The 122415-nt window shown below is 33.0% G+C and overlaps 20 protein-coding genes, 2 long non-coding RNA genes, 2 other non-coding genes and 2 pseudogenes across 35 annotated transcripts in view; 13 read left to right on the top strand and 13 right to left on the bottom strand.

Annotated features, from left to right (window-relative positions):
- LOC111298772 (squalene monooxygenase SE1-like) overlaps positions 1–492 on the top strand; it is a 3179-nt gene extending 2687 nt beyond the window's left edge. The window contains exons 7-8 of the mRNA XM_022893498.2: positions 1–96; positions 179–492. The exon at positions 1–96 is cut by the window's left edge and continues 183 nt beyond it. Coding sequence (XP_022749233.2) covers positions 1–96; positions 179–346 — 264 coding nt within the window. The 3' untranslated portion in view covers positions 347–492. The remainder of the gene's footprint in view (positions 97–178) is intronic.
- Positions 493–4378: 3886 nt separating this feature from the next.
- Positions 4379–7363, top strand: LOC111298163 (squalene monooxygenase SE1-like). The gene is made up of 8 exons (XM_022892887.2): positions 4379–4758; positions 4862–4973; positions 5102–5276; positions 5599–5767; positions 5880–6098; positions 6293–6568; positions 6672–6950; positions 7057–7363. Exons 1-8 carry the CDS (start codon positions 4522–4524, stop codon positions 7159–7161), a joined length of 1572 nt encoding a protein of 523 aa, XP_022748622.2. The 5' UTR covers positions 4379–4521; the 3' UTR covers positions 7162–7363.
- A 597-nt stretch (positions 7364–7960) lies between these two features.
- LOC111298164 (uncharacterized) lies at positions 7961–11196 on the top strand. Of its 3 annotated transcripts, XM_022892889.2 has the most exons (3): positions 7961–8088; positions 9065–9145; positions 9241–11196. In XM_022892889.2, exon 3 carries the CDS (start codon positions 9270–9272, stop codon positions 11025–11027), a length of 1758 nt encoding a protein of 585 aa, XP_022748624.2. In that variant the 5' UTR covers positions 7961–8088; positions 9065–9145; positions 9241–9269; the 3' UTR covers positions 11028–11196. The 3 variants fall into 3 exon arrangements, with proteins under 3 accessions (XP_022748624.2, XP_022748623.2, XP_089601768.1); XM_022892888.2 differs by having other exon boundaries at positions 7971–8088; positions 9065–11196; XM_089745642.1 differs by having other exon boundaries at positions 8061–8100; positions 9065–11196.
- A 401-nt stretch (positions 11197–11597) lies between these two features.
- LOC111298165 (LL-diaminopimelate aminotransferase, chloroplastic-like) lies at positions 11598–13626 on the bottom strand (annotated as a pseudogene). The gene is made up of 4 exons (XR_016328824.1): positions 13488–13626; positions 12566–13008; positions 12259–12461; positions 11598–12097 (listed from the first exon to the last, which is right to left on the bottom strand). The product of XR_016328824.1 is annotated as an LL-diaminopimelate aminotransferase, chloroplastic-like (transcript).
- Positions 13627–13816: 190 nt separating this feature from the next.
- On the top strand, positions 13817–16007 carry LOC111298167 (uncharacterized). The gene is made up of 4 exons (XM_022892891.2): positions 13817–13952; positions 14433–14606; positions 15097–15364; positions 15534–16007. The coding sequence occupies exons 2-4, from the start codon at positions 14438–14440 to the stop codon at positions 15859–15861; spliced, it is 765 nt and encodes a 254-aa protein (XP_022748626.1). The 5' UTR covers positions 13817–13952; positions 14433–14437; the 3' UTR covers positions 15862–16007.
- LOC111298166 (DUF21 domain-containing protein At2g14520-like) lies at positions 15968–21660 on the bottom strand. Its single transcript, XM_022892890.2, has 11 exons — positions 21104–21660; positions 18926–19002; positions 18747–18830; positions 18329–18442; positions 18122–18208; positions 17666–17805; positions 17493–17580; positions 17019–17092; positions 16777–16901; positions 16346–16611; positions 15968–16257 (listed from the first exon to the last, which is right to left on the bottom strand). Exons 1-11 carry the CDS (start codon positions 21279–21281, stop codon positions 16213–16215), a joined length of 1278 nt encoding a protein of 425 aa, XP_022748625.1. The 5' UTR covers positions 21282–21660; the 3' UTR covers positions 15968–16212.
- Positions 21661–33411: 11751 nt separating this feature from the next.
- Positions 33412–37518, top strand: LOC111298168 (putative pectin methylesterase CGR2). The gene is made up of 7 exons (XM_022892892.2): positions 33412–33652; positions 34864–35007; positions 35223–35262; positions 35463–35504; positions 36001–36375; positions 36705–36760; positions 37033–37518. The coding sequence occupies exons 2-7, from the start codon at positions 34885–34887 to the stop codon at positions 37183–37185; spliced, it is 789 nt and encodes a 262-aa protein (XP_022748627.2). The 5' UTR covers positions 33412–33652; positions 34864–34884; the 3' UTR covers positions 37186–37518.
- Positions 37519–37786: 268 nt separating this feature from the next.
- LOC111298170 (protein trichome birefringence-like 13) lies at positions 37787–40486 on the top strand. Its single transcript, XM_022892893.2, has 6 exons — positions 37787–38241; positions 38422–38599; positions 38702–38842; positions 39227–39347; positions 39705–39839; positions 40070–40486. Exons 1-6 carry the CDS (start codon positions 37812–37814, stop codon positions 40331–40333), a joined length of 1269 nt encoding a protein of 422 aa, XP_022748628.2. The 5' UTR covers positions 37787–37811; the 3' UTR covers positions 40334–40486.
- Positions 40487–40907: 421 nt separating this feature from the next.
- Positions 40908–43271, bottom strand: LOC111298171 (branched-chain amino acid aminotransferase 2, chloroplastic-like). 3 transcript variants are annotated; one of them, XM_022892894.2, is made up of 9 exons: positions 43117–43270; positions 42813–42993; positions 42452–42628; positions 42219–42350; positions 41987–42076; positions 41702–41818; positions 41477–41572; positions 41267–41379; positions 40908–41090 (listed from the first exon to the last, which is right to left on the bottom strand). In XM_022892894.2, exons 1-9 carry the CDS (start codon positions 43143–43145, stop codon positions 40976–40978), a joined length of 1050 nt encoding a protein of 349 aa, XP_022748629.1. In that variant the 5' UTR covers positions 43146–43270; the 3' UTR covers positions 40908–40975. The 3 variants fall into 3 exon arrangements, with proteins under 3 accessions (XP_022748629.1, XP_022748630.1, XP_022748631.1); XM_022892895.2 differs by having other exon boundaries at positions 42813–42990; positions 43117–43241; XM_022892896.2 differs by lacking the exon at positions 40908–41090 and having other exon boundaries at positions 41267–41395; positions 43117–43271.
- A 5119-nt stretch (positions 43272–48390) lies between these two features.
- LOC111298773 (basic form of pathogenesis-related protein 1-like) lies at positions 48391–49242 on the top strand. The gene has a single exon (XM_022893499.2). It carries the CDS (start codon positions 48494–48496, stop codon positions 48977–48979), a length of 486 nt encoding a protein of 161 aa, XP_022749234.2. The 5' UTR covers positions 48391–48493; the 3' UTR covers positions 48980–49242.
- A 2245-nt stretch (positions 49243–51487) lies between these two features.
- LOC111298172 (uncharacterized) lies at positions 51488–54480 on the top strand. 2 transcript variants are annotated; one of them, XM_022892898.2, is made up of 2 exons: positions 51488–51957; positions 52610–54480. In XM_022892898.2, exon 2 carries the CDS (start codon positions 52664–52666, stop codon positions 54293–54295), a length of 1632 nt encoding a protein of 543 aa, XP_022748633.2. In that variant the 5' UTR covers positions 51488–51957; positions 52610–52663; the 3' UTR covers positions 54296–54480. The 2 variants fall into 2 exon arrangements, with proteins under 2 accessions (XP_022748633.2, XP_089601769.1); XM_089745643.1 differs by having other exon boundaries at positions 52614–54480.
- On the bottom strand, positions 54469–56001 carry LOC111298173 (uncharacterized). 2 transcript variants are annotated; one of them, XR_016328826.1, is made up of 3 exons: positions 55258–55628; positions 54693–55118; positions 54469–54661 (listed from the first exon to the last, which is right to left on the bottom strand). It is a non-coding gene; the product is annotated as an uncharacterized LOC111298173 (long non-coding RNA). The 2 variants fall into 2 exon arrangements; XR_016328825.1 differs by having other exon boundaries at positions 54469–55118; positions 55258–56001.
- Positions 56002–62343: 6342 nt separating this feature from the next.
- Positions 62344–63438, bottom strand: LOC149514475 (uncharacterized). The gene is made up of 2 exons (XR_016328827.1): positions 63102–63438; positions 62344–62963 (listed from the first exon to the last, which is right to left on the bottom strand). It is a non-coding gene; the product is annotated as an uncharacterized LOC149514475 (long non-coding RNA).
- A 616-nt stretch (positions 63439–64054) lies between these two features.
- Positions 64055–64138, bottom strand: TRNAL-CAA (transfer RNA leucine (anticodon CAA)). Its single transcript has one exon. It is a non-coding gene; the product is annotated as a tRNA-Leu (tRNA).
- Positions 64139–65825: 1687 nt separating this feature from the next.
- Positions 65826–67754, bottom strand: LOC111298174 (uncharacterized). Its single transcript, XM_022892900.2, has 2 exons — positions 66830–67754; positions 65826–66727 (listed from the first exon to the last, which is right to left on the bottom strand). Exons 1-2 carry the CDS (start codon positions 67453–67455, stop codon positions 65971–65973), a joined length of 1383 nt encoding a protein of 460 aa, XP_022748635.2. The 5' UTR covers positions 67456–67754; the 3' UTR covers positions 65826–65970.
- Positions 67755–69475: 1721 nt separating this feature from the next.
- LOC111298777 (uncharacterized) lies at positions 69476–73962 on the bottom strand. Its single transcript, XM_022893501.2, has 6 exons — positions 72715–73962; positions 72212–72608; positions 71909–71989; positions 71790–71799; positions 71628–71678; positions 69476–70226 (listed from the first exon to the last, which is right to left on the bottom strand). The coding sequence occupies exons 1-6, from the start codon at positions 73030–73032 to the stop codon at positions 69476–69478; spliced, it is 1608 nt and encodes a 535-aa protein (XP_022749236.2). The 5' UTR covers positions 73033–73962.
- A 351-nt stretch (positions 73963–74313) lies between these two features.
- LOC111298176 (aspartate--tRNA ligase, chloroplastic/mitochondrial) lies at positions 74314–79482 on the bottom strand. The gene is made up of 15 exons (XM_022892909.2): positions 79026–79482; positions 78802–78945; positions 78614–78723; positions 78225–78336; positions 78018–78089; positions 77745–77836; positions 77341–77461; positions 76712–76834; positions 76404–76599; positions 76108–76295; positions 75941–76012; positions 75402–75500; positions 75217–75297; positions 74827–74884; positions 74314–74733 (listed from the first exon to the last, which is right to left on the bottom strand). The coding sequence occupies exons 1-15, from the start codon at positions 79374–79376 to the stop codon at positions 74564–74566; spliced, it is 1989 nt and encodes a 662-aa protein (XP_022748644.1). The 5' UTR covers positions 79377–79482; the 3' UTR covers positions 74314–74563.
- Positions 79483–81549: 2067 nt separating this feature from the next.
- Positions 81550–85548, top strand: LOC111298175 (putative E3 ubiquitin-protein ligase ARI2). 3 transcript variants are annotated; one of them, XM_022892903.2, is made up of 7 exons: positions 81550–82023; positions 82595–82627; positions 82723–83005; positions 83226–83706; positions 84113–84661; positions 84741–84910; positions 85036–85548. In XM_022892903.2, the coding sequence occupies exons 1-7, from the start codon at positions 81901–81903 to the stop codon at positions 85173–85175; spliced, it is 1779 nt and encodes a 592-aa protein (XP_022748638.2). In that variant the 5' UTR covers positions 81550–81900; the 3' UTR covers positions 85176–85548. The 3 variants fall into 3 exon arrangements, with proteins under 3 accessions (XP_022748638.2, XP_089601770.1, XP_022748639.2); XM_089745644.1 differs by having other exon boundaries at positions 81557–82023; positions 82232–82627; XM_022892904.2 differs by having other exon boundaries at positions 81557–82023; positions 85031–85170.
- A 441-nt stretch (positions 85549–85989) lies between these two features.
- LOC149514476 (anaerobic nitrite reductase MHB1-like) lies at positions 85990–87627 on the top strand. Of its 2 annotated transcripts, XM_022892907.2 has the most exons (7): positions 85990–86100; positions 86252–86338; positions 86412–86570; positions 86674–86797; positions 86910–87024; positions 87104–87220; positions 87356–87627. In XM_022892907.2, the coding sequence occupies exons 2-7, from the start codon at positions 86278–86280 to the stop codon at positions 87488–87490; spliced, it is 711 nt and encodes a 236-aa protein (XP_022748642.2). In that variant the 5' UTR covers positions 85990–86100; positions 86252–86277; the 3' UTR covers positions 87491–87627. The 2 variants fall into 2 exon arrangements, with proteins under 2 accessions (XP_022748642.2, XP_089601771.1); XM_089745645.1 differs by lacking the exon at positions 85990–86100 and having other exon boundaries at positions 86204–86338; positions 86398–86570.
- Positions 87628–88916: 1289 nt separating this feature from the next.
- HB1 (hemoglobin 1) lies at positions 88917–89911 on the top strand. Its single transcript, XM_022892913.2, has 4 exons — positions 88917–89112; positions 89203–89317; positions 89434–89550; positions 89646–89911. Exons 1-4 carry the CDS (start codon positions 89000–89002, stop codon positions 89790–89792), a joined length of 492 nt encoding a protein of 163 aa, XP_022748648.2. The 5' UTR covers positions 88917–88999; the 3' UTR covers positions 89793–89911.
- Positions 89912–93972: 4061 nt separating this feature from the next.
- On the bottom strand, positions 93973–94834 carry LOC111298778 (uncharacterized). The gene has a single exon (XM_022893502.2). It carries the CDS (start codon positions 94692–94694, stop codon positions 94143–94145), a length of 552 nt encoding a protein of 183 aa, XP_022749237.1. The 5' UTR covers positions 94695–94834; the 3' UTR covers positions 93973–94142.
- A 1321-nt stretch (positions 94835–96155) lies between these two features.
- Positions 96156–97107, bottom strand: LOC111298779 (uncharacterized). Its single transcript, XM_022893504.2, has one exon. The coding sequence runs from the start codon at positions 97047–97049 to the stop codon at positions 96330–96332; it is 720 nt and encodes a 239-aa protein (XP_022749239.1). The 5' UTR covers positions 97050–97107; the 3' UTR covers positions 96156–96329.
- Positions 97108–101947: 4840 nt separating this feature from the next.
- Positions 101948–104267, top strand: LOC111298183 (pentatricopeptide repeat-containing protein At2g15980-like; annotated as a pseudogene). Its single transcript, XR_016328828.1, has 3 exons — positions 101948–103491; positions 103586–103657; positions 103984–104267. The product of XR_016328828.1 is annotated as a pentatricopeptide repeat-containing protein At2g15980-like (transcript).
- A 1310-nt stretch (positions 104268–105577) lies between these two features.
- Positions 105578–107097, bottom strand: LOC111298185 (RING-H2 finger protein ATL65-like). The gene has a single exon (XM_022892922.2). It carries the CDS (start codon positions 106951–106953, stop codon positions 105748–105750), a length of 1206 nt encoding a protein of 401 aa, XP_022748657.2. The 5' UTR covers positions 106954–107097; the 3' UTR covers positions 105578–105747.
- Positions 107098–109585: 2488 nt separating this feature from the next.
- Positions 109586–115440, top strand: LOC111298430 (putative CoA ligase CCL6). Its single transcript, XM_089745650.1, has 19 exons — positions 109586–109966; positions 110394–110457; positions 111450–111542; positions 111643–111699; positions 111852–111900; positions 112033–112109; positions 112223–112262; positions 112357–112451; positions 112546–112710; positions 113063–113173; positions 113271–113358; positions 113450–113516; positions 113597–113672; positions 113748–113865; positions 113996–114241; positions 114422–114561; positions 114715–114897; positions 114986–115105; positions 115251–115440. Exons 1-19 carry the CDS (start codon positions 109818–109820, stop codon positions 115296–115298), a joined length of 1986 nt encoding a protein of 661 aa, XP_089601776.1. The 5' UTR covers positions 109586–109817; the 3' UTR covers positions 115299–115440.
- TRNAI-AAU (transfer RNA isoleucine (anticodon AAU)) lies at positions 110256–110329 on the bottom strand. The gene has a single exon. It is a non-coding gene; the product is annotated as a tRNA-Ile (tRNA).
- Positions 115441–122415: the final 6975 nt, after the last annotated feature.

Genomic DNA, 122415 nt, shown 5'->3' on the forward strand with positions numbered 1-122415 from the left:
CTTCATTTTTTTGCCGTGGCAATATATGGCGTTGGCCGCTTGTTACTTCCATTTCCTTTACCCAAACGCATTTGGACAGGGGCTCGATTGATTTCGGTCTGTATCTCTCCATCAAACATTGTTACATCTTTTCTGCTTTACCAATTCTGTTTCCTTCATAATCCGTTACTATTTCCAGGGTGCATCAGGCATCATTTTCCCAATTATCAAGGCTGAAGGAGTTAGACAAATGTTTTTCCCTGGAACTGTGCCAGCATATTACAGAGCTCCTCCGATTGAGGAAACAACGAAAATTCAGAACACGCCAAGTTTTTTTACTACTAAGCAAACTAAGTTGTATCAGTAATTTTCCTCCCTACCACATTTTTTTATTACTTTCTGCCTGGGAAACAAAGCAAGTGTACAAGAGGAATTATGTTGGTTGTTATTATTAGAAAGAATTGAAATCTCATTTCACTCTTTGTTTTGAATCAAGTACAATCTTAACATAGCAATGTTTTTCACATCACCAAAATTCTTGCAAATCAGATTTCAACTATAGCCTCTGGTTTTGCTTTGAACAAAAACTAAATGTGCTTGGTTGCAACAAGGGGCATTCATGATTTAGTTTTATTCAAGTTAATCAATCGAATCGATTTAATTTGATTAATCGACTGATAATCAAATTAAATTCGATCGATTATTAAAAATAATTTTTAAAAAATTTTAGTTTTTGACATCAATTTAAAAATTAAATTGACTGAAATTTTAATTGAAATATAATAAAATTATCTATATGACTAAAAATATATGAAATTACATTTTGTTTCAAGTTATTAAAGGTTTGAACTTAATAATTTGGTATTTAAATATTTTTATTGAATGATTTTATTTAATTTGTTTTAAATATAAAAAATTTAAAATTTAAAATATAATTTAATTTAATATATTTTATTATTCGATTAACTTAAAAAATTAATCAAATCGATAGAATTAATTTTGATGAGTTAATTTTTAAAATAAAAAATTTAATTTAATTAACAAAAATAAAATAATTCAATTTTATTTATTTAATTTTAAATAACTCAATTTAAAATTAATTGAACCGACTTAATAAATATCCCAAACAAAGTGTTGAGGTTCTAACGTGACAATGATGACGTTAAATGCTGAAAATCAGTTCAACCGTTCCAATAAATGAGGGTTTTTTTTTTTTTTTTGTTAGCATATAAAATATCGACTATATTGGTCGAGGCTTAATTCAAGTCAGTGCTTAAAGATTTTATTTTTTTTTAAACTAATGTTTGGTGCAATGATAAAGAGTGTTACTTTTGGGGATAATTGAGCAGCAACAAAGGTAGTTGTGGGTGGCTTTCAAAACAATTGAGCTTTTGTCTTGTATCAACTTCCTTAATTGCAAAGATACGTGGGGTTCACAATTGACAATTGTATTTTGTTATTTGATTTGACCCTTATCAATTTCCCATATGCCATTCATTTATACCTTAAATTGTAAATAACAAACGAGAGTTGGTAAAAGTGATAAGAGATTAACACCGAAAGTATTAATATTTAAGTTTAAATTCCATTACGATTTTTTTTTATAGACGATTTATAAGTTTAATTTTTTTTTGCTCTTAAATTTTTTTACACCAAAAAAAATAGTAAAAAACAGATACATTACCGTCAAGAAAGAAGTAATTTAAAAAAAAAAAATTGGTTTCTCGGTGATTACACACCAATTAAAAATTTATTTTCTTGCTTTCGTAAGTAATAATTAATCAAAACTGAAAATTATCTGCACTTGGATTTTTTTTAGTTAAAATAGTGAGAAATAGTCAAAAGACAAATTATTAAAATGAGTTCAATGAACAAAATGTCAACCTCCTTTGTCCAAAATTGGAGTCAAATGTCTTGTCCTAAGATTATCATGTGACAATTAGTATTATTATATTCAATAATTGTAGGATTAAACAAGCAGTTTTCGTGTCCCTCTTCCCTTTATTGATTGTCTAAATTTTCCAAGATCTTGTTTGTTCCTGTATGTCTTTCAAGTTCTTGAAAGACAGAAATTATTGACATTACTTTGACAATCTATTTACCCCTGCTTTTCATGACCATTTTTCTATTTTTATAAAAAAAATAATTTAAAATTTTATTATTTTAGTTTTTAAATTTTTTTAGATTAGAAAATATAAAAATTTTATATTGATTGGTTGTTGTTATTTTTTTTTGTAATTTATTAAAAATTTCAAATCTAATATTTCTATTTTTTAATTATGTATTTTTTGTTTTTAAAAGACATTTTTATAAATTATTTAAATTTTAGATCTGATAATTTTTAAAGAATTTTAATTATTTTTGTGAGATTTTTAGTTGATTTTCACATAGATTATTTTTTCAATTGATTATTTTTAGTTGCAATATTTTTTTTATCTTACAAGTGATTGAAATTTAATAAGTTGATTAGTTTTAAGATTTTGAAGGTTGATTTTTTCTTTAATAAATTAGATATATTTTTATAAATTTTTTTTTATTTAGGTATTTTATTTTTTTTCTTTTACAAAAGCATTTGAAGGTATTATAATTGCCAATAACACATCATCATCTTTAGGATCATCTTTAGGAGTGTAAATGATACATTAGTACTCACAAGCTACTTAGGTTTGATTCAAAGAAAATTCGAATTCGGTTCGATTATTATCGAGTCGAGTTCGAGCTCGAGTAGCTCGACTTATCGATCAGTCGAATTCGAGTATTCTTATATCCCATTCGAGTAGCTCACGAGCTTAATCGAGTTTTTATATTTAAATATATTTTTATTATTTTAATTAATAAAATATTTTAAGTTCGAGTTCGAGCATGAATAATCAAACTCTTGTCGAGTATACGAATCGAGCTTATTTTTATATATTAATCGAGCGAGCTCGAGTAGCTCGAATTCGATCACGAATCGAGCTCGAGCTTGAAAAATAAAACTCGATCGAGCTCGAGTCCCGAATTGTGAGTCGAGCTCGAGCTTCTCACTATTCGACTCGACTCGATTACACCCCTAATCATCTCTATACTCAACTCCGATTATGTTTTTTTTATTATTATAATTATAATTAAACAAATAATTATTTTGAATTTTTTTATTTTAAAAATTTTTACACGGTAAATAAAGGGTTTTTAACATAATAACTTTTAAAAAGATTTTTAAAAAAATTAAAAACAATAAAAAAAAAATAACAAATAACAAGCAATGACGTGCCACATGTCAACAGACTATCCTTTAGGGATAGTTTTTATACATAGAATATAGATTTCAGCATTAAGTGAAAAAACCTTTCCTTTATTAAATAAAGTCATTGCTTTGATTGAAGCTTTCTCCAAAGATTCCATCCAGATTAACCATGTTACAAACCAACAAATTAATGTTTTTAAACCAACAAGTATGATCTTGATTGTGAATATCTTTGGTACTTTCTTCCTTGGGAAAAATGTTAATAAAGCTTGGTACTCATAATTGAAGATTAAACATAAGAATGATTTTTTTTTTATAAAAGATATCGTGGTCTAAAAATTTATAAATGTTAAAATTTAAAATTTAAATTCATTAAATATAATTTTTAAGAATAATTTTAGATATATTAAATATTATTTTTAAAAATAATTATATGAACTAATTAAATTAAACTTGGGTACTTATTATCTTTCATAATAAATAAACCTAAAAATAAAAATTAATAAGTCAAGTAAAGCAACTGTAAAATGAAAAGATTGGACCATTGGCATTGGCTTGCATTGGTGGACTCTGACTTACCACAGCCATCATTCTGCCTAAATTTCACACTTCATTTCAATGCTAGTTATGCTATGATTTGTTTGCTAATTGTTGCAGTACTGGAGGATTTTTATTTTTTAAAAACTCTAATTTCATCCCTTGTTTGGATAGCTCCCATTGTTTTGAAAACTTGAAAAATTGACCATACTTGATCAGATTTAAGTCCTCATTTAATATACTATCAATAGTGTATAATTTTTCTTTTAATATACCATCAGTAATCTGTCACCCCCTGTTTGGCTCCCATGGTTTTGTCCAAAACCTGGAAAACCATTATTGCTGAACATTTTACCATTTCAATCACACAATTCACATATCACCAAACTCTCAGGACCTATAATTAGTCTTTCTTGGATAGCTGTATTCTATTACTATCCCTTTGACTAACAAGTTTAAGTTAGGCAGACAATCATGTTTTGCATACGAGACAAATATAAATCCTTTGTCATAGGCACTTTGAATTATTGTTTTGAGTTTGTTTTAGTAAAACCCAGGGAAATTAAACCATACTTTCTGGTTTTTAATTTGTCAACATTGAAATTTGATCACTAGCACAAACCCTGTTGGACAAAGGGTTGAAATAAGTTTAAAAATCCCAAAACCAAGCTGTTTCTGAGCTCAATACAAGCCTATAAAAGGCAACATAACTAACACGTAAATCACAGCACAACAACAATAGGCCTTTTGCTTGATATAACTTTTATTGAACTTTGAAGATGGTTGATCAGTTTATAGTGGGAGGAGTTATAGCCTCTCTTCTGGGCTTTTTCCTGATGTACCAAATAAGAAGAAAAAAGATGAATGGAGCTTCTTCAATGGGGGTTGAAGAGAATGAATGTTTGAAGAGCACTCAGAATGAAATGTCATGTGGATCAGAGATAGCTACAAGTACAGATATAATCATTGTTGGAGCAGGCGTTGCTGGTTCAGCCCTTGCATACACTCTTGGCAAGGTGACAGTTTCTAGCTTCTCCTAACTTTCTCTTTCTTTTCTCTCTTTTTGATGACAATTTAATCAGACACCTTATATTCTTCTTCCCTCTTCAATTGTTGCAGGAAGGACGTAGAGTGCGTGTTATTGAAAGAGATTTGTCTGAGCCTGACAGAATCGTTGGTGAACTGCTGCAACCTGGAGGCTACCTCAAGTTGATTGAGTTGGGTCTTGATGGTAAGCAAGAAAACTTCGGGGACCAACGTGAACTTATTCTTGTGAAATATCAATAGTCATCTAGCTGACTAGCTCGAATCTCAAAGCATTTTTTTGTCTCATAATTGTGGTTAATCGTTTGCCTGTAGATTGCGTGACAGAGATTGATTCTCAGCAAGTGTTTGGATATGCTCTTTACAAGGATGGAAAGAATACGAAATTGTCTTATCCATTGGAAGGTTTTCGTTCCGATGTGTCCGGTAGAGGCTTCCATTATGGACGATTCATTCAAAAGATGCGAGAGAAAGCTGCTTCCCTTCCCAAGTACTCTTTCCTTCACCTGTAACTCTGAAAATACATAATTAGAAATGCAGAAGAGATCTCTTGAACCAGAGCCTAGCTCAATTGGTTCATGTAGCCAGCAGGTCTGGGACTTGAATCCCAGCGCCTGTAACCTTCTCTCATTCCAAGTTGCTACCTTATTTGTAAAAAATAAAACTTCAGACTACAGTAATTATGACATAGCCATCTTTAAAGCCAATTCTCAGATTAATATAGTAGAAAATTTCGTACAGAGATTTCCATATAATTCCTTGAAGTGGTTTCTAACTCTTATTTGGATCGTATTGCTTAATTTGGTGTACAGTGTAAGTTTGGAACAAGGCACTGTAACATCTTTACTTGAAGAAAAAGGAACTATAAAGGGCGTGCATTATAAAACCAACGAAGGCCAAGAGCAGACAGCAAATGCTCCCCTCACGATTGTATGTGACGGTTGTTTTTCAAATTTGCGACGCTCCCTCTGTAACCCAAAGGTAAATAATTAGGCATGGCACATGATCAGTACCGCCATGTGAAATTAATTTTTTCATTTCTGCATATATAAATACTAGTGTAGTAGGATTAATCATCCCATAAACCTTTCAGGTTGATATTCCTTCTTGCTTTGTTGGCCTGATCCTGGAGAATTGTGATCTTCCATATCTCAATCATGGGCATGTTATATTGGCTGATCCTTCGCCTATCTTGTTTTATCCTATCAGTAGCAGTGAAATCCGCTGTTTAGTGGATGTGCCTGGCCAAAAGGTCCCTTCAATTCCCAATGGCGAAATGGCACACTATTTGAAGACTGTGGTGGCTCCTCAGGTACATATATTTACTACTACTATTTGCTTGACCAGGTTTTTTGTCCTTCAATCGTTGATGCCTGACCAAGTTGCTTATAAAACGTAGAAATTTTAACCCCACTTTTCTTCATCTGTAATGTGGGCCAAATTTGACACAACATTCAACCAGCTGAGAGTTGAAACTTTTAAAATGAATAATTTGAACCTTTTCAGATTCCCCCAGAGCTGTACAGTGCTTTCATATCTGCAATTGACAAAGGAAACATAAGAACAATGCATAACAGAAGCATGCCTGCCTCTCCATATCCAACTCCTGGAGCACTTTTGATGGGGGATGCATTCAACATGCGGCACCCTTTAACTGGTGGAGGAATGACTGTGGCTTTATCTGATGTTGCTGTTCTTAGAGATCTTCTTAGACCATTACATGATCTCCATGATGCTTCTGCTCTCTGCAGATACCTCGAATCCTTCTACACCCTGCGGAAGGTAAAAACCAAAAAACAAACATGCCCATATTTCCTATCAAATACATCCTCTACAAAAAGCACATTGATTAACAAAATGGTGCCTCATTCAATGTTCTCTGCAGCCTGTGGCATCAACAATAAATACATTAGCCGGTGCCTTGTACAAGGTGTTCTGTGCATCTCCTGACCCGGCTAGGAAAGAAATGCGCCAGGCATGCTTCGACTATTTGAGCCTCGGAGGTGTATTTTCAAATGGTCCCATAGCTCTCCTTTCTGGCTTGAACCCTCGCCCTTCGAGTTTGGTTTTTCATTTCTTTGCTGTAGCTGTCTTTGGCGTTGGACGCTTGTTACTTCCATTTCCTTCTCCAAAACGTTTTTGGATTGGTGCTAAATTGATTTCGGTATGCAAATCTCTAGTCTCTCTGCATCTTCCTTGTAAATTAGAACTGTGAAACTATTCAATCTTCTATCTGATCTGATCCAATTTTCCCGTGTTCCAATTGTCAGGGCGCATCAGGCATCATTTTTCCCATACTCAGAGCTGAAGGAGTCAGACAGGTTTTTTTCCCGGTGACCGTCCCAGCTTACCATAGGGCTCCTCCCATTAACTGAGGTAGACAAAGCTGGAAACAAGATAAATTTCCAAGAAAAAAAAATTGAAACAGGGTAATCTCTAGATAATGGAGTTCCTGTAAGGTTGGAATCCATCATCAATGTAATTGCTATAGGAGAGGAAAATTAGCATCTGTAATGTGCCCAATACTGTGCAACCAAAAGTTCCTTTGAATTTGAATTTTTTTTTAACATTATATGCTATTGGAAGAAGCATTACTATATTACTATTCAAATCTAAGATTTTTAACCAATTCTAATCCATCCCAATTACAAGTTTAAAAAAAATGTAGAATGTGAATTGATATTATAGGAATTTTTTATGAAAAGAAAATAAATGAAAATTATTGTTAATTCTTACATGTTACAAGCTCCATTTTTTTCCTAAAAAAGAATGAAATTTCTTTCACAAGTATGAGAATTGGGTTTTAAATACTAATAATTTAAATGAAATCAAAATCATTTGAAGTGAAATTTAAATTATTATTTTTTTATAAAATATAAAAATTATAAATTATAAATATTAAAATTTAAATATTAAGTCAATTGAATTAAATTTTCGAATTATTTTATAAAAAAAATTTCTAAAATTGTCTGTTGACCAAAATCGTTTGAGATAAACCCTTTTTCTTTCATTACAAAGCTTAAACGTGTGTTACCATTTTTTTTTTTTTTCTATTTTATGATAAATTTATTGAAAACCTTAAAAAATAAAAATAAAAAAAAGAGAAAAAAATAACGGTATGACCGGAATACCCTCACAGAAAACAAAAAGACAATAATACCCTAATTGTGACCTAATCAAACCTGAATCTTTCCCCAGATTTTCTATGCTATTATCCCCAATTCGTCCCCAAAATGAATTGAAGATCACGTTCTTCTCTCTGGATCCTCCCATTGCAACCTTCTTTTTCAAATCTACTTAAGGTCAGTACAAAGGTATTCTTATAAATTAATATATTGAAAAAAAGCTTTTTTTTTTTTTTTTTTTATCTTTAGCTTTACTTTTTTAGATCTTTGTTTCCGTTCTGGAATTTATTTTATTTTTGGTTTTAATGTTGAAAGTTCCCTTTTTTTAACGTAATTTGATTTGGGTTTTCTATAATTTTTGTTTTTATGTTGGTTTTGTTGTTATTGGCATGAGAGTGTTAATGGGAAAAGGTTCTAATTTTTTTCTTGTTTTCAAAGGTTTCCTTTTTTGGTCCTTGAAAGTTAGCTATTACAGTGTCCTGAGTAGTTTTTTCTCTGATTTTTCTTTCTGGGTTTTCTTGTATAAACTTTTGGAAAAAATTTTGTGTTTCTGAATTATGATGACAATTTCCATTGTAATTACTGTTGTAAATGCATTCCCTTAAAAAAATTTTGGGTTTTACATTATAAATATTTTATTATGGTATATGTGGTTCACAGCCTGGTTTTAATAGATTATTATTAGTATTTGTTCCTGCTTTAGAATAAAATTGCCGCTTGCCAATATGAAGACTGCGTATTTAGCAATTGGCTTTGTCTTTAGGTAGGATGGCATGATTTTGTTTATTCAGTTAAGATAGTCATTTGAAGTATATCTAGAATACTCCTTTCTCTGCCAGCCTAGGTTCTCCTAGCAATTATACAATGTATATTTCCAATGAATTAGGAATTGCCTATTTGGTTCTTTGGTAGTTCGTAAATATGGCTAGATGTGAATCATTTGAATCATACCTTCTCAATCGTTTTCATTATTTATTTATTTATTTTTGTAGTTGATGGTATTCTTGTAATGCTTTATGTAAAGAACCAGTAATGCACTTTTCTTTTGTTAATGTAAACTGATACTCAATTCAGAACCATAGGTTCTTCCTTGGATGAAACCAGTGCTTTCCTTTTTATGACATCAACTCTAATATGTTCCTTTCTCTTGCAGACTTTTTTATGGTTATTTACTTTATTCTTTAAAGTGTTCATGCGGAGCTTCCTGAATGGTTTGTGCATTGACTTCAAAAAGGTTGGCCTTATTAACTTCTTTCCCTGAGTGAAAAAGTTAACTTTCTTGCCATCTCGGGCAAGACAAAGCTAATTAGTTGATTCTTACATGGAAAGGTGGAGTCATAATTTGTGTTAGTTGTTCCATGGAAGACCACACTTTTGTTGTTGGTCAGGAGTTCCCTGATGTCAAGGCCTTCCGTAATGCTATTAAAGAAGCTGCCATTGCACAACACTTTGAGCTGCGTATTATAAAAAGTGACCTTATTCGTTATTTTGCTAAGTGTGCTGCAGAAGGATGTCCATGGCGCATTCGTGCAGTTAAGCTTCCTAATGCCCCAACTTTTACAATAAGAAGCCTTGAAGGAATACATACTTGTGGGAAAAATGCGCAAAATGGGCACCATCAAGCTTCTGTAGATTGGATTGTCAGTTTTATAGAGGAACGACTACGGGATAACATCAATTACAAACCAAAGGATATATTGCATGACATTTATAAACAATATGGGATCATTATACCATACAAGCAAGCTTGGCGTGCAAAGGAACGAGGACTTGCTGCTATTTATGGCTCTTTTGAAGAAGGTTACTGCTTGCTTCCTGCTTTTTGCGAGCAGATAAAGAAAACAAACCCTGGAAGTATCACAGAGGTGTTCGCCACTGGTGCAGATAATCGGTTCCAGCGGCTGTTTGTTTCATTTCATGCATCCATATATGGATTCTTGAATGGATGCTTGCCTATTGTTGGGCTTGGTGGAATCCAGCTTAAAAGCAAGTACCTTGGAACTTTGCTTTCAGCAACTTCTTTTGATGCGGATGGTGGTTTATTTCCACTTGCATTTGGTGTTGTTGATACAGAAAACGATGATAGCTGGATTTGGTTCTTGTCAGAGTTGCATAAGGCTTTAGAGATGAATTCTGAGAAAATGCCCCAGCTCACTTTTCTATCAGATGGACAAAAAGGTATCGTAGATGCTGTAAGGAGAAAGTTCCCAAATTCCTATCATGCCCTTTGCATGCACCATCTGAGTGAAAGCATTTGCAGAGAGTTCAAGAACTCACGGCTAGTTCATCTTCTCTGGAAAGCTGCATATGCTACAACTACTATTGCTTTTAAGGAGAAAATGGCTGAAATAGAGGAGGTTTCTCCTGAAGCTGCAAAGTGGATACAACAATTTCCTCCTTCCCACTGGGCATTGGTATATTTCGAAGGAAAACGTTATGGTCACCTCTCATCAAACATTGAAGAATTTAATCGGTGGATTCTTGAAGCTCGAGAGTTACCCATAATCCAGGTGATTGAGCAAATTCACAGCAAATTGATGTCTGAGTTTGAGGACCGGCGAACTAAAGGTTGTTCCTGGTTTTCTGCACTTGCCCCTTCTGCTGAGACACGTATGCTAGAAGCTATCAACCGTGCATCATCATATAAAGTTCTACGGTCAGATGAAGTAGAATTTGAGGTTATATCAGCTGAACGATCAGATATTTTGAATATTGGGAAACGTTCTTGTTCTTGTCGTGATTGGCAACTTTATGGAATACCTTGTTCACATGCAGTGGCAGCACTGATGTCATGCCAAAAAGATGTATATGCTTTCACAGAGAAATGTTTTACTGTTGCCAAGTATCGTGAGACATATTCTGAAGAGATATACCCTATACCTCGGAAGATTGACTGGAAGAAGATCGGTGTGGCTCCTTGTCTGATGGATGAGGATGCTCAAGTCATGCGACCACCCAAGTTTCGTCGGCCACCAGGACGCCCTGAAAAGAAACGGTTATGTGTAGAGGATCTTAATCGTGAGAAACACACAGTGCATTGTAGTCGGTGTAACCAGACTGGGCATTACAAAACAACTTGCAAAGCCGAGATTATGAAAGGTATCGAACAGTTCTAGCGTTCTAGGATCTAACTTTTACTTAGATTGTAGATTGTATTAAGAATAGTGTTGTTGTACTAGGGCATACTTAATACTGTACTCAATGTAAAATAGTAAATCTCCATCGTATCTCGTTCATGTATGTAAAATCGGAATGAAGTTGAAGGCCTTGGGCTTTATTTTGCTACTTTTGCTTGATGAGAGTAATTCGGTAAATGAATCGGAATGAAGTTGGAGGCCTCAGGCTTTATTTCCCTGCAGTAAATTCAGTAGAAAGTGACCTCAAATATACTAAGGATAAATGAATCGAGATGTTCCCTGGTGAGAGTCCTTTTTCAAGACATCCTCATGGCAGAAGCATCTTATAAACACTTTGGACAGCCAACCAGCTGAAAGGCCTTTATACCTAAACAAGAAACCATATCATGTGACATTAATGGCTTCCCTGAGGCTTGAAAAACAGCTACAAGCCTACAGTGACTTAGGCTATAGGCTTCCCAAGCCAGTCTAGACTTTTTCTGCTCGTTTGCTCAAAAATATGCAGATTTTGGGTCAGCTTTGTATGACTCAGAGAATACAGGTGCTTCATGCTTGAAACGTGTTCCATTAACTTATTATTAAATAAATAAAAGCCAGAGATCCGTAGATGAAACTAATTTTACATGACAAACTCCGCATTTCTAACATTTTCTAAACATTGAATCCAATGAGATATCACGATCAATGTTCCTTAAAGAAAAGAGAACAAAAATCATAAAAGCAGCTGGCTTTTCATCTCAGGTCCAAAACCAAGACTCCCTAAACCAGTCAAATGCTATTGGTTCAATTGTAAAGCTGCTTGAATCTTCTGCAGGCTTTCAAGACATTTCCCTGTGACCAAATGCACTGACCCAGAGGAAACCTCCACCACCAGGTCCGAAACCACTTCCAGGAGTAGCAACAATGTGGGTCTTCTCAAGTATCTCACTGAACACATCCCATGAGTTTCGACCATTCTTTCTTCTATACACTTTAAACCCAAGCGAGTTAAATGTCTCTACTATAATTTTCGTATTTTCTTTGTAGAAGCCAATCACCTTTTGCATAGCCTGCAAGGAAACAAAATCTAAAAATCAGGGTGCTGCAATTCAGAACATCTGCTGTAAATAATATTTTCAGAACATTACAAGCTTGGTGAACTGAACGAAAAACATTTGGAAATTTCTTCTCATTCCATATGTTGACGACAAAGCCAGGTAAGGACTCTAACCTCAAGCCCTTCAGGTGAAATGCAAGCCAAGGCACCAGCTTGGGCGTAGATGCACCATTAAAGCAAGTACAAACAATACGGTTGAAGTCCTCGGCAACCGGAAATCCATCTGAAAATAGAAGCTGTTTCGGAACAACAGTCCAACCAAGAGGAACTCAGGTAAAACGAACGTACTTGCTAAAGGAAGCTGTTTCAAGTGCGACCTACAATAACAATAAGGAAATTTGTACATCAAACGTACAATTATCCTTCACCACTCTATATAACAAGCACTAGCGAAGGAACAAATCATTAACTCCAGAATTACCTCTTTTTCTCCGGGAATTTCAAAGATAGAACGTGAGTTGTCATCTGACTTGTACATGGCATATGCAGAATCATGGACAATGATAGACCCATTTTCCTTAGCAAACTGAACCAATCGAGTCAATTGCTTCCCTTGTTGCAGCAGCGCCAGTAGGATTGTTTGGTGAACAGAAAATATGATATCTGTTCTAGCAACAGTGGACAAATCAGGAAAGAATCCATTCTCTGGTGTACACCTCATGTACTCAATATTTGCATACTTCTCAATGTCCTTTTGAAACTGTCCAGTCTGACCCATGATAACACTGGAATCTACACGAATAACTCCAATGGCAATAAATACAAGCATTACAATTTAAAGGGAAGAGCCACAGGCCTCAGGAAACAGGTAACCATCTTGAAGCTTGGCTATGTTCAGATTGCGAGAAACCTTAGTTTTGTAAGCTTCAAAACAAACAACAACCAACTCAGCGCCATTAGTCATAAAATTCTTGAAATGTAAAAGGATTTATAGAAAATACAAATACCATTACTAAGTAATTTGTGCTACTACTCATAAACCGTTGCTCTTAGTAACATTACCGGCTCAACTACTCAAGTTTTAAGTTTTCATATACCCAAAATGTATAGCAACAAGAATAAAAAAGACATTGATAAATAGGGGAAAAAAAGAAAAAGAATAAGCATCATTCTGCTGTTCTTGAGGAGTGGCAACACATTTAACTATATTAATGCCTTTCAATAGAATTGAAATACTGGGTTGTGCAGCATTATTCCAAGGAAAAAAAGCCCATTAGGAGAAAATTAGAAACTGTAAAAACTAAGAACCTTTTTCAATTGAAATGATAAAAAGAAAGAGAAGTTGCACTTTGTTTTCTCAACAACCAAACAGAGCCAAGAAATTGGAAAAAAAAAATTAGTACCTTGAATTGAAACTGGTTGGAGCTATGAAAGCAGAGGAAGATGAAGAAATCATTGAAGTTGATAGATTGCTCATCGCAGACGTTTTCAGATTTTCCAAAAAAAAAAAATTGAGATGGCCTTTGTTTTGTAAGAGAAGAAGCGTTTGAGACTTGAGCCAAAGCAAAGATCGAGCCTCAGCGTTTAGCTTAACGTCAACGCAGTCCGAATAAAGTACTATCAGTCAACTTGTGCCACGTCATGTGGGACCATTTCTTTTTCTTGCTATTATCACACGTGGCATGCACCCAATCCAAGAGAATATATATATATATATATATAAATATATAATGCCACGGGTGTCGGTTCTTCCCAATTGGAAAGATAACTAGGATTAGGGTTTTGGATTCCAGAGGAGAAGCGGTGTGGTTGCTTGAATTGAATCGGTTTCTACGTTGGAATCGCGTAGGTTCATCCATTTTGATTAGGTAATTTTTCTCTTTTTCATTTTTTTTATATATATATTTTGCGGAGAAATCTTATTATCTTTGCTAATGTCGGTTTCGAGGAAATTATAGAAATAGAATTGTCTGTAAGAAAACGGGTTTCTAATTTCTCTTTAGGGTTTTTCGAGAAATTTGATTCGAATTGTTGTTTTCTTCCTTTGGATTTTGATTTTTTTTTCTTTGACGCTGCATTTGGATATGGCAGAATGAATAGAACTGTGCCGAAATTTCATATTTTTCATCTAAGCAATTTAAAGGGTGAAGTTTTCATATTTGATCACTGTTTTTGAACCGATTCAGTTTGGTTTTTGCGCATAATTTTTCAATTTTGTGCTTATTAGTTTCCTTATGGATTTTATGAAAGTCGTCTTTTTTAAGATTTTCTTTTGGTGATCTTGAATTATCTATGTATTTTCAATGGGAAATCTATTAACTCATCTGGTGTTTACTATGCTTTTGCAGCTTAGATGGATCTGGAAACAGAAAACAGAATAGCTGCTATTCTTTTAAAAGAAGCAGCCGAACTGAAGCGACAAGCAGACAGGGAAGGTGTTCATGTTTATCTTCAGAAGCCAAAAGTAAGGGGTCGGCCAAATTCAAGGTTCCTCACTGCAACTGTGCTTGGGGTACAGCAAGGTTAGCTATTCTGTTGCGTATTAAGCTTGCATTTTCTTCTGTTTTATTCTAGATTTAAGTGCTTTGCAATTGATGGTTGGTCCTCACCTTCTTTGCTTGCTAGCAAGTTCTAGAGTAAGGTTAGATTGCTAAGAACACTTGCTAGTTTTGTAAATTCCAATCTGGAAATGTGGAAGAACAGAGATCTTTTACGTACCTAAAAGAAAAGAGAGTTTTTTTTTCAGGGAAATTGTTTCTAATTAGATGATGCTGGGAAGCATAAGTATGGACACATGCATTCAAGAAAAATAGAAAAATAAGAAGATAGGATGATAATCTTTCAATTTTCCCCCTATATTTTCTGGTACATTGAATTTGGATGGATCTTTTGGACCAGCTATAATATCTATAGATATATATAGATGTTAATCTTGCAAATGATTATTTCCTTTCAGATTTTCTTGCTAATGTGTCTATTGTCTGCATCTGTTTCTTTCCGCCTCTTTTTCAGCAAATAGAGCTGTTGAAGTGAATGAGATGTGGCGAGTTCGACAAAAGGAGCTGGAGCTAAATGATAGTCTGAAAAGAAGATCAAAAGATGATAGCAGGCACAGCAGGAGTCATGCGGACATTAGCAGCCCCCCAAGAAGCGCAAGTAGGCGGCATGAGATCAATTTTAGTGCTTCATGCTCATCAAGCAAGAGAGTGGCAGAGAGTTGTTATTCAAGGCAAGATGAAGGTCTAAGAGATCAAGAAGTTGAGGAATTTCTTCAGTCAAGGTTCGTACCTGCAACTAGCTGTAATTTTTCTTCCATATGAAAAACTATTGTGCTGGGGTAGAATGAGCGGTTATCAGCCTCGTGTTTAGATGTGCAGTCACGCATTTGGCTATATATGTTATTCAGATTGGTGCAAATTTGACTGACGTGAACTGTTTTATGATAACAGGGAGAAGCGCGGTCGAGGTTCTATAGGTTCAAGGATGGATGAAACAGGACCTTACCTACCCTCTATTTCTGATTCCCCAGGGAAGTTGTCAGCAAGCCTCATTGGAAGGGAACATCGTGTGATGTTAGGTCCTGAGAAGCCATCTTCACTGAAGTCTGATGAATCTTCTTCCGATGAGGAACTTCATGAACATAGACAGAAGAAAGAAAAGGACCATTCTGAGAGCTCAGACAAGAAGCATCATCCTAGGGAGCACAAATCTCAAGAAAAATCTAGACATAAGAAAAAGAAGAGGAAGGATAAGAAAAGAAGTAAACATCACAAGTGAGTAATTCTTTGAACTTGTCGGAAAATGAACGATTCGAAGGGTGCGAACATTGGTGCAGATTGGCATAAGAGCTGCAATTTGTCACTTCCATATGTAATTCAAAACATTTAAGATTGTCACATATATACAGATCTTGTTTTTGCTCATTGCTTAGAAATTTGTCGCTTCCATATGCAATTACACAAGTTTTTAACATCCTTAAAATACAGTTCCCCTTGTTCACTCAACTTCCCATTGCATTTGTATACAAGTAACAACAGTACAGTCTCGAATATGCCCATATAAGCCCTATCAAACCAAATATTTTCATCATTATCTGTATTACACAAAAACTTTGTGGCAAGACGAATGTCATGAGTCCTCGTAATGATGATCCGTCTCGTCAAAGATCTCTTCCTGGCCAAGGTCACATATAAGGCAAACGTTTGAGAAACTGTTGACAAAAATGAAATCAGAAGCTTGCTAAACTTTTAGTCAGTAGTACCTGTAAAAGCTCTTCAATGACATCTTCCATTGTTATTATGCCAACAGCCTCCTCTTCTTCAGGGAGCTCTGGGAGTGGATTGCCATTTAGATGTAGGATATCTGAATCAATACCCTTTGTCCACTTCTTGCCCCGAGAACCACCTTTAACAGAATTACTTGTTGCGGGAAAGCTCTTCCACTTCTTAAGCGATCTCTTGCGTCTTAAAGCATTCTCTTGGGGAGGTTTGTCACCGTCAATGTCAACTTTCACTTCCGGCAAGGGACCTAAGAGAGAGCGGAGACAAACAAAACAAACAAACAAACAAATCTCAAAATGGCAGCCAGGCATAAATAAAGAATTTGCGTCATAAATATGTTTCTATGGACAGCTAAGTCATAGTACGAGTGGAAATTCGGAGGGAGTATACCCATAAAGAGGCTGATACTTACTCCCAGCAGAGTTACATGAAGGCAGCTGCTCTGTATTGTTGCACTGTCTTACAACGACGGCCATGTGGCTATGACCTTTTTGAAATTCATTTAATATATCATACAATGGCAATGTTTCTTGAACCCTACAACATGCAAATATATATCGGATCAACCAATGAGTAAAGTGGTAGACAGTGCTTTGCAGAATAATACAAATACAAGTCGTCTATATTTTTACGAGTTCATTTACTATAAGATACCTTGGAATCCTTCGTATAGTAACACTCTTCACAGGTACTTCATCCTCAGGGTGAATTGTCAATAAATTCTTCACCTTTAAGATTAAAAGACAAACAGTTTAATAAATACACAATTAATACCCAGAAGTTTTTTAAACAATAGCCAAAGGAATAGGAAAAAGTCGAATTAGTAACAAAAATATTAATATTCAGAAGGGGACTCATATTAAATGCACTGCCAGATACTAAGCACTTGATGGTAAAAGGTATTCAGAAAGGGAGGGTATAAGGGTGGTGGGGTGCATCACATAATTCATGCAACCATTAGCATCATAAACTGGAAAGCTCATCATATCATGGAGCATCATCCAGTTCCAAAATTTCACGCTAAAGGAAGCACTTTGAAGGAGAGCAAAAGATAAGCTGAAAATAAGCATAGCATAACACTCAACAAACTGTTATTAACATTAGTTGCAGCCAAAGAAAAATAATTACCAGAATGAGTCCAATTATGTTTGTAGGCTGCTCATAATAAACTGGCACTCTGCTATGTCCTTTCTCCAAAATTAAACTCATCAAGTCCCTGTCCATAGCAAGCATGAAATGATTGCTAATCTAATGAAAGCTGAAAAAGAGATGCAAAAGCTATAATTTACAGAAAATCATACCTGTCAAGCTTGGCATTAATATCAATTGTAAACGTTTCAGATATAGGAGTCATGGCATCTTTAGCTGTTTTCTCAGTGAGCTCAAGTGCTCCAGCTATAATTGTTGTCTCATCATGCGTCAGTTCTCCACCTTTTCCAGCCTAATAAAGGGCCAATAAAAGGATCATAAATCTGAAATTTATGATGAAAGAAAGCAGATTCTATGAAAGAAGGCGTGCAATTCAGAAAGCGAAGACACGTTACAGAGGCAGTTAAGCAAAGTCAGAAACTAACCATAACAAATTAATGGCATGGCAGGTGAAATCAATGATCACTAACAAGTATTGATTCGAAAAATGGAAACAACTAAGTTAATAACAACTAAGTTACAGAACAAAGTGATATATGCAACTATAGGGAACAATAAAAGCTTTTACACAATATTTCCTGGAACAACTAAGAAGCTGTTAAGCACACCTCGTTGCCATGCAAATTTACGAGGGTTTTCAACTCAGCTCTTCGAAAAAGTGCTACATGTCCGTGGCCCAGCAGAAAGTCTAACAGCTGAAAATCACACAAGATATTTACAGTCAAGAGAGCTATTTGCAGGAATTTACAAGCTTGATTGTCTTTCTCATTATCTTAAAAGCATTAATGGTGAGTGCATAAAGCAACATTTATCACCTTGCTTATCGGGTAGGCAACAGGAAAACAGATCCAAACAAGAACTTGAACAAATGGAGCCACCGTTGCACCAATAGCCAAACCATATCGAGAACAAACAGATTGCGGTATTATCTGCACATACAATTAAATTGCAATCAGGAAATGCACAAAACTTGCTGCCTTTTTATTGCAGCTACATGTAATTTCACTTTCCAAGAGCAGGTCTTAAGCCAGATGGTTGGAAAACAATATCTAAAACCAACTGCTGGAACCTTCTGGAAAAAGTTGCCAGCAAAAAATTTTAGCTAATGATATCTGAGTAACACACATCAAAAGAGTCATATCACAAAATGTAATTTTCATGGTTCAACAAGGATGTCTACCTATGCTGAATTCAAAACCGCTCCAATTCAAATAATCTAAGGTTGATTCTCACCTCACCAAACAGAAGAATCAAGGTCACCGAAATCAGGATAGCACCCCAAGCTGTGACCAGACCATCAAGGAAAATGGGAAGTGCCTACAGAAAAAAGTAACAAAAAGTTCCAAAAATTAACTAATATTTTCCAAAACATCTATCAGATCACCTGTTGAAGATGCATCTATGATATATACCTCCATTGCAGCAGCATTGCATATAAGTAGTGTACAAAGCAACAAATGCTGTTTTTTGACAACCGGCAATATCTTTGCTGTTCCACAAGGGATAAAGTTAGCATGGCCAGCATTTAATCAGAATATTGGACATGCAGTATATAAAACAACATCAGACAAAAATTGACATTATCAATCATTAACCATTCAAACTTTGCTTCATTTTAGGAACAAAATTCCCAAGTCTTAAAAACCTTATTGATTAAAATTCTTAGATTTTTTTCTTTCATTCACTTGATTTCTTTAAAAATATAGTATGAACCATAAATCTCAATGAACAACCTAAATTATCAAGCAATATAGAAAATTTTACATCAAACTTTTTAGGGGCATTTTCGTGTCCAAAGGGCAAAGTGGATTTTTCCCTCATTAGTACAAGTCAGCTAACAAGCAGAGGTATTTTGTTCATTTAGGCCAAGCTGACATGTCAGGCCGACCTGAATTACAATAGTTAATTTAAAATGTAGTTAATTTTATATCATTTAGGCATTTTCGTAATTATTATAGGACATTTTAACAAATTCGGTCAATTATAGTAGTAGGAACATTTCTATAATTATAGTAAGAGGGACATTAAAGTAATTTTAGTCAATTATGGGGTGACGGGCATTTTCATAATTATGACATAAGAGTACCACAATAATTTATCATTTATAAGAGGGTATTTTTGTCATTTAAAACGTAAGGGGCATTATAATCATTTGACAATTATAAGATTTTTGTAATTTAAGATAGGAGGGCGGTTAACAACAAAGGTTAAAGATGGTCCTAGCATTTGTATTATAATGCTCAACTTAGAGATTCAAAGAGTGTTAAAAAGAAAAGAAAGAGATAGTGTTTAAAGGCTAATAATGCAAGATGGGTTGAGAGACACTTGGATGATGTTATTTATACCTATGAGATGAGGTTTTGGGTTTAGGTTGCTCAGGTAAGCTCTAGTTCATCAACCCTAAAGAACTAGAGCTGACCTCGTAAGGCCAAACTGAACTCACAGTTGATATGAAAATTCAGGGCGGCCTGACACGTCAGCAGCCTACATGCTAAAGCCCCAGGATGCAAGTTTGTCCCGCCCTGAATGGACGGTCAACTGCGAGTTCAGCTTAGGCCTACGAGGTCAGCTCTAGTTCTTTAGGGCTGATGAACTAGAGCTGACCTGAACAGCCTAAACCCAAAACCCCATCTCATAGGTATAAATAACACCATCCAAGTGTCTCTCAACCTACTCACGGTTGACCTGGAAATTCAGGGCGGCCTGACATGTCAGCAGCCTACATGCTAAAGCCCCAGGATGCTGGTTTGTCCTGCCCCGAATGGATGGTCAACTGCGAGTTTAGCTTGGGCCTACAAGGTCAGCTCTAGTTCTAGGGCTGATGAACTAGCACTGAACTAGTGCTGACCTGAGTAGCCTAAACCCAAAACCCCATCTCATAGGTATAAATAACACCATCCAAGTGTCTCTCAACCTACTCGCAGTTGACCTGGAAATTCAGGGCAATCTGACATGTCAGCAGCCTACATGCTAAAGCCCCAGGATGCTGGTTTGTCCCATCCTGAATGGACGGTCAACTGCGAGTTCAGCTTAAGCCTACTTCTTTACTTCTTTAGGGCTGATGAACTAGAGCTTACCTGAGCAGCCTAAACCCAAAACCCCATCTCATAGACATAAATAACACCATCCAAGTGTCTCAACCCATCTTGCATTATTAGCCTTTAAACACTATCCCTTTCTTTTCTTTTTAAGACTCTTTGAATCTCTAAGTTGAGTGTCAGAATACAAATGCTAGGACCATCTTTAACCTTTGTTGTTAACCGCTCTCTTTCTCTTTGCTGTGTTTTCAGGTTTTACTCCTCCAGGACAAATCGATACAAACAAAAACTCTCTCAAAAAGTAAAGATTCTACCATCCCATTCATGATTCTAATTCATTTGTTCTCCTCAATAAAAATAAAGCAAACATTTAGTAAAGCTAAGGCATGCAAATCATTCCCATCAGCAACACAATAAAATATATATTATCAACTTTTTTATTCTTTCATTTTCTTTCGTTAATTACACAAAAAATAAATCAATGAAAAAAGCATTAAATCCATTTCTAAAGAAACAAAAGAATAAAATGGAGGAAATTAAAAAATAAAATACCAGCATGTTTACGATCCTGGGGAGTACCAGACTTGGCAAGAACCTCAAGATCAACAAGACTCATCGACATAAGGCCCAAAGTAAGGCCCGACATCATCCCAGCGAACATCACCAGCAATACTATTACCAATATGTGAATAAAGAAATCCGTTTCGCAACATTTGTACTCCACCGCCATTCAATTTCTCTCCCTCTTGAACCAACGTTACAAATCCAAAAGAATTTGATAATGAAACCCTAGAGCTTTCGTTAGAGAAACGATAAACAGCGGTGAAAAATCTCCTCCATTAGGAAAAGTTATTGCTTTTTGTTAATAGAAAGGAAGGAGACATGATAAAGACAAATAAGCCGCCGATTTGGCGTGAAAACGGTAACGTTTGAGTTTCGGTCCGGCTAGAAAGCGACGTGTGGCGACTGGCTTATGCGTTTGTGACTGGAATTGGGAAATTTAATAATATGCAGTTCCAATCTATACAGTTGTTAGTCTCAGGTTTATACTAACTAGTTTGATTAAAATTTAATTATTGATAATTAAAAAAATCATTATTGAGAGAGACGAAGATGATCATATAGTCTAAATAGTATTATATTTTAAATAAAAAATTATTATGCTTAAGTTAATTGATCAATAATTAATTTAATTAAGATTTAATTAACACAATCATATCTTAAAATTATTTAAATAAAACATACTTATACAATTAGGTCATCTGTTCCAAAAAAATAGCTTAACTTTCTCATAAGGTACCACTAACTTATCAAAATTATCATTTTAAAAATGATGGTTTGACATTTAATGTTTGAAATCATTAAATATAATTCACATTAATTTAAAATTATTAAATATAATTTATATTTATTTACATAATTTTTTTAAAATTTATCATAAATATTACATCAATTATTAATTATTCGTCTCTCAGTCTTATATAAAAAGTAATTAAAAGATCAAATACATAATAAAAATACATAACTCTACTACATACTCTAAGCTTTCCTCCATTGAAGCTTCCTTCCATTAAAGCTTCCTCCACATCTCTCGTCACCTTCGATTTCTTACTTTTACCTTATCTTTGATACAATACTGACCTGAGAGTAAGAGCGCTTCTCAGGGCAACAAGTTCGACATTCCCTAATAATATTTTTTGGCTACATATTTAAGATATCCTTCACTTTTAACTTCATCCCTTTTCTTGCAGTTAAAACACTTAAAAACAATTATAATAAAAATAATATATTTTATTATTTTTAAATATGTTCTTATAAAATATGCGATAAATTTTTAATTTCGTTCATAATAAAATTTTAAATTTATTGTAAAAATTAATAATAAATATTATATATTAAAATAAAAGATAAGGATAAAAAAAAAGGTCAAGAAAGCTGATGCCAGAGGAGGATTTTCCACACCTACCCCTAAGTTTTAAATACAACTCCAACACGGGTCAAACTGTTGGACGCCGCTAAATTCGCGGTTAAAATTAAACAATTTCGTGGAAACAACTATCACCAACCGCCTTTTTTGTACCTTGCAACTTGAAAATCCAGATTTTATATAATCTTTTATTTTCATTAATTTTTAATTGTTTTTCTTCTTTATTGTAAAACTTTAGTATGTAAAAAGATGATAAAAAAATAAAAATAATAGTTTTTCATCCCATTTTTTATCTATTTTTTTAGATGTTTTAAAATTATATATTTTTTATATTTTAAAAATATTTTTTTATAATTTTTATAATTTTTTTTAATTTTTTATATTAAAAATTATAAAAAATTTTAATTTTAATATTAAATACATTAAAATTAAAATTTTTTTAACTTCGTACAAATCAATACCATTCAAATAATTTAAAATAAAAAATATAATTTAAAATTTTAATAAAAATTATATATAAATTTAATAAAATTAAAAATATATATTTCGTAATTTATATAAACATAAATTAAAAAACTCTAATGCCTCGCAAGTAACCAAAAAACGGATTTTGATTCAGATTTGGTGTCTTGTTATCTGTCAAACAATCAAAGGTTAGGTTGGTAACGTGTCATCGTCAATTTAGCTTTCAGTAGGGTCAACCTTTAATAATTTAGCCTTTGCGGCTTTGCCCAGGTGGTGATTACCTGAAAGTTATGATCACCAATGCTAACGACCCTGTTTGTTTCTTATGGCTATCTTTAGGGGCGTTAGGTTGGATTTTATTTTAATCATTTTCTTTTCCGAATTTTAATTTTTTATTATTTAATTTAAAAACTTTCTCTTACATCATAAATCTTAATATCCGGTCTATCCCAATACTGAACAAAAAAAAAATAAGAAATAAAAAAAAATCCCTTTCCTTGAATCTTTTAAATTAAAAAAATAAAATTTTTACCTTATGTACTTTCATTTAATTATATTTTTAAATTATATAAAAAATATTATTTATCTTAGTAACATAGTAGTTTTATATATTGTTTTTTAATTAATTTTCAAATTTTAAAAAATATAATTTTTTAAGATAAAAAATATTTTTTGTTAAAAATATAAAAATTTTATTAGTAAATATGACATTTTAAAAAATGATTTTTGTTAAAAATATAAAAAAAAATTTTAAATTCAACAAATATGATGTTTTTAAATAAAAATTTTAATGAATATGGCATTTTTAGATTAAAAACGAAACTTTTGTTAAAAATATGAACAATTTTATATTATAAAAAATTTTATTATTACATATATTATATATGCAATAAAATTTAAAATACTTTTATTTAAATAATTTTATTAGCTTTAAATTGATCCTTATTTTGAAATGATAAAACATTAAAATTAAATAAATTTAATCAATATTTTGAAAAAGATTTATTTAGTACATGTTCTTAAATTTTATATTTTGGTACTAAATAAATAATATGATTTTCAAAACTTAAACAAATATTTCTTTGTTTTCATATTTCTCAAATCAAATATATTTTTAAAAATTATTTATTTGAGTTTAAATAAATGTCCAATTTTTGTTTTTAAAGTGAATTTATTCATTTTGGACTTAATACAATTTTAATAATATTGATTTTGAGAAATAGATTAACTTAAGAAAGTTGTTTTATAATAACAAAGTTTTCTTACAATAACAAAGTTTTCTAATACTGAACTTTTTTTATTTGTCTGTATTAATTCACAAAGTTTTAATATTTGAATTTTATATGGTTGGAAAACTCTTTGAGTATACTTTCTAATAGATCAAACAAAATCAAAATTCAAATTTTTTAATAAAAGATTTTAAATTTTTACTAAACACTCTGTAGTTGTCTAAAAATTACACAATAAGTAACTTTGAAAATTTACTATAATTCGTATATAGTAAATTAGGTGATGAACTTTATATGGATAGAAAGGCATTTAAGTTTAGTTTATAAATCTCCAAACGGTTTGTAATTTGGATTTATATAACTCAAGTTATAATTAAATTAGTGAATAGAGTGCAAAACGATTGACTACCACTTAGCGTGGATAGGATTGATCCCCTCTAAAAGGGATCGATTGCTTTTTTACCCAGAAAGCAACTTTGTGTTGAAAAAGCTAGAAGAGGATTGATCACCCCCTTAACCAATCGATCCCCTACAAAAAGAGACAAATCGGTTAGGCTATTTTCAAAGGTAAGTTGGTTCAAAACATGAATCAATCAATCCCCTCATGGAAGGGATCAATTGGGTCTGGGCATAGACATTTCTAACGGTTATTTTATCAAGGATTAAATGGCTACTTTCACTTTTCAAGCTTCCCCAATGGCTACTTCTTCAATTTTTCTACAAATTGGGCACTCAAACATACCAAGTAGGTTGATGCATCAAGAGAGTAAGAGCCAATAAGTCATATTTTCATTCTCTCAAAGAATCAAGAGTTTTTAAAGCTTCAAAGTTCATATCTTTGTATTTATTATATCCAAATTATATTTGTTGTTCATTCATCATTTTCTTGTACTTAAACTTAGCAAACACTTAGCCTTAGAGAGGTTGTTCTATTGTTTGTAAAATTACCTTTGATATACAAGGGTGAAAGAGAGCAAGAGGTGAGGTATCCTCTTGATATTGTAAGGGTAGAGGTTGCTATCTAAGCCTTAAGAAAAAGATAGATATTTAGTATAAGATAGATTTGTATCTTGTAAGAATTTTTTTTCTATTAATAAATTGAAGCCTTGGTATGGACAACTAAGAGAAAGGACGTAGGTGCCTTGTGAAGAAGGATCGAACATCTATAAATCATTATGTTTGATTTCTCTATCCCTATCTTCTTACAATTTATTATTGTTTATATTTGATTTTAAGTTTATTAATTGTTATTATTTGCATTATATTTTCATCAAAAGTGCATATTGTTTTAATTTTCATTCAATTATATTGAAATTATTTGTTTATGAAAAATTTAGAGAAATTCAATTCACTCCTGCTCTTGGATCACCATCTCACCTATAAAGCTAACAATTGGTATTAGAGCTTTGATCTCTTTTTGTAAGTTTAACCACTTTGAGTAAAGATCTTATGGCTCAATTTTGGTTTCAAGATGGTGAGAAAGTCTTCAAAGCTCCTATGGTTAAATAATTTAAATTTTATGAATGAAAAATAAGGATAAAGGTATTCATTATGGCTCAAGATTTTGAAGTACGGAATGTGATGAAAAATGGGCTTAATACTCCTTCTAAATATGCAAAATATATGAAACAAATAATAGATGATGCAAAGGTCAAGTGCATTCTCTATGGAGCTTTAGATGATTACAACTTCAACTTAGTCTCAAAATACTCAATCTCAAATGAGATATGGAGAAAGTTGGATGAGCTACATGAAAAATAAATTTTCAACCAACATCCATCATATCTCATAGCTATTAAGAAATCAAAGGTAACCTCTAACTCATATGATTCAAACTCTTACACTTTTAATGAGTTACAAGATGCTTACAATGATTTAGTAGTTGAGTTTGAAAATATGCATTTGAAACATAAGAAAATGATTTCAAAATTGAATGTTGAAAATGATCTTTTGATGAATGCAAAAATTATTTCAAAAAAAAAAATAAAAAGTTGAAAATAGATTTAAAAATCTCTCAAAGTATAAATGAATTTTTAGAAAAAAAAAATTGATTTGAAAAAGAAATTTGATGAATTGATGAATGAAAAACAAAAGCTTTTAAAGAGTTTATTAAGTGCTAAAATGATTAAATGTAATTTTTATAATTTTCATGGTCATGCTATACATATTTGTCCTATTAGAAGAAAAGTTTCATTTAAAATTACGCAAGTATAGGTTTCAAAAGGAACAAGAGACTTGGTGACTAACTTTCAAGGACCCAAAGTAATTTGAGTACCAAAAATCAAATGAGATTGTCTCTTATAGGTGTGCTAGAGCAAGAAGCTACAATGTGAGATTGAAAATTGAATACTCCAAATACACAATGGAGATAGGTAACCTCTAAACTTTTGAAGATAATTTAAATTTGGTTACCTATTCTTGATCAAATTTGAATGCTTGACTAATTATGCAAAATTTGATTGCCTATTATTGTTGGACATAAAATGCTTAATGGATATTGGTATATGCTTTATTGATATATCTTGAATATACCGATTTTACTTGAGAAAATGTGAGCTTGAATTGAACATGTATTTATTTTGCATAAATATATTTGCTTAAATGATTTTGGCATAATGAAAATAATTTTGTGATTTTTATACATATTGATTTGTGATTATTGAATATGCCTATATGATCATGTTGATTAAAATTACTCAATTTGTTCTTAATGCTTTGATAGTGTGAAACATTTAAAAAAAAACTTGATGGTTATATTCTAAATTATTTTAACTCTTAATTTGTGATTTTCAAAATTGATAATCATCTTGTGCTTAAATCATAAATATTAATGTTTGATTGTTCATTTTTTTATTTCTTATGAAATAGTCTTGAAATATGCTTTAATTCTTTATCCTTATTAATTCAAGATTTTTTTTTCTTGTGATTGATAAATTGATGAACTTTATGTGCGTAAATGGAATATATTGATTCTTGGTTCATCTCTATGTTTTTGGTCAAGATATGTGCTCATATGATCATTAATTCAATTTTACCTTAATGCTTGTGGTTTAAAATGCTTCAATTGTTTATCTCTTTATTGTAAAAGATATTTTACGAAATATGCTTATTTTTGTACGTAAATATTTTATTAATTTTGCGAAATATTTTGGATCTTTGTGCTCAATTTATATATATATTGATTTTGTGATTTTGAATATAATGAACTACTTATTTGTAAATGAAATATGTTAGTTTATCTATTGTTCTTTTTAAGTGTACATTTATGTGGTAAATATTATTTATCTTTACTTAATGTGCTTGCAACATGACTTAAATAAATGAAATTCTTATAATGCTTATTTTTAGCTTAAGTCATTGTTAATTATAGCTTATAATTTGTGTAGACATATTTATGCTTTTTTGCTAAAATTTTTTTGATTTTTTTTTATGATAAATATGTCTTCCTTGAGTTTTTAATTTTTATATGGCCTAAAATTTATTTTAGCATATTCTTTGGTGATTTATTAAATATATATGAATATTGAATATGTCTTTTTTGTGTTCAATATTTCTAAATAATCTAGAAATGATTCATGTTTTGCACATTACATGAAAACTTTAGCTTTAGTGTCAATATTATGATATTTGATGCTTAACTTGATATATAGCCTCTAGCTTAAGTATATATCTTCCTTGCAATTGACAACTTATGCTTAGTGATAAAATTTTTTTTTCCTATAATGACTTAGAATTTGGAATTGTTTTCTAACAATTTGTATAATTTTTATCAATTGATTTTTTTGATGGCTCTAATGAAAATTATTTGTCAAGAATATTTTCTAAGTCTATGCTAGGAGAACTTGAAATAAGCATGAATGAGCCTACATTTATGAAATTTCAAGTGAAACAAGCAAAACAAGTCATCTTCATCGATCAAGCCCAAGTACATCAAAGACTTGGCTCAAATGACGTGGATTGAAAAACTCAAAGCCAAATGAGCACAACAACAAAGCTTGACATGGATAGAGGTAAATGTATCAACTTTATGATATGATGTATGAGTTTGGATACATATACATGCTTACTTTGATATGTACAAATGTATGATTTTGTGCTAGAACATATGAATACATTGCACAAATTAATCACCAAGTCACTTGGTAAATATTGTTATAATATTTTTGAAAGCTTGGATTGATTAACTCACCTTCATTGATATTCATGTCTAGTTCTTAATTGCCTTGATTAATGATTTTCATTGCATGAATATTTGTTTAAGATGAATTTTTAAACATTGTTATGAGTTGGATATGTTGATTTCTTGATCTTTAAATTGATTTGACTCATATATTATGAATTATAAATTTGAAATTTATATACATGTTCATTGATTAAGCCTATTTAGATAGCATGTACCAAAGTGTGCCTAAATGCTTGCATATTTTTTTAATTAGGTATATTGCTTATGCATTTTGCATATGCTTGTATGATTTTGATTGAAATATATGATTAAATACTTGCATATGTTTGAGTTTAGTACTTTGTTATGCATTGAAATAATTTGAAATATATTTGAATAATTATACTTTTATTATTTCTTTGCTATAGTTTATGTGTTCATTATGTTTGAAAAATGCTTGAATAATCTTTGTTATGACATGATGATAATTGAACCTTATTGCTCATTAGTATTCATGCTTTATTAAATTCATATGAGTTTTTGGGTTTTTGTTTGGATATGATAGCTTATGAAAGATTTCTATTATCATTTATGCATATATTGAATGAATCTTTCATATGTTTGAGTATGTGTGCTCTATGAAAGTTATTGAATAAAATGGCTAACAATTGGTAACAATTGATATCAAATTTGCTAAAGATTTTTTAACTTTCATAGATACTTATTTATGTGCCTATCATTGATATAGCTTATACCTTTCATGCAAAATTATGTGTGTCTTAAATTGATTAATCTTTATTTTGAAAATGAGGAAAAATTTTATAATACAATTTTGTTTGATTTATTTTGTGATAAAAATTGGTATGCTTATTGATGACATATCTTTAACAATTGCTATCCATAACAACTTGTATGAGCTTATATGCATGTGCTTGCATTTATGCTTAATTGCTATTGATCTTTTAGGTTATAAGCACATCTTATGATAACATGATTTATGAGTAAATTGCATATCATTCATTATCTTTTGCTCATAAATTTTATGTAGTAAATTTGATGACTTATGCTAAAATGCTAAAATTGGATACACTTATACTTTTTTGCTTGAATACATGTATGTGAACTTCATTATGCATATTACACTTGATTACATGCATTCAAAATACTCTTGATATTATTGGTATCAAACACTTTGTCCAATGCCTTGAATTGATCTCTTTTTCTTTTGAAATGACAAAAGAGAGGAGAAAGTTTAGAGATATTTTCTTCTTGTATGCTTATAACAATTGATATAAGAGCTTAAACATTTGGTATAAAAAGCATAAACAAAAAAGAGAATAAATGTTTCATGAATATATTTGTTAATGATGCTTCTTTGTGTTTATTTGCTCATTAATTTGCTCATGCCTTTTTGTTATGACAAAAAGTGGGAGAAATATCATATGAATAAATTTACTTGTGCTTGACATACATATGTTTGATTGTGTTTATTTGATATATATGCTCTAACATATGTTTGGTGAATTGTGTTGGATTATGATGCATAAATTAAGGGAAAGTTTTGCTATGCATTGTTTAAAGGGGAGTTTTTCAAAATGTCTTTCAAAATCTTAAATTTTTCAAATAAAACTTTTCATCAAGCAAATTTAACTTTAAGTTTTGTCATATCAAAAAAAGGGAAGATTTTTAGCCTTGAATTGATCCTTATTTTGAAACAACAAAACATTAAAGCTAAATAAACTTGATCAGAATTTTGAAAAAGATTTATTTAGTACATGTTCTTAAGTTTTATATTTTGGTATTAAATAAATAATATTATTTTCAAAGCTTAAACAAACCTTTCTTTGTTTTCATATTTCTCAAACCAAATATATCTTTAAAGATTATTTATTTAAGCTTAAATGAAAGTCCAATTGTTGTTTTAAAGTGAACTTATTCATTTTAGACTTAATACAATTTTAATAATATTGATTTTGAGAAATAGATTAACTTAAGAAAGTTATTTTACAATAACAAAGTTTTCCAACATTGAACTTGTTTTATTTTTCTGTATTAATTCACAAAGTTTTAATATTTAAATTTTATATGGTTGGAAAGTTCTTTGAGTTTCTAATGGATCAAACAAAATCAAAATCCAAATTTTCTAAGAAAAGATTTTGAATTTTTACTAGACACTCTACAGTTGTCTAAAAACTGCACATGGGTTAACTTTGAAAATTCACTATAATTCGTACATAGTGGATTAGGTGATGAACTTTATATGGATAGAAAGGTTTTTAAGTTTAGTTTTTAAATCTTCAAATGGTTTGTAATTTGGATTTGTATAACTCAAGTTATAATCAAATTAGTGAGTATAGTGCAAAATAGGAAACTATCACCTAGCGCAAACAAGATCGATCCCCTCTAAAAGGGATCGATTGCTTTCTTACCCATAAAGCAACTTTGTGTTGAAAAAGCCAGAAGGGATCGATCACCCCCTTAACCAATTGATCCTTTACAAAAATGGATCGATCGGTTAGGCTATTTTCAAGTGTAAATTGGTTCAAAACATGAACCAATCGATCCCTTCATGGAAGGGATCGATTGGGTTTGGGCATAGACATCTCCAATGGCTATTTTATCAAAAATTCAACGGCTACTTTCACTTTCCAAGCTTCTCCAATGGCTACTTCTTCAATTTCTCTATAAGTTGGGTACTCCAACACATCAAGTAGATTGATGCATCAAGAGAGTAAGAGCCAACAAACCATATTTTTATTCTCTCAAATAATCAAGAGTTTTTAGAGCTTCAAAGTCCATATCTTTGTATTTATTGTATCCAAATTATATTTATTGTTCATTTATTATTTTCTTGTACTTAAACTTAGCAAACACTTAGCCTTAGAGAGGTTGTTCTATTGTTTGTAAAATTACTTTTGATATATAAGGGTGAAAGAGAACAAGAGGTGAGGTATCCTCTTGATATTGTAAGGGTAGAGGTTGCTATCTAAGTCTTGAGAAAAAAGATAGAGATTTAGTACAAGATATGTTTGTATCTTGTAAGAATTTTTCTTCTATTAGTGGATTGAAGCTTTGGTGTGGACAACCAAGAGAGAGGACGTAGATGCCTTGTGAAGAAGGACCGAACCTCTAAAAATCATTGTGTTTGATTTATCTATTTCTATCTCCTTACAATTTATTTTTGTTTATATTTGATTTTAGGTTCATTAATTGTTATTGTTTATATTATATTTTCATCAAAAGTGCATATTGTTTTAATTTTCATTCAATTATATTGAAATTATTTGATTGGGAAGAATTTGAAGAAATCCAATTCACCCCTCTTTTGGATCACAATCTCACCTATAAAGCTAACAAATTTAACAAAAATATTAAATAAACAATTTACATATTAAATAAATAAAAATTAAATAAATTATTTATTTATTTACGTATTTCATATTATAAATGTAATATGTTATTCACATAATATTAAAAATAATATAATAAAAAACTTTACTAAATAATTTTATATTTCTTTGATCAAACATAAAAATTTTATGTTTTTTAAAGTCAATAAAATTAAAAAATACACATTTTGTTTTAATATTATTTTTTTTCAAAATTTTTTTTCTCTCGAAATTTAAAATTTCACAAATTAAACAGTCATTAATATTTTATAGATATTCTTGCTATGTTTTATTTGATTGATTGAATTTATATGCGTAATTATTTGATAGTTTTTAACTTTAATATATGAAAATGGTTTATCTTACATTCCTAATATCGATGCAATAAAAGTGGGATATAAGTGAAATTTTTGTTAAACATAAGTAGATTTAATAATTTAAAATATAATACAATAATACGATATAAATATGATATAAAAAGATATAAAAATGATACTATTTAAAATTTTAATAATTATTATACATTTAAAAAAATTAAAAAAATATATTTTTACGTTTTTGTATCGACATAAATTATGATATACAATTTTATTATAAAATATAATATAAATATATGAATTTTAATAATTTATATGATACAAATGTACAAATTTTTCAAATATAACATAAGCTATAATAGTTGATAAAATAAAAAGTTTATGAAATCACTTTTAAAAAATAACATATAACAAGTTTATAATTTAAATTTTAATACTTATAAATCATTTTCCTATCACTTTTTAATTATTTTTCAAAAAATTAACATATAACAAATTTAAATTTTAAATTTTAGTACTTATAGTTTTTTTATTACTAAATTACAATTTTTTTATAAAAAAACATTGATGACCGAATTACTATTAGGTACCATCAATTCAATGATAGGTATTTTGCACTAACTAAGCTAAAAGCATATATTATACTAATAAAAGATTTTTATGTAGTTTTTTAACAATTAAACTTTTTTAAATTTCATTTAATATATTTTTTTATTAATTAAAAAATTATTTATATCAAATTTAACGAATTTATAAAATATTTTAAAATAATTTTACATTAAATTCGAATCGAGGAACATACTATTTTGTCAATTGATCTCCAAAATCTGGATCTAAATAAGACCCGACCTGAGCCCAAGGTGAGTCCGGTTTGTAGGTACATTCAAATTAAGACGATAAAAAAAGGTGGAGATGCAATTAAGCTTAGTGGAATTAATATAGTGAGAAGCGCAACCTCCAATTCGGCATGGGATTACGTTGTTTGAAATTTTATTTGAATGTAGTAAAGTTTTAATTTTTAAATCTGAGTTCAATTAAAAATAAAAATTAAATTATTTAAATTTATTTAATTATATTAGTTTAATGAAAATAAATTTAATTTTTATATTTAATTTTAAACTTAGTTATGTGTTTGAATTTGAATTAATTTTTATATATAAATAATAATTTTTAATTAAAATTTAAAATTTTAATTAAATTCATAAATTATTTAAATTTAATATTAAAATATTTACATTTAACTCGTTTGTTTAGTCGAATTGCTAGAACTTCACTTAAAAATAATTAATTTTAAATTTTATTTAAATCAAATTTAATATTAATTTATTTTTTATATCCTATAAAACATGGAAATTTGATTTTTATCCTATTGTTTTTAATAATCACAATTTCGTGTTTTTTTCTATATTAAAAGGCATAAATGCGCTCCCCATAAGACCCGCTGGCCATGTCGGAGTCCCGGCGAAGGAATCTTCATTTTCCCTTCAAACGCCAAATGGATCGATAAATATAGACTGTAAGATCGAAGAACAGATACAGATCTGGATCATGCCCTAAGAAAAAAAGCCCATAAAAAAAGCACTCCGCTTCTTCAAATCTCTTTTTGCTTCAGGTAACCTTTTAAATTAATTCCTTCACTTTGCTTAAACCTTACTTTACGTGAATTTGAATACAACAGTATTATCATTTTTTGCTTTAATTCTTCGCATTATCTTTGTCCTTTCCCTTTCTTTTTGGTATAATAATATTTAAAGTAATTTATGATATTTTAATCCTACATCTATAGGCTAAAATTATTTTTTCACTGTATTTTAGTTATAACTCAGAATCAATATACTATAAAATTTATAGATCTATTAAAGAAAATCACAAATAACAGTTTTAGTGTCTCGTTATGACCGTAATTTTCCGTTATACTGCTATTTGCCGACGTTATACACCGCTATTTGTGTGAATAAGGACTCACACCTCCATGGCGGTGAGTAACAGTGGCGGAAGGTGCGCTACCTCTAAACAGCGGCTGCTATAAAATTTAGCTGTGCATGGCTTTTAATTGAGAAAGTAGAATTGGGTGTGGTGGATTATGAGAAAATATTGAATTTGATTGGGGTTGGTCGTCAATGGATTGCTAATTCGAAGTGGAAATTGTGGTTATGCTTAAGCAGCTTTAAGAACAGTGGAGTGTAGCCAATGCAGTTACATTGGGTTGAGGATTTTATTATTTCGTTGGTGAAGTGAATTTTACAGTGGAATGGTTGATGATGATAATTTGTTGTGCAGATTATAATAACCTGACCAAGTTCTTATGCTCTTTGCAATCTAAAGAATCCAAGTAAATGCCATGGGTTCTAGTCTGGTTTGGTTTGACAAACAAAGAATATGCTTGTAAATATTGATGTATATAGGACTGTCTGTTGTTCAAAAGATAATCAAATATATATGCTATCACCTCTGTTTTCTATAAATTTTAGGTGAAAGAAAGTATTAATTGTGATTTTTTTATATGAGGAGAAGGTCAGCATGAATGGTTTTGATATATAAATTGCTTCTTGAAAAGTTCTTACAAGTATGAAAAGAGTTTGTGAATCTTCATTGATAGGTAGTATGGAAGCAATGAAATAAGTGAAAAGATTTCAATCACATATTATGCTTTCAAAGACTATGACAGGTGCTACTATAGTGGTCTGTCATACTTAATAAGAAAATGATATCAACTTGAAAATTAAAAAATTTTAAAATGTTTCCTTTTCCTTTTATGAAGATTTATAAAGAATTTTTTTATTAGTTCTTTATGTCATTAACAAAAGTCACTACGCTTTGCAGTCTTATCTCTATTATATAACCATGTCAAGGAGGCCTGTAAATCCTGCTCGACGCTTTGATGATGGTAGAAGCATCCCATTTATGGGCTCAGTTCAGTCTAAGACACGCTCATCACCATTATTATCTATTGGACTTTTGGTTGTGGTAACTTCAAATTCCATCTTGTCATTTATGTCACTTTGTGTTAGAGTTATTCTGTTCAATATGGTATTCTTTGCATTAGAAAGCATGCAATTGCTGCCAAAATTTATGGATTATTCTCCATCTATGTTAGCTTTCTGCACAGAGCATTGTTATTTATTACTATAAAGTGTGCGTAATGCAAGAATAATGATTAAATTGCTTCTTGAAAATTTCAGGGTGCAATTCTTCTGATTGGCTATTTGCATATTGGTTCAGGTTTCTGTTTCTTCTGTCCTCTTTAAACTTTTCTTTCTCAGATGCAGTAGCTGAGTTAGCAAAGGTTCATGCAGTAATCTCAATGTCATGCTAACTGAACTAGCTGAGATTGAAAAACACTAGCTGTTGTCTTTTCCTACTTTACTCATAGTTACATGCTTTCTTTTGTTATTTTCAATTTATTAACTTTTTCGTTACAGGTGGATCCATCAGTGAAAAAGAGGCATTAAGTAAAATTGAAGGTAAATGCTTACGATCTCTTGTTATTTTAGTTTCCAAGCTTCTGAATAATTTGTGTATCGAATGTGATGGGTGGTTGGTCTATGATGCTGCAGTCTATGAGGAGGTTATGTAAGAGTAGCTTTTAAGATGAAGTTTCCAAATATTTCCCGTTTGATCTTCTGCTAGTTTTATATTACAAAATGATTTGAAAATGAGATTGTGAAACTCATAACGCCTGCCTAAATGCATTTCCTAAAATTTGGGAATTTATCAATGATCTGCAGCTCAATCACTCTTTAAAGTAATTTGCTGTTACATACCTGTCTGGCTGTTTCTTTCATTGGCACTTGTGTAAATGGTATGAGGAAATTGTAATTTACTCGAGTCAAGGTTGCAACTGTTCAATTGATTGTCTGCCTTTCCTAAGGGCTGGGGTGTCCACTCTTAGAAATGAAAGAAAGGCTGGGGAGTTCATATTGTGGATTTTGATGCAGTAGAATACTTTGATGTAAGCAGGTGGTTCTCCATGCACTTTAGAAGTTCAGAGGGCACTACTTGTTCTAAAGAAGGCTTATGGTAACAGCATGCATAAAGTGTTGCATGTAGGCCCCGATACTTGTTCAGTGGTGTCCAAATTACTAAAAGAAGAGGATACTCAGGCCTGGGGTGTGGAGCCATATGACTTAGATGATGCTGATGCGAGTTGCAAAAGTCTTGTGCGGAAAGGCATTGTGCGTGTGGCAGATATCAAGTTTCCTCTTCCATACCGTGCAAAATCATTTTCCCTTGTCATTGTGTCAGATGCCTTGGATTACTTGTCTCCTAGGTACCTTAACAAAACTCTTCCAGAACTGGCAAGGGTATCAGCTGATGGTGTTATTATATTTTCTGGTAAATTCCTCATTTTGTTTTATGTGTTTGAAATAAAATAGTATGTTCCTTTGTATATGTGCAGTACGTATTCAAAGAAAACTGAAACCTAAACCTGATTTGACTATGGGATGGACCCTTCTTTAGTTGCTTTGTTTGATGAAACACTAACTGGGTACATTTGAGTTCAGCATTCTTTTTGCTAACTTCTACATTAATCAATATCACAAAGTTAATGATGCCCGACTTATTGGAATTCTTTATATATGTAGTCTTGCCGGCAAATTTTCTGTTTCATTGGAACATAATTCAGGTTCAGTGGTTTCCTTCTGATATGATTTCATGAGCAGGTTATCCAGGTCAGCAGAGAGCTAAAGTTGCAGAGCTATCAAAATTTGGTCGGCCTGTAAGTGACTGATTTTTCATATATCACCTGAAGGCTATCTTTATCACATTTGGATTTTTTTGTTTTCTTCTGCATTTAGTAGTTACAAACTTAATCAGTTTGCTTTTGGTTCGTTAGGAAAGTAAGATTTGTTGTGGCTTCAGAAAAATTTCTCTGCTATCATGCATATGGCTTACAGCAGCATTTGTTTGACACCAAACATAATTTCACGTGAACTGATTCGAGGGTCTGATACTCTGAAATGCAATTTTTTTTTTTTTTGTTTTGTGAAGGCCAAATTTCGAAGTTCAACTTGGTGGATAAGATATTTTTTTCAGACTAAACTAGAAGAGAATGAAGCTGCTGGAAAGAAATTTGAACAAGCTTCAACCAAGAGGTCATATAAGCCAGCTTGTCAAGTTTTCCACTTAAAGTCGTACCATTGAGAATCTCAGCATCATATGTTCACTGATCAAGTCAAGCTTATCGACGATGATCATTCCAACAGCAGCATCCTCTTTTTACCACAAGGGTAAATAGTGTTGCGATTAACGGACCCTTGATTGTTAATTTTGTGTATCAATCATCAAGCCATAGATCTTTCACTTGAAGTACTTAATGGGGGAGTGAGTTCACCTGAATTGGCTTCCGCAATCATGTATCATTTTTAGTCCAGGCTTTTTTTTAATTTGTTTGTTTGCCCAATGTTGTACTGATGTTGTTCATTTTTTTTTTCCTAGATGTTTTTATATGTTTTAAAAATGTCCCTTTTTTTTTTCATTTGTGAATACTTAATTTTTTAAAGATTTTTTTTACATTAAAAATCATGTCGCATAAAAAATTAAATATTAATATAATATACTAAAATAAAAAATTTTTTGAAAAAATTCATGAACGAGTAAAATGAAATGAGAAGGTCGAAAAATGGAGGCCCAAGTTGTTTGGCCCAATGGGCTGTTTTTGCCCTTGGGCCTTGACCCAAAAAAGGCCGAATGAAGAGGATAATTTAAAAAAAAAAAAAGCTAAGACTTTGCTTAATTTAAGAAGTGAAAAATGGTTAACGAGAAAGGCGATGGGCCATGGCGGCAACAAGGAAACTCTCATCTCTTTTCCCTTTGTTCTCTCTCATCTGCTTCTTCTCAGTCTTTATCCTTCTCTCTCTTTCCAGAAAAGCCTCCATTTCCTCTTCTCCAACTTTTCCCCAATTCTCCAATATAAATCCGTCATCGCCACCAATAACATCGGCGCCAATGCCACCACAAGCTATGCTTCAGGCTGGTCTTCATGCGATTACTCCGACGGGTCGTGGATCTACGACCGGGATGCGAGATTCGATAGGTACGACAGTAGCTGCAAGGAAATATTCAAAGGATGGAATTGCATTTTGAACAACAAATCTAACGGTCGAGCTATCCTTCACTGGCTATGGAAGCCTCGTAACTGTCATCTCCCGCCGTTCGATCCGCTCAAGTTTCTTCACACTTTCAGAGATACTAACGTTGGTACTCTCTTCTCTCTCTCTCGCGAGATTTTGATATTAGGGAAATTACGACCGAAATTCAGTTGCTTTTTAGTACATTTTTGAAGTTAATTGAAGCAGTCAGGGTTCTGTTATATTAAAAAAAAAAGGGTTATTTTATGTTGAGATATTATTAGGCCTTAACCAATATTCAACGGTGCAGGGTTTGTTGGCGATTCCTTAAACAGAAACATGTTTGTTTCATTGTTTTGCACTCTGAGACGTGTGTCCGGTGATGTGAAGAAATGGCGTCCGGCTGAAGCTGATCGTGGCTTTACGTTTCTTCGCTATAATCTTACCATTGCATATCATCGAACTAATCTTCTGGCACGCTATGGTAGGTAAGCTGTTTTAAGTCTTTGGCTTGCATTTTTATTCCACGGTGTGGACTGTATTAATCCTGGTTGCGTTTAAAGTTGTTTTCTCTGGCTTGTTTAATGCAGGTGGTCGGCTAATGGTAATGGTGGTAAGTTGGAAGCTCTTGGATATAAAGAGGGTTATAGAGTTGATGTTGATATTCCAGAAGGCACATGGGAGAAGGCTCCGAGCTTCCATGACATACTGATCTTTAGCACAGGGCACTGGTAGTTTTCATTTTCCATTTTAATATGTTGTAGCCTTTCGATGACCTGTTGAGATTTTGATGCTGAATTTTTTCTTTGCTTGATGTGGTAGCATATGTGTCTGTGCTTGTTTGTCGGTCCTAAGTTATTTCAGCATTGGGATCCTATTTTTCATGTTAAATGAAAATGACCAAAAGCGGGTCCTAATAATTTGTTAAATGCCATAGTTATATTGGTTTTGTCGAGTTATATGCACTCATTAAAGCATTTTGGTATTAGCTGTGTAATTTATGAATGTGCTATTTTTTTCATGTTGGTTCACAATTTCTTGTTATTCTAAATTTATAATTCTTATGTTTCCATTTAGTTTTCAGACTTAGATTTACCATTTTGATTCTTTAATAGGTGGTGGGCTCCTTCAAAATTTGACCCAGTCAAGTCACCCATGCTTTTCTTTGAAAAGGGTCTGCCCATGATCCCTCCCATACCTCCTGATGTTGGTTTGGATAAGGTTTTAAAACACATGGTATGTTATTGCACATGGTGTTTAATGGAATTTTTAATAAGATACAAAATAGAGTGCTTTACACAAGAAACCTTCTTTGGTGGCTGCTGCCTGCACAGACTGAAATAGAGCTTCAACTGGCTAAATGCTCCTTTACCTTGTCGGGTTCTCTTAGAGGCAAGCAATTTTTGTGTAGAGAACATTCAGCTTTGGCAGGATTATAGCTACTATTTTTCTTTTTGTTCTAATCATCATTTCTTAGTACTTTGGAAATAACAACATACTACTTTATTGTGAACATCACCATTATTGGTTTTGTTTACTTTTGTTTGAACGTGTGTTTCCACTTCCTAATTTTTTTTTATTGTTAATCTGCAGATACGATTTGTGAAGAAAACCATGCAACCAGATGCTATTATATTATTTCGCACACAATCACCCAGGCATTTTGAAGGAGGCGACTGGGACCAAGGTGGTTCATGTCAGCGGTTGCAACCTTTGTTACCAGAACAAGTGAGTCTCTTTCAGTTATTAGTACTATTTACTAGTTATATTGAACGCTATAACTGGTTAATCTAAATGTGACTTACATCTTATTATTACCTTTCAAATAAACTTGCTAATTATTTTTTGCTGAACTACTTCCATCCTTTTTTGAGGAAAAAAAAAAACGCTCGTCTGTTGGTTTGTTTCCTCTCTGGAGCAAGGTTAAAAAGGTTTGATTGGTTATATCCTTCTTTTAGGTGGAAGAACTCTTCTCATTGAAGAATAATGGGACGAATGTGGAGGCACGCCTTGTGAATAAACACCTATACAAGGCCATCAAGGGGTCTAATTTCCACATCTTTGATATTACCCATATGAGTGAGTTCAGAGCAGATGCCCACCCTTCCACAGCTGGAGGAAAGAAACATGATGACTGCATGCATTGGTGCTTACCGGGAATTACGGATACATGGAATGACCTGTTTGTAACCCATCTAAACAGTCTAAAAATTAGAAACTGATGTGTTATTGCAAACATCTTTTTATTTAAATAGTGTTTTGATGTTCCTAATTGACTGGAAAATCGTATTCCTTATTTGTTTTCGAAACAATTTGTTAATTTTTATTCATTTATGGTGATGGGTCTAGAGTTAACCTGGGCTTTGTTGGAGTTAAATTTCAACTTGTGTTACACTCTCTTTCAACTATTGTTTTCATTTTCTTCGATTCTCTCTCTCCCTGGTATATTTTTGCTTGAGCATTGAAGCTTCAAGATTTTGCCTCTAATGGCTAATGGGATTGTATGAAGACCTCTGATGGGCTGAAGCTTTAAGATTTAGCTTTCCAATTGGATTGTATGAAAGAGTGAAAGAAAATGCAATATTATTATTGTTCTTTTTTTTACATATATAAAATGGGGATTTTATTGCAATTTTTAAGCAGGGAAAACGTGCAATTATTATTAAGTTTAAATATCCAAGTGATCTTATAGTTTTGTTTTTTTTACCATAATGCAAATTGTTAAATTTTATTAATTGATGAATTTTAGGCTAAAGCACATTTCCTTTCATTCAAATTAAAGAGAACCAAAAAAAATTGGAAAAGGTCTGCTAAATTTCATAGGTACTATCACGTCAAGCTGTTGCTATATAAAAAAAAAGAGGCTAATCAATCTCTATGGTCCATCCCATCTTGTCCTCGATAAGACCAGTTTGAATTCTTGTCAGTGTTGCATACAATTTCTGAGCCACCGTTTCTGTTCCCACCTTGTATTCAATCCTGCAATAATGAATACGATCAATAAGCAAATTTTAAATCCAAGTAGCAACATGAGCCTGATGATTGCAGTCACATGAAATTGAATCATAATTGCAGATGCTGCGAATGTTTAATTAAAACAGTTGCAACCAATCATGAATGACAGATTGAGCAATGGTTCTTAGATTTTTCCCAACCTTTTACCCTGGTAGGTAATACTTGCAACTGACTTGATAACCATAGCTGTTCCTGAGCAAAAGACTTCTTCAGCATCAAACACCTCCTCAATTGGAACAGTTCGTTCCTCAACCTGATCGCCAGAGTTTCTAGGCATGTCAATGTATATGAAACAGCATTTTATGAAGTCGAATTGGAGCAATTGTCAATACTAATTTCTGATCAGTTACCTGGTAACCTAATGTTAAAGCAATTTCAATGACGCTTTTTCTTGTGATTCCTGGGAGAATAGTCCCATAGGCTGTTGGGGTTGAGATAACATTTCCCTGGATAAGAAAATGTAATGAATATTTTGAATTATCATAAGACTAAGAATTTGCTTCTTTTTGAGGAAAAAAATCTCATCTGTTTATATATTCACTGAATAAATTACTCCAATACCCTCTCAGTCTCACCTTGAGAATGAAGATATTGAATGCAGAACCTTCCTCAATGTTTTTTCCAGTCAATGCATCAAGGAATAAGACGTCCGAGAATCCTTTGGCCTTTGCTTGAGTTAATGCCTTGTAAATCTGCATGTGCAATCAATTAGTGTAGTCATGAACTCAAGATATCCCCATGACAACTTTGAAAATCCCAATTTACATAAAAATTTACAGTAGCCATTCCCTGTTAAAGAAAGACTCTAATACAATTCAATTATGCAAAAAAAGAGATCATTCAGAAAAACGAGCTCTTACAGGTGAATAATTGGTGACAGATTTGACGCCTCCTGTTCCACCAGGAGCAGCTCGGTAGACCTTGTCTTCAACGAACAAGTTCATATCACCCTTAAAAAAAAAAATTTTATTTACTTAACATCAAATCTTTTCATTTTTTGCATACAAAAGAAAGAGAAGTAAAATGATAAAGCAAATTCCCAAGCTTGTTTTTGACTGTTGATGAATTATCTGACAGCATCATACTGCATACCTTATGATAATTGCCCACAGGGGACGCATATATTAAGAATGTGTACTCGGATGCTGGTTTCACCCCCAGATTTGGGCTAGTTCCCATGAGCAGAGGCCTGATATATAGTGCTCCTCTCCCATGCGGTGGTACCTGTACATATATATATATTCCCAAATTTTTACCACACAAAGTTTCTTTGGCATGAACAAGAAATGAATTTATGCTAGGGTGTCGAGTCTCAAGTTTAATACCCAGCGCTTGTTGGCCAGGACAGTCTTTTTGACGGCATCTATAAATTGCTCAATGGTTGGCGATGGCATGCACATTCTATCAGCGCCCATCCTCATCCTCAGGGCGTTCTCCACTGGCCGGAAGAGCAGAATTCCCTCATCTTCCTTCCTATACGCCTTTAGTCCCTCGAATAACCCCTGATGGCAACCATTTTTTTCACATAATTTTATTCCTGGAGGACGTAAAGGATACATGAAACTTGGGGAAATTGCTTGGCCTATCACCAAATTCGTGAGGAAGCATTGATAGTGGAAAAGCTGGGTTCCTAAACATTGGTTTCTATATGATTTTTTTTTCATTCTAAACTTGATCAGTTCTCACCTGGCCATAGTTCAATATTCCAGACGAAGGACACAGCTCAATGTTTCCAAAGCGAGTTAAGATTCCTTGGGAAAAGTCGTCTTCATCTCCAGAGAAATTCATCACATACATGTAATCAGTTTTAGTCAGAGCAAATCCAAGTTCATCCCAATTCACATTGGCATATTCTGCCTTCTCCCTGCTGTGACAATGAGAATCAACCACAGAAAATGACTTGGTCAGCTTTCAAATCTATCATACAAAAACAATATGTTAAACACATTTAATTAGACTTAAAGATTGGAAATGTTTACTAGGAACTTACCATTCCACCTGCTGTTCTATAGAACCCATTTGAGATCTTAAATTTTCATGAAGAAATGAAAAGAAAGGAAGGAGAAATCAAATTGGGTTTTGTATTGTTAATGTGCAAGAGAGCTTGAAGGCTTTACATAGAAGAAACGTGTAAAATGAAAAATATACATTTGTCAGTGAAAATTAGGATTCGGATGGATTCGTTTCCAAAAAAGAGAAAATAAAAAAGTCAAAAAGGGACGGTTGCGGTTTAATGCCTAATTAAGGGTGATTCCTTATTTCCTTTGACTCTCGTTATAGGCAATAATTAATTTTTTTTTATTTATTATGCTCAATATGAAAATTTAAAAAAATATCCAAAAGCAAATTTGCATTTATTTTCGTTAAAATTAAGATAAACAAGACTAGTTAATTGAAGCTTAATGCATGAGGTTATAGTTGTTATAATCGGATTGAATCATTGATTTGATCGATCGAATTAGTGAATCAATGTTAAAATCGATTTGATTTTGTAATTAAATTAGTTTTATAATTAAACCGTTTTAAATTATTATGAATCAGTAGTTTACATAATAAATTAGTAAATCGGATAATTTTTTTTTCAATCGAACTGATTTAATATTAACTAATAAATTTAGATAAAATATAAAAAAAAAACCCCTTCAAGTATTCAAAATAATCTAATTAAGTTCTTATATTACTATTTCATTTAAATAAGACTCTTAACTCTTATTTTCTATTATTAAAGCCCTTATATCCTTATATTAATGATATATTAATATATTTTAAGACTTGTAAATAATGACATTGTAAAAAAACTTATATATGTGTAAAAATAAGTAATTTTCAAAAAAAGATAATCTAACAAAAAAATTTATTAATTGATACTATAATTAAAAATAATTATATATAAAATTAATAAAAAATAAAATGTTAATAAAAATGATTAATTATTTGACCATGATAAAAAATAATTAATACAAGAAAATGTATATATGTAAAATTAATAAAAAAATCTACATTCATATAAAAAATATAAAATTGATTTTAATTTCTTTTTTACTAATTTTCATATAAATATATATATATATTTCCTTTTTATTAATTTTATTCATAGATATTTCTTTTTATTACATAAAGATTAATTATTATGTATTAATAAATAATATTTGTATTTTAATAAATATAAATAATAATTATTATTATTTATAATTATTTATTAGTTATTATTTTTTATATTTATTAAAATATAAATATTATTTCTAACTATTAAAATATAAAATATGATTTTAATAAAATATAAAGTAATTTCATTTCTAAGTATTAATTAATTTTTTATGAATTTTATATTTTAAAATTTATAGTTTATGATATACCTTAAAATTTATAGTTTTATAGTTAAATTGTTAAATTATAACTTGAGTTAAAATTTTGAATTTTGAAAATTTAAAATATTTATATTTTTTATAATATTTTTTATTAAATTGACAATTGATTTGATTGATCTAATGATTAAACTATTAATTTAATAATTTAAAATTTTGAACGATTTAATATTCGATCTGATTTTAATAACTATGTATGAAATCTTTTAAGCCTTCCTTTTTCGACAATCAAATGCTATTTTGGTTCCATTTTATTTGTTCCGATTTGATTTTCATGAAATTTAAAACCACTCAATGGAAAATGCAATTAAGATAAGTCTTAAAAGTGAAAAAAGAAATCCATGTTTCATGGCATTACCTGTAAATTCTGGACTCACAAGTTTCCAGGACACCTGTGACAGGTCTAGCGTAACATCTTAGCTGCAAATTAAATAGAAGAATATAAGCAAAATTAAGGCTTCAAAAATTCATAGGATCATGATTTAGATATACCTATATAAAAAAAACTGTAATGGGAAGGAACTTAACAAAACTCAGCTCTAATGGGGAAGACATTTACACACCTTTGGCTTTAAGAAGAGGGCTTCAAATCTTGAAAATTGATTCTAACTTTGTAGCAGACATGCTTAGATGGAACATGGCTTGGCCTGCCCAAAAAATATGTATATATATTGAGCTATGGAAATGAGGTAGGAAGTTTCCAACACAGGAGATGAGATTTATATGCAGGCAAAACTTGTGGTTTATAAAATTTGTAGGGTTCTTCAACCCCAAATTCGAGAAATAAAAGTTTCGGATTCTGCCATTTCTTTTAGCCCAATTTATAATTTTCTTCTTTGCCTTCACTTCTTATTGTCACGTGGCTGTACTGCTATATACATAAATTGTTAAAAAAAATAAATAAAAAAAATTTTAACTCGAAGATTTTTTTTAAAAAAATAATTATACTTTTAAAATATAATAAAGTTCAAAATTTTCAATTAAAAATAATAAAAATAATTATATTAAAAAATTTATTTATAATAAATGAACAGACATCAATTTTAATTCAAATGATTATGATTTTTTATATAATCATATCTTTATGAATAATAATAAATTTATATTCAAATAATTATAATTATTTATCATATGATAATTATTTTTGTTCAAACATAATTATTTAAAATATAAATAAAATTAATTTTATTTATTAATAATTAAAATTTTTTATCTAATATAAAATATATCACATTTTAGATTACCAACGTATAATAGAACACCCTAATCGAGGGGGTCATGGGGACAGTGGTGGTACCAATATATGCTGATCTTACTGCAAAAAGCTAAACAACTTGTTTGTTGTTAGTAGCATTAGTTCCATTTGCAGTCTCGGTTAACCCACATGCATGTCTGTCTGTCTTGATAGCCTAAATTAGTAAGCCCATCAGCTACCACATGCATGTCTGTCTGTCATGTCTGTCTGTATTGATAGCCTAAATTAGTAAGCCCATCACCTACCACATTAATGTCTGTCTGTCTTGGCAGCCAACTAAATTAGGTTGGTGCCTTGGTGGGAATTAATGCTTTATCAATCGGATTTAAGAAATCCAAGAGCTGCATGAAGCAGGAGAAGTTATCTGCAGTGCAACAGTCCATCTCTTCTTGTCCTCGATAACATCCATTTGAATCCCTCTAAGCATTGCTTAGACCACCCATGCTTATCCAGCCCTGCAGTCACACAATCAAATGTAGCCAAAAGACCCAGATAAAAAAAAAAAAAGAAAGATTTAGGGACAGGTTAAGAGGACGGTGAAAAGTTCGAAAAACACCATTGCCAAAACAGCATTGCCAGCTTAATATATAGCTGCTCGATATCTATTATATGTAGTATCTCGTATCTTGGTAGGTTATACTACCAACAGGAGTAACAATCACCGTTGTTCCATGGCAAAACACTTCATCAGCATTAATCAGATCCTCCACTGGGATATATATTGTGCTCCTCAACCTAATGCAAAAATCAACAAAGCAACTTCTCAAAATCGTATCAAGTGAAAGAAAAAATCCATGATAACTCTTCTAATTAAGAGACTGAATACTTCTTTATGATTTGTATATAAATGAAAATCAGTGCAAGAATTGGATTTAATGTTTTTCTAATTGGAAAAGGTAGTTGCACCGTGAACTCAAGAAATGGGCGTTAGAGCAGAGTAATTTGTAGGACAAAAATTTAAGAAAAAAAAAGGGAAGTTTAAAAACAAGAAACTGACCCAAACTTGGTTGTGTGGGCCGTGGTGTACCACCCGTAGCCTGTAACTATCACTCCAACCATTCAACGTCCATAATTTTGGAGCATTTCAATCTTTTAGAAGCCCAATCTTCTTTGACAAAGCCCGAGTTTAACGTGTTGAATGTCTCACGTCAACACATCGTCATTTAGGCTACGGCTTGCGATAAGTTGACACTCTAAAAAAACAAAGGGAAAATGAAAATATTTGCTTGCAAAAGGACGCATCCTGATTTCATGCATCTAACTGCGGCATCACATGAGAAGTTCTATATTTATCATCGAGTCAAGAAGTAAACATTACTGAATCATCCCAAGCTTTTGTTTTTTTGTTTAGTTTCCTTTTAAAGGGGAGGAATTGAAGTAAAAAGAAATCAGAAAGCCAGCCATCTCCATCTAATTATAGTCGCAAATTCCGCAATAACATGTCAATACTTGCTTATGTAATTCATTAAAGGCTCCTTTGACTCCCATCAGCCTGCCAAAGGAGCTTACTGCTATATCAATTGCCAACGGTCAGTAAGACTTGAAAAGGTTTCACATAAACAATCCCATAGTTGCAGATAAATCTTTTCGAATTGAAAAAACATGTTCATATCATATATGCATATGTAGAGAAAGTCATCATCTACCAAAAAATCTGCCATAAATCATCATGTTTTTGTGATCTGTCATGACTTGCTTGTTCAATATGCTACGAAACACTAGAGTTCCTGATAACGAACTTTATTAATTATTTGATAGCTTTCCTTCAATTTCTATACTTTTAATTAGGCTGACAAGCCAGGGAGTTTTAACCTGCATTCTCTTTTCTTCTTCTTGAGCTATTTCCCTTTAAAATGTTAATTTATGGTCACTTCAAGATTTTCGATAAAGGAATTTTGAAGGCCTGAGATTGGCCTAATTCTGAGTAAGGAATGAAAAGTATGGGTCAGAACTCTACTGAACTTTAGCAATGTATTCAAGCCGCATTGATAGGAAACTTAATTAATCCAAATCCTAGCTCCAGAGATTGGATTTCGGCCATTAAAGTTCTGCTAAGACAGATCTTGTTGCTATACCATAACAGGAACCTCAGCCACAACGCTGGCTGGCGTCCTAGTATGCTTAACATTTGGCTATTCAATCAGTCCCGTCATCATCTACAAAGTATAAAAGATAGAGTCAGACCAAACAGGTAACACATCCACCATCAAACCCTCTGTCTTTTTTGTTCTCTTGCTCTCCCTTATTTCCTTTTTTATATAATATTTTATTGATTTGAGTGTTAAAACGCGTTTTAAAATAAAATCTCTTGCACCTTCTTAACTTTTTTCTTTGTGATAAGCTCTTCTTTCACTTGACCAGAAGTTGCATCAACATTTGTCAATTAAATTTCTAAGACTACTAATTGATATATAAATTCAAAGGAAGCATAAAAATAGATTTTTTCAGTTAATTTGGAGTGAAGCAATACAACACAAAGTGGACAAAATGCTAATTGTTCTTATACAATGCATGTGAAATACTGATTCATATTTTAATCTTTCAAAACCCTGTTTGCTTCTTCTTCTCTCTTCCTAATTATATTTTATTGCTCTAATAGATTTATTGAGCACATTCAATGTTTGTCTCCACATATTCGTGTCTTCCCTAGCTGGGTATTGCCTATAAATACCCTAAACCACCATTCATTGTATCACAAAACATAAAAAGCTTTGTTCTTTTTCTTTGCCTTGCATACTAGTGACAAAATGTGGTTCACCAAGCTTGTCTTAGCCATATGCTTCATGACCCTAACGCTAGCTCACTTCTCCCTAGCCCAAAATTCCCCTAAAGACTATGTGAAAGCACACAATGCGGTTCGTGCCAAGGTCGGGGTCGGTCCGCTGGTTTGGAACCGCACCGTGGCTGCCTACGCCCAAAAATACGCCAACAAAAGGATTAGGGACTGCAAGTTGGAGCATTCCCATGGACCCTATGGTGAGAATCTTGCTGAAGGCTATGGCAACCTTAACGGCGTCGACGCTGTGAAAATGTGGGCCAGTGAGAAGCCTGACTATAACTACGTCTCCAACGCGTGCTTTAGTGGTGACGATGGGTGCCTCCACTATACTCAGGTTGTTTGGCGCAAGTCGGTTCACCTTGGGTGCGGCAGAGCCAAGTGTAAGAATGGGTGGGTTTTTGTTATTTGCAGCTATGATCCTGTTGGCAACATCAAGGGTCAACGCCCTTATTAATTAAGCACCATAGTTCTGCTTTTCTTCACCCTCTTATCCTGTTGGTAACATACTTGATACATGTTCAGCTTCCAAATCATTATTTGGACATAAGATGTTGGTTAAACTGTTTGATGTTGAGTTCAGTTGCTCAGGTGACAGCTTCGTGGAAGTGGTGGTTTGAGAAAAGGCAAATACTAAAAGCTATGGCTTCTATGAAAAAGCCATAACACACACATAATGTAAAAGTGTGATTAAAATAAAAATTCACAGTAAATTAATATAGATCATGCTAATGAATTACTGGTTTGGCTGTTTTACATTTAATTTTTAATTAAAAAATGAATAAAACTCTTTGTAAATTGTTCCTATACAGCTCCTTATGTGTATGATTTAACTTGTGTGTGGTAGGAGTAAAAAGCAGAAGAATTAAATTACCACAAACACTTTCACAAGAAGAAGATGGTTGGGCTTTTTTGTTTCCCGTGGCGGTTGAACATCGTGTATATGTCACGGATTTAAAAAAGAGTCATGAATTTCACATCGAACATAATAAAAAGGTCACTGAGGTATAAAAAAGTTCACACCACATCTTCCTTGTGAGATGTCGAATGAGTGTATGCCCAGGTCTCGGAGTCATGCGGGTTCAGAGCTTAAGTCTCAACTTATCGTTAAGCGCATCGAGGGAGGTATGCAGGGTAACCAGCCTCTGTGACGAGAGCGTCATGAGATTGGGTGAGAAAGAATGTTACGAACCTAAGAAAGAGTCATGAATCTCATATCGAACATAATAGGAGGGTCACTAGGGTATAAAAGATAAAAGAAAACGGATTCTTGAACCCCTTTCATGTTCATGTCATGTCGACGTATTCTGAAACACGAAAAAAAAATCATTGGCTTATCAAATTCTCTATCGAGCCTTGAAAAAGATTCAACAAAAGACAGAAATAAATCCACTATCTGTTTTACGTCAAGCAATACGTTGAATAACTCCCGATATAGCAATAAAAGCAAGACGTGTAAGCAGATCGACTCGTCAAGTTCCCATTGAAATAGGATCCACACAAGAAAAAACACTTGCCATTCGTTGGTTATTAGGGGCATCCCGAAAACGTTCAGGTCGAAATATGGCTTTCAAATTAAGTTTCAAATTAGTGGATGTTGCCAAAGGACGTGGCGATGCCATACGCAAAAAGGAAGAGACTCATAGAATGGCAGAGGCAAATAGAGCTTTTGCGCATTTTTGTTAATCCATGAACAGTAGAAGGGTCACTAGAGTATAAAAGGGTTCACACCATCTCTTTCTTGTGAGATACTTTTTGTAAGACAAAACCGTGAGATAGGGAGATCAGAGCAGATAATACCTCACAAGAGTGTAAACCGTGATATGAAAGTTGATCTGAGACGTCGAATAAATATATGCCCGGATCTCAAAACTGCACAAATTTAAAACTTAAATCTCGATCCTTGACAGACATATGATAGATCCATCTTTTTCAGCTTTCAAGTGTCGAAGTGCTAGAAGAATTCAAATTAAGGAACTGATTTTCTTGCACTGTTAATGACCTATGAAACTACATGAATATGAGATTTTTGGCCTCACATAAAGATTTTTTGTTTCTCTTGATTAAAAAGTAGCAGAAGGAAACTGATATAGCAGTTGGGAGAAGTTGAGCCCATTGTGTGGCCCATGAAATATATGGATTTAACATGAATCTTGCAGCTCATACTTTTCCACAATTGTTGCCTTTCTATCGCAATGAATTACTGATAGTTGGATGGCTATTGTCTGTCTAGGTGAGATAGATATAGCTGTCTGTGTTTTCTGGTGACATGACATCGGCAGAATCCGTCCAAAGCGTCGCAAAAATAGAGTGGCATTGAGTTCATCAGATCTGGGCTCTTCTCATCCACAACCTTTCCCTAAAAAATAATTGATCGATGTGATGGTAGGCCTTTGGCCCTTTGTTACTATGAGCACAAAACTTAAGAGTGGTAAATTTTGCAAAGGTGGATCCATGGTCCTGTCTAGGGATGGCATCGGGTCGGGTTTTACTCGTCCCGAATTCGACTCGATTTTTTGCTCATTAAATTCGATTTCGATTTCGATCCGAATTATTTTAATATTCGATCTCAATTCGATCCGACAATATATAAATCGTATCCGATTCGATTCGACTCGAAATTAATAAAATATTATTTTTTTAAATATAAAATATTATTTTTTAAATATAAATATTTAAAAATATTATTATATAAATATATATATAAATAAATAAATAATTAATTAATTAATTAAAAAATTATTTTTTAATAATGTCGGGTCGGGTAAGGCTGGATTTTAGGCATACCCGAACCCGACCCGACTATTACATAAATTTATCCGACTCGATCCCGATCCAAAATTCAAAATTAAAAAAAAAACTCGATTTTATAAGATCGGATCGAGTCAAAACCCATCGAAGACGAATTTGATTACCGTCCCTAGTCCTAACCTAACGGACCAAAAAACAAATCAATTTTGAGGTTTTATAAAAACTTACTCTTATTGTCACATTTTTTTTAGCATAGGGAAACATGTGCCATGTAACCATGGCGATGTGGGTCTCTTACAAGTGGAACCCTCGTCCTATCAATCGTTTTATAACGTTCCAAATCTTATCAATATTCAAAGCTGTTTCCCTGAGAAATAATTCCCAAGACAACCAAAAAAAAAGGACATCAGATATTTTCTTAAGACATAGGATGACATTTTTGTCTTAAAAAATATGTGCAATAAGCTAATGGCCAAATCGTTTTTGGGTGAGCGACCGAAAGGTAAAATCTGGGGGCTAGAAGAATAGAAATGGTGGAAGGCCATTCATCCCTTTTGTGTTGGATCCGGAAGAAGGCAGTGAGAACTGTGAAAGACTTTCTTTACCATTATCTCTGTCTTAAAACCATCTTGTCTTGACAACTTTAACTGCTGTATCTTTTGTCTGAGTCTCTTTTTTCTCCAGGTATCTCCTTGCTTTATCTACCTTCTTTTTTCAAGGCTTAAGTATGATAAGTTTTGTCTTTTGTTTCTTTGTTTCATGTTACCAGCTATTTTGGGAAATGGGTTTTGTTTGTAAATCTCAAATTTTGAGATTTTTCATTCAAGTTTGATGGGATTGCTTCAATGTGTTATCTTCCTCTTAGTTAGGGCTTCTTCCATGGGGTTTCCTCTTCTGGGTTTAGGGCCTTTTTTAATAAAAAAAAATAAGTACATTGTTTGCTCCATTTGGTCAGGAATTGTTATTGCCCCTGATTTGTTTTATGTAACCAAACTATTTATCCATTTCTGAGCTTCCTTCATATGCTAAAACATTCTCTGCATTATATGAGAAACTAAAAGAATTTTATATTCCCTCCCTTTTTATTTTATGGGAGTTGGTCTCTGTTCAGTCAATGTCATGCATGGTGCCAAGATTAAGAGAAGAGTGAAGAAAAAATAACCACCATTAGTTTGGTTGGTCGAAAAACTATGAAATAACTTGAAAACCTATTTGGTAATGATATTGAAAATATTTGGACAAGCAGAAGGAAATATGGTAAAGAACATGCAATTTGATCTTTTAAATGGTTTATTACTCTTTGTTAATCATTCAGTATTATATGTTTATATCTTAGAAAGGATTCAGGCAGTTCCTTCAGAGAAAGGAAATTGGTGTCGGTATTTTCATCATGTTTAAGAAGTCAGCTAGTAGAAACCAAAGATCCAAAGGTATCAAGATGAAGCATGTCCTTCAGATTTGTCTGTTACTCGGGGTTTGCTTCTGGTTGATATACCAAGTCAAGCGCTCCCATGATAAGAGAAAAGAATTTGAAGAGAGAGATGCTAAAGCCTCTGTGAAAGTGCAACGTGATGATGTGATTCTACAATTTGGGAGGAAAGAGCTCCCCCATGTGCAGGAAGTATCTAAGAACTACAAGCATGAGGAAGAAGAGGAAGAAGAAAATGGAGTTGAGGAGGAAAATAAGCATGATGAAGAACAAGAAGAACAAGCTAAGAGGCTTGAAGAAGAGGAGCAAGAAGGAACAAGAAAACGTGAAGAAGAGGAGCAAGGAGAAGCAAGTAAACATGAAGAAGAAGTGAAGGAAGATGAAGGCAGCATGCATGATGATGAAGAGCAAGAAGCTGATATTAAGGATGAAGAAGCAGAACGTGAGGGAAGAGGAGATGGAGATGATGAGGTCGACGAAAATGAGCAAGAAAGAGCAGATGGTGAAGCTGATCATGAAGAAGAATTTCTAGATGAGGAGAAAGAAAGAGAAGTAGAGGGTGATGATAAAGAAAATGAAGAGAACGAGGGTCAAGAAGAAATTGACAATTTAGCAAATGATCAGAATCACAATGAAGGTGGCAAGAATGCACATGAGGCAAGAGAGGAGCATTACAAGGCAGATGATGCTTCCAGTGCAGTGTCCCATGACACCCTAATTAGTAACTCTGAAGCTGATAAATTAAATATGGAAAATTCTAATGAAAATTCAACAATGAATGTTTCGGAGCAGGAGACCAAAGCCAATAGTACTGAGGAAATTAATGGTGATGAAAACAAGTCAGACTTGAAGGTCGATGAAGGTAAATACTCTGAAGGTGGTAGTTCCTTGAATGTGACATACACTAATGAAAATGCTTATGAGAATGGATCATCCAACTTGGAGTATATCTCTCTTCCAAGTACAACAAACACAACTGACTTAATTAACCAAGCAAGCAAAAACTCCACGGTAGTGAGAAAAGAAACAGGCAATAAGCCTGCAGAAGTGAATACAGGAATGCCTTGTTCTCTGCAGAATGGAACAGCTATCATTTTGAAATCGACTTCTTCTCAAAATGCAACAGGAGATGGTTTGGTAACTGAAGAAAAATATAAAGAGCAAGCCAATGAGATGAATTCTAATCGGAAGCCGACTGATTCCATAGCTGTTGATTCAAGTAAAACTGAAAATGTAGATTCAGCCACAACAGAATCCTCGAATTCTTCTACTAATGCTGAGTCTGGTATGTCAGAGGATATCCCCAAGATAAATGCAACAGCTGGAAGGGACAGTTCTGAGTCTTCCATGAATAAGGAGATTACTGATTCAACTCAGAATGACAAATCAAAAGGTGACAACAAATCAGGTGGAAGAGATGAAAGCTCAGAATCTACCTCGTTTATAGAGACAGTGGATAGAGTTCAGCAAGATCCCATTGATTCTTCTGACAATACCCTCCCCCAAGAAGAGACAGATGCACGTATAGATTTGAGTACATTGCCAGATATTACAATAGAAGGGAGCAACAATGAAGATGCTGCAGCTGAATGAGAAATCCGATTATATGGCTGTTCAGTTTCTGTGAGTGCTCTAAAATTGATATCTTTGCACTCTATTTTGATTCATAAACAGTTGGTGTTTTTAGAGTGCTGCTACTTGTAGACACCCTATGTGAAAGTAAATAAAAGGATAAAAAAACAGAAAAGATAAAACAGGTGACAAGATTTGGTTTAAAATTCAATTGCCTTTTTGAAATTAAAATCCCGATTGAATAGGATAGGATGCTCAGTTTTAAACTGAGATCCTATCCTCATCACCATTATTTAAGGAATAGCAATTACACTGCAAAAGGGGGGCCAATTACAAAAGGAAGAAAATCGAGCGATTCCTAGGAACATCAGTAAGTTCCTGGAAAACCTATTGCCAGCAGAATAAGTTCCTGGAAAACCTATTGCCAGCAGAATACTCCTTGCATAGTTATCCAACCCTAGTCTACCGTCAATCCACAATCGAACCACTGAACAACACCACCCACTGAAAAGCCCTTTTGTCTGATTCCATTCAATCCTAATTCTATCAGCAAAAGTCACACAGCCATCAAACACCTAGCAAAAAAAGAAAATCTAGAACACCCAGCAATTACTCAGAAGACTCGGGGAAACAAAAACAAAAAGCAGGGCAAAGTCATTTCACCATCTGCAAATTCACTATGCTGAAACCAAGGCGGTGTGCGGCACACCCAACCACAGCCCCAAATTCAATTCCAACAAATAATCAGAAGGGACCATCACTCTGACTGCCACCCAAGCCCAAAAGGAATCCAGCCTCATCACCCATCTCTTGCCAAAAGGTCATTCACCGTCGATAAAGAACGCTGACAAGGTAAAGAAAACAATAAAGCAAAGTCAGAAACAAGGAAGCAATTTTTTTCCGGGCTTCGTTTGCGCTTATTCAGAAGGTTTTGGGTCTCCAATCGGGTGAGGAAAAAGCCAGGAACAAGCGAAAGAACATACCTTGGGGCGGCGGTGATCGGCGCAGCAAGGAAGGAGGTTCTTGAGTTCATATCCGCTACCTTCCAAGGCAGATTCACGCGAAGCAGGCAAGTTTTTGAAGAATCTGTACCTAGATCCGAGACGGCGAGATTAAGAAGAGTCTCGCGACAAGTTTCAGAGCAAACAAGGGACCGGACATTGGCCGGTGAGTGGCCGCCGACGGAGGTCAGCAGTGGACGGTAGTAAGACTTTGCCGGAGTTTGAGGAAGACACACAAGCTCTGGGTTACTGTTTAAGAGATAGGACAGAACAAGTGACACGGACTTGAAAAAGAATTTTAAATTTCACATCCAATATAAAAAAAAAGTTATTGAGAGATATAAATTTATATCATTTTTTTTATTGTGATATCAAAAGATAAAAATGAATAATATTTCATAAATATATGAATCGTGATAGATAAAATAATTTAAAACGTTGAATGAGTGAATGTTTATATTTTAAAATAATGTGAATTCAAAATTTAAGTCTCGACTTAAAACATAAGTATTACATTAGAGAGAGAAAATAAGAGAGAAAAATGAGATAATGATCGGATTTTAACCCTTTATAATAATCTAAAACCATGTCGTTTTTTGGAATAGACTTTTTGACAACCTGCGTGCTGTTCCACTGGTTATCAGACCCAATCGCGATCTCTTTTTGACCCAATTTTTAGTAGCTAATTGTGAGCCACCCTTCGAGCCGTTTATTGAGGGAAAGTCGAGTCGTTGAGCCTTTAAGCCCATTCTGAACCTGCAGTCATATCTTCCGAGCCATTAAGTCGAACGATGAATTTTTTTTTGTATTTTTAATTATTTTGCTTATTAACTATTTATTCGTTTTTGAGTGAAAATTTTGTTTTAGGAAAAATAAATAAAAATATTTCCAAAGAATGGTGATAATCTTAGAATACCAAAATATTTCAAAAAATATTTTTTTAAAGAAAAGTTGAAAGTATCAATTTTATTTGAAAATAAAAATTTCAAAAAAATATTTTAAAGAAAAGTTAAAGTATCAATTTTTCTTGAAAATAAAAAATTTCAAAAAAATATTTTGAGAAAAAAATTAAAAGTCTCAATTTTTTTTTAAAATTTTTAGTGTAAAATAATTTGACGACGAAGTCTCTGTTGGAGAAACAGTAGTTTTCTTACATACTCTTCAGGTGAGAAAGTTTTATTAGTTTTTTACCAAAAGTATTGGAGTTAATTAAGAATAATTTTTAATAGTTAATTACTCGACAAGATTTTTAAGGCTTAATGGATAATACAAAATCAAGTTAGTATCATCCTTTGATGGGCGTCGTGGGGGTGCTATAACCTTTCTCACATGTAATTGTACTCCTGAACTTAGTTTGGGTTTCGTAGACATTAAATCTACATTTTAAAGATACTTAAGTCAAGCTTAAGATTTTTCTTTAAAAAGAGATAGATTCAATCAGATGATCAATTACATTTAAACAAAAAAGATTGGTGATGACTTATAAATCAATGTCTGATGATAGGTCCATGAATCTAGACGTTATGATAGTTTAGCGACTCCACTTGAGAAAAGTCGAGAGTCAACCAACAAATAAATTCGTGTTATCCAAAAAGCCAAATAAAATTGAATTCTTTGTAAGGATTTTTTTTTCCATTCATTTTATTTATTTATGTTGCTAACTATGTCATTCATATGCATATGTATAATATGGGCTCTATACCCGAGCTCTATCTTTCTAAGAGAGAGTAAAGTACCTATACTTTCGTGAGGTTCTAATGCTTTCGCAGTGGCTAGCGAAATACTCCCACTTAAATTGAATCATTTCTGCTTACAGCCTGTAATGAATGAGGATTAGTGTGCCTTACTAGTCTATGATGGATAATGATGTAAAGAGAAATTTGAGAACCTTTAAATTATCAACTTTAAACCACATATAGTGAGCACGAGGAACCTAACCCGTGGTTAAAGCCTTACCTTCTCTTTCTGTAAAAAAATCCAATAGCTAAGTTACATTTTTGCAATGATTGATTTTTTCTTGAGTGGAAATTAACTATTGTTGTCATGTTGTATGAATTGTTATGATAAGATGTATGTTAATTGATTTTTTCTTCTTTTATCCATTTTTCTTTCACTTAAAGCATGATAACATTAGGCTGCATATATTTTTGGCATTCATTTCGCATATGTTAGCTTGAAATCATATTAAGATTATTTTTATAGTATTTCTTTCATGACATGAACATGTAGTAATCTAAGCATCTTAATTTGTGGTAATCAAATGTTTAAGGATAGCTCGACCGTTGACAAATTCAAGTCAACCTGCACATCACCCGTATAATACTCGATCGTGAACAAGGCAAATGGAACATGAACAAAGTACCCATATGGACAAGATTGAAACGCTCAATAGGAGATAAAAATCGGAGTTAGCAAAGATGATGGAGATGTTACAAAAATTAGATAAAGGCAAAACAGTAAAAAAAAACCCCTAATTTAAATGAGAAACATGATATTGTGGATTCTCTACACCTTTTCGAGTTTGGCCTAAATCAAAGCCAATCTCTTTAAAACACACAAGCCCCACGGATGTCATTTTTTGGGGCATATCCTGAAGTGCCATTTCATAGCTACACTAACCCTACCTTTGGGCCAAATGCGTGTGATCCAATTGAGGTCTCTAATTTTAATGATCTTAAAGAGAACGAGAGATTGAAGATGAAGACTTCTAAGGTGATAAAAGACTTAAGCATGAAACAAATGAACCTTTTAGAAGAGAGAGTATGAGCCATCGAAGGAATGGATTTTTGACTCTGTAGATGCAGCTGAACTATACTTAGTTCTAGATGTGGTCATCCCACCAAAATTTAAAGTCTCCGAATTTAAAAAATACGATGGGATAAAATGCCTGGTAACTCATGTTACCATGTATTGTCGTAAAATGGCTGCTCATGCTTATGATGAGAAACTACCGATGCATGTGTTTCAAGATAATCTCATTGGCTCAGTCGCAAGGTGGTATGTTCAATTAGATCGAACTCGTATCTAGTTATGAAACAATTTGGCAAAGGCATTCATCGCCTAATATCGACACATTATAGACTTAGCTCCAGATTGTCTATCTCTATAAAGTATGAAAAAGAAACCTTCTGAAAGCTTTAAAGAATATACACAAAGGTGAAGAGATATAGCTACCCAAGTTCAACCACCTCTCATTGAAAAAGAAACAATCATCTTATTTATAAATATTCTGAAACCTCTATATTATAAGAAAATGATTGAAAATACCATCAAAAATTTTACCGATATGGTGATCTCCGAAAAAATGATAGAGAATGCCATTAAGAGTGGCAAGCTTGAAGAGGGAAAGACTTTCAATATAAAGAAGGGTGGGATGTCCAAAAAAAAAGTGAAGCTTATGCTCTGAGTTTTAAAGGACAACAATTCAAAAGTTATGCCCCATACCTACAGCCAGTATATCCTCCATATTATCCGACCATTAATCATGTTACACCAATCTCTTACCATCATGTTCCACACCCAGTCTTTCGACCAACTTTTCAAACACGCACGTATAGGCCCAGTCCTATTACTACATTAGATTCGATGCCTAATAACCAAGCGGGTGATTTAAGAAAATCTCAAAATAATTAAGAAATGGCACACATTGACCCTATCCTCATGACTTACACTAAGTTATTTTCAGAACTGGTTAAAAATAACTTAGTATCTCATGTTATTCTAGAACCATTAAAGTCACCCTATCTCCAATGGTATGATGCTAATGCCACATACGATAACCATAATGAAAATGTTGGCCATTCTATAAAAATTTGCCTTGCTTTTAAGCATAAGTTGCAAAGTTTGATCCAAAAAGGCTTGGTAAGCTTCGATGAATCAAAAAAATTAAATGGCAGTAAGAATCATTCAATCGATCATGCAAGAGCATAGTCTTGGGGAAAAACAAAGATGTTGATACTAGTTAAAAGTTGTTTGGATTTCTTTTAAAGAAATGCTAAGATTTCTTTTATGTAATAAGATTTCATTTTTTATCATTTTAACAAAATGCAAGGATAATGCATTTCATTACATTTTCTCTTTTATTCAACCATTGTTCTATGCTTTGTTACTTTTCATAACTTTTCATTCCCATTCTCAAATTTCAAAGGATGAATGCTTAGACAATGATAATAATAATTTTAAGATTTAATTTTGAGAACTCATTAACATTGATCTGAGAAAACTATTTGAACAAAAGAAGCTAGCTGCTAGTACATATGGAATAGATATATCTTAAAGATGTGTAAAGATTCATGAGCTTATTTTTGTTCAATAAATGATGTTCAAGGAAAGCATTCACCTTTAAGGTGAAAAATGGCCACATTTCTTTTACTGTTTGAAAAATCATTCATTGTTCTCCCTTTGAACCTATTATGATTTTTTTTTCTAAGGAACCTTGATCAAGGATCACCCCCATACTAGGGGCAATTTTGATAAAAAGAAGGCAAAAGATTGTAAAAGGGTTTCAAATAAAAAAAAAGAAAGAAAAGCAAAACAAAAAAAAGAGAAAAAAGAAAAATGAATATCACACATGATTTGGGTAAAATAATAAGAGGGATCAGATGAAAGAAGGAAAAAGTAGTGAAATGATGTGAAATGGGGCAAAATGTCAAATTGCATCACATGATGGAAAATGATCCATTGGTTTTAAACTCTTTAAACACATGTTTTGAACTTATTTTATCCATTTCTTTTATGACCCCTCACCATGACCTACATTACAACCTTTAAAAGTTCATTTGGATCAAATGTGAATGCTCAAATTGAATGATCATATGTTAGACTAAGGCATGCTCATGACAGAACAACAGAATCGTGTTTCATTACTCTAGAGATTGATGTGGAAGAGATATCAATAATAGAAAGAAAAAAAAAAGAGAAAAAATAAAAAAATAAAAAAATAAAAATGAAGAAAAAAGAATACTCAAATTGAAAATCAAAAGGGCAATTTGGGTAGAAAGACATCTGACCTGAAAACAATAATAACAGTTCAATATATGGAAGATCAATGTTATCTGAAAATCCTTTGAAATTGAGGCCAAATGTGAAAGCTTAAAATGATTTTAAAAGTCAATGGAATGAGTTTTTAAAAAGAATCTTAGATTAATGTTAGAAATTATTTGAATATTCATTATTCAGATATTATTATACCATTCAAACACTTACCCTAGTGACATGCTTTGAATTTGTTCCTTAATCTATATAATTTTGTACCAAATTTGTTCTTGTATTAATTCCCTTTTCTCTCAATTCACCTTACTCTCATTTATTTTTGCATCCTCAAAATAAATCAAGCAAATATATGATTGCATTGTGCTTGTCATGAATTGAAATGATAACCAATGGATGACAATATTCATAAAAAATTCATGCATTCCTTTGAAAAAAAATCCAAGATGATAGGGGCACAAAAAATGAAAAATATGAAAGAAAGTTGAGAAGTTGATTTGAAAAGGCAAATGTGGTACCCAAATGGTGAATATGGTGATGGATCAACCAATATAATATGTGGCTTATGATCAAATGCTGGAAATAGCATGGATCAGTTAGCGAAATTGGCTATTATTGGGAAGTTAAAAATGAAATGTGAGATGGTGGAGTCTTGAGAACCTTATTACCACAATCAATTAGAATGTCATGGTGCTGGTTTTAAGGACATTTGCATTACATTACATTGCATTTGCATCATGGTTTAATCACGCATTTGCATCATATAGTGAACATGCGAATCATGGTTTAGAGTACGGCATTTGCATTGTTGTGAGAAACTGGTTTGTTACATTTGCATCATTAAGAAAGCATTCGCATCATTATTATACAAATTTTGACTTTGGTAGGGAAATTTTAAACTTCGAAACTTTAAAAATTTGCATGATGAGATTTTTGACGAGGAAAACATCCTGACTTTTAAAGTTGTGAAACCTTTTGAAGAAACCCTTTCAATAATGAGGATGATTTGTAAAACCTCCAAGAATAATCTCTAATAATTCAAATAAAAATATTTGAGTTTTAAAATTTTTTTGATGTGAATACTCAGAGTTTTTTAATCGGAATCTTGAAAATTTTGGATGAAATTGTAAAATTTTTGAATGAGAACCTTTGAAACTCTAGTTGTGAATCTCTAGAAGTTTTTTCAAATGTGAATCCGAAAATTTTTTGAATCTCTAATCTGAAAGTCTTGTGAATATCCAATTCTTGCAAATCAGAAAGCTTTGCGAATCTTCGATTCTTGCGAATTCGAAAATTTTATGAATCTTCAATCTGAAAGTCTTGCGAATCTTCAATTCTTGTGAATCTGAAAACTTTATGAATCTTTAATTTTTGTAAATTTGAAAACTTTACGAATCTCTAATTCTTTACGAATTTTCAATTCTTGTGAATCTGAATCTCTTGCGAATCTCCAAAACTTACGAATATGAAATTCTTGCAAATTTTTCCCACGAATCTTTGAATTACAAACCTTTGAATTTCAAATTTATGATTTTTTTTAACTGAATTGTGAATCGTTGAGTTTCAACTTGTCTTGCGAATTTTCGATTATGAAATTTTTGAATGCTTCAAATCATGAACTTTTGAAGTTTTGAAATTTTGTAATTGTTGTAAAGTCAAATTTTGATTTCATCCAGGTCATTTTGTTTTGAATTTCGATCTATGCCAGATCCTTCTTCGATTCAATCCAAGTTAACTATTTCAGATTTCGAATTAATCCAGGTTATTTTGTTTTGGATTTTGACCTATGTCAGATCTTTCTTTGATTCAGTCCAAGCTATTTATCTTAGACTTTGGTTCCATTCAGGTCATTGTTTTAGATTTCAACCAATGTCAGATACATCTTCACGTCATTTCATTTTTAAACTCGATTCAATCAACAACAAAGTATTTTTTTCTTGAATAAGGCCATGATGGGTGTCTACGTCTTTGCATAATCTCTGTTTCATAAAAAATATGTAAAGAAAGATAACTGTAGATACTTTATCTGAAAGTAAATAAAAGGATAGAAAAATAAAAAAGATAAAACAGGTGATAAGATTTGGTTTAAAATTCAATTGCCTTTTTGAAATTAAAATCCCGATTGAATAGGATAGGATGCTCAGTTTTAAACTGAGATCCTACCCTCATCACTATTATTTAAGCAACAGCAATTACACTGCAAAAGGGGGGCAATTACAAAAGGAAGAAAATCGAGTGATTACTAGGAATATCAGTAAGTTCCTGGAAAACCTATTGCCAACAGAATACCCCTTGCATAGTTATCCAACCCTAGTCTACTGTCAATCCACAATCGAACCCCTAAACAACACCACCCACTTAAAAGCCCTTTTGTCTGATTCCATTCAATCCTAATTCTATCAGCAAAAGTCACATAGCCATCAAACACCTAGCAAAAAAAGAAAATCTAGAACACCCAGCAATTACTCAGAAGACTCCAGGAAACAAAAACAAAAAGTAGGGTAAAATCATTTCACCATCTGCAAATTCACTATGCTGAAACCAAGGCGGTACGTGGCACACCCAACCACAGCCCCAAATTCAATTCCAACAAATAATCAGAAGGGACCATCACTCTGACTGCCACCCAGAAGCCCAAAAGGAATCCAGCCTCATCACCCATCTCTTGCCAAAAGATTATTCACCGTCCATAAAAAACGCTGACAAGGTAAAGAAAACAATAAAGTAAAGTCAGAAACAAGGAAGCAATTTTTTTCGGGCTTTGTTTGCGCTTATTCAAAAGGTTTTGGGTCTCCAATCGGGTGAGGAAAAAGCCAAGAACAAGAGCAAGAACATACCTTGGGGTGGCGGTGATCGGCGTAGCAAGGAAAGAGGTTCTTGAATTCATATCCGTTACCTTCCAAGGCAGATTCACGCGAAGCAAGCAAGTTTTTGAAGAATCTGCACCTAAATCTGAGACGACGAGATTGAGAAAGAGTATTGCGACAAGTTTCGGAGCAAACAAGTGACCGGACATTGGCCGATGAGTGACCGCCGATGGAGGTCAGCGGTGGACGGTAATAGGACTATGCCGGAGTTTGAGGAAGACACACAAGTTCTTGGCTACTGTTTAAGAGATAGGACAGAGCAAGCATCACATTAGAGAGAGAAAATAAGGGAGAAAAATGAGAGAATGATCGGATTGTAACCCTTTATAATGATTTAAAATCGTGCCAATTTTTGGAATAGACTTTTTGACAACCCGCGTGCTGCTCCACCAGTAATCCGACCCAATAGCGGCCTCTTTTTGACTCGATTTCTAGTAGCCAATTGTGAGCCACCCTTCGAGCCGTTTCTTGAGGGAAAGCCGAGTCGTTGAGCTTCTAAGCCCATTCTGAACTTGCAGCTATATCTTCTGAGCCGCTAAGCCGAACGATGATTTTTCTTGGTATTTTTAATTATTCTGCTTACTAACTATTTATTCGTTTTTTAGTGAAATTTTGTATTTATTCTAAGATTTTCTTGGCCAATTGTGACTCCTCATTGGATGAATGCTCTGGATACTGACCATTGACAAACATTTTGTATTGTCTTTGAATGCAATGAAGCCAAAGCAATCTAATTTCTGAAATGCCAGTTTATTTTGTAGTTTGTGATGGATTCTGTGACTGATGTTGTAGAATGTATAACGGTACCTGGTCTGCTGAAATAACTTTGTTTATCTCCCGATTACAATAATAATAATAGGAAGCAAAATTATTTTTACTGCTGAGTTTGAACTGTGAAAAAATTCATGTTGAAGTAAATTGAATGTCAGAAGTGGGATTTGAACCCACGCCTTCTCACGAAGACCAGAACTTGAGTCTGGCGCCTTAGACCACTCGGCCATCCTGACTCGTTGGTTCTGGTTCGGCTTAACCTAGAATAAATTTAAGTTACGAAAAAGCAGAAATTATTCACCAGTCACCATACTTCATTATAGTTCCTGATGAAATGTAAAGCAAATGATCACTGTTAAATTGAATTGCATCCTTTTGTTTTATGTAAGTATAGAAAACCTCGAATTTTTTGTAGTAACATGAAAAAAGTGCTTAAAATTTTGAAAAAGAGATGCTGAAATGTCAATATCTGTCTCATTAACAAAGGCTCTTTCAATCCCGTTTTAAATGCTTGACAGGATGATGACATTACACAGACATGTCTGGACTATGAAAAACGAAGATTAGATGACTTTATATGTATGTTTATCCAGAGCAACTGCACTACCCCTAACTGCATGTCCTGATCTAACAGGTAGGATCAGGTTGAGGTAAAGCACATATGGATAGCTAGAAAATTAACTACTCCAGTTATTATAGTATTAGGTAACACCTGAGAGATTCCTGATCTAACAGGTAGGATCAGGGAGGTATAAATGTTATTACAGTATTAGGTGCAAAATTCAATTTCAAAGGTATATGTGGGCTAGATATTCAAACGAGAGCGGTGTGTGCTGCTAATTTTTATGCCATTTACTAATAAATGTAATGACAAAACTGATACCCGCGAAGAAGCTAACAGCTGTGAGATTCCTGATGGTCATTGTACCATATGTTAGGTACTGAGTCAAGAAACGACCAAGCGCATATACGAATAACAGAAAAATAACCAAGTAGAGGGCCTTGTTCTCAAGGTTAAATGCAGAAAATGTGCCAATGAGAAGAGTTCAGATGCAAAATGCCCTTCCAAGGACTTCAGTAACTGTTAAGACAAATGTTTGTTGCACTGTTTGTCTTATCCTATATTCTTATCTACATTTCATAAATCTGAAAACTTCTGTTACAATGATGTCTATGCTTGCAGTTGCAGGAAACAAAATTTTCAATTTCTTGCTCCAAGTTGCTAAACAAAATTAACATGAGGTCCCTAACTAATAAATGTTGCATTATTAATTAGAGAGAGAAAAAAAGTCATTGGAGGAACAAAGTACAAGAACAGAATTAAAAATTGAAGTTGATATATGGCTTGGCAAACTGCAATCTGCTTCAACATTATTATGAAAGGAAATTTCTCCATTGCAATAATAGAAAGGTTGTGCTTTCACACAATTTCAACTTTTAAAGCATATAAATAACAAAATCCAATAAAAAAAAGTACAGGTAATAGTAGTACATAACACTTCAAAACTAGAAATAGATATGCACAGATTGGAAAATTGTTTTTTCCAGCAGCATCCTATTAGAAATTTAGAACAATATGGAAATTGTAGTTTTGTAATGGGATTTTCAGAGTAACTCAAAACAATCGTCTCCTATCATACATTCAGTGAATATAATTTGTTTAATCTTGTTTTAAAAAGATGACAAAATCTAATTTAGTTTAATTAATATTTAAAAATTCTTATCCTTATCCATACGAATATCGCCATGAACATGAATCTCTGCATAAAAAAAAAAAAGGGATTTATATCAATACTTCCACCTTTCCAACATAGGATTCTCAGACGAAAGAAAGCATATGATAGCATATACTGTATAAACAACAAATATAAAGAACAAAAGATATGAATAAAACAATGAAAAAATTCACTGATCACAAGAAAATTTAGAAGAAAAAAAATCCTGCCTTGTCATTCCGCACTGTAAAAACTAATCGTTACATCCAGCTCAAAAAGTGCTGTTAGTTTTCTGACAAAGGAATCCCAATCCAAAAACACCTAACAACCTAAAACGACAAAACCCCACCACATTAAACGACAAAGTTCTGAGTTTGCCGCCTCAACTCTTTCCTTAGCTTTTGAGAGAAGGACCGACAAGCATCCATGCTTAGATCCATGGCCGCTGCCAATGCCACAAATACTGCTGCGTCCTCTGTGCATGTCACTTGCTGTACCCCTACTTCTACTTCCGGTTTACTGCATTTACCCACACCTTCCACCGTCGATGACATTACAAACCCACCCCTGTACAAACTCTGCGGGGAAAGGGAAACCCCAAACCCGAAATCTGACCCTGATCCGGATCCTGCTCTTGACCCGGAACGTGACTTTGACCCTAAGTCACAGCTGCCTTGTGGGCTTAGTGATAGTGTTGCTATATTAGTAGTCCTATCCATGGTGAATTTTCCGCCATGTTTGGTGCTGACGGTGGAACTGTCGACGATGGTGGTTGTGTCTGTGGCGGCGATATCATCGTGGAAGAGGTCAAATCGGTATCCAAGGGCGTCAGTGAAACCAGGTTCACGCCAGGCCTCAAGGCGGCCCCAGGGTTTCCAGGTTCCACATCCTGGACGGAGAATTAGCCATGCACCTGGGTTGGACCGGCTGACCCTGTCCGTTCCAGGAGAGGGGACAAATGGGGTCACCATTGATGCCATTGCTACCGGAGAGCCTGAGAGGTCGTGGATTGTAATTGACCATCCTTTTCGTTCTTTGGAGGACTGGTCTTTATCTGTTTTCAAAGACGGTAGCCAAGTTCTTGCAGTGCTTGATTCTGACAAAGATGATCTGCAGAATAATATAACAATAAAAAATTTTAGAAACACTTTGACAACAACAATAAATTAAACGCAAAGTCAAAACTTTTACTAGTACTAGTTAAAAATTGACCTTGATCCCAAGTTCCGATCGCACGAGTTCCTGAAACCAAACTTGCATGTAAAAACTGCCTGTTTAACACTCCCTTGAACCTGAAAAACCTGAGGACTACACTCAGGCTCCCCACCAAACTGGAACACAAATCTCGGGTCAGGTTCAGTCCTGACAGTTAAACACAACTGCGCAGATGATCCATTCTTGTTGCTTCTATTTTGGCCTATATCAACCCATCCATTTTGCACAACAGACGGCCTTGACTCCGCTCCACGTAGATCCAAAGGCACTGAAACCCTCCCCAACAACTTTCCAGATGCCAATCCACAAGTACTGCCATCAGGATCAGCGTAAACCTCGATAGAAACTTTATATGATGAACCTCCTCTCGAGATTATACTATCCATCTGCGACTTGCTTAGACTAAAACATGCAGCGAGCGATTTCTGAAAAGAGTTGTTGCTGTCTTCTTGTGATTGGATAAAAGGGATTGTAGCCACTTGGTGAGGGAAGTTCTTGAGTTTAATCTTGCAAAAACATGGAAAAGTAGAAGGGTGGATTCTTGAAAGTGAGGGCTTTGCTGGTACCGGAAATTTCAGGGCCAAATTACCCACCAGGATCCGTACAAAAGGGCACGGATCCATTAAGCTTTCTTTTTCCTGGTTTTAATGGGTTTTTTTTTTCTCTTCTTCTACTGTGTTGTTGCTGCTGCAGCTTACGAATTACTTAGTGTAGAGGTTTTGGGGCCCGAACGAAGAGTTTGCCAACTTAAGCATTCAAAAAGGATAAAGCAAACGTATAGAGAGATCTATATAAATACAAAAAAAAAAAAAAAAAAGGTTTAATGGGAGAAACAGAGAAGAAAAAACAGCCTGTAATATAGCTGGGTTGCTGCATATATATAAAAGAGAAAATGTGGTGAGCTCAAACTTAGGTCACACTTGATAATCAAATAGAAAGGATTGCTGGAAACAATTATACCATAGCATATTTTTTTATTTAAATTATGTCATATAATTATATATTTATTATACATATGATAATTAAATGATAAATATTTATTTTAATATATTAATTATTTATTTTATAATAAATTATTAATTTTTTTCAATAATATAATTATATATAAAATATATATATATATATATACTATGCCGCATAATTATTTCATACAATTTTTTTCATATAAAAAATGTGATTCAAAGTTTATAGTCACATTTAATTATTTCGACAGCTTGTTATTCTTGGCTTTTATTTTAGTAAATAAAAAATATGATACAGAAAATTCATAAATAACTTTGAATATTTTTTTAACCATCTTAATTTATAAATCATATTTCATAAATCATGCCAAAAAATAATCAATTTTCCCCCAAATAATTATAGTTTCTTCCATTCCAATGAGACATAGTAATTTTAATATCAATATCGTCTTAAAATATAAAATTATTATATTAATAAATCGAAGTCAAAATACATTTATTTTTATTAAATTTATATATAATTTATATTAAAATTTTAATTGTAATGAAAAATAAGCAAATCAAATAAGATTTTTTTGACAATAGAGTTAATTAATGTAATTAAAGCTAATATAAACATCATCAATAAATTTTGAGAGTGAAATTCCATCTAAAGAAATTGGACGGCTTTGAAGAACAAGTATGAGCTGGCACACAATGCGAACGTACAACTACAAGGTGCCAGCCAGCCAGCCAGTCAGAAAGGAGATCATTGTTCAAAAACTAGGCAAATCCCTTTGTCGTTTTTACTTTTCTAGTTTTGTCGTTTTTAAAACCCCTTCGTCTCTTCCCCTTTTCAGTTCTCCTCCCACGTACGGTTATAAAAATATAAAATTTTACAGTGCGGATATGCGCGTGGGCTGTCGGCGGTCCCATCTCAACTTGGTTCACAGCTGTGACCACTGAGAACATTGGTTGGACAAGTGGGTCATCACTCGTCAATCTAACACAATCCGAGCCAGCTTAAATTATTTAAATTTAATTTAAATAAAATTTAAATTCGAGTTATTATTAAATTAAATTGAGTTTAAATATATTAATATGTTTAATTTGAGTAACTCGTGAGAATTTTATTTTTAAATTTAATATTTTTTTATTATATTAATTAAATAGTTATTATTTTATTTTTATATATTTTTTAATTTAAATTCAAATTTAAATATATAATCAAATTTGAAATTAAATTTATTTTTATTAAATAAATTTAATCAAATAAATTTAACTAATTAAAATTTTATCTCAAATTAAATTTAAATTTAAAAATTAAAATTCATCAAATACAAATAAATCAAACTCAAATTCTAATTTCTCATTTTAATTCCACTCCCCTCGATTAAAGTCTAACTCATCTCCAATCGCCCACTAATCACTTTTAAATAATATATTTTTGATTGAGACTCCCTAATCTTCTTTACTTCCTTTCGGTTTGAGTGCCGAAAGGTAAATAGATAACATTTAAAAAATGAAATTGAACTATATAGTACTGGCAGTGCGATGGTAAGATAAACATGAAAAAGCTAAAAGCATGGTCTTCATTTTATTATATATGATCATTTATAGTCCTAATCTTACCTTCAATAATTAAAAGAAAAATTAATGTCCGAATGGAAAAAAGAAAAAAAAAAAACCATGGCCACCATTTTCAAATCCGTCCACTACCTCCAAAATCTAGACCAAAATAACCGTAAGCAGAACCAGAGCCTCCTGCGGAGCCAAACCCACCATTTTGATTAGTGAAACCATTCCCCAAACCACCAGCATTAGCCACGGTAGCCGCTTCAAAGCCATCCCCCGTCAATTCATTATTCCTCGACTCTTCCATGGCTTTAACGTACTCCTCAAGTTCCTGTACCCCCACATTATCGATAGGCTCATCCCACCAAAACTCTCCCTCGTTTTTCCTCTCTTCCTTCTCTTGTTCAATCTCTTTAATTCGATTCTTCTCTTCCTGTAGCTTCTCCCATGCCTCCTGGAACTCCTCATTGAACTCTACGAAACATAGGGTGATGCCACTTGCGGCTGAATCGCCGCCATCCTGAACATGCAAAGTAGGGTTTCCTCTAAGACAACGATCCAACATAATGTCGACGTTAGGATGGCCAAAGCAAAAAGGTTTTCCTTTGGGAGAGAAGGCGATGATGCCTATGTTTGCACGACATAAAACGCAAAACTCACTGGCTTTCTTGAACAAACCATTGCGGCGCTTGGAGAAAGTGACTTGGCGGCTGCTTTCGTCTTCAAGTTTCTTTATCTGAATCTTCTGGCGGCCTCTCATAACCTTGGTGGTGTTGCTGTTTTCTTTGTTGTTGCTTTGCTTTAGAGTAGCCATTATAATAAAGAGTTCAGAGAATTCGGAAGCTTTTTCTTTGGGTTCCAAGACATAGGTTTCCTTCCTTCGTTACATTTATTAACCAAAAATTAGTTTTTTTTTCCTTTTTCAGTATTAAATATTGATTATTTACGAGTATTTTATTATTGTTAACTTGTGATTTTTGAGAATGAATTTATAAAATTGATAAAAAATTTCGGATTAAAAAGTTTTTATATTCGGTAAGTCGGAAATATATTTTCAACTTCACTTTGAATAGTATCTCTAAGATTACTATATTAATGATTCTCCAATATTTTCATTATACATATATATATATATATGGTCATCTTTATTATTGTTCTATGACATTTCAATCTCATATTAATATATTTTAAAATTTTATTATAATATTTAAGTTACGACTCATATCTAAATTTGTGATATATTTTTTATAAAATGAAACTATAAAATTTTTAATCAAAATGAATAATATCTTACAGATTAAATATAAATCTCTTCATTTTTCTTTCAAATAAATAACATATCATTAAAAAGAAAGATGATGTTCTTTGCTATTTTCACCATTGTGATACTTTGGCTATCCATGTGGGAAGAATTCTTGGTCATGGTGACAGTAAACAAAAGAAGTACCAAATACTCTTTATTATTGGATGTAGAAATGGAGAAACATGGAGGGTATTTATAGGGTTGTTTCCCTTGTACAATTACTAATCAAAGTTAATTATTGTCCTAAGCTATCTTTAGTACTAAATTACTTTGTATGATTAATCCCTGATTTTGGAGGTAATTATCAAAATATTTAGTCTTTATGTAGATCATTACTATGAAACTAATTGCATGTGTTTGGTTGGCATTATGAAATATATATGCGTTTGATCTTGGAACCACATTCATGAGCTTTTAGTTCCATTTTTCAGTTTCAATTTTATTTGGCCACAATTAACTATTTATTCCTTCAAAAGACGCCAATGAACTTATTGATTGCATTTACATTTTACATTGATTTGCATCAAATTATTTTAGAGCATGGCAGCCTAACAACTAGCTACTTGTTATGTAATTCTGAGGAACTGATAATTCATAGATTTATGATTCTATCATTCGTTACATTGCTTTACATGATTAATTTATCCCAAGATTAGAAAAGTTGCAAAATCTTATTATGTACATATCTTAATTCGTGATTGTTGCAAGAAATTAATTATTTTTTGGTTGGCACTATAAAATCATACCTTTGAAAATGAACTTTTTTTTTATTTGAAGTTGTCACGATTTTATCATTGATCATTGAAATTCAAATTCAAATTTTTATCAATGAATTACGTGATTTTTAGACTACAAGTAGCATTAAGGAAAGTTTATAATTATGGACATGCACAAGATGCAGACAGTTTAGACTTTAATATGGTCTCAAATGATCTCAGGCACCCAAGATTCACTTTCTTGCATTATCATTTCATACCATTTCTGGATTAAATTGGTGGTAGAATTAAAATAAATTCTCCCATGACAACTAAGAAATATTGATACTGAAAAAAGCCATATATGGATATTTAAAATGTTTTTCTTTTTACCTTTACAGGAGCTATTTAAAAATAGTATCAATCCTGATCTTTTTACCTACCTATTCAAAGCTGCCAAACATGGAATAACCTTATTATAATCATGAGGTTAAAGTGAATCTCATAATTTCAAGACCAAGCAAGAACAATATACCTGCAATTTAAAATGGGAAATTAATACCTTTCAAGAAGTATTTTGTTTGTAATTCGTACATAAGAAAGTACAATAAACTTTGCATTCCATAATTGTAATCCAAGAAAACTAATAGGAAAATGTATGTAGTTTCAAATTTATACATAAAAATTTAACAGCCTCTTATTATTATCATCATCATATATTCATAATCGTCTCAGTCTAACAGAGATTACAGCCTTGAACCAATGATCAGAGGCCAACAACAACAACAACAACATACAGAAAACTTAAAATGTGGCTACATTAATTCTTTGTTTATTCAACCCAAAGCAACTAAAATTGATTAGAAAAATCCACGTCCGAATTCAGGATTGTACCCTTGAGGGTTCGGATTGTATCCTTCAGGATTGAAGTTGAATCCAGGAGGTATCATATTCGGGGCATTGTATCCCTGAGGCATCATGTTTACATCGAATGAAATGTTCTTTGTCTCATAATTAGGGAACACCCCAGCGCTGGAACTCCCCATGAAAAACTGCTGGGAATTTGTACTCTGAATAAGATGCTTCTCTGCTTGCTTTGCCAAGTTCTTTTTCAACTCTTCCATGGCAGATTTCAGTTGCTGGAGATGTGGCAGGCTAAGTTCCTCAATTGGGGCCTCCCACCAGTGTTGGCTTTGGCTTGTTCTCCTCATTTGGTCAAGCTCTTCTCCACGCCTTTTTTCAACCTCTAATTGCCTCACCATCTAATACAAAAAGACTTGATTATATTGCATTAGAAAACTAGAATTCAATCGTACTCAATAACTTAAAGCAAAAAAAAAAAAAAAAAGTCTCAACTTGTAATCAAACCTCAGTAAGATGCATGTTGAGCTCACGAACATTAGCATTACGATGAGCTTCAATGAACTGCGACGTTCCCGAAGTCTCCGGAGGGCTGTGATTGAGGTATCGATCAATAATATTTCCAATTTCAGGGTGGCCAAAAGAGAACACCTTCTTGCCTGGTGAGAAGACTATGATGCCAATTTCAGCACCACAAAGAGTGCAAAGTTCACTAGCCTTTTTGAACAGACCAGACCGACGTTTTGAGAAGGTTACTTGGAGATTGCTACTATTCTTCATTTTCACCATCTCAACCTTTTGGCGACCTAAACTTTTCTTCTCCATCTCGAAAATTAGCAAACAAACAGTGGGGCTTTTGGAGTAGGAATGGCAATTGATAGGAAAAAATAGTTAAGTATTTATATGCGCATCAAGGATTAGATATTTAACATTTCGAGCTGTCCAAATTACTATGAATTAGGTACAATCAGTACGTTGCTTTGCTTTATATATATGGAATCTCTTTTCTGTTTTTATATATATGGAATTAACATCTCAAATAATAAAATTATAATGCTACTCTTCACCGGTGCGTTACTTCCTTTTCCATTTCACCACCAGGAAATATACAACTTGGAAATATCTGGGAAAATTTCTTGGCCATAATTTCTTGTGAAGAAGGGTATGTTATTATAATGTCACGTTACAGTATGAGAAGGCAGTGTTGAGTTGGTAATCAAGAAAGAAGCCAATTTACAATTAATTTCTGTTAGGTGGAATCCTCAGGACTTTGGTTTAAGTTTGCTAAAAAAGTGACTGACGACTGAAAATTTTATGTGAACTGCACAAGTTTGAAATATGCGATTGACACAAGATTTTTTATGCTATAGGGAGTTTGTAAAATAATGTACAAAAATATGTGATTAATCATTAATTAATGATGAAATTTAAAAGTTGATTCTCTGCATTATGGATTTCATATTAATTTCAATAGTTGGATTTGTTTCTGAATCTTTTCCCATGATCAGGCATGGTAAAATGAACTTGTAGATTTGTTTCCCAAGCAGGGGATGTGGAGCATCCAGGAAACATGAACCGCTTAAGAAAATTCCATTTTTGAAAGAAGCGTTTTAACAATTATGTGGTCAAAAAAGTTGGATCAGATCCATACAAATCAGTCCAATATATCACATAAAATTGGGATCCTGTATTACTTTTCAATATAACTTTAATTATCATTTATCAGTATGATTTTCGCAATTCACGAGTGGATTTATACATATGAATATCGCTGATGAATGTATCTAAAAATAATAGAAAATAATTAACAGTAGTAAATCAAAATGTTATTAACAAAATAAACCAAGAATTTGTTTAAAGGTGGATTTTAGTTAACATAATTTCAATGAATTTATAATTAAAAAAAGTTAATGATTTTGTACTTTTATTATTAATCCATTATTTTTGCATTTATATAAGTTTGAATACACAAAGAAAAGTAACTTTCCACTATCTTGTGTTTGTAATCAAAATTTTATTATGCATGTTAAAAATTTCAAGAATTTGAGGGAAAATATACATGCATGGATTTTAATATATACACGTACAAAAATACTCACACTAATGTAAAAGATATAAAATAATGATCACTTTTATTATCATGTCTTTGACATTAATTTCCTTTTCTAATTAACAAAATTTGATTGCAATTCAATTTTGACATGAATTAATACATACGAAAAGATAAATATTTTTTTTTAATTTAAGAAAAAAAAACAGAACAGGAGAAACAAAAGCTTTATGATGAAACAATGGTGATTAATAGAATGGCTAACAGGCAAACTGGTTGGCTTTTGACAGGCAAATGAAGAAGAAACTATGGGGTCTGCAGTGAGAGATCTTTCAACTGTTTGATATCCACAGCTGATGGTGCTCTAGTGAGGGCACACTGAGCAGTACTTGTCTTTGGGAAAGCAATGACATCTCTGATAGAATTTGCATCTGCTAACAACATTAACAATCTATCCAAGCCATAGGCAATTCCCCCTGCAATGGGAAAATAGATAAAATATGAATTTTTTTAATTTATTATTCTAAATAGAAAAGTCATACTAGTTTTTTGGCCTAGGCATGTTATACCATGTGGCGGAGCACCCATGTCTAAAGCTTCCAGAAGATAGCCAAACTTTTCTTCAGCCTGTAAATAGGCAAACATCAAACCACATTATTTGGAAAGTAAAAGAATTGAGAACTCAAACAAATTAATCTCAGCTTTTCTAAGATTTATAAGTATTTTGGTTTATTATGTTACTTTGAGAGCTTTATGTTTCTTTAAGCCGGTTTTGAGAAGGATCAGACTGTCAAATTGACACTAGCTAGATAACAGAATTAACCGTTACCCTGGTTTTCTTGGCAGTTGGCAAGAACAACCTATTAGGAAGATGTGTAACAGACACAAGACTTCCCCAGTTACGCAGCACAAACTATAACCATTAGTATAATCTTAGAATAGCTTAATTTGCTTCTCACCTGCTCAAGAGAGATGCCAATAATTTCCAATACTTTCTGTTGGACCTCACGTTTATAAATTCTTAGACTTCCTCCACCAATCTGACAATGCAAGTGGTAATAATACATTCAGTTACCATCCATAAGAGGTGGTTGACCAAATCTTTATCCTTTAGTGCCTCTAGAAAGCTAATAAATATAGATACCTCAACTCCATTGTAAACCATATCATATGCGAGGGCACGTGCAGAAGAAAGATCTCCCATGTCTTCAGGGTTTGGTGCAGTAAATGGATGATGCAAGGCCTACAAGATAAGTAAATTTTCAACCACAGGCAGGTGCCAGAAGCAATGTAGAATTTAACAAACTAAAACTTCAACATATATTAGTTTAACAAACTAAAACTTCCATATACATTAATTTAACAAGCTAAAGCTTCCACCAATGGTGTGTTGTGCAAGCACGTCTATGAAAGCAAAAAGGAAGAAGAGCAAAATAAAATACATACATTTTGAAGTATGCCTTGTATTTTGATATAAAAGCAAGAATTTATAATACTAAGAAAACATAAATCTTGAACAGAAGCTACTCTGTTAATTCCTTAAGAACAACAGAAAGGATCGCACACTGATGCTAATAGCAAAATATCATAGGGACCTTTATAAGCCTACAATGCTATTTTCTTAAGTATAGAACTATTATTTCACTAGAATCACCGAAGACATAACAAAAACATGAGACAGACCTCAAGTCTCTGCTCTGAATCATTCCATTCAAACATTGGGAAATCAGTCACCCATAAAATTGAATGCCTGGACTGCATTTCAGAATTGAAGAAAAAGATTAAGTTAAAGAAAATAATAAGACAGCAACAACTACATATTCCAAGATAGAAGACTGATAGGAACTTACATGGTCAACCAAACCTAGTTCATGGGCTATGAATACCCTAAGGCGATCTAAGGTTCTATTAACTGATGTATGATGGCCCACTGCAAACAAGATCAGAGCACCTGGCCCAGCAGAGCATTTTCTCAAGAATTGTTCTCTGTTTGTTGGACCCAAACTAGATACTAATGCAGGAATTCCCTCAATCTCCCCTTAAAGAATAACAAAAACCATCAAGAAAAGCTTTAAAATTAGCAAATAAACTTTTTCAGGGGGCGAAAAAGGAAAATGGGAACTAGAAAAAGAATAACACTATTTACCATTATCCAAGACCTTTACGAAGGGTAAACCCTTTGCTCCAGACTGGACTGCTTCATTATAAACATCACCTTTCTTAAGAGCTGTGTTTGAAAATCTTTTAGCACCTGAAGGCACACATAATGTTTTGATAATTCCCCCATTTTTTAATGTATCTGCAAAGAGCCTGAAGGGAGAATCCAAGAAGACATCAGATACCTGCAGCTCCAATTGGAGGCAAAAGATCAGCAAATATTAACAATGAACACTAAGTAAATCAGCAAACATTAGACAATATGTCCTAAGTAAATAAGTGGATAATGACAATTACATTTTTCAACTCAAGATCAAATCTGACGTCCGGACGATCTGAACCGTATCGATCCATTGCCTCAGCATATGTAAGTCTTGGGAAAGGGTTAGGTAGCTGGATGCCTTTAATCTCCAGAAAAACCTGCAGTAAATAAGCTTTCTTAACATTCCTATAATGTGCAGATATTAAAAAGATCTGAACTTCCTGTGTAAAATGCATGACACTACTTCACATGTCTCAGATGGTGAGGGCAACCACCTTCACCAACATTCAATACAAAAATGCAGAGTGCCAAAAGGCCTTCTGATGAATGCCTTGAGTGTCTACCGAGGCCATCAAGTAACAACCTTATCTTGACTAATGGGCCATTGGGCCAGAGTAGAATGAAGCCAAACCATTTATAAGGCCCACAAGCTGAGCCCCCAGGAAGCTTATCTCAAGCCTGAGCTGAAGATGAGCAAGCTAGTACTTAGTTGAGCTTGAATATTTTATTTGTACCCCCCCTCCCCAATTTTACGTAAAGAGTAAAGAGAAAACTGTAACTAAGTATTTGAACCATCCAAAGCAAATATTTATGAATAATTCCTCTTGAAAGATATTTTGGAGCTAGGACTCAAATTGTCTGAGCATATTGGCCCCCAAGTTACCTTTCTAATTAAATCTTCATTAAGACTCAGCATGTCCTCCAATGGAGTGAAAGCCATTTCCATATCAAGCTGTGTGAACTCAGGCTGTCTATCTGCTCTCAGATCTTCATCTCTAAAACATCTGGAAAAAAAAAAAAAAAAGAATTTATATCAAGGTTATAGCCCAGTAGATTCTCACAGTAATTGGTGTCTGGATCACCCCAAATTCCTAGTAGAAACAGGACATTGTTAATGCCTCTAGCCTCTATGTTTTTTTATATTTTCTTAGCTGACACAAGCAATATTAATAGACTGAGTCCATGAACAGCCCAGGCTCATCAGGACTCTCGTCCAGAAAGTGAATCGAGATAGGAGACAATCATTGCAACATTATAAAATGCCCTGGCAACAACTAAAACACTTACCTTGCTACTTGATAATATTTATCAAAACCAGAAACCATTAACATTTGCTTGAAAAGCTGCGGACTTTGAGGCAAAGCATAGAATGTTCCTGGCTTCAAAATATACATTAGGGTGAATCAGACCTGTTCCATTGTCCCAATAATATAGATAACTAATGAACACTTGAAAAAGACATTGATGAACCAGAACTACAAGGATGTGAAACTCTGTGACATCATAAAAGTTGTTTCATGCTGTCTTAAGGGCATTCAATAGCTACCGAATCATTAATACCTGGATTCTTGAGGGTACCAAATAATCCCGAGCACCTTCTGGAGTAGATCTAGAGAGGACTGGAGTTTCAATCTACCTTATAACCATGAAAAGGTCAGAACCAAAACAAATACTGAACATGAATCACTAGAAAATAACTAAAGCAATAATAATAATGATGATGATAATAACCAATTAATATAGGAGAAAAAACTTCATAGGGTATACCTCCACAAAATTATGTACATCCTCTAGATATCGTCGAATGAGTTTCACCACTCTATGACGCAGCCTGATGTTGAATTGCATTTGTTGCCGGCGTAAATCAAGGTATCGATATCTATGGACAGGTATCCCAACAATAAATATCAATTCAAAGTCCCAAATATAGCATAAGGAAAACATCTGGGACAAAACTGGAATGGCTTGTGATAATTCAAAAATTAAAAGCAATACTCCAAAAACACACTGTAAAACTAATCTACACAAGTCATCCGAAACAATGTAGCTCATTTATCTCTCCCTTCATATGATAAAGACAACACCAGTTTTATCAGCTACTCAAGTGCATAGCCTTTTTGCACAAATTGCAGACAAGTAAATTCCAAGCTGGCTACCTTAAACGGATTTCCTCCTTGACAAAATCATTTGCATCATCAGCGCTAGTAATCAAGATTGGTAGCTTTGATCTAACAGCATTTAATATCTGAACATGCTCTGCAGCGACCTGGCAAACATAATTGGCATCAAATTAAACACTAGTAAAATCAAGATTAAAAGCACAAACTTAAATACAGTAATATACCTCTATTGAACCTGTTTTCATTTTCTTATTAACAGACTCATCGGGCCGATACCGGACAACACCATCAACAGCAATCACATACTCAAGCCTCAAATCCTTAATAGCTGCATGGGCATCAGGAAACTCACCTGGAAGCGATGTAATCTATAATTCAAAAACACCAAAAGCATTATTCTAGAAAACCCACTTCACAATTACAAAAACTTGCAAGTTTAAGTGAATACCTGGATGATGCCAGTGTGGTCTCTGAGATTAAGAAAAGTGAGGCCACCATGGACCCGGTGGAGAGCGACCCACCCGCAAAGCCGGACCCGGGAACCCACATCGTCAGCTGACAAATCACCACAGAAGGCGGTGCGAGAGACCCACTGGAGAGAGTCCCTGAGAGGGGCTAATGGGGTAATGGGGTTGGCAGTTTCAGAAGAAGAAGAAGTAGATTGAAAAGTGGAAGAGGAAACAGAGGAAAGGGTTCGACGGTTCCTGGGAAGTGATTTTTGAAGCAAAATAGAAGGGAAAACAGCGAGAGGCCTGGCTCTAAGGGAAAGGAAAAGAAAGGATTTGAGAAGCAGAGACATTTTTTCGAGGTTTTTGAGGGAACGGTTCGGCGATTTTTAGGAACAGAGAGACAAAACAGAGGGTTTCAAGGATTGGGTGATCACGTGCGACGCACGTGGCATCTTGGTCGGTTAGTTTAGATTCGTTTATTGCATGATTGCGTAAGATTGCTTTCCGTGCCGTTATATCTGTACTAAATCTCCAATTTTCTTTTTCGTTTTTTTATAAGTTTATAAGAAAATAATAAAAAAAATGTGAATATTCTCTTTATTTTCCAATTTTGAAATAATTTAAAATTTTATAGTGAAAAAAAAAAAAGAAAAGATAATTTCTACTATTTATTAATGTAGGCTAAATTTTTTGGTAAAAAAATGTGGGCTAACAATTTATTAATCTTACTTACATCTTACATTAGAAAACTTCTTTTTTTTAACATAATTTTTTAAAAAATATTTAATATTAAAATTATTTTCTTTCCTTTTCTTTTATTTTCTTATAAGAAAATTAATAGGTTTAGAATCACTTATTTTAACATTAATATGAATTTACAAAATCGATTTATTAATACTTAATTCATCAACCTTCAAAATTTTATTTTTTTATTTACTCTTTGAATAACTTCTTAATTTTTCTCTTGCAAAAATTTATTCACAAATTTCCACACTACAAGTCGAAAAACTCTTGGCAAATAATCAAAGATTAAATAAAAAAGTTTAAAAAATAGAACCTTTATTATTAACATTTCTTATTAATTTCTAGAAATATAAATGATTATTTTTATATACCACCTATTTCAATTTTATTAGGAATAAATCTCTAATAACACGTATTTGGATTTCTATTAAAAGTAAAATTCTAGTTTATCTCATATTATAAATTAGATAATATTTATATGAATGTAATAATAAATTTAGATCTGTTCCACTCCATCTATATCTCGATAAATTTAAAGATAAATTTGATTATTTCTCTTATATTATGAACAACTCACTTTTTTATTATTATAAACAATACCTTAATTTCTTAAATATATGATAATTAAATGAGTTTAAAAATAAAATCTTATTTTCTAATATGATAAATAAGTATATTAGAAGCATTTTATACATAACCATGTCACCAATCAATAGGTAACATATAAACTCATGTCATCACTTGCCAATCATAGGTGATGTGCATGTAATTAATTCAATAACAATATTTTTAAACATACAAGTAACACATAATAATATACAATTTTTTCTTTACTATAACTCATGTTTGTCATGTAATTAATAGGGCATATGAGTAACATAAAGGTTCTTAACCATAACTCATATTGTTAAAAGGATATACAATTAGGTATTATTATGGGTACACTTAACCAAAATACATATAGTTGGGAAAGTATCATTAGAAACAAATTTCTAATATGTAGTAAACCTAAAATAATAATAATAATTATTATAATAATAAAAAGTTGTACTATTTCTAATACTTAACCATTCTTAAAAGTTGTGAATAAAATTAATTATATTAGATTTGAGATATAATTAAATGGTTCACCGTTTAATTGAGTTGAATTGAATTATTATAATAAAAAATTTAAGTTTGAATTTGATTTAAAATTTAACTTAAATTTAATTAAATTGTATTTTTTAAATTTAAATTTGATTTAAAATAAAAATTAAACAATTCAAATTCATTTAATTAAATTCGTTTAATAAAAATAAATTCAATTTTTATATTTGATTTCAAATTCGATTATGTATTTAAATTGAACTTAAACTCTAATTGATATATTTAAAGATAAAATAATGATTTTTAAATTAAAATAATAAAATATATTAAAATTTTAAAATTTAATTAGACTCATAAATTATTCAAATCAAATATTAAAATATTAAAATTTATTTTATTTCATAAATCAAATTATTCGAATTCAAACATGACTTGAATTAAATCAAAATAATTTATAAATATCAATATATTATTTAAAAACCTAATTCACCTTATCATCTTAAAAGGTAAATTTTAGTAAGACTGGAATTCGATTTGATCCCATCAAATTCTGCTTTTCAATTTTCCTTAAACAATGGTGAAATTTGTTAAAAAAAAAATCAAAATTTTACTTTATAAGGAAACAAAAAAATGCAACGACAGCGTTTTGTCGTGCTTAAGCGAATATTTATTGCTGCACTAGCAAACAGCTTCATCCTTCACCTCTCTTTCTTTTTGCTCTCTCTCAAATTTTCAAATACAAAATAATAATAATAATAATAATAACTTTATTGATTGTCTCTTGCAAGCTTCGTTTTCCAATAAAAAGCCTCTTTTTTACATCGCCGGCGAAAAAATAAAATAAAATTTTAGCCGGAATTAAATCGTCTCTGTTTTTTTTCACCGATCGATGAAAAATTTTAACAAACTCATCCTTGTAGACAATTGTTTATGATCGTTACGTGAATTTGCTTTAGAAGTACTCTTCTTTTCGGGGTTGGAGATATTATTAGAGAAATTTCAATAATAAATCAATTGGAATTGTTTTGATTGATCGATCGGTCGATGGACGATTGCGCGAGCAGCGATGAGGATTATTACTCTCCGTCCGATCGAGACTCCCTCGAAGGTCTTGAAAATGAGGACTCCGATTTGCAGGTGGCTACTTCCAAGGGTTCCACTGCCAAGGTCAAATTCTTTCTCTCTCTCTCTCTTTGGCTTCTTCGGAATTTAAAATTTTGCTTTAATTGCCATTGATTTTCTGATTCTTGGTTTTTGGTTTGTTTTTCAGTGTAAAGCTGCGTTTTTTCTTGTATTTTCCTTTTTCAAAAGAGGGTTTTCGCTTGAATTAGTTTAACTGATTGAGAAATAAAGGTTTTTATTCTTTCTTTTCTAGGTTTAAGGATTTTGAGAGGATAGAGTAATTTGACGCCGCTTGGAGGTTCTATTGGGGGGGGGGGGGGGGGTGTGGTTTTTGCCTGTTCATGTCACATGCATTGGAGCTGCTGGTCATCCATTTTGATGAAAATTTTCCACTTGTGTTTTGTACTTTTGTTATACTAAATGGCATTGTGTGCATTGAAACTTTCCTCCTTAAAAAAAGGAAAAATTTAATTTTTAATCTTAATGGGAAAACCCTTTAAAGAAGAACAGGATATGTAGTTTCTATGATTGTTATCTTTCTCTTCTTTTTGGCCTCTATTTATACTTAATTTGAAGAATGGCATACTTTGTTGTGACCCTTTTTGGCATTACACAGGTTATTACAAGAGAATCACTTTTAGCTGCACAGGTAAAAGTTTGTTTCCTTTCCTTTTTTTGGGTTTCATATGCATGTTTGTTTTATTTTAATACGAATGAATTTATTTTTTTTGGTTCTTGGGGTAGAGGGAGGATTTACGGAGAGTAATGGACATGCTATCTCTAAGGGAGCACCATGCACGGACTTTACTAATCCATTATCGATGGGATGCCGAGAGGTTACTTGCCATCTTTGTGGAGAAGGGAAAAGCAGACTTGTTTGCCTCAGCAGGTGTTTCTGTTGTTAAGAGTGAGGATACAGGAACCTCGGTGTCTTCTTCATCCACATCAGTGTGTGACATATGCATAGAGGAGTTACCTGGTGATAAGATGACTAAAATGGACTGTGGCCATGCCTTTTGCAACGACTGTAAGCACCGTCCTTAATCTGCATTTTCTTATTTAAGCATGTATATGTAATATCAACCCATGGCATCAGCATGTCAACAAGGCTGAGAACTCTTAAAATTGACTCTTAACAATCAACTCAGAGATGCATATCAATTTTGATGTTGTGTGCACGGAGTTATTGAAGTTATATCAGCTTGCACACTGTCTTTTGAGTTCACTTTTCCCTCTTATTTTTCCAGGTTGGACAGAACATTTTGTCGTGAAAATAAATGAGGGTCAAAGTAGGCGAATTAGGTGCATGGCACACAAATGCAATGCTATTTGTGATGAAGCTGTTGTTAGAAATCTAGTCGGTAAAAGGCATCCTGATCTAGCAGAGAAATTTGATCGTTTTCTTCTTGAGTCATACATTGAAGATAATAGGATGGTTAAGTGGTGCCCTAGTATTCCTCATTGTGGAAATGCAATACGCATCGAAGATGATGAATTTTGTGAGGTAGAGTGTTCTTGCGGTCTACAGTTTTGTTTCAGTTGCTTATCAAAAGCACACTCGCCATGTTCATGTATGATGTGGGAACTTTGGACCAAGAAGTGTCGAGATGAATCAGAAACAGTCAATTGGATCACTGTTCATACAAAGCCTTGTCCAAAGTGTCACAAGCCTGTGGAGAAGAATGGTGGATGTAATCTTGTGAGCTGTATCTGTGGACAAGCATTTTGGTGAGGATTTTCTTTTATTTTAAGTGCAGTTTGCAAATTTTTTAAAGCTGTCTTAATCTCATTGTTGTGTCTATTACTTCTAAGGTATCAATTGTCTGGTTCTGGTATAAAATGTTTATTTAAGATAAAAGCTTGTGAACTTGCACATGCTGCTGTATCAACAAGAGCGCAAGTGATTTTTTTCCCTCTTTCATTTGTTAATTAATTTATTTTTAACATTTTTTGGACTAAGTACTGGCATTTTTTGGCTTATTCTAGATTATTTACACACTGCTGAGTCCAAGTTACTGGAGATTCTATTTTTTAAGGCTTTTCTTTTTTCAGTCTCAACTGGCCTAAATTGTTATCAATATCAATTGTTGACAGTGGTTGATGTCACGTTTTCTCTGTTTTCCAAATGATGCAGTTGGCTGTGTGGTGGTGCTACTGGCCGGGACCATACTTGGTCAAGAATTGCTGGTCACAGCTGTGGTCGCTACAAAGAAGACCGAGAGAAAAAGACTGAACGAGCCAAGCGAGATCTCTATCGATACATGCACTATCACAACCGTTATAAAGCTCATACAGATTCCTTTAAGCTTGAGAGTAAACTCAAGGAGACTGTACTAGAGAAGGTATCGATTTCAGAAGAGAGGGAATCAAGGCTTAGAGATTTCAGCTGGGTAACTAATGGACTCTGTAGACTTTTCAGATCAAGGCGGGTTCTTTCATATTCATACCCATTTGCATTTTATATGTTTGGAGAAGAATTATTCAAGGATGAGATGACAAATGAGGAAAGGGAGATGAAACAGCATCTATTTGAGGATCAGCAACAGCAACTTGAGGCAAATGTTGAGAAACTCTCTAAGTTTTTGGAAGAGCCGTTTGATCAATATCCTGATGATAAAGTTATGGAGATACGAATGCAAGTAATCAATCTTTCTGTGATCACCGATAACCTTTGCAATAAAATGTAAGCATAGCTATTATATATAAAGTAGTAATTGATGCTTATGATTGTTTTTAAATTCATATGAAACTATGGCTTCCAGGTATGAATGCATTGAGAATGATTTATTGGGTTCTCTCCAACGTAATACCCATAATATAGCCCCGTACAAATCTAAGGGCATTGAGAAGGCATCAGAGCTTGCTGTCTGTTGGAACAGTAAATCCAGTACAACTACCGATAAATGTCTTCTCTTTGATTGTGGCACTAGTGGTATGTGGACTTACTTTTTGAGGATCACCACTCGTACACTTACACACACACACAAACACATGTAATTTGAAGTTGATTAAAGCTCATATATGTCGTAAAGAATTTGCTGACACATTGTAGTTTAGGTAAACGTGATCGACCTTTCAGCTTTGGGAGTTCAGATGACAGTGGTTGCCCATCACCCCAGAAGCGACCTAAACAGGAGAGTTTTGGAGGTAGATTTTTTGATCTGAACTTGCCAGCAGAAGTTCTTGACAGGAACTAATCTCTAATAGGCTTTTTTCTATAGTAGTACCGATGTACAGTTCTAACTGGGGACCCTGATTTGTCTATTTGGATTTGATCGTTTATGGATTGACCACCACTCAAATGCTTTAATTTCCCGATCTTTTTTTGTTCCCCCATTTTGTGCTTCCCTTCTATTTTAGAGATATCCTGGAAGAGGAGTTCTGGAATTCCATGGTTCTTTTTTATTTTTCAAGGCTCCATGAATTGAAAATCCATATAGTGTACATAAGCCTCATGCTGGGCTCTTGAATATATGTAATTTCTCGTCCTAAGACTCGAGTGGTGCAAAAAGTTCGTCCTTTTAACATATTTAACTGCTTAGCTTTGGAAAGGTATGTTTTTAGTGACTATGGAGTTTGATTGGATTTTTATTCAAGGTTTCTTTCGGACAATACCATTAAAACAGCAAGTTGGAGGGATCAAAGCATATATGTTCATTGAATCGTTGTAAATTATGGCTACGGTTAATTTGATATTACGCTACTTTTACTGCTCACGAGGCGTAATGAAGCTTTACTTCAGAGGCTTCTGGTTTGTGGTTTTTCACAGTTCTAAAATGAGGTTGGTATATGCTTTTGTGCATAACAATGCGATATGAAAATGAGAGAAATCTTCAATTGAAAATTACATTGTGTTTCTGCTTTTATGATCAAGGCCCAACGTAGGCTAAAAATTTGCATAATTGCATGGCAAACGATCTGGAAAATTACGGTATGGACATTTGCTAAGATAAAGCATAAAGCAGATGGCAATTTGTAGTGATGAGATAGATTATCAATTTGCCATTGGTTTGACTCAACCACTCCACAAAAGGTGAAAAGTTCATTGTTTTAGGACATGCACCGGAATAAAATACTACTAAAAGAAAACTTAAACAACGTTGGCTTCTCAGTCATCGAAAGGTTAGTCTTTTTGTCCTGTTGTAAGCCAAGTTCATATTTTCCTCTTGCACCAAGGAAAAGAAACCACCAGATAATAGATACATTCATGCCTATATTTAATAACTTCAAACCTGCTTCCAAATTGAATTGACTAACCCTTCCTGCTTAATAGTGTCCAAACTCATTCAATTCTTAGATATGAATCCCACGACAATCACCAACTCAGCTTCAAGAGCTACTACCATGCTTTTCTCTAATGGTTAGTGTCTTTCCTCTTCTATTGTTCATTACATTCAGTTTGTTGACCTTAATTATCAGTTTGTACTCTGCAGCTGGCATCAACATGCTTGATGGAAACTTTGTCTCCAAAATTTGTTTGAATCAAAACTATGGGTCCAAACTCATGCATCATCAATCCCTGGAGTTGTCACGGTTCAAGAGGAATGGATCATGGATGGATCTTGTTTGGAAAACTCCAAAATCAATCAGAAGTAATTTTCTCTCTTCTATTTTTTTTATTCAACTTATTTGGCAAAGAATATCTGTTTTTCACAATGATTTATTCATATTTTTGATATCTTTGTATACAACAAGGCGTGAAGAGAGATGGGGAATTCAAAGGGAGGGCATTTACTGAAGAACAAGAAGCTTTGGTTGTCAAATCATGGAATTCAATGAAGAAAAATGCTGGTGAACTTGGTCTTAAATTCTTCTTGAGGTAAGTTATCCATGTTTTCTACCTTTCTGTATACATATATCCACCCACTTGTATTATCAAGAATCCTTATTTCATTAGAACACTAAGTGGTTATTGAATTAAAAATTTTCAGGATTTTTGAGATTGCCCCTTCTGCTAAGAAGCTGTTCACATTTTTGAGGGATTCAGATATCCCTCTAGAGCAAAACCCAAAACTGAAACCCCATGCCATGACTGTCTTTGTTATGGTGAGTCGATTTTTTTTTTAATCTCCTTTTTCTCATTTATCTAGTATCCACTTGAGGATTTATTTGAACTACTTTGTAGACCTGTGAATCAGCCATCCAACTTCGAAAGACAGGAAAAGTTATAGTGAGAGAATCAAGTCTGAAAGATTTAGGTGCCACCCATTTCAAGTATGGTGTTGTTGATGAACATTTTGAGGTAAGATTAGTGCAGTTGGAGTCATTGCAAGTGAAGACTGTAGGCTGCATATGGATTAATGATCCTGCCCACCATATAAGGCCAAAGTTTTACAAGTGAATTCTATTTAGCATTGACAATAAATTTTCTATGTAGGTCACAAAATTTGCATTGTTGGAGACAATAAAGGAAGCAGTACCAGAAATGTGGTCTCCAGAAGTGAAGAATGCTTGGGGAGAAGCCTATGATCAGCTGGCTGCTGCTATTAAAAGCGAAATGAATCCTCCTTAAGTTCCTCCTATAGGAGAGACACTTTGAGAGATATTTTTTTTTGAAAATGTCTTGTACTCTTGTTCTTGAATTCAAATAAAATTTTGTATGATATTGTTCTAGTTCTATGCATCTTTTCTCCAAATAGATTACTTTTACTACCTGGCTGTCTCTTTGAAATCAATTTCCTGTAGCTTTTTATGACTTGGTTTGTGGTTTGCTACTCTCTGAAATTCATAAGGCAAATTGTTCAGAGACATTAACAAAGCGGCTGCATTCTGTTCTCTGAAAGTCATAAGTCCTTTGGTACTTGATGTTCTTTGTATCTCAAACAAAGCGGCTGCATTCTGTTCCAATGACTGATCTACCAAACCAGATTATGGGAGTTCATCAAATCTGTTGGTCTCTAGCACACTCAAACAGAACAATTTCCAAAAACCTCTGCTCTCATCCAGTAGTTCGCGCACTGTCCTTATTTCTCTGCTGCAAGATGACCTATATTTAGGGGGTGTAAACAAATCGAACATGATCTAACGAACATATGTTCATGATTTGTTCGTTTAATTTTAGGATTATTTGGGATCGGTTTGTTTAAACGAATTCTTTCAGAAATATTAAATGAATATGTTTATAATCAATAAACAAACTATAACCAAACATTTGATAAAGTTAATCTGAAGGATAAACATGTAATATTGTTACTATTATTATTGAACAATAAACAAATATAAATGATTTATAAAAAAACAAGTTTTAAACAATTATTAAACGAATTCGTTCGTAACTATATATTAATTAAATAATTTTTTGTTTGTATTCGATTCGTATGATAAATAATGTAAATATATTATTCAAAATAGTTTATTAAACATAATAAACAAATATAAACATAAAAACCAAACATGATTTCCTTTACATCCCTACATATGTTGTTGCATTAGGAAACAAACTTTGCATAGGCAGTAACAAATTTGCAATTCTCAAGCCGCCTACACAATTATTTGACATTTGCCAGTCAAAATAGAATTTGATTCACACCACTAATAAAATATAAGGTCTTGGCCTCATGGGATTCTTATGTTTGGTCAAGCAAATTTTGAATAATTTTCAGTATAACAACTATAAATAATGATCCTTTTGAAACTTAAGTATGAAGATTGAAAACCAAATCTTTTCTGTAAGAGAGTCAATCAACCCCTACAAGACTATACACTGTTCAAAATTTTTATTTATTTGTAAAGAAGAAAGATTCAATTTTATGACACTTTTCTAATGGTCAATTCATCATACCCGAAATTCAAATAACCGAAACAATGTTCTCCAAGCCACGTCAAGCCCCTGGTTTTGAGACATGTCGTAGCAGGTGATATCTTATGGTGACCAGCAAAAATGGCTCACCAATGCCTTGAAGGGTCAAGCTTATCTGCACAGCATTTGGTATATAAACATTATGCAAGGTTAGCAATAGCACCATAGTATAACTCTAACAAATCAATATCTATTCTGATTAAATCCCAGAATTGAAGAGCAATGACTACATATGAAGGTAAAGTTTTCAGTGAAGAGCAAGAAGCTCTGGTAGTCAAGTCATGGAATGCAATGAAGAAGAATGCAGCAGAATTGGGTCTTAAATTCTTTTTGAAGTAAGCTTTGCTGTTTTTTGTTTGTGTTTTTATTTTTTATTTTTTGTAATTTCATTTTTAAGTAAAATTGATTTTGCATTGAATGAGCAGGATCTTTGAGATTGCACCATCAGCACAGAAGCTGTTCTCATTCTTAAGAAACTCAGATGTTCCCCTGGAGCAAAACCCAAAACTCAAGCCCCATGCCATGTCTGTCTTTGTTATGGTAACCCATTTGAAACTAAGAAACGACACTGTTGCCTCTTGTCTAAAGTCTTAACATAACTAGAATCTAAATCCTCTAGCTCTTATGGGTTCTTAACATATATCTTGGACTTGCAGACATGTGAATCTGCTGTTCAACTCCGTAAAGCTGGCAAAGTTACTGTGAGAGAGTCAAGTTTGAAGAAATTAGGGGCTGTCCACTTCAGATATGGCGTAGTTGATGAACATTTTGAGGTATGTTTTTAATGTCATCAGATCAAAATCAAAGTCATCAAGACTATATATTTGAATTATTTTCTTTTTGACATCTTTTGGGAAATGTCTTTCAGGTCACAAGATTTGCTCTTTTGGAGACCATAAAGGAAGCAGTTCCAGAAATGTGGTCAGCAGAGATGAAAAATGCATGGGGTGAAGCTTATGACTGTTTGGTTGCTGCCATTAAGACAGAAATGAAGGCCTGCTCTCAAGCTTCTTGATTTAGAAATTCCTACTATGGATTCAAAAAGACTGAAGCATCAATAACTTAAAATAACATACCATAGCTATGTGTTTTCATAAATAAATGCTACAACTTTAATTGATTTTGGTTTTGATATACCTGTCTTTGTTCTTTTTCTTTTTTTTTTTTTTAATTTTTTTATAAAGAAGCCACAACTTGAAAAAAAAAAATGTTGCAGGTGTTGGAATAACCAAACTGGTTCAAACTTCAAACAAAGCCCTCTATTAAATGACAAATCAAACCAAATTCAATGATTGTTGTAAGAAAATAGACCAAAAATCAGCCTACTAAAGTCCTGGGTGGTTCTTCCACTTCATTTTCTTACTCTCCTGGCTTCTTCTGCAGTATAATCGACTTTTCCATTATTAGGAAGGCTTTCCCAGTTGATTCCCATGTAGTCATCTTATCCATTTGGAATCATTCGTTCTTGAATTGGTATATCCATATGACCTAAAATGTCACATCTAACATATTGGAATTAAGCTGAGTCCAAATATTATATATATGCAGCTGTGTTTCTGAATCTAAAGAAAGATTGTATCAGATGTTTTGCTGCATATAATATTCATGTAAAGTGGTGTTCATGATAAGCAACTATCAATTGAAAAAGAAACAAGCTTATATTATAGAACTGGTGATTTTGTAATAACAATTGAATAAAAATTATTGGTGTAATTTGCCAGCGATTAAATCACATGCATTGAATAATATAGAATGATTAGAAAATAAAATACCAGAACATACAGGGGATATAGAGCACATTTGCATGTGCAAGATGAGGCTGCTGTACTAAATATATATTTTTATATAATTTTCACTTCCAATTCCAAAGCTTTAACAACCCTTTCAAGTGTTGCCACCAACATGGCAACTGTTCCAAGCATCAATACAATAATTTTCTAAATTTGGACTCTAGCAAGCATGAAACGATTCCTACTAAGCGCCAAGATGTTCTGTTGCAGACTAAGATGACTTTGTGAGAAAAATTCCAGGCTTTAGAAGACAATTTTTGGGTTGCCTGATCTCCCAATTGATTCTGATAATGTTGAATCCAATGGGAACTTTACAACATCCTGGAGTTCAGCAATATTGAATCCTGCACCATTGTGATCCGACATCTGCAAAATTTTTGTGAACAGTAAACCTTGTCTAAATGTGATAATGCTGTACTAGCCTTAATGGCAAGTGAACATAACTCTTGAAGAGAAAGTGGTGCTTGAGATTTAGACCGTGGCATGAGAAAATAAATTTGATCCAGTTGAAGTTCTTCATCTTCAGGTACGTGAAGCAGGCATGAGTTTACATACATCAACTCAGAGTTGCAAAGGAAACAGTCTGGACTCTGGGAGAGAACAAGGCTGGCTTTGATGCGTTGCCTGAATTCCTGAAGCCTTCCATCAGGGTATATTATTTTGGTTGTGGGTGTCGGCCAGCTCAGGTTGCCACCCTTTGTCGTGTATTGAGAAGATGCACAAATACCCATATTCTAATCCAGAGAGCCTGGAAGATAGAGAGAGGAAAAGAGAGTTGAACTAGGCTGGATTGAGGAAAGGATTATGGGGCATTGAGCTTTATATAGACAGAGAAAAGCAAAGGCAAATGATGCTGCAAGACCAAGATTGACTAGCCAACAGTATGTTGACTTTTTTTTCTTGTATAATAAACAGTGAATTTGTTTTCAACATAAACTTCTAAACCGGCAAATGATTATGAGATTTGTGGCTGCTAAACAAAGTAAGGATATAGATATGGTCAATCATAGAGTCACTAAAGAGCAAAGATTCTTAAATTCATTCTTGTGTGGAAATCCTGTAATGATTAGCTTATTAAACAGTTGGTGCCTACAAGTTTACAAGTATGGTTTGGGTTGCATCAGTGGGGAACTGAACTCAACTCTGCAATCTGCCTGTCTTGCATGTTTGCCTACGGGATCAACCGGAAAGAACTCAACTGTATGAATTGCTGGCTCCAAATGCTTTGATTTTTCTTAACATATAATATTCCTTTTTGAGTCCAATGAGTACACGATCTTATGGAAGAGAGAATGCGGCTTAGGGTAACGTTTTCCAAGCATCCAATTCCATTGACTCATTGCATACTTTGTTAGATTGGGAAATTGGAAAGAATCATTGGAAGAAAGCAGAAAGTAATGGGAGGAAAATTCAATAGAATTTCATGGAATGGTCTCGGAACAAGTTGCTGAGTCCTTTGCCATGTGACGACGGCTCAGATGGTTTCCCACTTGGAAGTATCGAGGTTAATGCTTTGGACTAGGTTTCATCTTTCAAACTTCTTTTTCTCTGGGGACCTCATATTGGTAAATCTGTCTCAATTATTGCACTCTTTTTTCTCTTTGTCATCTTCTGTTCTTTAACATAATTAAAGTGATGGGCCATTTAAACCAATTTCCTATCCTCTCTTTGCTATACCTTTTTCATGGCATGTTCTAGTTTGTTTGCTTCGCAATGGAAACCAAGGCACCATTTTTTTTTGTCTGAATCAACAACCAAAAAAGTTAAAGAGAGTTAAAAAGAAAAACTTAAAGGTCAATTTAACTTTAAAATTCCCAAATCTTGGAGTTTTAGGTGGTTTCTCTGTTTGTCTGGCACATGTTTGGTCATTGGTTGCAAGCACTTAGAAACAGGAAGGAGCATCATTAATTACATTTCTTAATACAGATTTCGACCAAATATGAAGTTGATTCATGGATCAATCGATGAATTGTTCAATCAATAATTAATTTAACTCACAATTTCAAGACCAATAAGTTATTAGTTCAATAACATTGGAATCAACTCCAAAATTAAAAGTTTCGAGCTATAGTTTTAAATATAATCCAAAAATTAAAATCTAAAATCGATTTTAATCCCAATTTCAAAAATCAAGTTGTAACAGAAACATGGCATGACACCATGGAAATGGGATCTTCATCTTTTTACATTCACCCACATTAGAATATGAACAAGGTCCTAATTAATCAACAAGCGGTGAGGGAGAATTCCAGCCGGCCGCTGTTTTAATTTGGTTGAAAAACTGACAATCGTATTAGCAAAAGACAATGGGAAATGTTAAATGTTCATTATAGTCTTCTTTGGTTAGGTCTAATCAGGGAAATTCACAAGTAATTTCCCATATCAAAACATATGGCGTGTGGCATAATAACCCACAAATCTTGTGGGGATTTGCTTCTTTAGTGTGCTGCATGCCTTGTTTCTTTATTCAAAACGCTTGTAAAAGTGTACCTACAGCCTCACTTTTTCTTGTTGCCAAACATAGAAGGCCGTGGAAACGATTTTACAAAGTCAAAAAGGCATCAACCATGTGGTAAAAATGATGTTAAATAATTGTTGTAATTACGTTTTCTATGACAGTGAAGTTTAACTTTTTTTTTTTCTGTGAAAAAGAAATCCACTATATGCCTTTCTTTGACCCTACGACTTCTTTTGGGTGTGTGCTTTTCCCTTTCTTGCATCAAAATTATCTACTCTACTCGCTGAAAACCAAAGGGGTTCATGGCTTGATCGGGTCGAATCCCGATTGGGTTTATTTTTTTATATTAATAATTTATATGTTTATTTAGATTTAAGTCGATTTGATATTTTAAATTTAAAATTTTTTTAAAATTTGATCTAAATTAAAAAATTAAATTTAAATACATCCATTAAACATAATTTATATAAATAAAAATTTTTAAAATTTTTTTTAATAAAATAAAATATAAAAATAAAAATTTACATATATAAACTTATATAATTATAATATTTTAATTATATATATTTTATTCAGATTGAACTTAGGTTTTAGTTCTTTCATTCAAAGTCTAGTTTGAAATTTAAATAAATCTAAAAATTATGTTCAAATTTATTTAATGAACTTTCATTTTTCAACCAAATCTTTTCAAAATTTAGATAAACTTTCAAATATGAATAAATAACTCGATTCTTGAATAAGTCTATTAAAAACTCTCTATTAATATTCTTTCTTTCAAAATTTTCTTCCTTATAAATTTGTTGGGTTTGATCAACGAAGAAGAAACCCCTTGGAGCTGTCCCCCATGAATATTTTTTTCACCCTAATGCAGTCTTGTTTTAATGTTGATAACAATGGTCCTAATTGATAAGGACATGCAATAAAAAGAATTCAAGATACAATATAAGTAACAAAAGTTTTTAAAATATAATTTACTTTTCTCAATATTCTTGGCTTTAAACAATCAGGCAGTTTTCTACACCAATTGAGGAGAAAAAAAAAATTAGAACATGTTAAAAACTTCATGATTTGGAGTACTTATAAATCAACCAACATTGGCACAATTTAAATCAGCTGATCAATTTACTTGATCTTCCAAAATGACAGTCAACTTTGCCGCAAAACTGCTTCCCGATCTCCTTTCGGCGCCTATTGTTTTTCTCCTCACTCCAAAACCTCCACCACCGCCAACAGCTACACCTCCGTTGCTGCCACCATTAGTCGCCATGAAACTAGACTTTGCAACCCTCTTGCTAGGAAGCAAGAGAGGATCAACCTTTTCATTAAACCCACACCCACAAAACTTCTTCTTTCCAGTCCCACCCAGATTAAGAGCTTGACTTGCCTTGATAGCCAAGGCACCTATCTCCTCGGTGCTGAGAGGGTTATTTAACCTACTCAAAGGCAAAGCAAAGTAAAGCTCACCTAGTTGAAGCTGATCCTCTTCATCAACGGCGCAAAGGGTGCTATCAAAGTCCATATCATCTGAACTACAGATGAAACAGTTAGGGTTTCTCTCTAGTATATGTGAAACCTTAACGGGGTTCGTGAATTCTTGGAGACTGCCGTCTTGGAGGATTAGCTTTGCTGTAACAACTGAAGTTGACTCGCATGAGTTGCAGATGCCCATTTTTTACAAGCTGTTTCATCTATGGAGATTGGAATTAATGATTTTATAGAGAAGACATGTCTTGGTTTACAAGGTTAATCAAACAAAAGACATTAATTTGTTAAATATAAAGTTTATTTTAATTAAAAAGGTAATTAATCAATTCATCCACACACACATATATATATATATATATATATTTTTTTTTCTGATCCTTTTTCTTTGTTGACTAGATGGGATTCCTTGTCATTTTTTTAACTTAACATCTTCAAATTATCCAAGGTAACCTTTTTATGCTTGATAATGATATAATAAAAAGCATTTTACAAAATAAATTGGTGGTGAAAACCTTATTCTTGAATATGAATTAGAGGCTATAATAAATAAATTGTGTGTTTAATATATAAAATTATGATATGATAGTTTTTGCTATAAGCTTTAACCTAAGGGTATTCTTAAAAAGATAAAAAAAGAAATAAAACGGTTAAAAGTAAAGGCAGAAAGTGTTATTTGTATTTGTATTTCTATGTGCAAGTCAAATGGAATGATAATAACTCGATATCCATATCGATAGGCAAGAGGCAAGGAACTCGTGGGAGGCAAAAATCATATGATTGAATTGATTATCTATTGGCAATCTTTAATAAAGAGAAAAGCTAATAATATCCTTTAGACTATTAACTGCCCCCGACAGATATGATAAAATGATATTATAATTAGTATTAAATTAAATAATGTCATATTATCTTTTATTTGATGTATGCAAGAATTAAGATAAAATAATTTATTTATTGGTTAAAATTATCATTTCTCAAAGTTTATATAATTTATATTATCGATGTAATTTTTAAGGATATAATATAACATGTAAATTTAATCTCATGAATTAAAAATAATTCTCTCCACTTTGAGAGAATTGAATCATCATATACTAAAAGGATAAGTAATCTTCCTTACAATCCTATCTCTTTTTTTAGATACAAATTAAACATAATATAAAATAATTATTATCCTATCATATTTATTATCTTATGTATCAAACATGATCAAAGATATAAAAGATAATTACTAAATACAATTTATACAATTGATGAATCAAATGATAAATAATTAAAAAAAAAAAACATATAAAAACAGATTGGACGTTTCTATAGGCAGGATGGAGCCCAATCGAGCAGGACAATTAGTAGAAGCTCTTTGTTTTAAAAAAAAATTATTACTACAAAGCTCAAGCTGAACTTAATTCAATTTGTCATACTATGATCCAATTCCAGCCCCATTGATAAATGGATATTACTAATTGAACTAACTGAAAAATATTGGTCTAAAAATAAATGGGCTAAGACCCAAGATTCATAATTATATCCATGAAGGCATGGCTTTTGTAATATGGGCTTTTCTTCCTTTTGGGTCTCTGAACTCAAACGAGTCCACTATCAAAATTTGTTCGGAGTGGCTTTGATGAAATCTAAAATAAGACAGTTTCATGACAATGGCTTAACCATATATAAAATTTATTCACAATAGATGTTGCATTCGGTACCCAAAAGCTAAACATCCTGGATGTTTTTTTTTTTTTTGGGTTTTCCTTATTACAGACAGCTGCGTGATTAAATTGCATCAATCAGACAACATCTGAAGACCTAGAAATTGAACTCAACCTCTGGACATCAAAGCTCCAATAACCCCAGCAATAAGAGTGGTGGGATCCCCAAGCATAGCTGATATGACAAATTGCAGAGCCAAAGCAGCCATCTCACAACATTTCTTCACCTTGCCTTTACTCCTTTTATGAGGGGTTTGAAGTGTATTTTTCAAGCTTGGAATTCCAGTGTCCAATTTCCTAGTGCCCTTACCACTTTTAAAGTATAGTTCATGCCAATTCTCCATTAACATTTCCCTAACACAGGCAACATGTAAATTATAGTTTTTGCAAGCAGACCGGTAACTCCAACTCCTCCCTTTACGCCCACATCTATGACATGGTGCACTTACCTTCCTATGCAGATAGAGTTTCACTTCACCATCATCTAAAACCATTGGTAGCTTTGCACAACATGGATGAAGGTCAAATCCACATGATTTGCAATGATAAACGAAGCCGGTTACATCCTTTTCGCAAGCGTTGCAGTAACGAGGGGAGACACCGGGTGGCCTTGAGAGGAACTGAAAGGAACATTTTGTGTAGAAGGGGTGAGAGATTGAAAGAGATGGCATCGCACAGTGCATGTGGAGATCAAAATCGCAGAAGGAGCATCGATAACGTGAGCCTATTCCAACTTCTTTGCAGCCATCACACTTGAACGGAACTTCAGTGTACTCAAGTTTGAGTATGTGTTGGGGGTGGCTGAAATGGGAAATCTCATTGTATTTCATGGTTTTTTTTCTTTTGTGGCCTCTAAAGAAACAACCCAAATGGTGATTTATAATGGTTAAAGGGCGACCTTTGTGTTCTGATAAAAAGAGATAAAAAAAGCTATTGAGATTCTGGAAACTATGGTTAGCTTTCAGATTAGAGTCATGTAGTTTTGGCTTGAAACTGAAGCAAAGTTGAGATTCTGGAAACTATGGTTAGCTTTCAGATTAGAGTCATGTAGTTTTGGCTTGAAACTGAAGCAAAGTAGGGAATTATGCTTGAAGATGGTGGTGATGGTGGTGATGGTGGTAATGGTGGTAATGGTGGTAAGTGATTGTACATAGGGATCCTGATATCAAGAAGGGAAAGAGCAGACATAAGGCATTTTTAGAAATGTCCCACAGAAGAATACGAATTTTCACTTTATGTGATCCACTTAAATAAAGTGAACTGAAATGGTTACAAAAATCATTCATGTGTCAAAGATCAAGATCACAACTACTATTAATTTATCATCTTTGAAACAAGCCAATTCTTCAGCTGAATGGAAACCTGGCTAGCTGTACTCTCTCTTCATTGGAACTTTCTTCTTTTTTTTTTTTTCCTTTAAGTCTAAAAGGTTTTTAGCTTAACCTGAAGATGCAATTAATAGGAGTATATTAGGTAAACAACTAATGAAGGGATTAAGGGGAAGATCTATCTAGAGGGATCAAATACTTGGTGAAAATCTAATGAGGGAATAAGAATTTTAGCATCTTAAAAAGATGATTTTAAGATATAAGCAACATTATCAAGGCAGTATTGTGGTATTTTAATCTCTTTCTCAGACATGGGTATAGCATCCAACAGCATTGCGTGAAAGAAACCTGGGAATGTTTCCCTCCCAAGTTGTAAACTACTATTAATACAAGTAAAGCAGTTATTGGTTTTTTTTTTTCATTTTTAAGGATACAGATCGAATAGGATACCATCGATTGGTCATAAAATCTAATGCTAGAATAGAAATAGAATCATAACTCTTGGTATTCAATTCTGTTTGAACTCAAGATGTGGAAGATGATTTAGAGAATAATCTTCCTTCTCCATTCCATTTTTATCTTACTAGTAAGGATGACATATGAGAACAAATCCCAGTCCATAGGTTGTTTTTCCTTATCATAATCTCCAAAATTCTTTCAGATGATATGATATTTTACTCCTTAGCTTATAATAAAAGGATTTATATATCAATTTATATGATTGCATCTTCAACCTGAGTGCCATAAGTTCTATGATTGGCATCTGTCTCCATACTGATGTGGCATGTGATTAAATGGAATTTATTCTTGGTTTAATTAATAAATCAAAGTACTATTATTGCTTAAAAGGCAATTCAAGAGATAAGAAAAAAGCAGCTTGGTTAAGATAATGATATTAAGTTGAGAATTAACTACAATTCTTAATTGCTTTCACTATCTTTTCTGCTATGGGAGTATTAAGTTCTCAGAAACTTTATTCTTTACTGCTGTTAGGCGCTTAGGCTATTGCCAAAAAAAACCCAACTCTTGGACGACACAGCAATTTATTGATAACTAATTAAAATGCTATCAGTTCATCTGGAAATGGCAATAGGACTATCGCTCTGCCACTTGCAGCACTTGGCTGCACCAGCTATGTCCTGGTCATAGTCCTGCTCGATCACCTTAGGTCATAGTCAGAGAGACAGAGACATATGAAGGTTACAGACGGCTTGAGTCACCAATTGGAATTCAAAGGCCTTTGAGTTAAATCTTTTAGAGCAATTCATTGTGTTTGAAAGTTCATATTTACCGTTAGAATGTGGAATTGGGTGATGAAGATTCTATGCCATCCTGGTCAACGACCAATGGCGCTGAGTATAGAAGAAAAAGATTATCAGATAATAATGTCATGGTAGTTTCTTCTTTCTCTCTATTGATTTGGTTTCTTTTGAAACAAAAATGAAAAACATCTGGAATATTCGAACAACTGCTAGGGTTAGTGAAATAATAGTCCACATTCAGCTACTGCAGTACTGTACTTGCTACAATGGAGAAAGGGGACCATGAATTTGATGCTTTCTTTTGCTTTATCCACAGGTAAAGGTGTAATCGAGCTGAGTCGAATCGAATAGTGAGAAGTTTGAGCTCGACTCACAACTCGGAGTTCGAGCTCGACTCACAACTCGAAGTTCGATACTAGGTTCGAGCTCGATCGAGTTTTATTTTTTAAGCTCGAGTTCGATTCGTGATCGAATTCGAGCTACTCAAGCTCGCTCGATTAAGCTCGATTAATATATAAAAATAAGCTCGATTTGTATACTCGACAAGAGTTTGATTATTTATGCTTGAACTCGGACTCGAAATATTTTATTAATTAAAATAATAAAAATATATTTAAATATAAAAATTCGATTAGGCTCGCGAGCTACTCGAGTCAGATATAAGAATACTCGAATTCGGCTCGATCGATAAGTCGAGTTACTCGAGCTCGAGCTCGACTCGATAATAATCGAACTGAATTCGAGTTTTCTTCGAATCGAACCCGAGTAGCTTGCGAATACTAATGTATCATTTACACCCCTATCCACAGACTTTCTAAAACAGATCCCTCCCTTTTTTTTCTTGCTGGAACTGGGTCATGGGTGCAGAATTTTCCTTGATGTAATCGAATCGAAATGAATTGATATAATTAAAAATTTAAATTTAAACTCGATTTAAAATTTATTATTTAAAATTTGATTGATCAAATTTTAATTTTTTAAATTTAAATTCGATTTGAAACAAAAATTAAGTTATTTAAATTCGTTTAATTAAATTCATTAATAAAAATGACTTTAATTTTTATATTCAAATTTTGGTTATATATTCGAATTTGAGTTCGAATTGATATATATATATATATATAAATAAAATAATAATTTTTTAATTGAAATAATAAAAATATATTAAAATTTTAAATTTTGATTAGATTCATAAATTATTTGAACTGAACATTAAAACATCTGTATTGGATTTATTAATAAATTGAACTATTCAAATTTAAGTTCAACTCGACAATAATTGAATCAAATTTAAATTTAATTTAAATCGTACTCGAATAACTTACAAGTATTAATATATCATTTACATTCTTACTTTTTCATACCCTTTTTTCTTCTGTTTTTTAAAGCATAATTCATCATATTATCATTTACTATTGAGAGATAAATCACATTTGGAGCTTATGGGAACACACCGAGAGTCAATACATATATGTTAGATATTACTTGAGTCCAAAAGTTTAAACTATTAGGTTCTTCGATCTTTTATGTATATATAAAACATCTTATTCAAAGCTCATACATACATGTTAGAAATCACTTGAGTCCAAAAGCTTAAGCTATTAGGTTATTAGGTTCTTTATGCATATATAAGACATTTCATTCAGATTTCCTTATAATGTGAGATGATGTGTGATTCTTTACTCACATGTGAACCATATCCCAATAATCTTTCCCGTTCATTTGTGAGTTTTAATCAAGTCTCACATCGGCTCCCCTATACGAACAAGTCCTATTAACACCTTCTTTAGGCCAAGCAACCCCACATCTCTAGTGCGTTTTTTGGGCTTCCCAACAATCTCCCCCGTTCGCATCTCAACAATCTTCTACGTTCACTTGTGAGTTTTGATCAAGTCTTACCTTGGCTCCTTCATGCGAATAATCCCTGTGCAAGTAAGTCTTATTAACACCTCCTTTGGGTCAGATAATCTCACATCTCTAGTGCACTTTTGAGGCTAGGCCAAAGCACTCAACCTTGACACCTAGGTTGTTCCAGTACTCCCTCTAGCTAACACTTCAGGTTGACTCAATATATCATCCACTTAAGTGTTTCACTTCTGCATATTATCATATGCTTGCTATATCCAAGTCGAACATTTTAAATATCGACATTCGAGTACATGAAGTTGATTAACGTGACCAACCTCTGATCTGTCAATAATCTCTTTTCAAGTCAAACCTTTTAAATACCGACGTTTGAACACATGGAGTTGATGGATGCGACTAACCTCTAATCTGTCAACAATCTCTCTCCAATTAGTGTATCTCCTCTTAAGTCAAACTTTTTAAATACCCCAGTAGTGTATCTCCCCCCACGTCAAACTTTTTAAATACCGAAGTTCGAACACATATAGTTGATGGACATGGTCAACCTCCGATATTCCAACAGTATTTCACTCAGCAACACTACTAAAACTCAAATCCGTAATATTGGCTTTAATATCACTTGTTAGAGAGATAAATCACAACATAAAAGCACACCAAAAAGCTCATATATACATATTAAATATCACTTGAGCCCAAAAAGTTTAAGCTATTAGGTTTATGGGTCTTTCATACATATATAAGATATCTCATTCAAATTTTCTAATGATATGAGATTTTTTACTCACATGTGAATCATATCCTGATAATCTTTCCCCTTCACTTATGAATTCTGATTAAGTCTCACATCGTCTATTTCATGCGAGTAAGTCCTATAAATATCTCCTTTAAGCCAGGCAACCTCACATTTTTAGTGCGCTTTTTAGGTTAAGCCACAGCACTTAACCTTACCATCTAGGTTATTTCAGTGCTCCCTTAAACTTACACTTCAAGTTGATTTAACACATCGTCTACTTAGATGTTTCGTTACTATATTTATCATATACTCGTTACATTTAAGTTGAACATTTTAAATTTCAAGATTCGAATACATAAAGTTAATAGACACGATGAACCTCCTATCTGGCAACACTTACTACTAATATATTTCTAGTTTTTTGTTTTTTTTTTTTTGCCAATTAGTATTTGGTAGTTTGAAAGCTTTTGAATGTGATTAAAACGTCACAGTATTGCTCTTTTTTGTTATTATTATTATTTTGAAATAGTGGTTTATTAAATACAATAAAAAATTAACGTTTCTCCGTTTTCCTCTGTTTTTAATGGCAAACCAAATCCTTAAACCCCATGTCCCTCCCAAAACCCCAAAACCACTACTTTCCGTATATTCCTTCTCCACCACCTCTTCTCCTCAGTCCGATCGACCCGATTCAATCTCCACCGTCACTTCCATCCTCACCTACCACCGCTCCAAATCCCGCTGGTCCACCTTCCTCGCTCTTTTCCCCTCCGGTTTCACCCCCTTCCAATTTTCCCAAATTGCCCTCCAACTCAAAGACAATCCCCACTTTGCCCTCCGATTCTTCCTCTTCACCGAACAAAAATCCCTCTGCAACCACAATCTCTCCTGCTATTCGACCATAATTCACATCCTCTCTCGTGGCCGCCTCAAAACCGTCGCAATTCGGACCCCAGGTATTGAAAACGAGCCCACCCATTTGAAACTGTTTGAATTGTTAGTCAAAACTTATAATGAGTGTGGTTCTGCCCCTTTTGTTATTGATTTGTTAGTGAAATCTTGTATGCAAATGAAAAAACTTGAGGGGTCTATTGAGATTGTTAGAATGTTGATGTCTAGAGGGATTAGCCCTCAGGTTAGTACGTGTACTGCTTTGATTTGGGAGGTTTCGAAATGCCGAGGAGCAACTAAGGGATATGAGGTTTATAAAGAGGTTTTTGGAGTAGGGAATGGTGAGAGAGAAAGTAATGTGAAAAGGGTTTTAAAAGTACGGAAAAATTTGCATACTTTTGATGCTTTGATGCTGTGTTTTTATCGTGAAGGCTTGTTGGAGAAAGTGGAAGAGGTTTGGAGTGAAATGGAGAGCTTGGGGTGTTTTCCGAATGGTTATAGTTATAGTGTTTTGATGGCAGCTTTCTGTGAGGAGGGGAAGGTTGGAGAAGCAGAAGAGTTATGGGAGGAAATGAGAGTTAAGGGATTGGAGCCTGATATTGTGGCTTATAATACTATGATTGATGGATTGTGTAAAAGTGGAGATATTGTAAGAGCTGAGCAGTTGTTTAGAGAAATGGGATTGAATGGAATAGAGGCTACTTGTGTTACTTATGAGAATCTTATTAATGGATATTGTAAAGTTGCGGATATTGATTCGGCAATGTTGATATATACAGATATGTGTAGGGAGCAGGGTTTAATTGTTGAAGTGTTGATTAGAGGACTTTGTGATAAAGGTATGGTACTTGAAGCTTCGGAGATAATGAAGGCAGTGAGGAAACTTGGTGTTTGTCCGATGGGGAAGAGTTATGAGCTTTTAATAAAAGGTTTGTGCATGGAGGGAAAGATGGAAGAAGCATTAAAGCTTCAAGCTGACATGGTGGGGAAAGGTTTAAGCCGAATCTGGAGATATATGATGCTTTTATTGAAGGTTATTTGAGTCTACGAAATGAGGCAATGGTAACAATGTTGAGAAAGGAGGTTTTAGAAACTCAAAAAAGGCAGGAGGACAATTAGATGTCTATTGTTTTACAAGTGGATGAGACCTGTTTACTAGTGGTAATTGCCATCACTAGCTTGAATGCTGATGGTAAGTTGTTCTTGAGATTAACATCTTATTTGTGCTTTTTGGAGCATGATAGTGATTGTCTAAGCTGTATTGAGTTTCATTTTGGATAATGCAGGTCAATTTTTGCGGTGGATGCATTAGAAATTTCGATCCCATGTAAAGGCTGATATCTTCTTTTTGCAAAAAGGTATAGTCAACTTTGATGATGGCCCTCTGTTGGTAATAAAACAATACAATTTGATACAAGTTGTTTGTTAAATTCTTAGCAATGTGATCGATAATATGGAGACAGATCTGAGCTGCTATTAAAACTTACAAACTGCATTTAAGTAATAAAACTGACAATTTAAGTGTGCTGTCTACATATAAATTCATGGTTGTGAGAGTGAGGTCGTGACGCTTGAGTTTGAATTTCTAGTAGTTTTATGACTTTATCATTGATGCTGAGCTTTGCTCATTATAGCTAGAAATATAGAAATCTAAGCTCTCGTTTTGATTCTAAAATTTTATCAGATTAATTTGTGACAATCGCGAATGAAAGTGCAAAAGAAAGAGCTCAAGTTGGAAGGTGGCACAGTCCTAGAGCGATGGAGCTCCAGGGAATCAAATTATTCATTTATTGGTGCTAGTTTCATCTCTCTTTTTCCTTTGATTACCATTATCTTTGAAATTTATTTATGTACAAATAGATCTTCTGTGTTTTTATAGCTCTATTACATTCATCATGTTTCTCCTGCATAATTGCTTGCACCGTTTATCTATCAAAATAAATACTGCACTACTCAAGGTTTTTCCCCCTTCATGTGTTTAGATTTATCCACTGTAGTTTTATTTCATCAAATCAGGAAAATCTCTACTTCTATTCAACAGAAAGAAATCTGTTTGAGATCTTTAATTTAAACCTAACGAAATGTCACTTGATAAGAAAAATGGTGTCTTTTCTTGGCATTCCATAGGCTCTGTTTCCAAGTATATTTCCGATGATGCTCAAAACCTCCTGACATGTTTCTGTCAAGTGGTTGCATGTCTCTTGGTGCCCGGGGAAGACAGGAGAAGGATGGAAACAAGGTGCTTCAGACAAGCAAAAAGCACCCCACATGGATTTTTTTTCATTTTATTATTTAATTTAATGTTTCACAAACCGTATGCCTTGCTCATGTATTTGAACTTTAGACCTGTTAAATGTCACATCTAAATACATAAACCAACTTAATTAAAACCAATAAACTGCAAGTTTCATCTTTTTGTTCGGATAACTTATCAAAACATCTTCTCCACTTTTGGAACATTTTCTTGTTGCATTCAAGAAGTTGAATTTAATTTATTTTTACAATTCAAAAAATAAATATAAAATAAACAAAACTTTTCAAAGATTGATGTAATTACCATTAAGGCATTAGCCTATTATATTTGGTGTTAGTTGAACTTTGAATGTTATCCTATATTTTGTGCTTATCTCAATCTATTACCATTGGTTACATGAAAAAAAGGTAGAAAGAAGGTACAAACAATGTCTTAAATCCCTCTTAATATTTAGGAATGAATAATAGAACAATGAAAGAATCAGTAGGAAATGCATTAGAGCAGGGGATTTGAAAGCCGAAATTAATGTCTTCAATTCCAAGTATAATCCCCATTGAATTCATAGAAGTAGAAGAGTGACAACCAAATTGAATAGACAAAATCAAGCATTCATGCTTCATCAGAGTACATAAATGAGCATAACAAAACAAATGACTCATTACTCTCTACCCGCTGCCATTTGTTCTCCCTCTCTTTCTATCTTATCCATAAAAAAACCAGATGCGGTGCTTGTCATCCCCACATGGCAAGCACATGAGAATTGAGATCGGCTTTGTATCAAATGCATGGTCGCAGCATTCCAACATGGACCTCGTCGGTGGAACAAAGAGAAAACACCAAACCTAACCCAAGTCAACTCAACCCCAAAGCCGCACCATAGCCAAACCAACATCGGTTAATTCGACATTGTTACAATGGAGCCGTACGATATAAAGAACCCTTCGTCCAAGAAGTCCAACGTCTCGGCATTTATGAGCCTTCTCTACCATTGCCGAAACCTCTCCCCTCTCTCTCTCTCTCTCTCTCTCTCTCCTTCTCTCTCTCTTTCGGACATTAACTCTCTCTTGTATGTTTCCCATTAATTTCACCGGACCTAAATCTACTACCGTCACTTCCCCGTTGATCTCTCTATCCAATCTTACACGTGTACCACTGTTTTTCCAGCAATGATTTCTCTTTCTTTTTTTTTCCCTTTTATCTTCTATTAAACCTCTCCGGTGACAGCAGTGCCTCGGGATCCCCGCACCTGAGGCGGCTTGAAGAGAAAGCCGCCACGCCCGAAGCCGCTGATCTTAAAAACATGGGACTTGCCATTGACTTACTCCTCCTCGACGAGCCGCCTCCGCTATTTCCGGAAAATCGAACACTTGATTCCGACAGTGGGAAAAACCCTCTTCGTCGAAAAAACGGTGAACCTTTCATCCCTCTGTAATTCCTAAAAGAGAAAACCCTCGGTTTCATCATTAACGATCCAAACGGTGACGCCCTTTTGCTCCAAAACCCATTCCCTCCTCTCCTATACCTCCAAGGCGACGCCGTGTTGGGCTCCGTTACCATCCTCTCCGCCGCTAAACTCCTCTCGAAACCAAACGAATACGACCTTTTCAACACAAAATTAAACCTTTCCTCACAATTATCATTCCCATTCGCTCTTCTCGGTGATGGCTCTTCGGTTATTTCCGTTATGGTGTTATTTGGAAGAGACTGCAGAGGAGTTTCCCTTAGGGAATCCATAGTGCTGTTGAACATAAGATTGTCATCAAGGCTAGGACGGATTCTGGCTGCCATTAACGGAGTAAAAAGAGAGTCTGTAGCGAAAACTCCAGCTCTACAAAGAGGGCAATTAGCGTGTGATTTCAACCAAACGTCGATGCAATCCACGTGAAAGGCATGGGAACAAACGGGGAGTGTTCGGACGTATTCATTGTCTTCGAACTCTAACAAACAAACGGCACAGTCTTTGGGGCTGTTGTTGGGTTTTGTTTTTGAAGTGTAGAGGGAAAGAGGCAGGGATTTGATGGCAGACTCATCGAGGCCATAAGGGGAAAGAGGAAGTTCGAAGGGATCAGAGGGTGGAAGAGAGTCGAGGTCGGTGGTGGTAGATGGGAGGTAACGACGGCGGCGGCTACGAAAGCGGAAGAAGTGGAGTAGACGGAGAATTGGAGGGACCAGCCTCTTGGAGATGAGACGTGAATATGTAACGATTAAAAATGCTGCACCAACTACCACAACCATGGCGATCAACGTTGGGCTGAAATCAACTGGAAGCTTTGAAGGAGGAGGTGATGAGGATGATGATGTTGATGTAGATGACGATGACGATGAAGACGGTGGCAGTGATGACGAGGGAGATGGGGAGGGTGTCGGGGATGGAGATGGGGCCCGGGTGGTGAACCCCATGATCTGCCGATGGAGTTGAGTCGCAGAGTGGTGCTAAGGTGATGTTTTTAGAAATGGAGTCAAGTTCTTAGGGAGATTTAATGTTGGAGGGTTGACTGTTTTGTCTGGTCTGACCCAACGACTTGTCGATGGGGGATGGCGCGTAGACGACACGTCGACATTGGTGAATTTTAGGCCGTCAGGAGGTTTTGTTCTCCGCGGGTGAGCACATCTTGCAATCGGATTTCCCTGTTTTCTCTTCTTGAAACGTAAGGAACTCTTTCGACGTGGGTCCGCGCGTGATTAAGTTAAATTGTCTTAACGTTACGTGGCTTGTGATCATTGGGGGATTTGAGATTAAGAGACTGTTTTGTACCGTAAGGAATTTACTCCATAAATCAGAAAAAATGATAGGAAGAAGATTCGATGTGGTGACCCACCTGGTGAGGATCTTCCAAGAAATGGAAGACAGACTAACACATGAGCACCCTTTCATACAAACTTAGCGGCCGGCAATTTTAGGAAGACATAGAAAGTTGAGAGTGGACCGTCCCTGTTGGATTTAATTATGGGTGTTATTTTATCGTATAAAATATTAAAATTTTATAAATTTATATTGATATAAAATATAAAATATATTTTTAATTTTATTAAATTTATATATAATTATCATTAAAATTTTAAATTATATTATTATTATTATTATTATTATATATTTTTATTATTTTAATATTATATTATTGTATTACTTTCTAAATTATCATACCTAAATGCTATCTGATGTCTATCCCTTTGAAAAATAACTTATGGTGGTAATTTTAATATATTTTAACTTTGCTTTCTCTGGCGACTATGATTAATAAATTGATTAATCACACAATTATTGTGGAAAATGATTTCATTGCAATTATTTACAAGGTTTTTCCAAGGCAAGTAAAAAAAAATTATTTTATTTTTAACCATTAAATTTTTTTAATTTTGTAAGTGAATATACATAATTATTATGTATTTATTTAATAACTAAATAATTATTTTTTAAAATAAAGTTTAAACAGATACGCATTAATTTTTTTTAAAATATTAATCAGTGCCATTCATTAAATGTAAAAATTTTTCCTTGGTCAAAAAAAAAAATGTAAGAAACCTTTCTAAAAACAACATTTTAATTAATTTTAATTAATGTTTATAGACACCTATAAATCTAATTTTAAACTTATTTAAAGTTTCAAAACTTTGTAAGTTATTGCGATTTTCCTAATGTTTCCAATGACGTACGCATTTGATTTCTTGGGTTTAAATATTGTTGAAAGTCATGGTTTAATGGTTCATGGTCAAACTAAAGTTTTTGACTTTAAAAACATAATAAAAATCATGAACCCAAAAGCAACACAGATTCTTAATTAATGGTATTTGGTAATTTGATTATCTTAATATTCTTTGGTATAGTGAAAAATCTGAGTGAATTTCAATGAGATTTTTTTCTCATTTCATCAAATGAAAAAAAAAAATATAAATAAATATTATCTTTTTAACAAGGATTTGAAAGTAGGATGATCACTTTAACAAACGGGCTTGGATTATTGGCTGAAAACAAAACAAAAAGGCTTGGAATCCGGTCGAGATAAAAGACTTGGGCTGGGCGGTCCGGAGATAAAGTGTAGGCTTGGTCCAGTCCCATGGTCTATGGAGTCCACCGGCAATACTGTATTATTATTATTATTATTATTTTGTGGATTGGTCTTGTTTCTTGCAAGAACACAGCATCAATTCAGAAAATTTAATGTCACTAAAGTAGTTTAATCATTAATGATTCAAGACCAGTGAATTAGTTGCCTATAAAAAAAATAAAAAAAATTATTTGATATATTGATGGTAAAATTTTTAATTTTATAAATGAGATTAAGATGATAACACGTAACATTTTTTTAAATTAATTTTTTTAAATATATAAAGAATATATATTATTATATTAATTTCGTTTGTAAAGTTAAAAGTTTTTTTTATTAATATATTTAATAACTTCATAAAATAAAAATTTTAATAACATCATTTATAAAATATAATAATATTATGAATTCAAATTTTAATTCAATTAATTCATATAATTTTGTTAAATTTTATTATTAAATTTAAAATTCAAATTTGAAACTCAATTTTTTTTATCTTAAATGCGATATTCTTTATAAAAAAGCTTAAATATTAAAGTGACAACTCCAAAGCATCAACTGCCTCCTTATTTGGTGAGCAGCATTTATTTTCCTCATCTATCAGACATTCAATCCCAATGACAGCACCTTTTGCCTATGGTTGGCCCAATAGTTAAAAGGTTGCAGTTCCTGTCATGTTACATACTTACTATAATAATCTAAATTAAACACCAAAATAATACTTATATCTTTTGATTAATCAGCCATGAACATGCAAAAAAGTCTTGGTAGGTTCATCGATCTTGAACTAATTTACTTCACAACACATTAATTTTGGAAACTAATCGAGAGGAGAAAACAATTAGAATTATAGGGTTTGTGGGTTTGTTTTCTCCTGTAAGTAACTGACAAAAGAAAACAGAGAGAAGACTAACATTAGTAATTCACAGTTTCACACCAACCTGTCATCCACCATCATAAATAAGTCCAACTCCAACCCATTGCCTGGGGCATCATGTCTTCAGATGTCTCTCCCAGGCTCACGTTGAATTTATTGCAGCAGCTCAACTAACTCTCCCACTACCTCTCTCTCTCTCTGTCTGCCAAAGCTTATCACATCTCACAGGATTCAACATAAATTCAGTTCTTGGTGCCAACACTTTTGCAAAACTTAGCTTATTTGTAAAATACATAGAAATTCTGTCAATATTGTTTGCATTAAGGTGATCAGTGATCATAATGTTGGACACATATACTGTGAAGGTTGAAGAATCAAGGCCTGCAACTGAGAAAAAGCCGTCTGCCGGGCCTGTTTATAGGTGCATTTATGCTAAAGATGGTCTCTTGGATTTGCCTGATGGAATGCATTCTCCGTGGGAGTTCTTTAGGTGAGCTAAAAAGATCGATTGTTCGTATCATTTTCTTTTGTGATTTATTTTGTTTCTTTTTTTTTTCTCCTTTCTTTGCCTTTAATTCTAATAATCGTCTAGTTGGACATGTATCACTTTCATTCTTCTTTGCCTGGCATGTTTGTTGGATAATTATACTTTTATAGTTGGGATTTGGTGCCCAACAGCCCAAAATGAAAAACATCATAGTATTACTATTATATTGCTTGCACAATGCCGGTTATTAGAGAAAACATTGATTTGTTTGTGAAAAAATAATTATTTTAATTGGCCCATGCAGGTTTCGAACCTGCGACCTTCGCGTTATTAGCACGACGCTCTAACCAACTGAGCTAATAGGCCAGATATTTTTTATTTTAAAATTTAAATATAAAATTTTAATTCCAAAGTACTATTGTTTTTTCAGGGATTCGGTTAAAAGGAACGCAAATAACCGAATGCTGGGTCGTCGAGAAACCACAGATTCCAAGGTACGCCGCATTCAGTCCATCTCCTATAAAAGATTTATTGGCGCAGGATGAAAGAAATGAAACATGCAACGTGCTTACGAAATAACTTAGGTTTCATTTGAATTTGAATAGACGGTGAGGTTAATTACAATAAAATTAAAAATAATAATAATTATTATTATAATTATGATTAAATAAATTTTAATAAAATTAATATTTAAATTTAATTACACCACACTTATAATATAATGAAATTCAAATTGACACTTAATACTCATAATTGCAAGTATTACTTTGTTTTGGTGCCCTGGTTAGTTTCAGGATTAATCAGAGTTCCATTTGTCAGCTAATGAAACTTATCACACGGTCCATTAGATTAATTTTAAATTAAATTATCTAAAATTAAATTAACTAAATTATTTTATTTTATTTTTATTAATCAAATCTTATTTATGAATTTTAAAAATTAATTGATTAAATTTAATTCGATCAATTTAGTTAATTTTTTTGATTTATCGAATAATAAATGTATTTAAATTAAATTAAATTTTTAATTTTTAATTTTTCATATTTTAAACAAATTAAATAAAATTATTCAATAAAATATTTAAATGGTAAAGTATTATCTTAAAAACTCTAACAAATTATGAAATTAAGTTATCCATCTTATATATATTTTATTTTATATTTATGTCATATTATATTTCAACTAAATTTTTAGTTAATTCAATTTGAAAATCGAATTAACTGAAAATTGATTTTTTTTTTAAATTATTTTTGTTAACTGATTGAAATTAATTCGGTGACCGATTGATAACCAAATTAAATAGGTTTGTTTGGTTAATTCTGTTAAAACCAAATTATATGTACCCCTAATCAAGCATTCCATGTTACGGATAAGGACATGTTAACAGGGAAATTGAGGTTTCCTTATCGGCTTAAAGTTATTTGATAACATGGGTCAGTTTCCTTGTAAGATATATTAAAATGCATGATTTCATTTGGTTTTGCAGCAAGCTGGTCCTTATGTATGGATCACATACCAGGAGGCTTATGATACCTCTCTTAGAATTGGTTCTGCCATGAGGAGCCGCGGTGTCAATCCTGTAAGCCTGCAGTTAATTAGTTAAAACACAAACAGTCATTCCTATATAACTACATACAATAATCTGAAGATTAACCAAACATTTGCGGTCATGTTTTTAGGGAAACCGATGTGGTATATATGGGTCCAATTGTCCAGAATGGATTATTGCTATGGAGGTATGTCTTGTATCTATTCTTTTCCAGTTAAATGACTTATGTTCCATGTAATAACCACTTGTTGAATTGCTCTACTTCTTCTAATTGTACAGCCACTATCACAATTTTACAAACTTATATTATGTAATTTGTTTGTGTTCCCTCTTTTACAGGCTTGTAACAGTCAAGCTATAACATATGTACCACTGTACGATACTCTTGGTAAGACATCTTCTCTTTTTGCACCGCATTTTGAGGTGTGATGATTAGTAATAAACTGGGAGCATTACAGTTACATGTCCAGTCTTCATTTCATTAGAAGTGATAAATTCATCTGGTTTTAATTTGTGACAGGTGCTAATGCAGTGGAGTTCATCATTAACCATGCTGAAGTTTCAATAGCCTTTGTTCAAGAGAACAAGCTCCCTGCTGTACGTTCTTAGTTAATGTTCTATCAAATTTGTGCACTCCAATTGCAGGAAATAGGTCTTTTAGCAGCATTTAATGATAGCTTTATTCACAATATATTTGTGATCATGTGCAGATTGTATCATGCCTTCCAGCATGTTCTGCTTACTTAAAAAGTGAGTGGAAATTCCATTAGGTGTTTTGAAATTAAGATCATTTATTTTCTACAGTACTTGCTTAAAAATTAAAGAATTTATCTTCTTTCCTCAGCTATTGTCAGCCTTGCAAATGTTTCTAGCACACAGAAGAAGGAAGCTGAACGACTTGGGGTATCTCTCTTTTCTTGGAAAGAGTTCTCTGAGCTGGTAAGATGTTGATATTATCAGGATCAAAACGATGTTTTACTGGTGAATTGGACCGATTTTACAAAAATTTCGCCTGCTCTCTGATGTTCCACAGGGTTCTTTGGAATGTGAACTTCCTCCAAAACAGAAGACTGATATCTGCACAATAATGTATACTAGTGGAACAACAGGAGAACCAAAAGGAGTCGTTCTTACAAACAGGGCAATCATGACAGAAGTGTTGTCCATAGATCAATTAATAGACATTACAGACAGAGCGGTGAGAAAGCAAACCTAAATAAATCTTGTTAGGGACAAACATGCATGGTAAAAAAGAAAAGTTAATGCATAAAAGTAAAACAAACAAAATTTGTGCATGACATAGAAAGTAAAATTGAATGAAATGGCTCAATTCTTCCAAGAATAGAAAGGATAATTATGCTTGGCAGAACCATCCATCTTTCTAGGATCCAAGTCTGTCAGCTAATCTTGGTCATATTGTTCAATTTATATAGACTTTAGGCCATAAAATGTTGTCAATGGCTTTCTGATATTCTTTCTTTCTTCTTTTTTTTTTCCTCATTGAGCCTGAAAATAATTTCCATTTTGGTTACATAATTTTGCATTATCAGTGTTCGGAAGAAGATACATATTTCTCCTTCCTTCCTCTGGCTCATGTATATGATCAGATGATGGAGACCTATTTCATCAAAAAAGGTTCCTCAATAGGATTTTGGCGAGGGGTAAGATTGACATCATCTTAATCTGTACAATTTTCCATTGTCTTTTTCTTTCTTAAGTATAAAGGCATCTAATCCAGATCTCCTACTTTACTTGCAGGATGTCCGGTTTTTAATGGAAGATGTTCAGGAACTAAAGCCAACTGCATTTTGTGCGGTTCCAAGAGTTTATGACCGCATATACACTGGTACATATAGACAATTATCTATAACAATATGTAACTTGATATTGTTGATATCAGTTGTTCTAAGCAATATCCTTGAAACTTGTTCTTGAAGGTATTGTTAACAAAATTTCGTCTGGTGGTCTACTTCGGAAGAAATTGTTCCAGTATGGCTATAACTAGTAAGTTATATGGTAAACCCTTTTGTTGGATTAACTCGAGTGTTAGTCTACTGTCCAACTAATGGAAAAGCTATGAACAGCAAATTAGGAAATATGGAGATTGGATTCCCACAAGACAAAGCAGCCCCTCTCTTGGACAAATTGGTCTTTGACAAGGTTTTCATCCACACCTCTTCTCCATTCTGATTAAGATTCCTGCTTTACTTGCTAAAAAAAGGTTAATTCTTGTAGGTAAGACAAGCATTGGGAGGCAAAGTTCGTATGATGTTTTCTGGTGCAGCACCGTTGCCTAGGCACGTAGAAGAATTTTTGCGGGTCTCTTGCTGCTCTAATTTGTCACAAGGATATGGTAATAAGTGTTCTTCTCTTTTATTTTTCTTGTACTTCCAATAACTCATACTATTATGTTTCATTTTTCAAATAACAATTACCAAGTATTCTTCTCTGTGCTAATTTCTTGCGAGTTTTTAACATTATAGGTTTGACTGAGAGCTGTGGTGGGTGTTTTACTTCCCTTGCCAACGTAATGTCTATGATTGGAACTGTTGGAGTTCCCATGACAACCATTGAAGCAAGGCTTGAGTCAGTGCCAGAGATGGGATATCATGCACTTTCCAGTGTGCCACGTGGAGAAATATGCCTGAGGGGAAACACCTTGTTCTCAGGTTACTACAAGAGACAAGATCTAACTGATGAAGTTATTGTTGATGGGTGGTTTCATACAGGTACAAATACAAACATTCCAATTTGCATCAAAGTTACAATATGTAGAGACAAATTTTCCTGAATATCTACCTGTATTTACCTCCTCTTTCTAACTTGTTTAAGAATCATCAGATGAATGGGAGAAAAACTGTAAAATTCCTTGTAAGTCTTACTGATTAGACATGTTGAGATTGTTATAGGTGACATTGGCGAATTACAATCGGATGGATCAATGAAAATCATTGACAGGAAAAAGAATATATTCAAGCTTTCTCAAGGTGAATACGTTGCTGTGGAGAATGTTGAGAACACATACTCCCGTTGCCCTCTTGTAGCATCGGTATGTTTCTGTATATTGCACAAGTGGATTTGCTGCAGACTAGAGCATCTCATTTCTATATATGTCTTTCAATATATGAGTTCCCATTAATAGGATTTACCTCTATTCGAATATTGCCCTAAACATGAGTTTCTTGAACTTTCCGATGGTCAGATCTGGGTTTATGGGAACAGTTTTGAGTCATTTCTTGTGGCCGTGGTAGTCCCTGAAAGAAAGGCACTAGAGGATTGGGCAATACAACACAATGAAGCTATTGATTTCAAATCATTGTGTGAAAACCCCAAGGCAAGGAAGTACATTTTAGACGAGCTAAACAGCACTGGTCAGAAGCATCAAGTATGTAGACAAATGTCAGACATTTTCTTCATGCTAGCTCTGCATTTTAAATTTTCTCAACTGACGCAAAATCCATATATTTCCACAGCTTAGAGGCTTTGAGTTGTTAAAAGCAGTGCACTTGGAACCAAATCCCTTTGACATGGAAAGGGACTTGGTAACCCCAACATTTAAACTAAAGAGGCCACAACTGCTCAAATACTACAAGGTATGCTTTTCTATCCCTTTTTCTATAATCCTGCAAAGCACAAATAATTGTTGGGACCTCATAAAAGAACAGAATACAGTTAATGGTAAAATGTGAAAATTATATTATTCCCATGGGCTTGATGGTATGCCAACATCATCTGCAGGATCAAATTGATCAACTGTACAGTGAAGCAAAGAGGCCAAAGGTGTAAGAGCAGTTCTGAGAGCAAGAACCTCGTATTCAGCTTGTGCCATTTACCAGTAGTTGCTGAAACTTGTTTCTGTTTGTTTCAAAATCTTAATGAAAGAAAATTGATCTCCTTTAGTGTTGGTACATAAATAAAAGGTTCTTCTTTAAGTTAAGTCTGCTGTGCAATCTCCATAAGCATTACAATTCCATCGTCATATCAAGGAATTTAGTGAACTCGACAGACTCGGCATGCTTGCCATCGATGATACTAATAAATCCACTGCCAAGTTTCGGATTTAGAAGGCCAAGCCATGGTTCAAAGTTGGGCTTAAATTGGGGATTAAAGAGTCCAACTATCATCTGTCGACAGCTACGCCCAAGCCCAATCTTTGGATCTCTTTAGACAATAGTCGTGGGGTCATGGGCACACACATGAATAATCATCATGAACTACATACCTCTTAATCATTGAGGCCAAGTTCTAAAAATTAGATTACCTAATCACAATACTGATAGCATTTCTGATTTGGTAAATTTCCACTTAAACCCTTTAAGGTGACTATATCTGCTAGACTGCTACGTTTGTCCTGGGCCATGCTCTTCAACTGAAGGTGCTAATGGTTCTGGAATCTCCTTGCCCTTTGAGTCTGGTCACAAAGTTGGTTTTGTTCAACAACTGCCCTCATTGGAACCTCCTTAATCCTATGGGTGTTAACAGATAGCTGACACGTAAATAGATACACTGCATAATGTCTGAATTAAAGTCAAATCCATTATAACTTGCCATACAAGAAAAAACTCTCGAGAATTGTTTATCATTATCCGAAGAGACCAGATAATGCATGAAAAAAGACAGAAACCCAACATTAATCAACCCAATTAGCTTTCTTTTTTCATCTTGTTGCACTTGATATTTTTCCCTAATGCATGAGTTTAAGAGATGTTTGACTTGATAGTGTTAGCTAGGAAAACTTGTCCGTCTGATGGCATCTGTTCATCAGTCCATCCTTTTTTCAAATCTTTTTTTGCTTCTGGATTCTGATACAATGCAGAGAAAATAAGCCTTGTGTACAGCACTGTGGTTGGAAGTTCTTGATTTTTTTGTCCCTGCTGCCATACTCTTTGGTCGCTCCAGACTCCAGAAATCAAGAATATGGTCCAATTAGCTGCAGAAGCAAGCGAAGTGTACAGCACTAAAAATGGACTTTCATTTTTGCTATATGTTCTAGAAATTCTAGAGCTGATCTCATGAATCTCCGATTTTTTTTTCTTTCTTCTGGGTTCTCTCACTTCTAGGGATCAATAATAGAAAAATGCCTGATGAGTGACGCCTGTTGGGCCACTGTTTTCTTTTGCTTAAGAAAATCAAAGAGCTGTAGAAATGGGTTTGGAGTATGGAGACAAAATATTTGAAGCAATGCAGCATCAGCACTTTTGACATTTTTAGGGATGGGACCTCAGTTAGTTAACTACTGATGAGTGGAAGAATTGTAGGGCTAGCTTTGTGTTGTTTAATGTCAATTTGTCTCTTTCACGTGACCACTATTAGAACATGCATTACAGCATCACTGTCCACTTCTAGAACAAGGATAAGCAATTTCTGAAACATGAGCAAACTAGTTGCAATACTTTCTATTTTAAATATCTGTGCAGCATACATATTGTCCTATATAATATATATAGAAATAAAAAAAAAAGAAAAAGAAATGAGACATGAATAAAAAGGGATTTGTCCAGCTTCAAAAGCGAATAATTGTGATGGGCTGACCTCCAAAAGAATTTGCATTTTCATGGTTCAGAAAATGGGAAAAGACTGACTGATCTGGCAGAAATTGAAGATATGTGGCGTTCTGGCTAATGCCATGGATCCAGTGGGAGCCTTTAAAGTATCATATGTTAATAATTGAAGTACAGTTCTTCCCTGATTTGAAGACATCACTCTAAAAAGAGCATGATTGCCAACCTGTGGCTATGGATCAACCATAAACCATTATGGATCTCTTTTAAGGATTGAAAAAGATTTCAACCAAGCACATTTCCTCCTTAATTATTAGGGATGATCACTTTTTCAAGGACAAGAACAAAATCACCCTCTAAAATCATCAAAAGAGTTTTTTTCTTTGCCCTTAATTCCATCCCATGTCACTATTCTCATTAATGTGTTCTCAGGATACGCTCTAGAATTTCAGGATATTTGGTACAGTCATGAACAAACATTATTATTGAATTGGATCAGCAGTTAGTTTTCTGATATAATATATATCCAAACTGCAGCCACTGTCACAGTAATCCATTACCGGATTGGATGCCACTCTGCTAATTTAGTTTGGTGACAACAGATTGGCTATTGGCAGGTTGAGATCAGCAGCCGCGGCTGACTATAAAACACTGAAACGTTTACATGGCGACAGGATCACTATATATACCAATTTTTGAATCTTTGGCACCCAAATTTCAGCAGCAGTGAAACATGTTTGATAATTTTGCATAATTAGCTAGACAAATCCCCAAGTAATGACAAGTTTCACATGCCACCATTTTCTTAATTTCATTAAAGAGCATATTTGGACACTTTGCCTCACACTGCTCCACAATTTTCATATCTTGCTTATGCAGTCGAATCCTGCACAGCTATAAATTTTGTTCATTGTATGGGAACATGTTCAGTCACCTCCTGAAAAGTTATAGAAATGACAAATTCAATAAAAAAAAAAAGCCATCCAATTCTAATGTGTTCTTAACTTCTTACCGAGTCTTCTTGTTTATGTAATCTTAGAATCCAAAGTGATCTTCATTGTACAGCATATAGAATCTATATAGCTATATTTAAATTGAAAATATTAGTTGGTGACTGCCACATGCCAGGATTGACATTTTTCTTAATTAAAGAGCTGCTCGTCGTTTTCCACTACACAAACACGTGGCTTAACCATTTCCATAAAATTATCATGTAAAAACTTAAGTAAGCAAGATTTACATTTTCCTTAGTTGGTAAATGCTGCTTTTTTTTACTAATTCTCCATGCTTATGCAATCTTTTTAATTACTACTTATTGTAAAAGGTCTTATGACCAATAAACTATGGGGAGGAAACTTATCCTGTTACAAAGTTTGATGATTAACAAACAGATTTAAATAATTTGGTACACTAAAGTACATACTTTGCAATAAAAAAAATGGCCTTCTTCATTTTTGGCTAATTATTTTTTTTAGGAAATTATCAACACTTGCTTTGGTCCTGTTTGCTCTTTTATTCTCCAAACTTAATTGCTTTTGGTTCAACAACTTTTTTTTCTTCGAAAATGTGACCTAAAATTTCAAGAAAAGCTTTAATAATGAAATTAATGTTCCACAGTCACCGGAAAAATATTGGTGAAAGAGTGAGCATATACCAAATATTGGTGACGCTTTTAGTACGCTTCGCTTGCATAATTTCCTGCTGAATTCACACCTTAATATTTCTTTCTTTTTCTTTTTTTGAAGCAAGTTCACACCTTAATATTGATTTCCAATCTATGGGAAAATGTTGGTCCAATAATTGATGAAGTAAAAATCCTTGACCCTAGAGCTTTACAGTTTGGTTGCCTCAGACAAGTACCTTTGTTCCCATTTGATTAAGAACCTGATATATACTTTACCCTAAAGGATATTTGGTTCGTTATATCTTAAATTTAAAATATATATATAATTCTCTAAAAAGTATAATATTCGAATTTTTTTTATTTTAAAAATATTTTATATTTAGATTCACTTGTTTGATTTGAAAGAATCTATATATATATATTAATTTTTGAATAATTATCATAATATTCTTAAATATATAATGATAACTTTTAATTAATTTTTGTAAAAAATAAATATCTAAATGACAAATGATACTTTTAATAGTAAAAGAAGACAAATATTTTATTTGATTATTATTTTTATTTATAAAATATTGAAGATTATTTAAGGCATTTCTGGTTGGAAAACACCTTAAATGATTTCTTTTATTTTTTTTTAAAAGATTATTTAAAGCATTTTTTATCCAAAAGTACCTTAAACAAATACCATTTAAAAAATATGAAGAGATTATTTAATGTATTTTTTTTATCTAAAAACACTTTAAATAGTCTCTAATATTTTTTTAAAGTAGATTATTTAAAACGTTTTTGATCAAAAAAGCCTTAAATAATCTTTAATATTTTTTAAAGAGGATTATTTAAAGCGTTTTTGATCAAAAAACCTTAAATAATCTCTAATATTTTTTAAAAGAGATTATTTAAAGCATTTTTGGTAAAAAAAAAGAAAAAGACATTAAATAATGCTCTTAACTTTTTTGCACCATATTATTTAAGGCGTTTTTTGCACCTTTCATTACTTATAAGATTTAAGAAATAAAACATAAAAAAATTAAAGTAGCATAGTAAGTTATAGCATATAATTATTAACCATAAAGTTGTATTTTCGACATTTCCCTTTAATATTTATTTTTGGAGATTTATTTTTGGATTATCTAAGGCATTTTTAGTCAGAAAATACATTAAATAATGCTAATCAATTTTTTTGAAGATTATTTAAGATATTTTTTGCCAAAAAAAATCTTAAATAATAAAATAATCCCTTTCAAATTTTAGTAGCTTATTATTTAAGGTATTTTTTTAGCTAAAAATACTTTAAATAATCTAAAAAAATTAAATAAAATTATTTAAGGTGTTTTTAGTAAGAAAACATCTTAAATAATTTTTAGAAAATTAAACATGATTATTTAAAGTTTTTTTCATACCAAATGATATTAATTATAATATAAAAAAATATTTTTTTAGTAGCAAAAATCTTCAACTAATTTATAGTTACTTCCAAACATATTTTTTAAAATAATAACGATTATTTCATATTTTTTTTTCAAGTTTAATTTAAAAATAATGTAATTTTTTTTTGAATTTTTAAAATATCACGAAAAGAGATAAATTTTTTATTCTAAAACTTTAAGTATTGTTAAAAATTTATTATTTTTTCTCGAAATCATATTATTTTAAATTAAACGTAAAATCAAATATTTAACAGTAAAATTTTAAAAAAAATTGCATAAATTTTCCTTAGTAAACGCCCCCTAACTTCCATTGACAGCAACTGCACCATTCTAACGTGTCGACATGCAAATTGGCAAAGGGCTCCAGCATGGGTTATGCGGCAAGAATAAATTTGGGAAAGATATAAATTTAGATATGAATCAGTTTCGTGGCGGTTGGAGTTTGTGGGATGAAGTTCATTTTCTCTACCAGTCAGGAATTGCATGTGGCAGCAATTCAGGATACGTTGACAACTGGTTTTGGGGCGCCACGATTCTTAAGACTGGTCTTTATTTTCTACATGGACAAGACAACCAAAAGCTTGCGGTTCACCAAACTTGTAAGCAAAAAGTAGTTTTCTTTTTTGGTTATGTGAAAATTAAAAAAAAAAAATCAATTGAAATAGTTTAAATATGTGAAATAAAAATTTATTTGTACATTAATTAAAAGGAATGGGTTTTTAGATTTAAAAAAAATTAAAATTTTTAAAAATAAATCATGAAAATTGTGAATATAGATAATAAAAAAATGATATGAAAATTAAAAAAGTAAATAAAAAAAATTATTGTTTTTTATAAAATTTAGTGTGGTAAAAAAAATTCAAAACTAAAACCTAATATAATTTTTTTTTGACCTTTTAATGAAGTTGACCCCAAAATTATCAAATATAAGATTTAATTTATTATTGTTCTTATGTGAAAATTTGAAATTGATGTTCTTCACCATAGTTGTAGTGTTTATTAATACTACTACTATGTATAGCAATTTACCATACAATATTCATATCATTATAATTTAGAAAGCCTGCAATTTACTCAAAAAACTTGATTCAAATTTCTCCATTCTATTGAAACCTCGTCCAAAATGATCATTACCTTAAAAACCAATGAGAAGAAAAGTATAAATTACTAAACTTATGGAGTAATGGTGCAATGGCATGTAATGAGGTTGATCACCGTAGGTGTTGTTTTCAGTTGATTTCTTGTTTGCCACTATTGTAAAAGGTTCACTACTGATACGAAACATAATTGCCTTGATGTTTCAGTCAGCGAGCCAATAATAGTGAAAATTAATTACCTCTTAATCACCTTAGTAAGGACAAGTGGTAAATTGGATTGGGATACGAACAAGTGCTCAATCTAATAAACATCATTATTTTGATAATAAAACATGCTTAATTAATTAAAGGTTTACTTTAATCTCGACAACTTTAAATTAATCCATAAATGCCATCCGATCACATAAATTTTCATTTCGTCATGTATAAATTCTTTTAAAATTCCCTCAAGTAAATGATTGATTTTATATGAATTGTGGCTTATTGATGTGGATTAAAGAATAAGAGAGTAATTAGAGGTCATTGGGTTCAAAATCATAATGTGCCCCAACCCTTCCCATTGTGCTTCCAAACGAAGCTTAAGAACAAATGAAAGCATTATTAAACCTATCTCCCATTCATTTTTTTTAAGAGTAAAGGTCTCCAACCTCTGATGCTTAAACTTGAAAACAAGACCTTAATAGCATTAAAGATTGCTCAAGAATAAAGTTATCATATTATGAATGGATGTAAATAAAGGCTTAGAAAGAGACACAAGCATAACCAAAATTAAAAGGAGAAATTAAAAAGATAACAAAGCTTTGCCTAACATCATTTATTTATTTTATATCGAACATAAGGATTCCTTAATTTTTTTAGCTTTCACATTACAACGATAACGAAAATATTCTGTCGATAAATCTATATTCTCTTATAACGTCAAGATGGAGAATAATGTTAAATGTTGATCTTAATTACTACTAACTTTCCCATGTTTTCTTTACAATTATTCTCGAAAAACTAATTAAATTTAGCAAAAATTTAACTATCATGCATAAAAAAGAAACATTCAACACAATATTAATTGGGGCTAGGTATTAAAACTTTGTTTCCTTTGTTGATTGAGGTCTTGCGACTCTAACATCATATGTTCTTGCATGCAATTGACAATTTCAAGTTCAATGGCCAATATTTTTCCAACAGTGGAAACTTATGGTCAAACGTCTAATTTCCCAACTCTTTCACATACAATAAATCTTCATCTTTTTCAGG

The sequence above is a fragment of the Durio zibethinus genome, chromosome 16 (genome assembly GCF_047325235.1).
Source record: "Durio zibethinus cultivar Kanyao isolate XHJ-2024 chromosome 16, ASM4732523v1, whole genome shotgun sequence".
In the NCBI taxonomy this organism is placed as follows: domain Eukaryota; kingdom Viridiplantae; phylum Streptophyta; class Magnoliopsida; order Malvales; family Malvaceae; genus Durio; species Durio zibethinus.

Coding starts and splice junctions, on each gene's coding strand:
- LOC111298167 (XM_022892891.2), top strand. CDS start 14,438: ATGGATCTGGAAACAGAAAACAGAATAGCTGCTATTCTTTTAAAAGAA. Junction 14,607..15,096: donor TGTGCTTGGGGTACAGCAAG/GTTAGCTATTCT, acceptor CCTCTTTTTCAG/CAAATAGAGCTGTTGAAGTG. Junction 15,365..15,533: donor GAGGAATTTCTTCAGTCAAG/GTTCGTACCTGC, acceptor TTATGATAACAG/GGAGAAGCGCGGTCGAGGTT.
- LOC111298430 (XM_089745650.1), top strand. CDS start 109,818: ATGTTGGACACATATACTGTGAAGGTTGAAGAATCAAGGCCTGCAACT. Junction 111,700..111,851: donor AATGGATTATTGCTATGGAG/GTATGTCTTGTA, acceptor CCTCTTTTACAG/GCTTGTAACAGTCAAGCTAT. Junction 112,110..112,222: donor AAGAGAACAAGCTCCCTGCT/GTACGTTCTTAG, acceptor GATCATGTGCAG/ATTGTATCATGCCTTCCAGC.
- LOC111298171 (XM_022892894.2), bottom strand. CDS start 43,145: ATGGGTTCTATAGAACAGCAGGTGGAATG. Junction 41,819..41,986: donor CTGTCACCAATTATTCACCT/GTAAGAGCTCGT, acceptor TTGCACATGCAG/ATTTACAAGGCATTAACTCA. Junction 41,573..41,701: donor TCAATATCTTCATTCTCAAG/GTGAGACTGAGA, acceptor TTTCTTATCCAG/GGAAATGTTATCTCAACCCC.
- LOC111298778 (XM_022893502.2), bottom strand. CDS start 94,694: ATGGGCATCTGCAACTCATGCGAGTCAACTTCAGTTGTTACAGCAAAG.
- LOC149514476 (XM_022892907.2), top strand. CDS start 86,278: ATGAATCCCACGACAATCACCAACTCAGCTTCAAGAGCTACTACCATG. Junction 87,025..87,103: donor CCATGACTGTCTTTGTTATG/GTGAGTCGATTT, acceptor ACTACTTTGTAG/ACCTGTGAATCAGCCATCCA. Junction 87,221..87,355: donor TTGTTGATGAACATTTTGAG/GTAAGATTAGTG, acceptor TTTTCTATGTAG/GTCACAAAATTTGCATTGTT.
- LOC111298773 (XM_022893499.2), top strand. CDS start 48,494: ATGTGGTTCACCAAGCTTGTCTTAGCCATATGCTTCATGACCCTAACG.
- LOC111298172 (XM_022892898.2), top strand. CDS start 52,664: ATGTTTAAGAAGTCAGCTAGTAGAAACCAAAGATCCAAAGGTATCAAG.
- LOC111298175 (XM_022892903.2), top strand. CDS start 81,901: ATGGACGATTGCGCGAGCAGCGATGAGGATTATTACTCTCCGTCCGAT. Junction 83,006..83,225: donor CCATGCCTTTTGCAACGACT/GTAAGCACCGTC, acceptor TTATTTTTCCAG/GTTGGACAGAACATTTTGTC. Junction 84,911..85,035: donor CTTTGATTGTGGCACTAGTG/GTATGTGGACTT, acceptor ATTGTAGTTTAG/GTAAACGTGATCGACCTTTC.
- LOC111298170 (XM_022892893.2), top strand. CDS start 37,812: ATGGGCCATGGCGGCAACAAGGAAACTCTCATCTCTTTTCCCTTTGTT. Junction 38,843..39,226: donor ATCTTTAGCACAGGGCACTG/GTAGTTTTCATT, acceptor ATTCTTTAATAG/GTGGTGGGCTCCTTCAAAAT. Junction 39,840..40,069: donor AACCTTTGTTACCAGAACAA/GTGAGTCTCTTT, acceptor TCCTTCTTTTAG/GTGGAAGAACTCTTCTCATT.
- LOC111298779 (XM_022893504.2), bottom strand. CDS start 97,049: ATGAAATACAATGAGATTTCCCATTTCAGCCACCCCCAACACATACTC.
- LOC111298168 (XM_022892892.2), top strand. CDS start 34,885: ATGTCAAGGAGGCCTGTAAATCCTGCTCGACGCTTTGATGATGGTAGA. Junction 35,008..35,222: donor CTATTGGACTTTTGGTTGTG/GTAACTTCAAAT, acceptor TGAAAATTTCAG/GGTGCAATTCTTCTGATTGG. Junction 35,263..35,462: donor CTATTTGCATATTGGTTCAG/GTTTCTGTTTCT, acceptor TTTTCGTTACAG/GTGGATCCATCAGTGAAAAA.
- LOC111298164 (XM_022892889.2), top strand. CDS start 9,270: ATGGAAGACCACACTTTTGTTGTTGGTCAGGAGTTCCCTGATGTCAAG.
- LOC111298176 (XM_022892909.2), bottom strand. CDS start 79,376: ATGTCTCTGCTTCTCAAATCCTTTCTTTTCCTTTCCCTTAGAGCCAGG. Junction 77,837..78,017: donor TGGTACCCTCAAGAATCCAG/GTATTAATGATT, acceptor TATATTTTGAAG/CCAGGAACATTCTATGCTTT. Junction 76,296..76,403: donor CGTAAAGGTCTTGGATAATG/GTAAATAGTGTT, acceptor TTATTCTTTAAG/GGGAGATTGAGGGAATTCCT.
- LOC111298163 (XM_022892887.2), top strand. CDS start 4,522: ATGGTTGATCAGTTTATAGTGGGAGGAGTTATAGCCTCTCTTCTGGGC. Junction 4,759..4,861: donor TTGCATACACTCTTGGCAAG/GTGACAGTTTCT, acceptor CAATTGTTGCAG/GAAGGACGTAGAGTGCGTGT. Junction 6,569..6,671: donor CCTTCTACACCCTGCGGAAG/GTAAAAACCAAA, acceptor TGTTCTCTGCAG/CCTGTGGCATCAACAATAAA.
- LOC111298166 (XM_022892890.2), bottom strand. CDS start 21,281: ATGGCGGTGGAGTACAAATGTTGCGAAACGGATTTCTTTATTCACATA. Junction 19,003..21,103: donor CCAGGATCGTAAACATGCTG/GTATTTTATTTT, acceptor CTTGTGGAACAG/CAAAGATATTGCCGGTTGTC. Junction 18,831..18,925: donor GCAATGCTGCTGCAATGGAG/GTATATATCATA, acceptor TTTTTTCTGTAG/GCACTTCCCATTTTCCTTGA.
- LOC111298185 (XM_022892922.2), bottom strand. CDS start 106,953: ATGGGGTTCACCACCCGGGCCCCATCTCCATCCCCGACACCCTCCCCA.
- LOC111298777 (XM_022893501.2), bottom strand. CDS start 73,032: ATGGAGAAGAAAAGTTTAGGTCGCCAAAAGGTTGAGATGGTGAAAATG. Junction 72,609..72,714: donor TCAACATGCATCTTACTGAG/GTTTGATTACAA, acceptor TTTTTGTATTAG/ATGGTGAGGCAATTAGAGGT. Junction 71,990..72,211: donor TGAATTCGGACGTGGATTTT/TCTAATCAATTT, acceptor TTTTCCTATTAG/TTTTCTTGGATTACAATTAT.
- HB1 (XM_022892913.2), top strand. CDS start 89,000: ATGACTACATATGAAGGTAAAGTTTTCAGTGAAGAGCAAGAAGCTCTG. Junction 89,113..89,202: donor GGTCTTAAATTCTTTTTGAA/GTAAGCTTTGCT, acceptor TTGAATGAGCAG/GATCTTTGAGATTGCACCAT. Junction 89,551..89,645: donor TAGTTGATGAACATTTTGAG/GTATGTTTTTAA, acceptor AATGTCTTTCAG/GTCACAAGATTTGCTCTTTT.
- LOC111298174 (XM_022892900.2), bottom strand. CDS start 67,455: ATGGATCCGTGCCCTTTTGTACGGATCCTGGTGGGTAATTTGGCCCTG. Junction 66,728..66,829: donor GATCGGAACTTGGGATCAAG/GTCAATTTTTAA, acceptor ATTATTCTGCAG/ATCATCTTTGTCAGAATCAA.